Source organism: Artibeus jamaicensis, unplaced genomic scaffold (genome assembly GCF_021234435.1).
Source record: "Artibeus jamaicensis isolate MK-2021 breed Jamaican fruit bat unplaced genomic scaffold, CSHL_Jam_final scaffold_916, whole genome shotgun sequence".
Classification (NCBI taxonomy): Eukaryota; Metazoa; Chordata; class Mammalia; order Chiroptera; family Phyllostomidae; genus Artibeus; species Artibeus jamaicensis.
The window spans coordinates 13,490,473-13,634,651 of NW_026522059.1; the positions used below are offsets into that span (position 1 = coordinate 13,490,473).

Genomic DNA, 144,179 nt, shown 5'->3' on the forward strand with positions numbered 1-144,179 from the left:
TCGGGCTGGACCTTCTGCAGCACGTGGGGTTCAAGTGCACACAGAAGCAGCAGACTGCCCTCATGGGGACACGTGCAAGGAGAGAGGAGGCCAGGGCCCTTCGGGACCCTGGAAAAGGTCTGGCAGAGGAGATGGTATAAGCCCATACCCAGGTTTTACCAGGCAGTCCAGCAGGAGTCTCCTTAGGTAGCTGAGATGGGGGCTGGGTGTTCTTGGTAGAGGAATAGCCTGTGAACATTTGAAGAAATGAGAGCGTGCAGCTGGCCTAGAGTTTCCCATGGAAGAGAGAAAGGACAGAGAGGAGGATTGAAAGGTACGCAGGAGCTAAATGACTTCATTTCTTAAACCATTCATCTAGCCATTCATTTCTCTCTCGTGCGTCCCCCGTGTGCCCGGCAGAGGTTAGGTCGGCGGGCTAAAGCTCAGCTTTTAGAATTGCCTGGGAAGCCTCCAAAAACTGATACCTGGGTCTCACCCCACAGTCTGAGGGTGTTTGGGACATCAGCAGTTTTCAAAGCTCTACGGAAATCCTCTTCGCAGTCAGTGTGGAAAAGCAGTGGGCTGTATGATGGAGATTAAAAAAGAAAAGATGAAAGCGAAGGTGGTCCTAGCCCTTGGGAGCTGGCAATCAACAAATGTTTTGTGAGGGCCACCAGGTGCATCCTGGGTCCTGGGGGTGTGGCAGTGAGTAAGAGAGGGGAGTCCCAACCCTTATGAAGGTTCAGGCTGGTTTATAGAACAGAAAATAGGAAGTAAGCCAACAGAGGGGTCTCTCATTACAACAGGGGGTAAATATGATGGAAGCAGAGAAGGTTAATTAACAGATACCAACAAGGGAGAGGCTAGTCATCCAGATCGGTTGGCCAGGGAAGGGTCTCTCTGAGGTTATTTTAAGCCCGGTTCTAAGGGAAGGAACCAGCCTCAGAAGACCCATGGGAAGTATGTTTCAGGTCGTGGGCTGTGTTACAAGGGACAGGTGCAAAAACGTAGCTTGTTGTATGGCAGAGGCTTGAATGTGTTTATGGGTTGTGGTGCTATATTATCCTTTCATGCCTAGAATCAAAGGTGCTGACCGTGTATGGTTGTTTCATGAATGTTAACTGAGTAAATGAACGAGTGAGATCTGTAGAGAAGAAATTGAAAGCTAGGAGGATGGTTGCTGAAAGGACATTCTAGATGAAATTAGTGAGAGGGATTCCGTAGCACAAGGAAGGAGGGGCCCCTCTGGGGTGCAGGGAAGGGACTGAGAGTGGAGGTTAAGTTTTCTTGAGGGGGCAGGATGCAGAGTTCCCTTCCCACGGCCACTAGACTTTTCTCCGGGGAAGGCGAGGCTGTTTGCTGAAAGAAAGCCAGCTGGGGGTGGGCTTAGTGTTCTGTAGACAGGGACAGTGACTTTGTGTACTGTGGAGTGGGCTGACCAGGGACACTTGTACGGAATACTGTGGTGCCGGGCACCCAGCCAAGGCTGCAGACCACACGAAATGGTGGGGACAGTGCACGCGGCTGTGTGATGGTGCGTGGCTCTAGCAGATAACTGCCTCTCGGGTGGGGGTCTTGCAGGTGGCCACGGCCGTGGTAGGACAGGAAATGAACACACTGAGGTGGAAGGGGAGAAGGACTGAAACGGAGGTGAAAGTCTAGACAGGGACATAAAGGAAGTGATGTCGCAAAGGAGCTGGACGGTAACGAGTGGAAAGGAGCCAAGGACAAACTGTAATGAGTCAAAAGCCAGAAGTATGGTAAGAAGAAGGGAGTGAGAAAACTGGGGGGAAAAGGGAGTTCCTTGTTACTCCATGGTAGGCACTGCACACATTCAATGACTGGGAAACATAATAGCAACCCTTGACCGAGTACTACAGTATGTCAGAGGAGAGGCGAGGGGTTTTACCTAAAGAATTTCACTTAACCCTCATAGAATAGCCCATAAACCCCATTTTACTGATGAGGAAACTGAGGCTTAGTGAGGTTCAATGTATTGCTCACATTTTTATAGCTAGGAAGACAAATAAATTGCACCAGTCTGATGAAGCTAATGTGCCTTACCACTACCCTAGGAGGTTGATACACACACACACACACACACACACGTACACATTTGTGTATATATAAATACCTATGGTTGATATATAAATATATATCTATATAAAAATATATATCAACCGTATTTGTGTATATATACATATATACAAACATATTTATATTTGTATCTAAATCTAAATATATATATAAATGTATATATTTGTAGAATGACATGTGACCCCTGCCTCATTTCCTTGTGATACTATACTACCAGTTACATTAGCCCACGGGCACTGCAGGGTGAGCCCTCATTCCCTGAGTGACGAGCCAGTCACTGCCCAAACCCACCCCCTCCGGTCTGGCTGCAGCCTCGCACGCCCTGTGCTCTCACCTGCAAGGACCCTTTTCAAGTCGCCTGAGGCCCCGGGACAACTTTTGTGCACGGTGTTGTCTGGGCTGGTGATGTCCTCCTCCTGGCAGACTTCTGGTTCTCCCAAACTGAGTGTGAGTATCACCCCCTTCCCTTTTTTCTAAGCTGAAAACAAACGAAAAAGGACACCACCTGCCACGCTGGGTGGCCCTGGGGCGTCTCTGCATACCTCCATCAGAGCAAAATTTCAGGCTGCCAACTCCTGAAGTTCAGGGCTCTCTTTCCCATCCCCCAGCCCCATTCCTTTTACTTTAGCGCTTACCGGCGGGAAGGACCAGGGGATAAAGGGGGAAAGGCTTTGAGGGTGGCTGGGGATGGACCCTGGGAGCAGCCTCGGAACCCCTGGCTGGTAGGCACGTCTCTGAGTGGCCGGTCTGGTTCCCATCGCATCCTTTCAGCAGCTGGTGAAGAGAAAAATTTAGAGAGTAAAAAAAAAAAAAAAAGTAATCAATAAATTCAAGATATCTGTGGGTATCAATAACCCAAAACTCTTATATTAAAATAACTTCTAACAATCACTTTCTTAACTGAAAAAATTAAAATAGTTATAGCTACCGTTGCTTTATATTATGTGTCATAATTCTATGTTCTGCAATAATTAAGTTGAGTTTTAATTGTTAGTGTGGCCGGCCACTCAGCAGGGAGGCGGGTGGCTTGTGCATGTGGGCAGGACGGTGAAGGAGAGGACCCGGATTTCACTGTCTGGGTGGGTGATTGGGCAAATGTCTTATTTTTCTGGAGCTGCTGTTTAATGTTGTAAAATGGCAGGACCAGCAGAGCCTCCTGGCATTGTCCTGGTGGCCGAATGACACCATAACTGTGAAAAGCCCTTTGTAAACTGTAGCACGTTCTGGGGAAAAACTAATAAATGGTGGTATTATTCCTGAGCGTGTTACAGGAATTTATACACTATAGGCCTGCCCGTGTTTAACCTGGAAATGCTAATTCCGGGAACTCATCAACAACACAGCAGGACACTTCTGCAGCAAAATCCGTTCGGAGACAGGGGAAGAATCCTGCAGAATAACGGAGAAATGACACAGCAAATCTCCCCGAGACTCTCCCTGGAAGACTTGAGAATTGAAAAATTAACTTGGCACTGTTGGGGATGGAAATGTGGACCGCTGCGCTGGGCGCCCCGTCTTTAGCCTCGGGACACTTTCCTTCCCCAAAGCCATTTTCGTCAAAGGTCATGTGTGAGTCTTGTCAAAGGCCAGCTTCCAATGGAATCATTGTCCCCCGGGACAGCGGCCCCCTGACTACATCTGCATTGGAGAACTCCCAAAAGCAAACGGCTCAGTGCAAACAAGAGCAGCCCGGGGCAGCCTTGCCGGGGCAGAGCTCACAGGTCCGCAGGCCCGCCGCAAGGCCGCGTCCGCAGCTCCCCGGGCCGGATCTGGCTCCCGAGACGCCCGCAGCATGACCCGCCGCGCCGATCGGGTACGGTAGGCGCCTCTCTCTCCCCGTCCTCCATTGCTTGGGCTCCAGGGTCCAAGCTGCTGTTCTGTCAGCCCAGCAGCCTTGCAAAGGGCCTCCAGGTTTTCAGGAAGCCGGTCCCCCGATGGGCTGCGTTTCTGTGCACTCAGCTGCAGCGGTTTCCAGGAGCGCAACGTGCAGAGAGCTTAACTCGTTCCGAGTTTCCGCTGCCAGCGCGCATGTTTGGGTTTGTAAATCTCTATCTGGTTTCTGGAAAACGTGACGCTAGAGTTTGCAGAGAGGGGCCGTGGACGAGTCTCGAACTCGTGGCAAGTGGGAGTCCGCGTGGGCACAGCCAGTTACAGAGTGCTGTGAACTCTTCCCCCGGGGGGCCGCGAGCCGTTTTGTTTGTTACCTGTGGGACAAGGTCTTTTTGCAAGGATTTTTTTTAAAGCCATCTGTTTCAGCAAAGTTCTCTGGGATGCAAAGGAAGTAGAATCATCTCGTACATGGAGGGAGCCCGCTCCGCGCGGCAGAGTCCCCACGGGGGCTCCACGAAGGAAAGGCTGCACAGAGCTGCGCAGCCAGCCTCTCGGCCCTTTGTCCTGAACTATTTAAACAAGCCTTTTCAATGGACCCGGCTAATTTTGGATAAGCGTTGAAGGAGCCTGGGGGTCTCAGCTGAGTAGGAGGGCTTTTGATTTGGACTTGGAAATCTCCCAGGGCAGACAGACCAGGTGGGGAGGGGCAGGGGGCACCTCCCGTGTTCAGGTGCAAGCGGTGGGTCAAAGGGTTTCCAGGATGGCTGCCCTGCCACACTCTGGTTTCATTTTAACAGGTTAAGCCCAGCAGCGGCTCTCACGGATAAGGACAATGAAAACAAAAGCCTTTCTAAGGCTCAGCAGGACAAGAGAGGCCCCGGGCCCTGGTGTTTGTTTATGTGTTTATCGCCCCCCCAACTCCCACTCCCAGAGGATTGGAGGTTTTCCACATTTCCATGCATCAGATGCTTTCTGAGCTTCTGCTCTTCCCCTCCAGCTGCCATCTCCTCCTCCTCTTTTCCACCACATTTCTTGAAAGACTGACATTTGCTCATTCCATGTCCCCACTACCCTGGTACTCCATGCAGTTAACTGGCATCTGCCTTGGCTCCTGCAGACACACCTTGGCCAGGGCCACCGTGGACCTCCTGATAGTCAAACTTCCCCCTTGCCTTCTCCGTGGCATTTTGAACTGATGATCACCCCTCTCCACTGTCCCGGATTCCGCGGCACCGTGCTTCTCTGGTTTCCCAAGACCTATTTAATGCCTTTAAAGGACTTCCATTTGTCAATGTCCCATTCTTCCTTGACTCTCCTTCCCTTTCAACCTGTAGCCTCCCTAGAAAATCTCATCCAGTCCCTTGGCTTCGACCCAACATACTAGTCGGTAGCCTGTCCTGTTTTTCTCCTTGGTACCAACCTCTGATGATACACAACATCTCCACTTGGACGTTCCATGGAGCACCTGGAAGTCACCATATTCAAAATTGAGAAGTATCTTCTTCCTTCTTCTCCTGGGCCGGTTGTTCAAGCAGGACACCAGTGTCATCCTAGGTCACTTCCTCTCTTTCACTCTTGACACCTTATCGGTCACCAAGTTCTAGCTACTCTACCTGCTTAATGCAACTCATGCATCCTCTGTCTCCATCTCTCCTGCTACTGTTTTAGGTGAAGTCGGTACCACCCTAAATTCTACTCTGGTCCTAACTTCCCATGTGGAGCCAGGGCTGCCCACCTCCAGCCTCCTCTCTTATTGCCAAATTGTGTCAAATGGTCTTTCTAAAGTGCCATATGATCATGTGGATCTTCTTTGAAAAGTCTTAAGTGGATTCATATATTTTTCCTTTTGAGAATCATGTTGGTGTATATAGGTTATTGCCTTTTACTTTTCTCTTCAAACTCATCTCATCATTCACTCTCCATGTTTTATGCATATTTTAATGCACATGTTATGCACATTTTGTGCAAGTTTAGGCATATTAAGCTATTTACTAAACATGACTGTCCTCCTTATTCTTCTCTTAGATCTGTGTCCAGCTTTATTTTTCCTTAAAGACTCACCTGAGAGCCATTTTCTCTTGAAGGTGACCAAGACCATCTGCTCCCTGTCTTCCAGAACTTCCTTTATTTCTTCTCTGAGAGCATTTACCAATCTTCATTGCAACTGTCAATTTACTTGTCTGTCCTGCACTGGTCTGTAAACTCAATAGCAGGAATCAGCTCTTTTTGTCTTACCATCCTCAGAACCTGGACCCCACTGGGATGCTCAGTGAAGTCTTGTACATTCTTGTGCACTTCCTGTCGATGTCTATTACGTTCAGGAATTGAATAGGATGGCAGTGATACACAAGTGTATCTGGAAACATTTAAAAAAGAACAATGAAGATCAAGCGTGATTATCAGGAAAAAGCAAAGCCTTCCACTTACTTAACAAAGGAAAGGTTTATGCTTCCTAGGTATTTGAGAAAACGTTCTAAGTTTCTGTGTTTACCAGCTCCCTGTCCATTTCATGTCTCCACTGGTGGGTTTCTCCTATTGCTGCCTACAACTATCCCAACCTTGCTGAAGGCTGGGAAAAGCTGCATGAAAGGCCTTTTGCAATTTTGCTTTGGCTTTGTGCAGGCAAAGGCATGTTTTTCAGACTGCAACCCAGCATGGGAAGAGGACTGAAGGCCAAGAAAGATTGGCTTCTAAGAGAGCCTTTAGATAAACTCTTGTCAAAAGTAGATGCTGGTATCTTTTGATATCAGAGAAGGTGTCCAGGGACCTCTGAAGACACAAGCAGTGAGATCTCAAAGGGCTTCCAGAGAATGATGGAGGCATTGGGAGAGGCTTCGAGAGACTGGAGATTCGAGAATTCAGTTTTGATTTTCCAAAGAAAAATGTGCATATTGAAACTATAGACACAGAGGTGAATGATGCTGAAGTTCTATAGGGAGTTGTTGAAATGCAAGTTGTTCTTGTTTGAAGCCATGTGTTTTTTTTTTTCAGATTTAGATGTACATCAATTTCAGGGAAAAATGCATGATATGCGATACATGGCAATTTCCACAAACTTTCAGGGAGGTTCATACAAGTCTTCTTTGGACTCCCTTGAGTTGTCATAAGCCTCAGGTTAACAATATCTAATCAAAAGTTTAATTTATTCAACAGATATTTGGGAGAGTAGATGGTGATTGATAGGAGCCCGTGTAAATTCAATTATGTATATTTTATCTTTTGAGAAGATCCCAGTGTAATATGTGGTATTGACCATGAACTTGGAGTCAAGGATCTGAGCTCATGTCCTTGTTCTGGCATTTACAAATTGTAAGTTTATGTTCTCTCCGAGTAATAGTTTTATCATCTATTAAAAAGGGATAACAGGTGGTGGGAACTTTAACTAAAATAAAGTATAGAATAAAGTATATTTTATACTTTAAAAAAGTATAAAATAAAGTATACTTTATAAAGTATAAAGCACCTGAAGCATGGTTATACTCAATTCACATTAATCAATAAAAAAATCTTGATTTCAGTAAGGGCCCAGATCTTGTGACTGGTTGAATGTGTTTATTAAAGGAGAGATGATTAACAGATGGATGTCTTTGATGGTATGCTAGTGGGCTCTCTCTTCATTCTGATTTTATTAACTGTCATTGACATCTAATGGTAATGGAAAAATACAATAAAAATTAAATTAAAAAAGAAATATCATCGACATCCATGAACATATAACACACCGGTCACATTTGCTCAGAGAAGAGACAAAATAATGAGGAGTCCAAAGCTATCACTACATTATAGTTGAATTTGACTTTGTATTTTGAGAGGAGTGTGCAGAGATGGATAAAACATGTATCGTGCATGGGTCCTACAAGTCAATCGCATATTATTTAGTATGGGTTCATGTGAGAGGGGGGTGACAGTTAGAGAGAAAGAGTGGAGAAGAGACAATGAGTGGCAGAGAAAGAGAGAGAGTGGGCATAGAAATTAGGTTACAGAGGTTGGGCAGCTTCGTGATGTGTCATCTACAAGCTGGAGAGCCAGAAAAACTGGTGATGTAATTCAGTTCCCATCCACAGAATTACGGGGGCTGATGGTGTCAGTCCTAGTCTGAGTCCAGAGGCGGGAGAACCAGGAGTGCTAGTGTGCAAGGGCAGAAGATGGATGTCCCACCTCAAGGGAAAAGAGCGACCTCAGCCCTCCGCTGCCCTTCTGTTCTATCTGGGCCCTCAATGAACTGGATGATGCCCACTCACCTGTGAGGGGCTTTTTTGTCACTCAACTGATTCAAATGCTGATCTCTTCCAGAATCACCCTCACAGACACACTCAGAAACATGTTTGCCTGACATGTTTGACATAGAATTAACTATCACAGAATCTTCGTAGAGGTAAACAAAGTGGAGTGAGGTCATCAGGGGTGCCCTCATCCAATATGATGGGTGTCTTTGTAAAAGAGGAAATTTGACACAGAGATTCACATAGGGAAGAGATAATGTGAAGCGACACAGGCAGGAGATGGCACCTACAAGCCAAGAAGAGAGGCCCGGGGCAGACCTTTCTCTTACAGCCCTCAGGGGGAACCTATCCTGCCAGATCTTGATTTTGGTCTTCTAGCCTCCAGCACCGTGAGACAATCGATTTTTGTTGTCTAAGTCACACTGTTGGTGCTATTTTGCTATGGCAGCCTAGCAAATTAATACAGATTTTATGAGAGCATAATCCCCTTAGCCTGGTCTCAGCTGGCAACATGCCACACAACATTATTTTGCTCTTCAATCAACAGAGATTTTGCTGCTGTTCTTGGGATGATGGATGGCGGTGCATTGCCACGTCTCAGTCAGTGAGGCATTTTCATATCCATTATCTCCTTCCACCTGGACGCAAGCAGAAGAGACGGGACTTCTCATAGCTCAGTTTTAGGACTAGGGAGTGGAGGCTCAGGCAGACTAAGTGACTTATTCACGGTTGCACAGCTAGGACGTGGGAAAGCTGACCTCAAACCTTTTGATACTATACCGTACTATTTTAATTCATTAGAACACAGTGCCTTTCACTTGCATGGCTACTTCACATATCATCTTCCTTCTTTAACATTTGAAAAGACTGGCATTGTGGCATGCTGAGCTCTTTTTCTCCCCTCTAACTCCCTTAAAAATAACTTTATAATCCTACTTGTTGGAAGATACCTGTTGCCCAAAGGCACCAACTCCATTCACACCTTCATTGTCAAATATTGATTGGGAATTTAGGCATCAGTGTTTATGTGCAGATATTTCTTCTCCTTTCAGAAGCTTTGTTTACTAACAAAATGGCCTTTCTCACTACACAGCTTGATTGCTGACAAATCTAACCGCAAGACTTCGGACATATTGGATAGAATAGCGTTTTTCCGTCATTAGTGCTGCTCAGATATTAATTCAACACAGTGACGTGAGGGGCACCTCACATTTTCCAGGGAGCTGCTTGACTTGAATCAGCAGGAACAAATGCGAGATTATTGCGCTTTTTCCGTGGGTGACCTAAGCTTGTTCTTGGCACCTGTGCATGCAGAGCACTGGATGTCTCCGTGTTTTAGTGGCTTCTACCCAGGGGACTTATTAGTTTTGAACCTTGGGGATAATTCCATAAGAATGTAACCTTTTCTCTCCGAAGGAACAAAATGTTGCTTGTGTTTGGTTATTCTTGTTATAAATAAAACTGATGGGTCCCAAATTATGGAACCATGGAGGCCTATAGATAGGTAGGGTTGTCAGATTTTGAAAAGTACAAAAAACAAAACAAAGACAGCAAAAGAAAACAGACAACAATAACAACAACTGAATATTTCAGTTCAACTTCAATTTCAAATAAACAACAGATAATTATTTAGTATAAATGTGTCCCAAACATTAAAAATGCTACAAAAAAGTAATGCCTCCTGCAACCCTGTATACAGGTCATGTCAGGGGTAAAGTATTGATGATTTTTCAGAAGTCTATGAAAATTGTATATTTACCCAGAAGGTTTCAGACCACCTCATGCTGATACCATAGTTCAACTACCATTTTTGATGACTTGTATTCCAGGGATCATGCAAAGCATATACATTATTTCAAGTAATCTTCAAAACCGGAAATTGGCAAATGCCAGCCTGCAGGTCAAATTGGGTCATCGCTTGTTTTTTTTTAAATTTATTTAAGTATTGTTCAAGTGCAGTTTTCTGTCTTTTACTCCCATCCCAGCTCACCCCCTCCAGTGATCCCCACCTCCCTCCAGTTTCCACCCCCCTTAGTTGTTGTCCATGTGACCTTTATACAAGTTCCTGTAAATCCTTCCCCTTTTCCCCTGAAATTCTCTCCCCTCTACCCTCTGGTCACTGTCCACCTGTTCTCTATTTCAGTGTCTTTGGTTATATTTGCTTGCTTGTTTGTTTTGTTGTTTAGCTTCCTGTTAAAGGTGAGATCATGTGGTATTTGTCTTTCACCACCTGGCTTATTTCACTCAGCATAATGCTCTCCCGTTCCATCCATAGTGTTGCAAAGGGTAGGAGCTCCTTCTTTCTTTCTGCTGCATAGAGTTCCATTGTGTAAATATACCATAGTTTTTGGATTCATTCATTTACTGACAGGCACCTTGGTTGCTTTCAACTCTTGACTATTGTAAATTGTGCTGCTATGAACGTTGGTGTGCAAAGGTTCTTTTGGATTGGTGTTTCAGGGTTCTTAGGATATACTCCTAACAGTGGAATTGCTGGGTCAAAAGGCATATTCATTTTTAGTTTTCTTAGAAAATTCCCTACTGTTTTCCTGTTTTGTTTTTTTTTAAATTAAGTTTTACTGGAACACAGCCACCCCCCATTTGTGGCTGTTTTCACACCACAATAGCAAGCTGAGTACTTGTGAGACAGTACTTGTGTATGGCCGTCAAGACCTAAAATATTTATTATCTGGCTTTTTACAGGAGTTTGCCTACACCCATTTAAAACCACCCTCTGAAGGAGTCACTGTCATTCCCATTGTTAGAATAAAGATGAAGGCCTGAAGAAGTGTAACTGGGCAAGGTCTCACAGTTCTTAGAATTCAAACCAAGGTCTGCTGACTTCCCAGACTTCTGCTCTTGCTACAGCTGATCCAGAGGCTGATTGTCAATTGCATTTGTTCTAAATGGGTTTATCAATGGGGAAACAGATTTGTGATTTTTATTAAAAACGTCCATCTCAAAAACAAAGGGGACTAGATAGTGTACTGGTTTATCACTGGGGCTCTGGGGCACACTCTTGAAGCCCCAGTTAAATCACCCAGTTTCTCTGAGCCTGTTTCTACCCCATAAGTGACAGATGAGAGTGGTCCACAAAACATTGTTGTTTTCTTTTCCAAAGTTTTACTCCAAAATAGGGTCAAAGGAAAGAGTTTGGAAAGGTGGGGAGTCTCGACCGTGGTTGGGTAACAGAACAACTCAACAAGGAAGCCCCCAGAGCACGGTGGCCCCTGCTTGGCAGAGGACAGCTAGTAAAGATGCTTTTCCAGCTCCTTTGTAAGCGATGCTGTTGGTCTGAGCACGTCGTTCAGTCCTTGGCAGGTTGCGTTCGCTTGGGGAAGGCGCGCTGTGAGATGTTACAGGGTGTTCATCCAGGCTTTGCTGGACCCTAAACCTCTTGTTACTGTTACTGCCGATATTTGTCGTTCTAATATCCACTCCCAGGGGCTCCAAATCGACTAAAAATGTAGTCGGACTGCCAGAGAATGACCTTTCTTAATAACGTAAGACAAGCAATTTTCCTCAGCAACACTAATTTGATCTTTAGGCACAAAACAAGGGCAGGGGTGGGAAATTAGTTTTTACCAGTATTCCCCACCCTCCAAAGCTTTTTATTCCAAAGATCTTGGAATAAAATCTGCATGTAGTGCATATTAGACATATTAGAATAGCTTTGATCTTTGGAGAAGATGAGGAGGTAAATTTGTTCCCTGAGAGAGATGGGCGGGGAAGGCTTGAAAATATTCAACCTTGTAACAGACAATTCAATGACTAGTCAATATGGTGCCCGAGATGCCTGGGCTTTGCTAAAAGTAAAGCGGCATGAATGTGTGAAGGCAACATCAACAGGACCTTAAAATTTTTCCAGCATGTCTCTGGAGCCAGAATGTGGCATTATTTTTCTAGGCTTGGTGCTCAGCACTCTTCTATGGTCTAAGGGGTTCCTGCAAACTTGGGCCAGGCTGGGGAGGGATGGAGGGATGGAGGGAGCAGGCAGCCGCAGCCCTGCTGCAGGTTTCACAGAGAGCAGAGCCCAGGGCAATTGCTGGTCCTGTTTCCCCTCTGCCTCAGCCCTCGACACTGGCTACATGTTCTTTCCTCTTTCTTTGCCATTCTCTTCCTTAATCTACTCGACCATTATTAATTGAGTGTCCTCATGTTCTAGGCACTGTGCTAGGCTCGGGGATAAATGGGAAGGAACGTAAACTCAGTCTTTAACCCCATGGAGCTTACAGTCTAGCAGGAAAGGCCCCCGTGACAGGAGTTAGGGTTAAGTGTTGCAAGACATGAGGCAGGAGTAAGAGAGAGCAGCCCGGGGTGGGGAGGCAGTGTGCTCAGGGAAGTCCTTTGAGCCGAGAACTGAGAAGTCCAACAAGTCACCGTTTCCAGACTCAGCCAAAAATAGTAAGTGGTAGGACTGAAGTTGGAGCCTACATTTAAGAACTATCAACTTTTCACTGAGTATTAACATATACATACTTGCTCTCAGAGTGTTTCCATTTAGCTGCGTTGTTCTTGCACAAAGCAATCTGTGCAATAATAAGAGAAAAACCATTCAGCCATTCTGATAATTCACTATGGGTTAGCCAGGATGTGCTCGTATGTGCACAGTGCAGCTGTGAGCGCCCCAGCTGAGGAGAGCTGAGAAAAGCATTGTTGGACAGGGGTGGGTGATGAGGTAAGAGTCTGCATGCTCTGCAAATTCATCACAATGACCCCTTCACTCCCTCGGATTATGACCTTGATTAAAATGCAGGGCATGTGCGATCTGACTTGGTTGTTCCTTTCATTCTTAGACAAACGTGAGTCTAATAAACTGGCAGATAAGTTTGCCTAGGTCACAAATCCGTGTGGAAAGGTGGGTGTTTTAGGAAGGTTAGACTAATGCTGTCAGGTTGCTATAGCATCCTGAACTTGGAGTCATTCAGCGCTCTGGGGTTCAAGGGTAGTATTACCCTCATTGCTAGTTACACACTACAAACTATTGCCACGGGAAGTTAAGATGGTTTCAAGCAGAAGGGACAGCCATGTCTCTCTTGGGTTTCTGTCTGTCTGTGGAAGGTGGCTGGTCCAGATACAGAAAGTTCAGCACTTTCTGTACCAGATATTGTAGAACTTGCAGGAGACAGTGGAGATAGAATTCCCATGTTGGGGGAACTTTCAGTTTAATAGGAAGAATTTCCCATCGAACCAACTAAACGGCAGAGGCAAGAGGTGGTGGAAAGATCGGAGACTTGGAAGCACTCGGACTCGGTGTTTAAGTCCTTTCCCCACCACTCACCCTGTAGCCTGAAGCACAATATTTCATCTTTCTGAGTCTCAGTTTCTCTCCTCATAACATGGGATTTGATCAGCACTTCGTGCAATTCTACAGTTATCTGAAGATGATAATTATTTTAATCACTGATGCTGTATTTATTAATGTTATCAGAATATGGCAAATCCCTGCTCTGTGACTTTGGGCAAATTATTCAGCTTCTTTTAAATAGAATTATCTCAATTTATCTGTGTGGTTCAAGAGCTAATTGCATTTTCTCACCACTCTGACCTTTATATCTTTTCTTCCTTCCTAGCTCTTATCACTAATTGATATGTTATATATTTTGTGTCTTTTCCATTCAGTAAAATCTGGGCTCCACGAGCAGATATTTGGGTTCTTTTACTAGTTGCTGGTGTCTTTTGGGCCTGAAACACAATAGTTTCTCAATAAAACATTTGCTGCACAAGCCGGTGAAGGAATGCCCAGTTCTCTGTTAAATGTCTACCACGTGGAGGCTGCCGGCCCACAGTAGCTCTCACTGTGCCTGGTGTCATCACCGTTAGAATATGGTGCATATTGAGGGCAGAATCGCTGCAGAAAGATTGCTGCCAGCGCCGTCAGGTGTGACCTGTGTCCTCAGCCCTGGCATCTCCTCAACTGTGCTGTGGTTGGGGTGAAACAACTAGGTCATTGTCAATAGTAAGGTCACATGAGCCTAAACGCAAAAAAAAAAGTTTCAGAATTTTAAAATCAATTCTTAGGAAGAACTGGAAACAGCTGCAGAGAGGGAGGGAAGACTGGGAAAAGGAGAAGACAGCATCTTTTGCAAAATATTTTGTCACATGAGGCCACAGGCTGTATCCATCTGTGACTGAGCCCTACCCAGCCCCAAACCTGGAAGCATGCAAAACCAGCTGCACTGGTCAGATGACGTGGGAAGAGTATGTGGCTATAGTGGTTTCTACCTCCGGCGGGTGCCCACGTGAAACACTGTACGGGATCTGTGTCCGCTCCTGAGTGGTGAAGGCATGAGAGAAAACCCCTCAGCTGCCCTCCAAGTATGAGATGGGAGGACTTTCTTTTAAAAACAATGAAACTAAATGTACCGTGGTGGTGTGGACTATGCCCCCCCCCCAAAATAAAACAAAACAAAACAAAAAACCTTAGAAGTGGGACGGACTGGTTAGGCTGACCTGAGTTTGAATGAACTTGTGTGAACTTGGGCAAATCAGTTAAACTTCTGAGTCTCTCAGAAAGAGCAAGCAGTATGCACTTTGCAAGATCGTCCAGAGAGTTCAGTGAGATCATTTCTATAGATGTCGGTCACATTCCAGGTGTTCAACAGATGGCAGCTGAGGTTATTAACAATTGACACTATGTGGGTATTTGATTGAATCCTCACAATGACCCTGTGAGGAAGGTACTGGGATGACTCCCCGTTCATCCATGAGGATCTGGAGCTCCCGAGTGGTTTCCTAACTGCAAGATCACACAGCCCGTGAGCATCTGAGCCATGGCTCTAACCGAGCCTGACAAGTCCAGGATTGGGGTCATTAACAAGTTGTATAACAGCTCTTCTAAGCGCAACAGAAGCTGAGCAGGACAACGGAAGGGCCAGGACTTCTGCATTCTCTTGCATAATACTCCAGTGGCCAGCTGAGGTTACTGGATTTCAACTTCTAAGCGGCTCTGTGTTTACGAAGGATTAAGAGAGACGTATTAAGGCCGGGAGAGGCGGCATAAGGACAGCGTGTCTCAGGTCTGTCTTCTAGATCAGCCCAAAAGGATGTTACTTCATTCACCTCTTGATTACGTCTGTCAAGTTATTTTGCAAAAGGTGTTTCTTACTCCTTTTCTTAGCCTAGCCCTAACCAGTGTTCCCTTTCATTGTCATAAATTAAATTGCACACATCGATTATGTATCTGTCTCTACCTTGGTGTATCTATACCTGCACTTCCTTCAGGAGATGCAATAGTGAGAACAAGGTGTGTGTAAGGATCCTTACCTTTCCTGATGGTTTCTCCTGAAAAAATAAAACTGAATCCTGGTTATTTAATTTAATATGAGTAGCTCTTTGCTGGGCATTACAGAGGGAGGCCTCAGCTCCCTAAGAGTTTTAAGAAGAGAGGAAAATAATAGATGCCTAGATTTGGAAAGGACTGTACATGCTGCATAGCCGATCCTCCTCTGTGTTTCGATACTTCATAAGAGTTCCTGACCAGCAGTGCCCAGCCTTTCCTGGAACAGTGGCCGTGAATTCTTGTTCTGTCATAGAAGTCTGGCAGCTCTCCTTGCTAGGAAGTTCCTCCTATTATGAAATGATGCATGCTTCCCTGTAACTTTTCGTTTTGCCCCAAAAGGTACACATAATCAAACCCCTATATCTCTCATTGCCCTTTGAGTATTGAAGAAAGACAACCACACCCACCCTCTCCCACCATCCATGCAGGGTTCACAGGCTGCACAGTCCCAGGTTCCCCAGCCACTGGCTGGGAGGGGAGCTCAATCTATGTCCCTTCTCAAAATACCAATCAGAGTGAGCCTTTTGAAACAAAATCAGATTATGTCACTGCCTGGCTCAAACCCCTCCAGTAGCTTTTCATCACACCCAAAATGACACACCAAGGTTCCACTGTGACCTTCAAGGTCCCATGTGAACCAGCTGGCCTGATTGCTTCTTTGCCATCACCTGCTCTTGCTTGCTCCCCATCTCTCACTCCCCTCTAGCCCCACTGGCCTCCCTGATCACAGCGCTTCCCCTTCTCAGGGCCTTCCACTTGGTACTCCTTCTGAAGACACCTGCTTCTTCCCTCACTGCATCCAGATTTGTGTTCTGTTGCCATGGCTTCAGAGAGACCCTCAGTGCCACTCAGTTGAAAATAGCTCTTTCCACTTCTTTCTATTCTCTTGCTCTGCTTTGTTTTGCTTATCTTTTATCAACTACCTGATATTGTATTTCTTCTCCCACTAGAATGTGAGACCCATGGGGCAGAGCCTTTATTCTGCTCACTCTGCATTCCCAAAGCCTGAAATATACCAGGTGTTCAATAAAAGCCGGTTGGATAAATAGCCCACGAATGAATTTATGAGTGGATTGGGTAATATGGGCCCCTCCTCATTCTGATCATGCCTGTCTCCAGGCTCTAGTACTGAGGTCCTAAAATGAGATGTCCAGAAGTGAACTTGGTCCAGATGGATCTGGGTAGTGATTGTTTATCAAAGGGACCTACGGTGAAATGAACTCATTGAGAGTTGTGGGCTCCCATAGAACTCGTAGGCAACAAAACCCCCAGGTTTCTTTGAGAAGAATTGTCAATTCTGGACTCTTCTCATGTATATTTGTACAATTGAATTTTGTCTTCTCTCTCAAGAATATTATCCTAAATAGATCAATCTGGTTCTCTCTTCATTTCTGTTTCAACTCTTGATTTTAACCTGTTGAGATATTTCTGAATTTTGGTTCAGTGCATGGAACACAGTACATGGTAGCTAGCTGTCACTATCCTTGGTTTGGGAGTCAGAAAGCTACCATCTATATCACCTCCACAGATATGCTGAAGAATGAACATTGAACTCATAGTGTAGACAACCTTCCACGTCCACGCTCCTGTTTGCCCAGAGAAACCACTAAGAGGAGTAGGAAAGAAGACCTCCTGTCTCAATTCCACACCCAGATTTCCTCTTGTGTATACTGACAATGTCAAGAGCAAAAAATGTGGAAGACAGGAGGACCCCCGGAGGAGGGGTGGAGTAGAGATTGAGGGAGCTGGTTTGCAGGATCCTCCTCACATACCGCACTTGTGAATGGCGGAACTTGCTGCAGTGTGATTTAACAAACTGTTGACTTCCCGATCTCCCCATTAGAACAGGCTTTTTGACCTCCAAATCCCTGATAGCAAGTATTACTTGGCCCAGACTCAGCTTTCAATGAGCATTTGCTAATGGGGTTAGTGCTCACTAAATCTGCGTCAATCTAGTGGTCCATGAATTTGTAAAACTCTGGATTTCCTAAGTTCAAGGCAGTTGTCTCAATGACAAGCATTCTGTTTGACCTGTTAGGAGCTTGGAAATGACATGGCTGTGATGCCCGCTGTTCTGGTCACTTCCTCATGTTCGTAGCCAGTTCTTCCTTTTTGGGGTCACACAAGGTCAGCTTAGAACAGAAATTTATCTGTGGCTTCTGATTTGTTCTGTGTTAGGAAACATTATCAGGTATTAAAGACTTATCAAACATTTATTGGATTCTCTGATTTTAATAGACTCTGGTTTCTCCAGCAAATAGTTGAAATTCCCCTTCCTTTGAAATCTTGCCAGTTTTGAAATCCTCATTGGGAAGTCATGGATAAAAGGCGGTTCCCCCCGTTAACAGGTACTTGAACATGGAAAAGTGGTCTGCTATATTCGAGCTTGTTTTTTAATATATTAACAAAGTACTGTGAAGGGTTTTATGATGATTAAATAAGGCAATATATGTAAATGTCTTTGGTAGTTTGGCTGACAGAGAATAGGCAGTTACTAAATATTGGCCGGCACTTATGGAGCATCTGCTCCATGCCAGGAATGGTATAAATTATGATACTGGCTTTTTTTCCCCTTTCATTCTATTTGTCATTTGAGCCGTCTGATCTTCCTGCCAGAGGTACTTCAGCTCTGTGATCTTGCCTATGAACGCCTTTCAGTTTTATTGATTGCAAAGTGGGCCGGCTGAGTGAGCCTTGATTCTTCGGACTCTGAGGACTGTGGGCTTTTTTAAGAAGTGTTCTTCACATGAAAGGCATTGTTCTTGTTTTAAATTGAATTATAATTGGCACATAACATTATTTACTTTCCAGGGCACAACGTAATGATTCAGTATTTGCATATATAGTGAAACGATCACCACTGTTAGTTGACATCCGTCACTACACAGTTACAAGTTTTTTCTTGTGATGAAAACTTTTAAGATCTCTTTGAGATCTCTTAGCAACTTTCAAATGCACTACACAGTGCTGATAACTGTAATTATCATGCTAACACATTCCATCCTCATGACACTTATTTTCTAACTGGAAGTTTGTACGTTTTGACCCACTTTATCCATTTCTTCCACACCCACCCTCTGCCTCTGGCATCTGCCAGTCTGTTTCCTGTCTCTGTGAGCTTGGGTTTGTTGTTGCTATTTTTAGATTCCACATATAAGTGAGATGATGCGATATTTGTCTTTCTCGGTCTGACTTATTTCACTTAGCACAGTGCCTTCAAGGTCCAACCACGCTGTTTCAAGGCATTGATCCTACATTCCCATAACTGCCCCACAGACTCTGATCACTGTCTGTTGCCATTAAGATGCAAACCCTTTGAGATCTGTAGCTGAGAACTGGGTTTCTTCTTGAGCTATTTTATTTGAAAGTAAGGTGAAATAGGGCACTCGATGGAAGTGGCGTGGCAGAGGGCCCGCCATACTCTACAGAAGTCCCCGGAAACCCTCCTAGTTTTAGGCATGTGGAGGGTTTCATCACACTCAGGGGCTTGTTAAAAATAGGTCCATACCATGACTCAGATGCTTCATCCTGTGAATTTTTAGGTTTGGAGGGCAACTGAGGTGACTCTGGAGACTGCTTTGAAGGCACTGACCTGAGAGCTAAAGGTCAAGGTTAATGTTCCTTTTCTGTGAGTTCAGATGCTTTGGAATTTGTTTCCCTGCAGGGATAGTCTCCTTGGTTCCAGGTTCTCTCTCTCTCCCCCTCTCTGTAGTTCTTTTTGAGATATGGCTCTTCGTGGGGGCGACTTTGCCCACAAAGTCTCCCCCTTCCACCACGGATGAAAATGAAACTACTAAGACATGATCTGCTTGGGGAGGAGAGATGGCCAATCTCTCAGAGGAGAAAGGCCAAGAGCCCCTACCTCAATGGCTTTTATTGGGTTGTAATACACAGGAATACAGGTAAAGCTCATCAATCAGTGTCAGGCGGCAAGGATCAAACAATAGATAACATTTCAAAGAGATCTGAGGACGTAGTCTGAATCAGTGTCTGTCAGGTAAGGGGGTTTCAAAACCTTTGGGAGACATACTCATTTCCTGCTTGGACCCTTATCATATGAATGAAAGCACTCTTAGCAAAGCAGGCTTCACAGGACTTTGTGAATGCTTTCTTATGCCCTATCACCTCGAATCTTGCTCTAGCCAGCAAGGGGCTGCATCACCTTCCCATCATAGGTTTTTAGGCTTAAGTGGATTAGAGCCAGGAAGCACTTCTCCCAGACAGGAATGGGGACTCAGACTATGTCAGAATAGCCTGGGGAAGAGGGTCCGTCACTCCCGCTTTGCTGCAGCCCCCGAGTCCTTCCGTGATGACCTCCCAAGTGATTGTGTCTGGCTTAGGTTGCCCCCCCCCCTCCCGAGGGGTTGTACCCATTACTGACTAACTGGCCAAGTGTTGGGGGCAGGGGATGAAGCAGAAAGCAGCTGCCAGAGACAGCTTTGTCTCCTTAGTGGTTCGCAGACTGGAGGTTGCTCACTCAGAATTAGCCATGGGGGGCAGTTACAACTCCTGAAACCAGGCAGAGCGGTTCCCAACAGCTCTTATGCCATAAGTTCCACCCTTTTAAGCTATACATTTCAGTAGTCTTTAGTACATTCTCAGAGTTATGCAAATATCACCACTATGTAGTGTTACAGTATTCTCCTCACCCCAAACAAAACATACCCCAAAGCAGTCACTCTCACGTCATCTGACAGCCACTAATACTCTTTGTTTCTCTTGGGTTCGCCTGTTCTAGATGTTTCATGTAAATGGAATCATATAACATGTGGCCTATATGTCTGGCTACTTTCATTTAGCATGATATTTTCACTGTTCATACATGTTACAGCCTGTATCAAGACTTCATTCCTGTTTATTGCTGAATGCTATTTTATTGTAGAAATAGATTTCATTTTGTTTATTTATCAGTGAATAACTCTGCTATGAATGTTTCTGTACCAGGTGCTGTGTGAACATATGTTTTTAGTTCTCCTGGGTGTGTAACAGTGGGATTGCTGGGTCACACAGTAACTCTATGTCTACATTTTGAGAAACAGCCAAACTGTTTCCCAAGTTGGCGGCACCCTTTTACAATGCTACCAATAATGTATGAGGATTACAATTTTTCCTCATTCTTGTCAGCCCTCATTATTATCTTTTTAGTTTTAGTAATCGCAGTGGGTGTGAAGTGATACCTACTTGTAGTTCTGATGGGCATTTCCTCAATGAGCAATGATATCAAGCATCATTTTATGTACTTATTGTCCATTTATATGTCTTCTTTGGGGAAATGTCTATTCCAGTCTTTTGACTATTTAAAAAAACCTGGATTATGGGTGTTTTTATTGCTCAGTTGTAAGAACTCTGTATGTGTGCTGGATACCAGACCTTGTGAGAAACAAGGTTGGTAAATATTTTCTCGAGTTCTGTGGGCCATCCCTTCCCTTTCTTGCCAACTTAGCAATGATACCTTCCAATCCATGAACATAAATGTCTTCTCACTTATTTAGTTCCTCTCTAATATGATTGTTTCAGTGATGCTGTCTTATTTTTACCATAAAAGTTTCACACATCTTTTGTTAGATTGATCTGTAAGTATTTAAGACTTTTTTGAGACTATTATAAGTACAATTGTTTTCTTAATTTCATTTCAGATCATCCATTGCTAATGTACAGAACTGTAACTGTTCTTGAGTATTTATCTTGTATTCAACCTTCTTGGACTTATTCATCAGTTTTAATAGTTTAAAATATATTCATTAGAATTTTCTTTTTTTAATTAATTAATTTATTTTTAGAGAGAGGGGAAGGGAGGGAAAGAAACATCAATGTGTGGTTGCCTCTCACATGTCCCACAGTGAGGAGCTGGCCTGCAACCCAGGCATGTGCCATGACTGGGAATCAAACCAGTGACTCTGCCCATGCTCTCAGCCCATGCTCAATCCATTGAGCTACACCAGCCAGGGCTCATTAGAATTTTCTAAATACGAGCTCATGTCATCTGTGAATATAGATAGTTTTACTCCTTTTGATTTGAATGCCTTTTATTTGTTTTTCTTGTCTAATTGGCCTGGCTAGAAACGTGATATTTAACAGAAATAATGGGAGAAGACATCCTTGTCTTGTGTCTGATCTTAGGAGAAAGCATTTAGTCTTTCACCATTAAGTACTGATGTTAGCTGTGAGTTTTGGTAGAAGCCTTTTATCAGGGGAGGACAGTTCCCTTTTATTTCTAATTTGTGAAAGTCTGTAGCTATCGTTTGATGGTCAGGGGAACCACAGAAGTGGCTGCTTTACTTCCTCCCCAAGAGGGAAGCATGGTGCTACTCAGCCTGTGGAGATGCCTTTCTAGCGGCAAGCATGAGCTTCCTTTTGGATTTGAGTTCAAACACATTTCTTGAGTTGCAGCTCAGATTCTTGGGGTTTTCCAACCCAAACAGAGGGTCCTTATTATTTTAGTCAGAACTTGTGCTCTCCAAGCTGTCTCCAGGGTCACCCTGACCTTTGCCAAGTAAGTGCTTCCCATTTTCTCCTGAGGTTGGACAGAATGTGGAAAAAATGATTCATAACATTTCTAACTTTAATTTACATATAATTTCACCACAAGGAAAAGACATTTTCCTAGGACCTATGTCACCACTAAGCACCTATTATGTGCCCGGGACTTCACTGAATGCTGAGAACATGATAGCGGATGATGTAGGCTTTGTCCTCTTGCATATAATCCTGGCTAGTATTTGTGTGTTTTTGACATTTCAGGCACCGAGCTACTGGCCTAACATGCATTGTGTCACTGGGTCTTCAAATGAACCCTGGGTGATGAGAACCACCTCTCTGTTTTTATTGTTACAAGACATATGAGCATTAGAGAATTTAAGCAAGGTCTCATGCTTGGAAGTGGCCCACCTAGGTTGGTCATGTTCTAGAATCCAGACTCCTTTTTAGTCTCTGTATCTAGTGGTTTCTTCCTCCTGTTCTCTGGGAATTTATACCCTTATTGTTAACGCATGAAACATTCACATAAAACAGGGAAGTCTAGAGAAACAAGAGACCACTGTCTTGGGTAGAATCTATCAGGTCTTGAATTGAGGCTGGTGCCTTGGGTGCCACAGGTGAAAGATGGAATATTGTGAAGATGCTGGCCTTAAGGAAGGCTTTGGATTGAAGATTTGGATGAGTGAAATGGAAAGGGGAGGACTTCAGGGCTAAGATTCAGCACGAGATGTATGGATATGGAAATGAGTTTGGATGCTTTGCGGGAAGAGCTTGACTACGGTGATGGAATCCATCACTCATCAAAGAGAGATCTGGCCTGAGGCAATTTGGGTCAGATTTTGGGATGCACGTACTACCAAGAAGGGTTGGATTTAATTTAGGAGGGTATTAAAACAGTGGAATTAATTTAGTTGTTGGTTGTTGTTTTGTTTTCACTAATTGCACTCCTCAAATTTCCAGGTTCCTATGAACATGCCTTAGGGAGAAGGGAGGTGTCCAGTTAGCTTGGGTCCAGGCTCCCCAACCCCCTTAAAAGAGCCACTCCAAATTTAGATGTTCTTATTCATTTTGAGATTTTATTTGAAAACAGGGTTTGAATGCTTTTAAAAAAGGGTTATAAACCACTGACTTAGCCAATAATTCTGCTTTACAGATGAAGAAACGTGGGCTTGAAATTACACAGCCAATTAGTAAGAGAGCAAGAATTCAAGTTCCAATTCAAGTTTCTTGATGCCAAGTAACTTCATTCAATAAACATTTATTGTCTGGCTATTATCTCTGAGGAGAGATGTAAAGCTCTTTGGAGTGTAAGGATAACCGGTCCATGCAGTTGAACAGATCACCAGGGATATATAAAAGAGATTACAGACAATGGGGAGCAACGTGGAGGAGCCCATTGCTTTGCACGGGTAGGGGCAGGGCAGAGGGGTGGGAGGGTGCACAGAGAGGTGGCCCCTGACCTTCATGAGTATGTTGGAGTTTATCAGGGAGCTTAGGTGGAGAGGGCATTTTAGGCCAAAGAAACAACACATAATAAGGAATGAAAGTATGAGAAAACACAACATAAGGAATAGCAAGTATTTCTCTAATTAAGAAACTTAATAATTATTCAGCATTCTTCAGTGCCAAGCATTGTGCTAGGCAATTTGCATGGATTATTTCCTGTAATACTCTTAAGAATCCTAGGACCTGGAAACCGAGGAGAAAACTGAGTCTTAGGCTGGAGAAGGGTTATGTAAAATCTCGCCATTAAACCTGGTAGAGCTGGGACCCGGATCCCCGGAGCTCACTTTCAGATTTAGAGTCCTGTGTACTTTGCTAAGCAGTTTGGATTTTATTTTCTAGGTAGGTGATTTTCAAACTTGCATGGCCATCACCTGGTGAGCTTCTTGAAACATGGCTTCTGGGCTCTAACCCTGGTCCCCGAGTTTCTGGTTCAGTGGGTCTGAAAAGAATCTGCATTTCTGACAAGTTTCCTGGTGATTCTAACTCTGCTAGTCCAAGAATCACACTTTGAGGACTGTTGTGATGGGCAGCCATGGGAAGGTTTCAAGTGCGGGAGAAAAATAACCAGATTTGCATTTTAGGCAGGGCTCTCTGGTCAGTGAATGGAAGTAAATTACAGGCTGGGTGAGAGGGGACTCAGTGAAATGGCATTTGAAGGGGGCAGAGGACAAAAGAAGAGCAGTTAAGAGATGCACCTCTAATACACACTCAAAGCATGAAGATGAAGGAATGATTCTAACAATAAAAGGAAAAGAATTTAGATACTAATAGCACTCCGAAAGCTCTGCTAAATGATGGTAACCATTGTAATTATTGAGTAAAATAAGTATAGGTAGAGTGGTTAGAAATGAGATGACAGGGCTGTAGTAGAATAGGAAGTAGTTTGAAGGTTGCCAGGAGCGGACTTGAAGCTGGAGGCTTATTGTTTAGATGGCTGTGTCTCTGATGTGTCAAGTTAAGGCCCTCATGTGGTATGTGGTGTAATACAGAGACATCATATTGCAGTGGAAAGAGGACTAAGCTGGCTTAGGGCACCTGGTCTCTAGTCCTGGCTCAGTCACTTATCCTGTCCCTCTGGGATGTCACTGACTCTTGAACCTCCACTTCTTCCCCTGCAAGTGGAACTGAGAACAGCTTCTCACCTTCCTGTGTAAGACTGGAAGGTGGAGGATGAGAATCTTCTACCCTGCGGTGAAACTTCGGGTAAAACATTCTCGTTTCTCTGGTCATATATAGCCACCCACTCGTGCTCATGTATTCTACAGCCCACATTCCATGATAGACCCAAAGATGAAAACTGTCACGAGGTTCATACGCATTCTGATGGGCCATCTTGTCAAATGGTTCCAGCCTTCTCCCATTAGCTGAGATATTTAGCAGGCAGGTTTCAGAGCAGCTGAAAAAATTAGACTTAAGTTGAGTTTTGAGTTTTAAAATGTTTTATTACAAAGTAGACTTAGGAACAAGGCTGGGTTATTTCCTGGTGGTAATCTTCTTGAAACTCAATCATGAATAAATGTATTTAAAGTGTTTAAAGTCCAGGATAGCTTTCCTTTAAGTCAACTTCCTTTGCTGATTTTTAAGACCAATGTTTTAAAGCTACTAGTCTGTCCCTTATTTTAGCTGTTTATTTCTGGAGTGTTAGCAAATGGCTGTGTATATATCCTGAATATATACATTGAATATATATACCTATGGCTTTCTTATAAACCAATTAAAACTTAAGAAATGACTTTGATGAGTATGCGGTTGGTCCTCTTAATGGCTGGATATTCATTAACTCAAGAGTCATACTTTTACCTCTTTCTGCCCCTCCACCCCCATACCCAATTCCTGAACAAGTCTTCATCTTAACTCGCCTGGCTTTCTCCCTCCGCACCACCACTGTAACCTTTTCGGTGGGAAGTATCACAATCTTTTGTCTGGATCGCTGACCTTGTTTCCACACTGATCTATTATAGCCATTCTTGACTCTCTCCATTTCATATCCACATAGTACAGAGATTAGCACTTCAAAATCTGATTAAATTTCCACCTGCTTAAGCCCTTTTAAGCCTTTCCATGGCTTTTCGGATAAAGACAACACCACCTAGTGTGACCATCGTGGCCCCCGTGAATTGGCCTCTCTACTAGCCTCTCCAGTCTCATTCCACTCCATGCTCACTTTGGCTTTCCCTACACTAGTCGACCCGGCTGTCACGGCACTGCATGCACGTGCTGAGGTCCACTCCACACAGAGCCTCTGCGCATCCTGTTCCCTCCATCTGGAAGCTGTTCCTCCTCTCTCACCCAGTCTCTGCCACTTCCCCGTCCACCACAGCTCAACCGGCACTCCACAAAGTCTTCTCTGGCCCTCCCGACTGGATCAGTCCTAATTACAGTAGTCCCCCTTGTCCGTGGTTTTGTTTTGTACCATTTCAGTTACACACAAACCAGCTCGGTCTGAAAATATTAAACTGAAGATTACAGAAATAAAAAATTCAGAACTTTAAAATTCGGTGCTTTCTTCACATACTCCTGTGTCTATTTGGTGACGTGGAGGGCTATGTTTGGTTCAGCTCCCTGCATAATACCAGTGCCCAGAACAGTGTTTGGTGCATAGTAGGGGCCTGTGAACATTCATGCAATGAATGATTATTCTGAGAGAGCTGAGATTGTTCTGGTGTGGGGGCTTCTGCTCACATTCCATCAGGAGTAAATGAAATGCATAGAAGTTCACCATATAAATTGAAGTCATTGAAAGATGTGACAGTGTTGATTTCAGCTCTCAATTATATAATAACTAATGCACAAGCCCTGTTTGCATTTGAATAGTCATATGCTCTTTCTCCCCTGGAGACACCCCATCACCCCTCACATAGATTACTCGTAGAACTTTGCACCTATGGTTTAGAATCTCAAAAGATGTCTACTTTATACACATTTGCAGTCCTGCGCTGCAGGAGCAATTGAGCTGGCTTGTTTCTCTATTCGCTGTTAGAACATTTTGCTGAATTTAGGTTGGCAAAAGATTGTTGTTCTGTTTTTATTCTGAATTTTCTTCTAGCCCTCCACCAGAGCAGAATTGAAAAATAAGATGAACTCAAAAGGTTTTAAGAAGACCAGACAGAATACACATGGATGTTGCCTTCTTACTTTCACAGTGTACGTGCTATAGTTATTGCTAATTGGTACCACTGAAAATAAGGTGGTCAGCAATTGTGTAACATCATAGTCTTAGAAGTATTCTGGGAATGGTGTTCGAGCCAAATCAAGGCACGTTAGTTCTGCATCAGGGGAAACCGGATATAGGTAAAGTTTGAATCAGTTCATGAAGATTTTGTAATTACTGCAGGAGGCATAAATGACCACCCTCAACTACATCTCTTTCAGATCTCACTGTTAACCTCAAGCCCTCTTACCTTAATCAGTGCTTGGGAACAAGGATTCACAGAACCATTTCATGAAAAGGTAGACTGTGCATTTGTATAAATGCAACTACTGTATTGCAATTAAGCAATACACACACTGCTGCTTTGTGCCACCAGCAAAGTAAATAAAAGACCGTTCTGCTGCTTACAGTTTGGAGATGATTCCCAAGGAGGAGCAGTCATGGTTTATAATGAAGAGATCTAAACTTTAATGTTCAATCTGTAGTAAATGCTATTAATTATATATTAAAAGTATATTATGAATCAGACTGAGCAATTCGACCTTTAGGGCATAAACAAATTAACTCAGAGTAATTTATTCTAATGCTCCATTGCTCTCAATGTGATCCTCACATTGCTTGCATCAGAAGCCTGTTGTGCCAGTTCTTGTCTGGCCCCTAGACTCCTCCTTCCCCTTCCCTATCCCATTCACTTAATGAATTAGAATCTTGGGGAATAGGCCATAGGCATCAACAGTTTATACAAGCTCTCGGAGTGATTCTTATGCTCAGTAAAGCTTGAGAACAACAGAGTGATTTCTATGGCCGGAGACTGTCACAGATTTGTTTATCGTTCTGCGTTTTCCTCTGCCAGGGGGCAGTGTTTTTGAAATACAGCCAGATTAGTAAGCCACACCGGAAGTTCATTTTAGTCTTCCTCATACATTTTCTTCATTGCTGACCCAACCGTGGATGACCTTGGACCAAAATCTTAAACCCCAGAGTAGGTGAACTTTCTTAATTTGGATTTCTTATAGAACATTTTGGACAATGTTTCAGTCATTTTAGTTAGGTTTCTAGACTTGTGCATTATCAGACTTTTGATTTTCTCTGTTTTGGACAATAAGCAGTATTAGTACTTTTTGAGAGGTAATTGTATTTTGTAGTTGATCTGATGCCCGAGGCAGGGACTTTGGTCATCCTCCTGAGAATTAATGTGTAATGATGTCTTGTAATAAAATTCTGGCTAGCTCTGGTTAGATAGTGTGCGTGTGTGCATGTGTGCGCACATGAGTGTGGATGGCTCATTAATGAATTCCACACGCACAGCGACCCGGTGGAAGATAAAGCTCTTTGGCAGAACCGTTAACAGCAATAGTGGCTGTGCTCAATCCTCTTAGATAATTGGTAACAAGCTCTGTACAGAAGCCAATTACGGATCAACTTGGCTATTACACTTACAGCTTTTTCTCCCTGCACAGCTACTCTGCATGTCCAGAAAAAAACTGACAGTGTTCAGCTTCTGAGTCTAATTTTATTTTCCAGGCAAGCCTTCATTATCCTCCAACTGAGTTTCCACAATCAAATGTCAGAGTCTCAAGCTGTCGGACTCCGGCAAGCGCTGGGGAGGTTGCCGAGATGGGGAGGCAGGTTTTTAAGAACATTTGGAACACGGTGGTAGATGATGCAGTCACAGGATGCCTGCCCTTTTCCGTTCATAGTGGGTCTCTGTAAAGACACCCCTGCATCTTGAAACTTAATATAAGTAGTAGAGAAATCTTACATGAGGTTAACATTTTTCATAAGCCTTGCTAACTACCCGACTCCAAATCATTTCAGTATGGCACACAGACTAAAGAAAGAGACTTCTATAGAAAAACAATCATGAGCCTACCATCTCGCAAGAGTGCACAACTCAGGGGAGTTTAGAAAGGCGACTTAAACTTTGCCAGTGCTTTCTTTTTCTCAATGAGCTGTCACTATATTCTAGAACATACAATGCAGCCCAGGCCTACTGTGCAACCCACTGTAATAAACAAATTTTTGCTTACATGCTATCCTGTTTTATTTGAGCAAAGCCACCACTCTGTTGCATGGTGAGTAGTGTATTTGTTTATGGATACGCATGTGCTCTGCGCCTCAATGATTTTCTCTCTCTCTCACTGGGATTCGTGAGAGAAAAACCAAGGAGAAGCCTTCTTCTCTCATTTGAATCTCTTTCCTTATTTGATTCCTAAAAGCATACAAAATGTATGCAACTGTCAGATTTAGACGTCTTGATTTCTCTTAGATACATCCCAGTTGCCAAATTGCTTAGGAAAGAAACTTCAACACTCACAAATAGTTTGTAAAGGGCCCAGTTTTGAGGGGCTGGATGATAATTTAACTGGAAATTAACCAGGGAAGTAGCTCTTTAATGCTGAGTTCTTGCACCATGGAGATTTCCTTCCTAAATTCAATCACTAATAACACTTCCCTACCCTCCCACCCCCCCACCCCCCACCCGTTCAAAAAACAAGCTGACAGTTTTTGGTTTTTTTTTTTTGGAAAGAGGAGGCAGAAGCTGAAATTATTTTGTCCCTCTTCATAGGGCAGAGGGCTTTCTTCTGCTTAGCTGGCATTCCCGTGCTTTGATAAAAGTTGCTTCTCTAAACTCTCACAGCATGGGGGAAAATAATGCTATCTCCTGTGTTAGTTACAATCCTGGTAGATTTCACCGTGAGAAATATTTGAGGAGTCAGGAGGAGCTGAGAATGTGGCACTAGGAACAGGTCGCTTGAAAGGGCAGAAAAATAAATACATGAGAAAGACAGGAAAAGTTATTAGGCTTATAAATTATAAAACTCTCCTTGTTTTCGTTTTTTTAAAAATAAAGCCATGAGGTTGACGACACTGAATGACTACATTGTAAACCTTCAAAGCTTAAAACTAGTATAAATTGCTTTCCAGTTCTGTTTCTTTTTTATTGGATAAAGTACATTTGGTTTCTTTTTTAAAAACCATGTTTTTGTGAGGGAAGGAAAATGAACATGAGCTGTTACTGGTCACAGCAACACAAGAAACCCTCATGTTAGCAGAGGAAACCACATGAAAGTCTGTGTGTTAGGGGAGGGACCGATAAGGGGGTGGAGAAAAGGAGGGTGATGTTTCCAGCCTCTTCTGCTCAGAGCTGCGATTCGTGAGCCAGCCGTGATGACATCAAGCTTTGGACAAATCAGAGCAGCCTGTCAACTTCCCAGGTGGGATTACTTGTAGTTAATAGACGCAGCTCAGAGCCCCAAAAAGCAGTGCATTCAGTGGAGGCAGAGCACACACTGCAAAAAGCCTTTCCCAGAACATTCTGTCATGGCTCGGAGCGGCACGTTCTGGGCACGTCAGGTAGGAGAAAGGAGGGATGACAGGGGACAGCCTTGATCTTTAGAATCGGTTTCTGACTTTTTTGTTGTTTTAAGAAAAATAAAAAGGCAACCTTTTATGGTGCATTTTGGAAATTTTGGGATTGGGTGGTGATACTGAAGTCCTGTCTAGCTGTTTTTGACATGCCCATCTCTTATTCTCTTAGGTGATATCTCTGTTCACGTTTGCTATTGGAGCCAATATCTGCTTGGGATTCACAGCAAATCGAATTAAGAGGGCAGAAGAGTGGGATGAAGGCCCTCCGACAGGTAAGGCTAGCAACTATTTGCATTTCAAATATTTTAAAAGTCAATAGAAACTCATCAAGAAAGTTGTCTTTAAATAATTTTGCAGTTTAACTACTTTAGTCCTTGATTTCTCCAGAATACAGCCAGCTCTGTGTATAATTCATGTGAGAGGACATGGTTTCATTTAATTAGAGAACACTTATGATGGCTTCATGATAACTGGCTATTTAAGTATTTTGACCTTGAAGTTCAAAATTAAAACTCCTGTTTAGCAGACAAGGCTAAAATAAAAACGACGAGGATGGGTGCGTGTTCGGTGCAGGAGATGGGCGAATCTGACTCACTGTGATGAGGTATTGGATGTAGCGTTTATCTCCAGACAGTTCTGACTTAGGCAAAAAGAGGAATGGCAGTAAAAAAAGGCTGTGAGCTGACTTTATGAAACTTTAGAAATTTAGGACTGTGCGATTAAGATTTACCTACAAGAGGAAAAACATAACAGGAAGGAGGTGCTTAAATCCTGACCTCATTGTTTTTTCTTAAGGCATAAAAAAAGGTGAGCTTCGACAGTGTACCTTGACTTAACTAATAGAACCGGAGTGAAAGGGTTTCCTTTTACAATGCACTGTGCCATAAGCAGTGTGGGGATTCTTATAAAGGAGCTCCTTGTGCAGACGGAGGGGGCTTAACCGACTCGGTCTTAAGTAATGAGTTGGTTAATTTCCTGGAAATTGGAGCTGCTGATGGTTTTATAAATAAAAATTACATATTAAGTAATGGGGACTCTAGGGGGCAATATTTTCTGGACTTTCCCTGACATCTCAGCATGCTTGTCTGCCTCCCCGAGAACGTTGTATTTCTCTGTATTTCTTGCCCCGACTGCCCGGATACCATCACCTGTCTCCGCATAGCCAGTGTGTGCGCATTCACGAGCCAAGTCATGATACATATATCAGAGTACTGTCTTCCTCACACCAAGGGAATTCCTTTTGTATCATGCTAGAATTGTACAAGAAGTCATTGAGTAAGTTGTAGTGGGATGTGGTTGGGGTGAAAAGGGAGAAAACAAATCAAAAACTGCACCCCCCGGGGAACCAAATGGACACAATGAGTTGTCTTCTGTTGGGAAAGGAGAGTGGATCCAGGCTGAAGAATCCCATTTTTATTGGTAACAAATGCTCTCTTCAAAGACCTGTTTTTTTTGCTCCAGACAAGTACAACTCCCGTTCACACCAACTGTAACTGCAGTGACCGGGAGGGGAGCCGATCCTTAGCACGGCTCTGTGAGCCAGCCAGCAGCTGGACAGCCCTGCTGGTTCTCTCCAATGCGCCCTCAAAGGAACTTTTTCCTGTTTTGTGTAATGTATCGCGTTGGCTGAAACCGCTATTAAAAGCTGTTTTCTTAATGAATGCATAAAATCCAGCCACTCATTATTTTCACAGTCCACTTTTTATTTTTTTGGAAACCAGTCATGAAAGTCTTGGACCTGGTATCCTGAATTCATGTGACTTGCTGTGTGGTCTCGGGCAAGTCACTTGCAAAGTCTGTTTCCTTAGCGGTACAATGAGGAGCAGGCCTGGATGATTTCCAATTTTTCTACTGGATTGAAAAAAAAGCCCACGGTTCTGCCTACTCTGTTTCACTGCCTCTGATTTTATGTGCTTGGACTCCACTGGAGAACTTGAAAAGTGTAGACCACATTTATTAAACCTCGAATATAGTTTGCATATAATACATTGCTTCCATACATGACAAGAAATAGCTATAAGAACTAATGAAATAATGTAACTTCTTGAAAAATAATATAATCTATAATATAGTAAATAAATCTAAGTGACCTTAAGTGTACTGCAAAATATCTGCTTTTTGAATCATTTAATTAAATCCTGTATTATTTTAGGACTCCGTGGAATCTTCTAAAGTAATTTATTAGTGAAAATTCTACCTATAGGAAGCTTAGTCTTGGAATACATTGCCACTAAGTTTGTGTTTTAGGAATTTCATATGCCAGCACACTTTTTATTTCTAACTTTTCTATGAACGTGGCTTGCCTGCTTTTAGGCAAGACCAGAGCTACACTTTGGCAACTGGGTGAAAACAGTGCAGAGACTTTAAATACTTTTTATCTTGTTAAACATAATATGCACCTAGAAAGGGTCTCCCTCAAATAACGTGTGCGGCTGGTTATTCTGTCAGCCAAGATTTCACATCAGAAAACACTGGGTGGACTTCTCTATCCATATTAGAACAATATACTAGGAAGAAAGGCTCTTATGCCTGTGTTCAGCAACACTTCTATGTTCGAAGAAATCCTGGGAAGCTCAGTGCTTCTAGTGTTTCACATAGTAGAAGGGACACAAAGGGCATTAATCTGTGGCCAGCTTCAGACTGACTGACCGGAGCAAGACCTGCCATTCAAAAGCATGCAGGTTCTTGTCTGGTAAGTGTAGGGATTCAGCATTCTCAACAATAGCTGGGAGCGTTCTACACCCACACAGCCCTTCGCTGCTGTACTATGGACTGGGGGGTTAGTTTCAAGGCTCTGGCAGTGCAAACACACTGTTATAATTAATTAACCAGCACACGTGTCAGCTGGGTTTATTGTTGGGACCTAGTGATCTATTAGAAGTAATAGCGGAATAAGATGTCTTCCACCAGATCATAAAAGATCAATAGATTTAGTGGAAGATCTGAAATGACCCAAGCTAGTTATAATTCTGTTGGGTAAATATGACGGGCAGTCAGGTAAATGAGATAGCAGAAATAAATTTTTAAAGAAAATATAAGTAGTAAGTGCAATTTAGTTTGATGTCTTTGCCCCATACGTATATCTGAGGTAGCCAGCTTGATTCACCTTTAAGGTTGCAAGAACTTTATGTGTGTACAGATGTGTGTGTACCTATGTACACGTGCATGCACGTGTGTTTATGATGGTATGGTCTATTTTACTAACATTTGTGCTAGATACTCTTTCAGTCTCCAGGTGAAATTGGGATGTCCTCTGACATATAAGTAACTTAATACTTGAAAGACGAAGGGAAATTTGTAAGCTTGTGAAGAGCTAATCAACTTGAAAGCGCAGTTCAATTTATTATCATTTTTAGTGGCTTGAAAGTTTCAAAGTATGCAAATGTGAATGGAATTCGTGGGTGTAAATGTGAAGTGAATTTCTTTAACAACGTGATGAGCAAAGCTTTCCTTTGGGAATCATAGAGAACCCAGGCAATGATAACACGAATGCGATGGTTTGTGCCCATTGGATAACTTTAGGAATCTCATTTTACAATGAAAATGAAAAGCTACTTAAAAGATGGGCTAGTAACATTTAGGAAGCTGCAAAGCTGGCAGAAATATCAGCCTTGCTCTGCAAGGAAAACTATCTCAGGATGTCATTGGACTTTATGTTAAACTTACTATACAAATTAGGACGTTCCAGTCAACCGACTGAGATGATGTGAGCTTGAATCTAAGGAGGGCATGGATTTTTCAGTTCTTTATTACACGGGGCTTTGGGGTAGTGACTTTTTTCATTTATCATAAAACTCTACCAAATCCTCTATCTTGTTTGTATAAACAGAAATTTCAGTCTCCAACAGTGCTCAACATAGATTCCTGAAACAACAATAAAGTCAACAGATCTTTTAAAATTGTGTTCTTAAAAAGAACATCTGAAATAATTTGGAACCTATGGACAAAATTTCATGGAAACAGCACTGTAGTTATAGCCAGATGATCTAAAATTTCAGCCAGGCCTTTGCTAGCTCAAGTTAGAACTAGAGATTTGATTTTCCAACTGGAAAAATGGAGATAATGTTGCCTCTCTATTGGAAAAGATTCTTGAAAACAGAATGCCATATCAATGCTGATGACAACATAAGGTGTTAAGTATATAATGGCATGTTTAACTTATCTTCAATTAATGTTTGAAGGCCAGTTTTTAAATTTTTATCTTATCGCTTTGACAATACCTGAGACTTAAATAAGACAGTGTTTCGCTGGCTGGTGGCAGATTTGCAAAGCATTCAGACTTACACTGCTGACTACCATCACGAATGCTACTTGAGTGGTTTAGAAGTTACATTTACATTTTTAATTTTTGAAACTGGACTTTACAGAGACCTGCTTTGTTCTAGTGTGTAAGGTGTTTCTACACGGGGATGTCGTATTTATAAATACATGGGAAGCACAGGTGTTTGTGAACTTCCCAGGTAGACCCATTTATTTAAAAAATGGTCTATGAAATCGGGCCTGGCAGCCTCGCAGAGGGGAGAACAGCAATGCGGGCAGGAGGGGTATTTCCGGAAAGGGGTGTATTTAGGAATCAGACCTACACGTGAGTGCTGCTTACTAAGGTATGAAGTCAAAAATATCAAGAAAAACCGACAACTTCAACACAGGGAAGTATGGCCAGGAAGAATGAATCATACACTCTAGAAGAGGCATAAGACATGTTAAATTCTAGCATCGGGAGGCATCTTGAATGCCACCCAGTTTCCCTTCCTCCTTTCCCTGCCCTTTGTCCTTGGGAGAGGGTCGGCAAACGTGGGAACATGCTCTGGTCCAAGTCTTGGGATTATTGGATTTGAGGTGGTACATGGCCACCTTCCCCCTTCCCTTCCCGCCTTTGTCACCTGAATCCACGTCAGCTGAGAATGAATTTTGACATCTGTATCCCTAATTCACACACACCTGGGAATTTGATCTGGGAGCTGTTGGCAACCCAGTCTTGAATACAGTGCTTTTTAGGAGGTACATCTTGGCATTATGAGTGTAGGGGCTATGCTTTCTTAACAAAGCTGCCTTCAGTTTAATTAAGGGTTGGTAAGGAGAATTATAATTCAATGGAGTCAGCTATTGCATGAGCTTTAATTATTTTCAAAACCAAAGTGAGGGACAATGAAAGAGGGATTAAGAAAATGGAAAACATCACATTGATAGATGGAAGAAAGGTTAAAAATGGCTAAGAATTCACATAGGGATTTCGAAAGCAAAAAAAGAGATAGTGAAGAGATTAGAGGAGGGAAAAGCAAAGGACATAAGTGGAGGAGAATGTCAAACATATTCTGGGATACCATAAAGAAGAGGAGATAGGCCAAGTAAACAACTGTACACAGTATTTTGAGGTTTCTTCACATTATCTCAGCTATAAGCATAGCCAAATATATTTATGTATGAAGCTCATGGGAATGTATTAGTCTACTGTTGGACTTCTAAGGAGTAGACTTAAAGAAATAACTCACTGATAAGCATTTTTCTTATCTTTATTTTTACTATAAAGACTTCCTTCCTTTTTTCACATCTCAATTCCCCTTCTCCCTCCCCTCCAGTTTCTTCTGGTCCAGCGCGTGCTGTTGACAGGTTGGCCAAAGTCAATAGAAAAGTGTGGCTTATGAGCCGGAGGGAAGGCATTGCTTTGGAAACCTAACATTATTCCCTAAACTGAACTGGCATGGTTTTGTATGTACAGTTTCAACATCCCAGAATCAACCATGCAAAAGTGTTTCTCGTCTCATGGTCCAGTGAATCTGTTTGCTTTAGTCAAACAGATCTGACGCCATAAAGGCTAAAATGGGTGCTTCTGGCTTCAGAGAGGACAGAGGAGTAAAGGATGAACAGGATGTTCAGATCAATGGCTTTGATAAACCTGGAAATGTCACTTAGCGTCTGCTCTCCCCTGAGACTCTGCGTTTTCTTGATTTTAAAACTAACGCGTACTGCTCATAAAAAGTATAAACGTGTAAATAAGAAAACCAAATTATCAAGTGCATGTCATAAATAACATTTATTAGGATACTTCCATTTTATTTTTTTGTTTATTATCTTTTTTATCCCTGTTACAGATACTGTTTACTATTTTAACACTGTTCTGTACTTTAATCTTTAATAACACTTGTTTGTATATTTTGTAGGTCTTTCCATGGTAGCCCGCATGGACCTGCTCATTGTTTTAAGGGCTGAGCAATATTCCATTTATGGCTAGAGCGATTCTTTCTTGTGCATATATACCTTGACACATTTTTGCAAATATATACGAGAGATAAATTCCTAGTAATGGAATTTCTGAGTGAAAGATTCATATGCATTTTCAAAAGTGATAGGTATTTCTAAATTGTGTGATATTTTACAACATTTTTAATATCTACCAACAGGTATGATGCTGCTTATACGCTCTGTTCATCATAAACTGATTATTTTGAAAGCGAGAATGAAAAATTTGCTTTATTTTTCCAGACAGCTAGTTATTCCAGCACTACTCACTGATTAAACCTTCGCTTACTAAGTTTTCATTCTTCCTTTGATTTAAAATGTTCCTTTCCTAATCCAAAATAATATTGAATGTAAATTGTAACTTTAAAAAATGAAAACATTACAATGTTACCTTCATTGTAAAATAAATTCTCATGTATTTGGTCCTGTTTCTTGTCCCCACCCCAGCACTGATCTACTTATTTTCTAGTAGCAAATGATCTTAATTAACTTCAGAATATATTTTACTATCTAGGTCTTCACCAAATTACTCTCTCTTTTCAGTTTTCTCTAGTTTCATATATTTAACTTTGATAAACTTTCAATATTCTCTCAAGTTTCAAGTAATCTTCTTGTGAATGCATGGAATCTTTAGGTTTACTTAGGGAGAACTGATATTTTTATAATATGGATATTTTTACATTCAGGATGGTATGTCTTTCCATTTAGTTAAATCTTTTAAAATACCTTTGTGTAAAGTTTTAATGTGTTCTTCATGTAGGTTCTACACAGGTCCTATTACATTTATACCTAGATATTTTATATTTTTAGGTACTATTATGAATTAAACTTCCACTTAATTTTTGAACTTATATTGCCTGTACATTACAAATTTGTGGAATTTTTCTCACTTCTCCCCCCACTTCAGCTGATTTTTAAGATTTCTAGCTAAAGAGTCATCATACGCCAATACTGAATGAGGATTTTTTTGACAAGCCGAGATTGTCAAATTCATGTTTGCGCAACTCTAGTGACAGGTATAGATTTTATGGCTGTGAGAGAGTTTAAAAGTCTATTCCAATCCCACATGGTCAGACTGTCCTCAGAACATTTAGGCTAAATTTTCCTTATGAAAAGCTATGACTTTTAAAACGGGGAAAGTCCTGTCATTCTCAGTACGTGTACTGAAGTTCTCTCCTGTCCCCACATCGCTGGCATCCACAGAGACACTGACCCACACAGATTTGTAGTCATAATTGTAAAAGGCAATAAAACCAACAGCCAACACTTGTCACACCTTCTGTATGTCTGACCACCTGCTAAGCGTTCTGCACGGATTGTTCCATTTAATTTTCATTATAACCCTGAGTGACGTTTATGAGTCCCCTCACTTTGCAGATGGGGAAACCGGCACAAGGAAACTCAGCAACCTGCCGAGGGACCATGGCCAGCAGGTGATGGAACCAGGCTGCTCAGCCAGAGACTGGCTGTGTCCCCGAACTGTACTGCTTCCCATCACGCGCTCCCCACGGTGACACAACCCACTTCCCAGTCCCATTGCCTTTGTCTCTTGTATCTTGCAGTGTTATCAGACTCCCCCTGGACCAACACCTCTGGATCTTGTAAGGGCCGATGCTTTGAACTTCAAGAAGTTGGACCTCCTGATTGTCGCTGTGACAACCTGTGTAAGAGCTACAGCAGTTGCTGCCATGACTTTGATGAGCTTTGTCTGAAGACAGGTATGCAGCTTTTGAGTCCTCTAGCCTCAGTTAGGGGGCTTGCAACCCCCTGCTGTTGGACCCCCTGTCACTGACATCCTGCTTTGGCCGAACCGAAGTAGGTTTTAGTTTTGCTTCTTGACTGATTGTCAACTGTAAAGTAAGTGCACCTGGCGTAACTGTTGCTTCCCACAAAGCCCACCAGAAGAAGGTTTTTTTGCGGCTAGAGTCATTTCCTGGTTTTGGAAATACTTGTAGCCAGGCTTTTTTTTTTTTTTTTTTTTTTAATCTTCATCATTTCTCTCTTTTGCTGTCAATTCCCACGTTCACTGCTAGGGCACATAGACTGAAATTGTGCACATTCTCAAAGAGTTGGTTTCCTTTTTTGGTATCTATTTGTTTAGCACAGTTTCTAGCATTTGTTTATTTCATCATATCATATAGTGATTATTGTTCTACCCTGATGCTGTTCCCCATTCTCTCTGCAAGTGAAAAATTGCTCTGGAATTCTGCTTGGGAGCCCATGCTCAGAGTATCACTCAAATCTCTTCCTGACTTTTCAAATATTTCTTCTGGACTAGAGCAGTCAGTAGACTATATAGACTTTTGAGTGAATGCACACCAGCTGAGAAGAAGCACCTTGGGAGACATCTGCCATTGTGTGTGCTCTGTTTGCAAAACCCAACACTTTATGTAGAACTTTGAAAATGCCCTTGAGGCTGCCCACCACGCCTCTGGGCAGCACGGCCTTCAAACTCCCTGAGAAAGCTGTCAGTCAACCTGGGGCTTCAGACCACTGGGTGTAGAGACTCCGCAGCTCCGTGGACAAGCTGTTACTTGGTTTTGGACTTTTGTGATAAGATGATTCTTTCAAAAATCCACCTTCTATTATCATTGATGTTACTCTGCTCTTTCTAATGATATCACTAGAAACAGAAACATTCTTCTTCTCTATTAAGGAAATATCCCTTAATTATATGAAAACTGATATCATTTTCTTTTCTAGTTCTGATTTGTTTGTTTCCCCCTAAATAAGAAAAGCTTTATTAGGTTGTGTTTTGCACAGTATGTTTTCCAAACATTTGGCCCCTTTTTGGGGGGGAGGGGGGTTTACTTTCCTTTGGAACTCCTCTCAGTTTCCTTAGTTGTGAGTCTGCAAATTTAAATGCTGAGAACCTTGTAAACTGAATGTATGGATGGAACAGATGTCCCAGCAGAGTCCTTGGGTTCTATGACATTACTTCAAGCCAGTGGTCTGTGTTTGCTTGGCACCGAGGAATTAACTAACGCTTGATGTTTCCTCTCTACCTTGAGCTCCTTGTTTCTGACACTTCATTCCAGCCTTTGGGATTCCTGATCACTGAGCTCCTTGCAGAGCATCTCCAAACTCTGGCTTAGCTTTCTCCGACTGTAGCTCATGTTTTTCTCCCCAGGTTTAATAAATATGGACTACAGTAGCATTTTTAAAGTCATTTATTCCCTGTGCAGAAGGATAGCATATGCCAAATGTAGAAGAATCGAATGTCCAATCACAGCAAAAAATTAAAGAAAACAGTCTTTGAGATTTTACTTTGCTGACACAAGTACCCTCTAGAAATAAGCACAATCAGTGTTTCTGTGTAAACTCTGACTACTTTGTGTGTGTGTTTAGAATGTATGTATGTACATGTATTTATACATGAGAGTATATGTGAGCACACATGTGAGGAGAGCCTTGTGAGGATGTGTCTGTATTTGTAGATCTCTGTACACATCATCCTTTGAATGCTGATGTAGTCTTCTACTGAACAGCTACAACCTATCTCACTGAGTCATTGACCAGCACTTATATTTCCCTCTCTTTTTGCTATTATTGTCTCAATGAACATTATTCATGCATATTTATATTTTTGCCTATTTTCCTTAAAATGAATTCCTATAATTTGGATTTTGGGATCAAAATGTACATACATTTAAAAAATTAAAAATATATTACAAAATTGTACTTGCAAAGTTTATATTTTTCTCAAAGGGCACAAGAGCGTTTCACTACTGTCTTTTTAGCAACTGTCATTTAAAAAAATTTTTTTCCCATGTTAAAGCCTTTTTCTGGCCTGATAGGTGCCATTCTTACTATCCAATAAGGTTAAATGCTTTTTATGTTTATTCCAGTGTTTGCTTTGAAAATTATGCAATTGTTTGATTCATACCTTGCTCATAGTTCACTCTGAACCCTGAGTTTTTAAAAATTTCATTCTTATCTGAAGTCAGTAGTTCCTCAATAAATCTAACTTATGAATAGTGATGCTCTTTGTTAAGCAAAGTGATTTTCTTATGGAATTAGAGGAGGAATAAAAGTATGTTGGTGGGTCAAATTATCCTTGAAGTGGGGGGAAAACCCATGATCTCTATCAGTCAAAGAAACTTTGGCAAAATGGATATTTGGGATGGAAGGTCTGGATGAAGGAATGCCAAGCATTTAATCCGCTTGGGAAGAGAAGGCAGGGAAGGTAGGGGACCGGAATCAGAGAGTGGAGTCAGGACGCACAGGCAGGTCGAAAGAAAGAAAATGGACAGGAGGACGGAGTGGTGAACATGGTGGGAGAGCGGTCAAAGGGGGACACATGGTCATGGGAAACATACAATAAAGAAAGTTAAAAAGAGGTAAATAAATAAATAAAAGAATGGAAGCGAAACCATAGAGGCACAATTTTCCACAATGGCAACGAATATCTCTTTACCTGCTTCTTCACCTAGCAACAGTGTATCTTAGTAGAATATTCTTAAGGAACAGCATTGCTTTCTAAGATCATTGCCTTCCACTTATGATGTATTTTAAGAGCTAATGACTTGAAGTGTCCTGTAGCTCGGAGAAGGCTTTCTTGACCATTCTACCTCAAGTAGCAGCCCCACCTCACCCCACCAGTCTCTGCCCACGCTGTCCTGGTCTTTCCGCAGCACTCAGTACCAGCCGACCTCGTCTTGTTTCCTTATTTCCCTGCTTATGGTCTGTTGATCCCAATTGGAACAGAAGCTCCATGAGGACAGGATTTTGTTCTTCCTATTCTTCACAACGTCCCCAGCATCTGGACCATGGGAAACATAATAGAAAGATGTATTGAATAAATGAATTAACTATAAAGTCTCTCAGTGTGACAGTCCTGAATTTAAAGAGTCATACTTTATTTTCATGGTAATTTTCAATTAGATGCAATAAATGTTCATGGAATACTGAGCACATGCTAGGCACAGTCTCGGGCACTGGAGATAGAAGGGTGAAAGGGTATGTTTTCCTGCCTTGGAACTTAGAGTCTTATGGGCAAAAAAGCCAGAGAAAAAAAAATAAAACATGCTCTTTAAAAGGAAAATATTACTTTTCTGTTCTCTTGGGACAGTGGGGCTTTGAGCTCTCAATGGAGTCTGCTCAGAGAGAAATCCATGGGCCTCTTCAATCATGGGGACTCTGACCTCAGCGTAGGTAGGGCTCCATTTGGTCAGTGATTGGAACTGCGAATGTTTCTAACATCCATTTAAAAATCTTTGTATCTGTTTAGGACTTTAACTTCCAGGTGCATCTTATAGTAGGTCGAGGCCATTTAGTTGCACAATCATTTATTTTTAAATCAAGCTGATGTAAGTGAAGCAAAGCTACTTTGGAGAATGAAAGAGCTGAGCTATAGTGACCAAGCCGACAATGGTAAACGCCCTGATCACGAACCTCCGATACCACACATTTCATTGGGTCTTTGAGGACAGTTCGCCATCATAAGAGTTCCGTTTTTCCCCAAGGAGCTCCATTGTGTTTGGCTTTGTACTCTGACTTAAAAATTAGGCATTCATTCTATTTGTAAGTCCTCCAAATATTGTCTGGGCTTCAGGCCAGCCCTCATTTCACCAGCAGATTAAACGATGTGGGATTTTCAGCTCTTTTTGTTGGCAACCCTCATAAGCAATTGTGGCCTCTTTCATTTGGTTTGCGCGAAGCAGTGAAAGTGTTTTCTTGTGCCGACTTCAGCTGGTGGCTGGGAGTGTACGAAGGACAGATGCGGAGAAGTCAGAAATGAAGACAATGCGTGTCACTGCTCAGAGGACTGCTTGGCCAGAGGAGATTGCTGCACCAACTACCAAGTGGTTTGCAAAGGTACCTGCTTCCCTGCAGTGGCTTAAGCTGTAAGAGAACAAAACTTGGAGATGCTCCAAGACATCCTGGTTATTGGAGATGTAATGCCTTGGATAAGGGCTTGAGAGGAAACAGCAAGATGTGTCTTTAGATTTCTCATGCTTCTTTCTTAGTTTTGCTTCCCTGAATGTCCCTGATCTGAAATAACCAGGGAACAACCCCAAATTCTATACTGAGACAGAGCCACTGGAAGGAAGAGATTTCTTAAGTGCCTGTCTTGGTCTCAGGTCTGGTTTCCTAGAAGCAGAACCTGAGAGAAGAATTCCATACCTGGAATTTACTGAGGGGATACTCAGCCGGAAAACTGTGTAAGAGAGCAAGGGAAAGTGGAGGTGAGGAGAAGAAGTGAGCAAGAATGCAGTCTCAAGTAGTTTTGGCTTGGGCTGCCCTGCTGCAGGCTCTGGGAGGTAAATCTGAGTCTTTTCCCTTGAGGCCAGGGGTCCTGACTGGTGTAAGCCGAAGAACTAGCAGCAGCTTGAGGATGAAGCACCAATGGCTCCTGTCCTACCCACCCCAAAGCCATACGTGTGTGCACACTGACTTTGGATGCTTGATTGTAGAATATGATGGTTAAAAAAAAAAGAATATAATGGTTTTATTCTGATAATAAATACTAGTCAGTGGGCTACCAAAAATGTAAAAGATGCCGTTTCTTTCTTTAAGGAGTTTCAGTCACCATGGTACCTACTTATAAAAGTTAATGGGGAAGATCCAAGAATTTTTATGAAAAGTTTGCAAGTCACTTTTTAGTGTCTCACTTAAGTCCTTCTTTCTAGCTGTGGCACAGAACATTTCAAGAAGAGCTTCTGTTGAGTGTAGGGAATACAGTCAATAGCACTGTCGTAACTCTGGATGGCATCAGACGGGTACTAGACTTACTGGGATGATTGCTTCATAAATGATATAAATGTCTAATCACTGGGTTGCACACCTGAAGCTAATATAATATGGTATGCCAACTGTAATTGAAAAATTTAAAATTAAGAAAAATTAAAGTTAAAAGGCTTTAGGGGGAAAGCATATCAGTTCTGAACCGTGCATAGTGTTCAGTTTTGGCGAGAGGGTATTCCATTGCTCTTAAGTTTGGAAAATTTCCCCTGTCCAGCCAATCATTGTAACTGTGGGTAACGCATACCTTTGATTGAGAATTTGTCTCCTCTTCCCTTTTATTTTCCTGTGTAATAACGGTACCAAGAGGCCACAAAGGCTACTGTGTGAGAAAATAAAGAAAAAGTCCTAGTTATCCTTGACCATTAAGTCATTAAACATTGGCTTTTTTTGGTTTAAAATTCTAGTTTCAGGACTTTTGTGAGGCCCACGTGTGCCCCTTGGGTTATTACACGCGGGGTAAAGCTTCCCATTTTCAGGACCATTTCTTACACACTTGTCAGTAGTTAGATTCTTGTTGACCAGTGAGGTTTCCAATGCTATTTACATGGGAGCAATTTCATTAAAGTCTTGGCCACAAATTTTACTTATATTTAAGACTCATGATTTTTGTTTGTTTTACAAAAATTTAAGGTTCCGTATTTTGCCATGTATAATACACACCCATGTTTTTGGCCCAAACTTTCAAGAAAAAAAAATCTCCCATTTTCATTTTTTAATTCAACTTTTTATTTATTTCTATTTAGAAACAAGACTGATGATCATATTCTAGGGTATTATTTTGCATACAGATATCATTATTGCTTTCTAGAGTTACACTTTTAATGCATAAGCATAAATAAAAGAACTAAAAACATTTATATAGATATGCAATTTTTATTTATATAAAAACATTTATATAGCTATGGATAATTTTTATTTCCTCTAAGGGAAACCACAGTTTTGATCTGAGTTCTTTTTATTCTCTGTTCTCCATGGGGTAACTTAGGAGAGAGTTCTCCTAAGTGCTCTGAGTTCTTGGTGGAAGATAAAAGTGAAATATAGCATTGTTTTTTCCCTTTATTTCAATTGTTGACACTGTTACAGATGGCTCTATTGAGGTAGCATGGTTTGTATTCCTGAATTCCAGAGCTGTACACAGATCCACTGGCAAATCATCCATCGCGTCTTCCAGCCATCACCCCTATGTGTCCTCTGCCCTATGTTTCCCAGTCTAAGGGAGGTCGTGCTGTGCTTTCTATGGCTTTGAGATGTTTGGTGATGGAGAGAAGAATGTTCCATCTAATGGTCAAACAGTTTATTTCTGGAGGGAAACAAACATAGCATTCTATTCACTGACGCCACTGGTGTTTTTATCTAGAAACCATTTAGACTCAGAAGGTTTCTATAAACTCCACTTGGGGTTATTAAACCTTAGCTTTCTCGTTGTGTACGAGTGTGCTTTAGGAAGCCAAACCGGACACAAGGCTGTATTTCAGTGTCTTTTTAGAGGTTGTCCCATAATACATGTGTCAACTAGGACACAGATCCTGGAATGGTACTTGTGAAGCCTCTGGATGGCATTTTTCATTTGACTCACCAATAAATTTACCCATTTCTCTTATAGGAGAGTCACACTGGGTGGATGATGACTGCGAGGAAATCAAGACACCAGAATGCCCTGCAGGGTAAGTGTATTTCATGAAGAGTATAAAAATGTGCTTGATCAATCGATAAAATATCACAGGATAGAGAGGGATAAACAGTTAAAAAGGACATCAAACTGAAATCCTCTTACACAGGCAAACTCATGTCCACCTTAGCTGAAGATTTCGCAAAGTCAATCTAAATATTGCTTAAGAAGGAAAGAAAACTTTTCTCATTTTTTCCCCATTGAAGTGAGGTTTTTGCCTTTTTGGGGGTGGGGTGGGCTGAGGGAAAGATGTTGGAACTTCTCAGAAATATCATCTAAGATGGTAACTCCTACCAGATGCTACAGAAACTTGACAAACTGCCGAAGTGAAGTGATACCCCGCAGCTTAGGTGTGACCAGCATAAGGCGCTTATGATGCCTTTCAGGAAACTGTTGAAAATTCATGGCCCCTTAAAAAGCCGGGCAGGAAATACATTTTCAACAAATGTGTTTTCATGAATGCATTTGTTCGAGTGTATGTTTTGTTTTAAGCATAGCTTGGGGCACAAAATCCAAGAATTTAGATATTGTCTTGATTTTGATCTCCTTTTTAACGTTCATGGGCCACCTGAACTTCTCTGGGCTTTTAGAATGGGAGGGTAGTAGTTTCTGACCATCTAAAATGTAGTCAGTTCTATTCGAGGAAAAACCATTCTAAGTGACATAAGCCTTGTTAAATAACTGCAATGATAATAATGAACTCTTACAGATCATTGTTCTAAATGCTTTCTATTTAAAATATGCCTTGCTCTTTTTGTGACTTCAGATAAACTCAGGCCTGTCCTTGCTGAGTTATCATTAAACTATTAGAAACAATTTTGTACATAGGCTAGTATTCTCAAGTCCGATTAAACAACTATACATTTAGAATATAACAAAGGGTCTATCAGATCAGATCCTGCCCTAGATAGGTGGCTAGTCTAGTCCTGTATTAATTAACTTTTTGGAGGTTTTCAATAATTTAATTATTTTTGCAATGATTATATAATTAAACCTAAATTAATTTTTACTAGTGCTTAGTTCTAGTGACAGGAATGCTGCTGCCTTAATTTCATATTCATTCATTCCTGTGCTAAATATTAACATAGCCCTCCCACGGGTCCAGAGAATAGAAAGAAGAGTGAGATGCAAACTGTGCACTGAAACTGGTGAAGGAGATAAACATATTAACAGAACAGCGCACTATGATAGAACACATGTAAATGATAAAAGAGGTGTGAATGAATATCTTAAAGGAATTCAGAAGTGTGGGCAACGGATATTACAGAAGGGGAAAACCTAAGCTGGGTTTTAAAGAACGAGTAGACGTTTTCCAGGTAGCAAGTGAGAGAAAACATAGTCTTGGCAAATGTAACAGCTTTCTGCACTGTGAAAAGCCTTGTTTGCCATGTGAGAGGCAGCCTTGGAGGGAGTACATTAGGGGGAGTCAGTCCCTGCCCTGGCTGCTTTATGACTTTGGTCACTTAGCTCTGAACTTCAGGCGCCTGAAGTGGTATGTGGCCGGGAGCCCAGGTTTGTACCCATCTCTTCACTTGAGGTTTCATCTTGGAAATCCTGGGTCCCAATTATTGAGAATGACTTGGCATCGTGGAAACTCTGTGGCGATGATTTTTCTAAAGCTTTAATGTGGTACTGTCTAAGGTTCGTTCGCCCTCCATTAATCATCTTCTCCGTGGATGGCTTCCGTGCCTCGTACATGAAGAAAGGCAGCAAGGTCATGCCTAACATCGAAAAACTCAGTAAGTCGCTTCCACACTGTGTTCTCTCCTCTGTCGTTGGTGGTCTGCAAAGTGAGTGCTCAGCTGGGGGCTGGGAGACCTGTGGATGCATGGCTTGAAATGCATTTTATTATTTGCAATACGAAAGTGAAGGCTAACGCATGCCTGTGAGAGTCTGTAAAGTGGGTTCTCTGCTCGGAGTGATTTCTCTTGGTTCTCCCGTCCTGATCTCGTCTCCAGGGTCTTGCGGTACTCACTCTCCTTACATGAGGCCGGTGTACCCGACGAAGACTTTCCCCAACTTGTACACCTTGGCCACTGTGAGTATTCTTTTCAAATGGTAGAGATCAAAGGGCTGATTGCATGTTCCTTAGCGTTCAGAGAAAACCTCTCTGTGTCCCATCTTCTCTGCCTCAGCTGTTCTCGGAAAACACCTGTTGCAGCCTTGTCGGTGGCCCAGGGTCACTGCGGCTTTAAGACTGAAGCTGCTTTTCCAGGACCGTTCCATCTAAATGCACACATTAGACCTCCCTCAGACACTGCAGGAGCGATCGTGCATTTTCTGAGTTTCCAAGTAAAAATACGGACTTCAGGGCTGCTGTGTGTTCATTTTCAGATACTTCCAATTCTGCCTTGCTTTCTTCAATTATTATTATTTTTTGGTTTAGGGTTAGAAATAGAACTGAGAGAAATGTATTTAGAAAGGGAAATTTTTTTGGAGGCACATAAATAAATTTCAGTTAAAGGTTAATTTGTTATAATAAAAATTGTTGCCATCATATTAAATTGCAACAGTTCAAAAGACCCAAATATTAATCTTTTTATAACAATGTCAAGTTTCTTAGATGGTTTAAAATCAGTGCATAGATAATATTTATGTTTGCTCGGACACATATATAAAATAGAAATTTGGAAATTAATTATTGCTGTGAAACCTTCTATAATAAGAGAATTTATGATGGAACTAATGTGTGTGCATTATTGTGTTGCTATTTTAGTGATAAATTTCCTTTTACCCACAGGGCCTGTATCCAGAGTCACATGGAATTGTTGGCAATTCGATGTACGATCCTGTATTCGATGCCACTTTCCACCTTCGGGGGCGAGAGAAGTTCAATCACAGATGGTGGGGCGGCCAGCCGGTAAGTTTCGCGTTTCTGTGTGGGTCTCTGTGCACGCGAATATTTCATCCCCAAATGGGTTTCCTGCAGAAAAGCTGCCTGTGATTGTTTCATAATCGGCGATGTTTCTTTCTTTTGTTATTTGTGTATATATGTGGGTGTGTGTGTGCACAATATATGAGGTGCAGTAAAAGTCAGTTTATAGTTGTGAGTATGCAGAACAGTTTATTCTTGAGTTATTTGTTAATTATTGTGTTATTTTCCATGTAAATCTACTGTGCCCTACCTATGCCCTACCTGTATGTGTATATGTGTATAGATATGTATATATATACTGTGTATTTATATGCATGCATGTACGTATGTGCATCTATAATGTATATTTCATGTGTTTACGTCTTCATGTGTATACACATGTGTATGTTTATGTGACATTGTGATGATAAAAATGTGAGATGATAAGTATCTTCATTAGGGTGACAGTGGTAGAAATAGTGACCTGGGGATGAATTTCAGAAACATCTTGAAGAACAAAGAGTTAGATCTTATTGATTTACTGGATTTGGGGGTACAATGAAAAAAGAAGTGAATGACTATAACTAACCCAAAATTTTGGCCCAGGTGACATGTCAACAGAAATAGGGAAACTTGATGAAAAAAGGGAATTCAATAAAATCTACAGTAAATGCACTCTTTTGTTTAACCCATTCTTTAAAAGTTTTGGAAGTTCCATAGGAGAGGTGAAATCCAGCCCTGGCTGGTGTGGCTCAGTAGATTGAGCACAGGCCTGTAAACCAAAGAGTTGCCTGTTCGATTCCCAGTCAGGGCACACGCCTGGGTTGCAGGCTAGGTTTCCAGTAGGGGACACAGGAGAGGCAACCACACATCAACGTTTCTCTCCCTTTCTCCCTCTTTTCCCTCTCTCTAAAAATAAATAAATGAAATACTTATTAAAAAAATAGGTGAAATTCTGCCTTGATTCTAGACCAACAAATTAATACTTTGAAAGAAATTATTCTGCTTACTTCAGATTGAATGCCTGGGCAGAAAGTAAAAAAGAGTGTAGGTGTCTTTCTGCGTACTATTTTCCCTGTGACTGTATGTGTGGTTAGGCAACTTGCTTTGGTCAGACGTGAGCAAAGCAGCAACCTAAAGCTGTGACCGACGAATGTGTGGAACTGAGCTAAGTGCCCATGACCATGTGCAGGGGGATTAGAGTCCCCACAGGAGCACATCCCAGCCCACACAATTGATCAGAAACCCATGGGAGAAGGATGGCAAAGGTTCCATCTCATCTGCTGTGATCGGGGCTGTGGCTCCCTGGGGCCCTGGTTGGGAAGGAGGGCTGGGAGGCCTCTGGGCAACTGCCATGAGAGGCGACAGCGTCTGCGTGCGTCCATGTGTCTACTGCCCCCGAATGATCTCATGCCTGGAGACGTTTGCCGCAATCTATGGGCAGAATGGAGAATGTAAAGTAAGAAAAAAAATGACCTCTTTTCTGAGAAAAGGCCATTTGTGAAAAAATATTTATATCGCATAATAAATCAGTATACAAGGTTAAATATGGACTTTTCATTTAAAAAAATAAACACGGGAAGACTTCTTGTGAGTCTGTAGAAGTGTTTCTTTATAGGAGAGGTTCTGATTCTGCCCTCCTTATTTGGGCTGGACTCCCAGGAGTCTGTGATGACCCAGGTTGGGACATAGTGAAATTTGTTTACAGGGTGGGTTTCACAAACAAAGTTTATGCGAGAGCATCAGTTTCTGTGTAAATAAAATGATTGAAATGAAAACTCCACCAAACTCTTGCTCGTTGGTCTTTTCTATTAATTTTGTCGTGGAAGCCGGCTTGCCTGGAACCAGAGAGGATATGGAGATAAATAGCAATTTTATCAATTTGGATCACCTTACACCAAATGTTGACATGAGGTTTCCTCCGGGTTGGGTGACTCAGAAGATGAGCCCCCATGTTCATTACCTCCGGCAGAAGCAGAGCGAAGGGCACGCTATTAACCTGTCCTATGAAGTGAGGTCTCTGTTTCAACTGTTTGCCTGTTTCCTTATTAACTCTCAAAGTTGACACATTCGACCAAGTTTAGTGCTTTCCTGTGCTGACCAAGATTTGTGGTGAAACCGATTCCTGTTTCTATCTTCTTGAATGAGATGCCAGACTAAGGATTCTAAGGAATATAGTACTATGATTTAAAGAAAATGCTTTATGGAAATTTGGCATAGAGGAAAAACATATAGTCAGACACTATAAGAAGCTACAGTATAAGAGTGGAAGAAACTATACATAGTGTAAGAGAGGTTGAGCATTAATAAATGTTCTTAAACATTTATATCATCTTCTCAGAGGGCTGTACATTGTACAAAATCATCAGTGACAAAATAATTGGATTAAGGAAAAATTTATAAAACTATAATAAAAACGTACAAATCTTAGGTAATTAAAGTAAACAGATTACTTTTTCTAAGTGATTAAATCATGAAAGACATTTGGTTAAATAGTAATATAAGGGTCAGATTACATGGCAAATAAGAACCACTCATATCCTAGTTTAAAATCTAAAAGATGGGATCAAACATTTGTTCAGTGTCCATCTGAAAATTTGAATCTCACCATTAGGCTCCCCAAAATATTTTCTATCATTTAATTTAATTTTTTTTAACCCTGATATAGCCACTTCGGCAAAGCTGACTCTGCTTTGAATTTGTCAGTCTTTAAAATGTGCTATTAAAAGTCGTCATTCACTTTGTGACCCTACATTTCTCATACATTTTTTTTAATGGAATCCCTTTCCTTGTTGTTGTTTTAAAGTATGTTTAATCCTCTTAATGAAGTTTTCAAAGTGTATTTGTTTCTTTGAAAAACCTCTCTAGTTTAACTTTGCAATTTCTCATACTAAGGTATCTCAGGGGCAATTCCCTGTTCTGTTTAAATCTGGGCTCAGCAAAGGGGAGAATGAATGAGGCCGGAAGGGGCCCACTACGTGAGGGGACCCGAGAAACGAGTCCCACACCACCCTCATGCCCCAAATGCAAGTCTTCCAAAGCCCGGATTCCCAGAGGAAGGCATTTCTGAGAGGAGTAGATACATTCTCGTTACATTTCAAGTTGCTAGACCTACTGTTGCTTTCTGCCAGTAGTGTGTGATGCACTGAGTGGATCCTGAGGAAGATGGCATGTTCTAGAAAGAGACAGCAAAGAGAAGAATGGCATTAGAACAGGAGTGAACTTCCAGGCCAAAGGGAGCTGCTGGATGGAAAGTGCAAGTTCCATAGCTACCGCTTCTTGTCTATTTCATTATCCCCGCTAGTGGGAGGCTTTGCTTTCTTTTCAGGAAAATTGTATCTTTTCTTTATTCTGTTGTTTCTTTTCCACATACTGCTCGAAATCTGTATGTCCTTCTCTTTTGATTGTATCTTAACACGCTTAGGATGGACTCTGCTCACCTGATCCCTTTGCTACACTTCTCTTCTGATGTTTGGTTGAAATACCAGCCCCAGGAGGCCCTCACTAAGCTCCTTCAGCCCCGGCTAAGTGCCGAGACCCTCTTTTGGGTTTTCATGTTACTTCTGTCATAAATTTGACCATATCCTTTTGAAATTATTCACATGCCTGCTTTAGATTGTGGGCCCCATGAGGGCAGGGCCCGGATTTACGTATTTCATTAGTCTCGGGACCGACCCCACAGCCTGACACAAGGAACTGTGTTCCTGTTGTGTTTGGGCTGACTGCGTTCTGCACTGCCAGGTGCGGCTTGTTTGCCTGTACTTCCTTCCCGTACTTCATCACTTCTTCTTTTTTGGCCCTAACCTCCTGGAAAGAGCCACCCTGGTCCACAGTCTTTTCTGCTGGATCATCTGACAACCCTCACATCCTTAGTTTGTTCTGACTCTTGAATCTCAATAGTTGATTTCCTTTGGCAGGTACCAGTGCCCCACCCCTCCCTTCAGTCTCCCAGAATTCTATTTGTTTGTCTCCATGCTTTTGAATGCACAGGAATCGTTTCTCTGCAAAGAGCTGCTAGAAACACTATGACTGTGATTCCTGGTTTTGAAAAATGTTTTTTGCTTATTTTCTTTTTTCAAACCCTCTGTCCTTCTCTTAAAGCTGCATCCTTCACTTAATTTGAGAAAGTGTTTGATTTCACATTTAAATCTTCCTGGTTGCAGGGGTGAAAACTTTTTTTTAATGATCATTTTTTATTCCTGATAACATATCAAAAAGGTACAATATTATTCCCATGCATCTCCTTTTTAAACTAGAGCATCCAGGACATAGATGTTGGAAAACTCTGTTTTCAAACATTTGATGTTGAAAACTTGACCTAGAGATCAAGCAGGAAAATAGATAAAACATGGGGCTTAAAGTTGGGTGTGTCTAAACCCGGTGTCTTCTCATCTCATTTTTGTTTAGCTGTGTTTTACCAGTCTCTGAGGAAACTACATTCACATTCAGAGAATCATGATCCCATTTCTCTGAATTAACAAGGAACTAGGAATTTCTCTCTCTCTCTGTTGTTTAGCTCAGAGGCTCTCTTTTTTCACTTTTCTTCTTGTGGACTCATGATTTAGTGTCTTCCCTTCCCCCACACCATAATTACTAGATTTAACTTCTGAAATATAATAAACACATATGACCTGCAAAGGAGCCTTTATAACTGCTTATGATCTGCTTTAACTTATGAACTTTACACTTCGGTCTAGTACTGTTTGCTAAACAGAGACAGGTCACCTTCATTACTGCTAGAATTCTTTGGTTCGAGATTTTAAATGTGTGTGTGTTGCATGTCCAGTACTCCCTCTTGTTCTATTTGTTCTCTGTTTGCGCTTTTCTGACCACGTTCCCATTTTCTTCTAGAAAGTATGGTCAGCACGCCTTACCAAGAAGCAAGGAGGAATTATTTGCTTCTTTTTTTTTTTTTTTGAGAAGAAATAAAAACTTCGAATGTTTAAATTGTCTTCATAGTTTACGTTGATTATAGTTAAAGGTACAGTTGGTTACCTTTTTTTCTGACTGCAAAAATTTGGGGACTACAGGAAAGTGTAAAAAACAAGTGATCCTGGTTTTGCCATCGGGATACTTTCACACATCCACTTCTGTCTTCTCCCCCAGGGCTGCCTGCTCCCGCCGGCGCAGAGGCTGCTTCTGGGGGTCTCTTCTCTCCCGTGTTTCTGACCTAAAAGCTATTTATAGGGCTTCCTGTTGCCCAGATAATGGCGACATCAGCATGTGCTCCACAATACTATACAACATTTCAAAATGCAGGGTCATCATTTGACAAAATTGCTTTAAAAAATCCATTGAAAACCCCAGGTGGATCTTATATTTCACCCCTGCCAAATATCACCTAGTACAGCTTTCTTGAAAATAGCAAACCACTCAATTTTCAAGGAAGTTGGTTGGATATAAACACTCTAGACTGTGTTCTTGGAGTTAAAATAAGTATGAAAACAGATCACTTAACACAAGAAACTGGTCTCTCCAGGATCTGGTGCAGTTTTTGAGGCATTTGTGGGGTGTCTACCACCTGGTTCGACTGCATCTTCTTGCTTGCAGAGGCATGAATGAGTGGAACTCCATTTGCTAGTTGGAATATGAATGAATGAAACTCCAGGACACATTTTGAAGCCTGTTTAGGCTGGGGCACCTGGGCATGGCAGAGTTCGTACATAAGGTGGAATATCTCTGGACCAAACCCTGGGATGCTGCTTGGAGAAATATGAGATCCTTATCTCTCGGATGCATCCCAACGGGACCCCACTTCTCCTATGCTGATGATATCCAGGATCTAACAGGGTACATATATTCTCCTGCCTTATCCCTCATTTGCCAGCTGCAATAGCTGCAATATCGGGGGACTGGGGATTTTCAGTCCCCACCAAGGAGCTGGGAATCTTTGTAGCGCTCGCCTAGGCCAGGCATCTTAGACCCTTCTGAGACCATGGCCAAGCTCCTCCACCCTTCACGCCTCTTGATTACCCCTATGATTGCAAAACGCAAATGTTTTCCCTGGAGTCAGTGAGTCCTTCTCAGAGTCTGGATGCAAAGAAACCAGGAAAGGGAGTGGCTGCGATTCCTAGACCATTTTTGCTCTGGTCTATAACAAACGAGCCACACTTCTCCTTCCCGTTGGCTTCTTGAAGTGAATGGTTTTCTTTTTCCAGACTTCTGTTTGATGGGACACTGGCCATCTTATGTTGTTTTTACTGTTCCTAGAATAACTCGATTGCATTTATTTCCATCATTGCATAATAGTTAAGACTAAAATTGATCAAGTGTTTACCAAATGCTGAGACACTGTTTTAAGGAATTTAAGTGTATTAACTCCTTAAAGCTTAGAACAATCCTATGTGCAAGGTAATATTATCTCTGTTTTAAAGGAGACTGAAGCACAGGGAGCTTAAGGAACTTGCTGGAGGACTGTGTGTCCGGTGAATGGCAGAGACAGGGCTTAGAATCCAGCTACCTAGATGTAGAGCTCAGATTCCTAACTGCCCTTATCTGCTGCCTCTCAACAGCATGGGGTGGAAAGAATATTTTAAAAGCCTTAATGAAATGCTTGGTTCACCTAACTTATCCCAGGAACTCGTTTCTAAAATTCCACTTATAAACAGGCTAAGTAGAAGATACAAGGGGAAATCCAGAATAAAAAAATAACCTTTTTTTCCCTTTTCACTTACTTTAAACTCCCATTTTAAAACGAAATAATGCAAAGCTAGGTTCCAAGTTCCTCACATCTGTGTACCAAACTGGGATTCTGCTCTGTAGGCTTTCAATAGTAAAGAACACATATGGTCTACCCTTGGGTCCTTTGATGATTAGAATTCTGCCATATAAGTGTGATGTTCAAAATAATGATCCAATAAGAAAGGTACAGAAGAGACTTTTGAGATGAAATAAGAGTTAAAAATGCCACTAGAATCATAGCAGAGCTTTTGAAAGCCTTTGCAGTGAACATATCAAATAACATTTATGGAAATAACGATTCTGATTTCCAGATGTGAGAAAATCATAGTTGCAGATAATGTGAAATTTATGGTGTGGTATGGGTAAAGTGTCAGATAACCAATATAATATATGTTAAAACTATTTTTCTTCTTTGACCAAAACTCAGAACATGTTCTAAACCTCTTATATTTTCCTCATTAGCTATGGATTACAGCCACCAAGCAAGGAGTGAAAGCTGGGACATTCTTCTGGTCTGTGTAAGTCACCTTTATTTTGTCAATGTTTATAAAATTGCAATTATGATTCAGTTTATGAAACATTGATTAGATTTGATTTCATGCCACTTAAGTTAAATGAGCAAGAACCTGAACTTCTGAATATTTTCTGATTTAAAATAACCTTTCAGTCATTTCCTCTTTCCATTCCCCCTTCCACACCCTCCTCCCACCCTCTCTTTTTCTATTTCTCTTTTATGCCATTTTTTCTTAATAGAATATAAGGAAGATTTTTTCTTCTATTCATTCTTTAGATTTTTTCAGTCCCCTTTTATGGATTTCTGATAACTTGTCACCCAGGGAATGTATATTTCTTAGACGACTTATTGCTGTAGTTTGTATTATCATTTTCTATAGATATATTACAACACACTGTATTTATTTTGGTTCACGACTTTAAAAATCTAGTGTGGTCTCAGGCTGATGTAGTGGTGTGGAGATTGTACATTTCAGACAGAAGACAAGGGGAAGCCTCTGTTTTCACCCTCTTTCCCACTGAACTTCAGGGTTTCCCTAATTAGAAAAATGGTACCACTTCTCTCCCCCACAGAGGTGATGGAGAAATTAGTAGTTCATGCTCGTAAGACAGAAGAAACTGACCTAACTCAAGTGTCAACATGTTGATTATTTTTAAGGTCCTTAGTGAAAAGAAGGAATCTGTTTCAACTTTCATGGGGATTTTGTTCTCCCTGAGATGTTCTTTCCATCTTTTTATTTTTTTTGAAACCACCTAAAGCTGTTTCTGTGTTTGCCTCATGTTCCTTAACAAAAATCTGACTATGCCATAAGAGTAGTGTGCTGGCAAGCACCACAGTTTTAAATCCATCCAGAATGGTGCTGCCTAGATTCTCCAGATTCAGGAATAAAAGTGGCTTTTTCAGATTTGAATGGCGAAGTTGAAATTGGGTTTGGTGATTTGAAGCTGAGACAGAGTATCCCTTTAAAAGTCATTTCTCCCTTTTTTTTTTTTTTTTTTTTTTTTAAAAAAAGGTTTTCTGAGTTGAGAAATCCACTTGGGCATGTTGAACACGACCCTTCCTTGTGTAAATGGCATGTTGATTTACCAATTTAATCTTATGCATTACACTTTTTTTCTTTTGCGCCTTGACAGTCCCAGATGCTTACAGAAGTGATTTCTTCTGTTGGACAACATATTTGCCTGGCAAAATGGAGAAGAGCCAACAACATAATTAATACTCAGGCCCACCCTTACCCCCCGAAACTGCTGCAAAGCTTCATTGAAAAGACCCAGTGTTCTGGTTCTGAATGGCCATTTTCTCCACCCATGTCAAACCTCTTATGAGAAGGTGGCTTCCGAGTCCCCCAGTGATGTCTGTAGTTGTGTGTCTCTTCCCAGGCCATTCTTGTGTCTCCCCATCTTGGAAGTCACTAGGATCCATCTTTTTCTTTCTTTTTAAAACATCTTTTCATAACTTAATGACAACATGGTCATACTCCCAGTTATTTAGTGGAATATGCGTCAAGGAAATCTACACATAGTACATTTGGGCAAATTTCAAATTTAACAGCAGATTGAAGACATAGACTCAAAAGGCCATCTTTTAACATGGCTCTGTACTGCAACCTAGAATTATCTTTGCTTTTTAAGTGACAGTATTTCATTTCAAAATTCTCCGTGGCTGATGCTCCATTACATTTTTTTAGTGTTCATTCATGTCCAAGGGCAATCATTCCTTTTACATATGAGTGTTTAGGTTGATTCTAAGCACAGCTCTGCCACTTAATGGATTGTTGACTTATTGGGTCAGGTGATTTAATCTCTTCACAAATCAATTTCCTCTGTTTTGAATGGCAATAGTAGTATCTTCATCATAGGGTGTTGTGAAGGTAGAAGGAGTTAACTTATTTAAAGTGCTTAGTAGGATACTTAGCCCATAGAAAATAACCAGTAAATGCTATTTTTTAAATTCACATCATTTCTCACCACAATGACCGGATAATGGGTACCATGTCCAAAGGTAATTTGTTTTCCTTTATCACTAAATACTTCACCTAGTCCTTTGTTTTCCATTCCTCCCCTTTTGTCTGACCATGTCTAAGGTACAAGGACTCATGACATATTCTATATCAATTGATGATGGTCAAGAAAACAGCGTGAACCCCATTCTCCTTTCTGCGTGGACATCTCTTCTTCCTTTGTCATATTTATTTGTGTTGGCTCTGAATTGTATTTGAAACACTAATGAGTTGGGGCCATGTCTTTCTGTTCTGTGGGTGTTTCATAAAAATAGTCTAGAACTCCTAGGAAATTTAGAGACCACTTTGCCCAGTACCTCCTTTTCGAGACTGGAACACTAAGGCTTAGAGAGGTGAAATGACATGCCCAAGGTCACACTTAGGCTGAGTAGATGTTCAGACCTCCAATGTCATCATCTTATGCTCTTACCCACTCCCCTCACCCTCCCAACCCCCACCCGCACATGCGCACACTCAGCCCCTGCCCAAAAAGGGCAATGAATTGCTTATCTTTCCAGGCAGAGAATGGTGACTCCTCCATAATAGGAGTATCTTGTATCTTTATTTATATTCCCACAGATGCCTTGAGTATAATAAGCTTTTAATAAATATTTCATGAATAAGTGTATCATCTCTTGGGACATCTGAATTTAGTACTTAATAAAAGCTAATATTTTTCTAAACTTTTTCCACTTGCCAGGCACTATTCTCAGGGCTTTATACAATGATGCTTTTTAATTTTGACAACCATCTTATAAGATAGGGAATATTATTACCATCATTTTATAGATGCACAGAAAGGTTAGGTAACTGGCCAGAGTCTCATCATCAGCACATGTGGAGTCAGGATTTAAACCCAGACATTCTGGTCTCAGAGCTGATGTTTTTGTTCCCTGCCCTGTAGTGGTCAAGCATCCCATCCATTGAAGGTGTTTAAAGGGTGAGAGCATTCTGAACTTGACACCAATTCTGACAGCTTGTATTTTTCCATTAGCATCAAGTGAGTTGATCAGAATCCATTTGTGTGACTTAACGCCAATTACATAAAATAAAGCAGCTTCTAGGTAGGTAGTGAAGTAAGATAAAATGAAAAAGGCATTCACTGTTTTTTTTAAGTTAGGAAAGAATTCAAAATATGTAATTATTTTGTTCAGATACAGGGGATTTCTAAGGCCGAAGAATTAAATATCTTAACCGATTAACCTGACTTTGCAATGCCCATTCTAACTCAATTATAGGATATATTAAACAAGGTGGCATTTATTCAATAGCATTGGAATCTGTTTAAATTAGGACCTATTTTGTGATAAACACGATTTTCTGGGTTGGTGGGATAGTTTTAGACAGAGAGAGACCCCGACTGAGGAGTGGCACCTGCATGATTTACCTGAGAAGGCTGGAGCGGGTGGTAATAGGGAGCGGGAGGCAGCCGGATTAGACATCCTGCCAACTTCTGCCTTCCACCCGGCTCTGAAAATTTGTCTTCCTCTTTGCTCTCTCTTGCTTACATCCATAAAGAGTAGATGTTTAAATGGCTCACCAAGCATTCCATGATACATTTTTAATAGTTTCTAAGAGCAGTTTTAGGTTTACAGCAAAATTGATCATTAGGTACAGAGAGTTCCCACATCCCCTCTGCCGCCCCCCCCCCATGTGCATGGCGTCTCCCACTATCTACAGCCTTAACCAGGGTAGTACCTTTGCTACAAGTGATGAATCTACATGGAAACATCATTACCACCCAGGGACAGACATTTATACTAGGGTTGGTTCACCTGGGCCACAGTGTTTTTTACTAACCAATTAAACTTGGGCTTTAGTTTGAATTCATGCTAAACGTGCTCTAATACCCAGTGTTGGATGGAAGAGCAGAAAAGCATGCTGTGCTCCTTGTTAGGAAAGAATAAGCAAATTTCCCTATAGATAAAGACATCACTCAGCTTGTGAGCATCTTCATGAAACTCAGCCAAGGATATCAGGCTATCATGTTAGCCAAGCACTCTCCAAGTGAGTGCCAGAGTCAGGGTAATTATATTTCAACAGCAGAAGGAGACTTAAACAGATAAATCATTGTGGAGGAAGATTATACCCTTTTTGTCAGTCTCATAATTATATGTGCCCATTCCTGATAGATTTTTATAGAGCTAGAAGAGGACCTTAAGAATGCTTTTCTAAACCCCGTATTTATAGAGGAGGAACTTAAAGTTTCAGATCAAATCATGTTTCTAAAGGCATATATCTGCTTAGAGATGGAATGATACCTAATTCTGATCATTAATAAAAAGAAGGCTTTTTTTTTTAGCACTTACAATGGGATAGAAACTGTGCATGCCCTTTGCTTGTCTTGTTTGATCTTTACAGCCAGCCAATACAGTGTGTTTTGCTATTATCTTTATTTTACTGATATGTAAACTGAGGCCCAAAGAGGTCAGAGGCCTAGAAGTCAAGGAAGGTCACACCACCACCAAGAGGCAGATTGAGGATATAAATCCTGGTCTTTCTAGGGCCACAGCTAACAGTTTTATCCACCAAACAGGAACAGTTCTGAGCCCAGGGTCCTTTCTGCCTGCAGTCCCGTCTGATCAGCAAGGCAGGTTCCCCATCTGACTGTGAATCAGAGTTTCCGGTCTCCTCTGTGGTTGAGCAATGTAATATGTTGCAAATGGAAATGGAAGTTCAAACACTGATTTGAACAAGGCCCTTCCACGACAATGAAGTGAAAACAGATGGTGGTAAATAGCGCCTAGCCTGGGTGCAGGGCAAGTGCTCATCAGGCTGGAGTTTCTGGCTGCGAAACCTGTCATCCCTCTCCACCCGTTAATACCCTACAGACTCCCAGCATGCTTTGCTTATTTTACCTGCAGGGTCATCCCTCACGAGCGGAGAATATTAACCATACTGCAGTGGCTCTCCCTGCCAGACAACGAAAGGTATTTGTCTGCCTCTCCCTGACTTTTCCTCTTCTTTCTTCAGTGTATTTTAATTTTAGGTTAGAATTGGGTGAAAAACTAGATCGACTGTGAAATAGAAGCACAGCGAAAGTTCAGTATTACTAAGTTTTGTGGTTCTTAGCCTGCAGCGTTATATCCCTAAGAAGGACACACTACGTGTAGGTTTTGGGGGAGCATTTAATTACATGGATTACTACAGCTGTTAATCCTGGCCACTACCCCAGAGTTTAAGGGAGTTCCTGGCTTTGATAAATGAACCAACAACATCCCAAGGATTAGGGAAGCATTAGGAATGCCTAAAAGGTATTCTCCAAAAAGCTAAAAGCTTTAATGGAGGAGCTCTTTCAGGCTGTAGATTGTGTGGTCCATGTGAATTATCACTGGGCTCTATTATGTTGAGGATCAAAGACCTGAGTGTGTGTTTCAGATTTTCCTTTGTGACTTTTGATTCCTGAAGATGGTACCAGGCAGTTATTGCAGTAGGGGTGGTTGTGGAAGCAATAAAAAACAAAACAAAACAAAACAAAACAAAAAACAAGAGCGTGATGGGAAGACCGATAGCAGTTGGGAGATTAACTAGATAGCTATGAGAGGATTCTTTTCTGTTCTTTTTTCTAATGTGCAGGTATATTTGGTGTTCTTTGTTATGTTGTTTTGGGGAGACTCTGAACCTACCTATTTTCCTGTAGGCCTTCGGTCTATGCCTTCTATTCCGAGCAACCTGATTTCTCTGGACACAAATATGGCCCTTTTGGCCCCGAGGTTAGTAGCTTATCATCTCTCTGAGGAGAAGCCGTGTCCCCGGGCTACGTCATCTACTGACCTCATTTCATGATTCGTACAGAGTCTCCTTTGGGTGTACGTATCTGAAAGGTTTATACAGAGTTAAAGAGTTACAAGACTAAAAATGTTTTGAAAAATCTTCAACATACTTGTTTCTCTTGCAGGAATTTCCTTTCAGGTTGATTTGCTATTCAGATCTATTTTTAAACGTAGCGCTCATGGAGTGCCATCCAGCCTAGTATGCAGGCATTGGTCAGTAAGTGAAGGAAGGAGAAGGGCTGGCATTTCTCACCACTGGGACAGGAATGAGAAGGACTCTGGAGACAAGAGCTGCAACATAAACACTGCAATGGACTTCCAGCTCCCTTAAAACGATCCTGCAGTTCAGACATTGTAGGTCAGCCAAGTAGCTCTACTAGCCTTAGCAGGTGTAATCAACTGGGCACATGTTATAGTATCAGACAATTTATTTTATTTGATGAATTTTGATGAATATACCTGTGAAGCCATCACCACAGTTGAGAGTATGAACATATCCATTGCCTCCAAAAGTAAAGCAGATTCTTCATTGAGAGAAGTACTGCTGAATGAATCTGGTTAGCAGAGCAGCGTGCTACCCTGTATCAAACACTAAGGAATCTTAGTAGAAGACAGCCTGTTTGTAAGGTAGTAGCCAGCACAACTTCAAATTTAGAAGGAAACAGTGAGGCTTTATTACATTTTTTTTCATCTAGAGATGGAACTTTTCCAGTGTTTTACCATAAATCACTTAAAATACCATAACATTTCTAATCTGAACCTTTTAGTATTTTATGTATTTCCCACTACTCTTTCTAACTAGGGCAGTGAGGTCCACACCAAAATAATACAACTTGATTCTGGATGAAACATAATTTCAAAAACTTGGTTGATGGGAATTGCCTTCAATTCCCTTTTAGGCCATGAGGACACTGTTGTTTATAATTAACTTTATTGTGTTCTGCATAAGGATCAGTGGGATACATATAATACAGTTAACGCTCAGGTTAAGTATTTCTGAGCAAAATATAGCATGTTTAAGTGAAGACAGTAAATACCAAGGAGCCATAAGTATTTAACAATGCTTTAACGTTAATTCAGTTGTGACTTTGTAAAGCGCTGGAAACTAATGGCTATTTAAAACCATTCTTAGTTTGCCTTAAATCACTGAAGTCATGGAAGTCTGATGCTGTTTTTCCTATCCCTTTGATGTTTAACCAGTGTGGCATGGTTATGAAACACAAATGATAAAATGAGATAAACATCTGCATGCACGAAACACAAATCTTATTCTTGTCAGAACAAGCCTGGCCGTTTTATCTTTTGGATGGCTTTCTTTGAGATTAAAGTGAACAAAAGGAACCACACTTTAGTAACATACTGAAAAAAAAACCCCAAAAACAAATCCTCTAAGCAGTTCCATGTGCCCTACTTAAAGGTTTGACTTTGCATAGATAATGTTCCCTAAAAAACCCTGTGGCAGAGGCAAAAGAGGGGCTTTGGGGACAGCTTGGTATAATCATGCTTTTAAAAGCAGGAAGCTGATGCTTGAAAAAGGTTCCAGGCTGCGCAGGCTACATGGCTGGTAAGTGAACTTTGAGACGGAACCTCGGACCTTCTGACTCCCAGACCAGGGTTCTGCCCACAGAAACATTTAACCCCGCTTCAGTCCAGGAGCTGAGCAGAGTGGTCAGCTGATAACTATGTTAAAATTATATGGAACATTTTATGTCAAAATTTGGCTATTTACAGTAAGCTCTTAGAATCTCTTCATTTCCTTAAAAGTTATATGGCTTAGTAATAAACATTCTTTGTCAATGAACCTCTCTGGATTTCCAATATGTATAGTTCAGTTATAATGACTTGCAAGTGTTTGTGGGTTTTAATCAAGAAATTGACTAAAATGTTTTTATTTAAAATACCGAGCAATGATAAATGAAGTGTACTATAGGATGCTTTAATTTGCTGCAGCAATGGTTCTATGCTGAGTTCTCTGATAAATATACAAATGGAGATTTTTCTTGTACTCCTTTTGAATTAAGAGTTGGAAGTAGTCATACATGTTATGTTCTTTTTAGAATTAATACCTCTTGTAACTGGGATATTCTCACAACTTTACTGGGTGAAACAGTCTTGATTAGATGTATTGGAATGTATCTTCACTTACCATAACCTGGTAACCTGATCACTTTCTTCTCTTAATACAAAGGATATTCCCAGATGTCAACTATTTTTTTATTTGGGTCTAGACACCCTATTTTTACTAAAATAAAAAGACAGTTCATATTTTTAAAACACAAAACCAAAGCAAGCCAGCGCAACCTCCCTTCTGTGGTAGACTAACTGATTTATGTACCTATGCATCCATCACATACAGTTCTTGTGCATGTAAAGATTATATATACTAGCTGAATGAGAAAACATCTTGTATTTGAAATTTCATTGAAACGATTCAGCAAAGTGCTGTGTGCTACAACACAGTTGAAGTTTGTACTTTCTTGCTTAATATTTGAGCGTACTTTTTTTTTTTAGGACAATTGTCAAAGGCTGGCTATTCAATTAGATGACCAAAACTTGGGCTGAGAGTTGCAAGAAATGGTGTATTTGCTCCTGGTTTCATAGTGTAATGGTGAATGTCCAGAAATATGCTTGCTTTTGATTATTGGCGCAATCTTTTTCTCTTTGACCTTCTATGCTTTCTCTGTGACCCTTCGTTCGGCTGCTCATCCAGGCCTGGAGGCAGAGCTTTGGCTGGCTAGTGACTACCTTCTGATGGCAAAATATCCTTTCGAAAAGCAGGGGCATTTGCCCCTGTCCTTCCCATCCTCTTAATAACCTCAGGCTAAACTTCTCAAGTCAGACTAAGTATGGCTGGTCAGTGAAGACTTAGCTTCCGGGTTCCTCTAACATTTGAAGAAGGAAATACATGCCGTATAATCAGTGGATGAACCCTCATTTTGACTAAATCCTGTTTCTCCTGCTGCTCCTCTAACCCCGCTGCAATGGGAAGGGCCGCAGCCTTCAGGGTCTTCGGGATGTTGAGGTCTCTTGCAAAATGGCCGGTATCTGATGGGCAGACTTGAGCTCTCGCTGAATGTATTCAGTGACCATGAAATGGGGAACCTTTTTTTTTCCTTGTGCCTTTCTTCTCATGGAGAACTGCCTAAAACTAGAAGCATTGGGAAAAAACAACAACACCAAACCCAACCAGAGTCTGTGGGGCTGTGTCTTTCAGTCTCTCTGCCGGAGAGAGAGGATGAGACAGAAATGGAAGTGCCTTTGCAGTCGCTTGCTCTGGAGACAGTGAGATCGCATGGCAGGCAGCCTCTTTTGTGGATACACTAACATTGTGCCTGCTTCTGCCCCTCCCTGCCTCTGAATGATTCTCTGGACAGTCCCACCGGGAGAAATCAGCTAGGTAGACAGCAGAGCTTGCTGCTTCAATTCACCTTTGCACCATCAGCAAATCAGGGGCCTGGTTTTCTCCAGCGTTTGGGAAGTTCCGGAAGGTTATCTTCCTTATGTTGGCCTTGACCATTTCCTAGATTTTCAAGATAAGATGCATAGGACTGCCATGCTTCCCACCTGCCCCCCCCCCCCCCGCAAAAAAACCCTGGGGTTTCTGATAGAAAGAGTGTAAGCAGACTCTTTCGTGATATGGGTACTAAGATGGAGAGATATGGATACTTTTTTTTTGCACTTTACCCAATTTTACAATATAATTTTTTAAAAAAGACAGTTCTGCTTATGATTATCTCATGGCTTAGAGTGTCTTTGTACCGGAAACCTAAGTTATCAGTGACAAGTTTTCTTTGCTGCCGAAAGTCCTGATTCATGGAAGTACATTCGTGACCAAGGAGAATTGTTTAGTATTTATGTTTTCTTCTCTCCTTGGTTTTAAAACTTGTCCTGTTTCTTGCCAATAAAAGGTGACAGTTCTCTGCTCTAGCTGGCGGTGTGAACAGATACTGCTCAGATTCTGAATTGGAACTGCTGTCCCCTTGAAATGAACGTGTGGCTAGTTTTCTATTTAGTTTTCAGCTAGTAATTTTTCAATGGAGGGCGTTTCCTAAGCAAGGACCCCTCTCTCCCTAGTGCAGGAGGTTGAACATGCAGAATTCCGAGTCCACCTGTGTCAGCAGGCTCCTCAGACAAAAGAATCAGACGTGACTCGATTCTCTGCAATTCTATTCCTGTTCTCAGTGAGGAGGCCATGACAGCAGCACCAAGATCCATCTTGGGGGCTTCTCTCTATAGAGACCCCTGAATAAGCCCTCATGCCAACTTTTTCTCATTTAAGGAGACTTAGTTTCTCTAACTAAGACTCTGCTGACGCCCGATGGCAAAGTGTGAGCTTTATTATCTGACCCAGAGGGACGGACGACTTCTGAGTCCAGACATCTCTATCCGCCAGTACAGGAGAGTAGTTATGGCTCACCTCTTACTCCGGCTAAGAGACCTAAGAGGAAGGTTGCCCCTAAGAGGAGACAGGAAAGACCAGTTGCTCCTCCAAAGAAAAGAAGAAGAAAATTACATAGGATGGATCATTATGCCGTGGAAACTCGTCAGGACAAAGTAAGTTTATCTATTGTTCCAAAGCTTTGTGGCGGGCAAGTCTGAGTTGAAGGTTTCCGTCAGTGTCTTGGCTTGAAACTCAGCTAATGACGTTTCAGAAAAACTCTGGTGCCTCTTCCTTGGCTTTGAGTCCAGAAGAAGCTGGTACTGCAGAGGTTAACACCAATTTAAAGACCTCTTGGGCTTTCAGTAAGGCAGGAAAACAGAGCCTTCTACTTTCTTTAGAGTTAGTTGCCTCCAAACTAGTATTCACAGTTAGGCTTGAGTGAATGTGAAGGAGGCCACTCCTGGCTTTGTTTGCCCTTAGTCACAGAATTTGTTACAATGGTTGGTTTGTAGCCTTGGTTCTTGAAAACAACCCAGCAACGTAGCTCGGGGAATCTTGTAGATTAAAGCTCAATAGAAAATTGCCTTAGATTTGTGGTCTGTAACTTCAGAATTCTGGAAAGGCTTTTAGGTTATAGAAAGAGGAAGTAATGGGCAGATAGAGTCGTGTGTGTGTTACATGCAGAGATAATGAGTAATGCTTGGTCGTTGTGGTATATCCATAACCTACAGGTTAATAATCTCAAAACCTTCACGTACCTGGCAGGCACTATCGCATTCATGATGGTCTGAATTGACAGCAGTGGGCTCAGGAATTTAGCTAAGTTTTCTTGTTTAGTAAAGGAAAATAAGTCCTTGTCAAGGGTTGATCTGTGTCGTGTGTTTAGTATTTCTTCATCCTGCCAAGGGTCTTAGAGGAGAGCAAGGTTTTCTAGAAGCAAATACTCCCTTCAGATTATGCTACAGGCAACGTTCTGACACTTGTACTTACGACTTCTGCCTTGGGACAGAATTTTAAATACTGACTCTGCCATGAAGAAAATCAAGCTTGCCACTGACTTTACTGATGATGTGATAGGAGGAAAGGTCTTAAGTCATCTGAGAAGATGCTAGTGGGAGATAATATTATGTGTCGGAATGAAAAACGAGGTCTTGATCCGTTCCATTCTTATTTGAGTCATCTTGGGTGCATGTATCTAGTTGTAGCTAAATTGTGAAATTCCTCCAAAGCACTGTCAGGTCTTTGTCCAATGAGATGTTTCTTAAAAATCTTTCCATTACAGAGATGAAAGCGAAGGGCAGGTCTCCGGTATGTGAAAGCATTCATGCTGTTAGATGCTTCCATTTGAAACAAGAAAATAAGAGATGGATTATGTTTCTTAGGCTTTGGGAATGTTCTCTTCAGAGAACTAAGTTTTTGTTTTGTTTTATTTTTCTTAAACTGAATAAGGAATCTTCTAGAACAAGATTAGTGGTTCGCTTCTGTTTGTTAGGACTCTTATAGATTCTTATTTCACTTACAATCAGCTTCAAAGGGACGAAAGTGAGAAGCAGTAGCTTTTTCTCAGAAGAGGTTCTCAGCCTCTTCTGAGGGAATCCGTTATTCCCAACCATTGACAGTTATTTGGAACATTAGATGGATTGCACTGTGTTCTCATTTAGCATCCAGTGAAGGTTACCTTTAAGCTCAGAATTTGTTTTTGATTCACTTAGTCTCTCTTTTCTTGCTGTGTTTCAAAGCCTAAATCTTCTCACTGTGATTCAAAGCCTAGTGTGACTTCACTCAGGAAACAATAGACTTAAACAATCCACCTGACTTTCTGCTCTCAAAATTTGGGGGTTTAAAGGACATTGTTACATTTTAGAAAGGCCATTTTTATCTCCAGAAACAGAATTGCCTTTAATCTTTCTTTTATATTTAATATCAATGTGTCTTGGAAGGAGTTGGATGAGGAGAGATTTTATCCTTCTGGAAGAATACAAATAAATGTGCTTACCCCAGATTTCCATTCAGAATGGCAGGCAAATCTCCCTAGACAAAGCTCTGCCTCTCGGCCTGAAGTTTTCTTTCCAGAATGTCCTAGGAGGAGAAGATCTATGAGAAACTGAAAGAAAAATAAAAAACCTCGCAGGGTCTAATGTGCTCCTTTTTCCAGATGACAAATCCTCTGAGGGAAATTGACAAAACAGTGGGGCAGTTAATGGATGGACTGAAACAACTGAAGCTGCATCGCTGCGTGAACGTCATCTTCGTTGGAGACCATGGTAGAGCTTTGTTTCTTCTTAGCTAATGATCGGAGAGATGTGTAGACACGGTTTCTGATGGTTCTGAGGAAAGGGAGGCACCTCTCCCCTCAGAATCCCAGGCTGGGTTCTTCATCTGTCTCTATTTTTCAGGATGGGGAAAGGTAGCAAACCATGATGCCACACCATGAGATGACCTGGGGTGACCCTGAGTTCACTGTGACCAAAAATCAGGGACTTCCTGTATCTTCCTAGACTTTGTAGGAAAAGGCTTCCTACAGAAATCTGTCTCTTATTAACATGTGGCAGATGATTTGCTTGTTCTATGAATAGCGTCCTCTGTGAATGTGAGTTATGAGATGATAAGACCTCATCCCTGAGAGCCACATCCCTGAAAGGAGCCCACTGGGTTTACGAGGCTAAAAAATAAATCTAAACATGATAAGGAAGCGAGACATAGGATTCTTGTCCAAGAAGAGGCATGTGAGTAGAACGATTCCCCTGCATCCACTGAAGGAATTCAAGACAAAAACCAGAGGACTCCACTTTCGTTTAGTAGAGAAGACAGTTGAAAGAGAGGAAGGAGCAGTTTAGGACGTAGGTTTTCTAAATCACTGTACAAAGTAGAAAAATGCATGACCCCATTCTTGAGGTGATCCAGAATGTCATGAACATTATATGATGATAGGGCTGGCTGAAGGGGGTCTTCAGAGGGCATCCTGATTTCACAAGTGCTCCGACTGAGCTCTGCAGAGTGCCTCTTGTATTCCAGAACCTTCCAACTGAAATAGCGACCCTGGAATATGGGGCTGCTCTCCTCTAGGAGGGTGTTTGGAAGAGGAACATTGGTTGACTCTTTGACAGTTCTGTTAAGAATGAATGACAGGCAAATTTCCCATGTCAAAGCTCTGCTCTAGGCCTGACATTTTCTTCCAGAAAAAAAAAAAAAAGCTGTGGGACTGACTGGATTTTTTGTAGGGACTAAATGTGACCCTCTGCAAAGTCATACTCCACACATTTGAAGAGCTTCAGATAGGACAGAGACTGGCGCATGGGGCACAGTTGATTCAACTGAAGTTGCCCAGAAGTATCAAGCACTTTTAGTTACATTTGGGAGCCCCATGTCTAAGATGTAAATGGGTCTCAATGAGTTACATGCTGGAGGAATGTAAATCTCAGATCTATTAACACCTTGTCTTGCCAGTGTGTAGGCTTCTGAGATGAGCAGATTGCTCTGGTTTTGGGAAGCCACAGCACCTCTTACTTAAAAGGCAGTGTGGTCTCATATTTCAGACCCCAGGCTCGAGTGAGTTCCGCTGGAATTCACATTGCACTGTACCACTTAAGGACCATTGGACGTGGCATCCGTTGGGTGACTTCTCCAAGTCTCTGCCTTTTCATCTGTAGACCAAGAGCACTAACTCCTCCTACATGGAATGGCTCTGGAGGGTGAAGGGTGATGATGCTTCAGAAGTACTTTACCTCTGGTCTTCAAAAGCAAGAGGGTTGGTTCACTGTTAGGTTGGTGTAAGTGACTTCCTAGAAGTGGAACTAATAGAAGAGCCTTCCAGTCTTCTCTTCATATGTGTTTGTAAACCTCCCTGTCCTGGGTTAACATTGTATGAGAGCAGAGTAGCTGTTTATTGTTTGTATTTTTCTTCCTGAATGTTTAAAAAATGTTAAAAAGCAAAATATAGAACCCTTGTACTATGTTGAGATATGCATATGTTTTTTTCTGTCTTCATTTCAATCTGTTTATAAAAACAAAAGGGCCTGGATCTGGGGTCCCAGAAGGTGATCATTTGAATTTTACTAGATCCAGGACACTCTGGGCTATAATGTTTTATTCCCAAACCTTAGGACATAGTTTATAGAATCCCTTATTTTCCACTCTTAGCGAATATTCACCTATTGGACTGTGTACAGCAATACATTAAACCTTCGAAGCTTTAATGTATTGTTCCATGTCAGCTCATAAATTCCGAACGACAATAAAGGTCCCTAGCAGCTGTCAGGGCCTGATTATAAAACCTGAGCTTGTTTTTGCTTTTATTTATTCATTTTAAACATTGATCAAGACATTTTTCTTGTAGGGGGCAGGAACCAAATCTTGGGTCAAGAGGGAGATTTGTTGGTTGAAAAATCCCCTACCTAGACTTTTTTTGTTGTTGTTAAGTTGCCAGCTTTTGGTTTTGACTGATGACATTGTTTACAGCTTGTTTTCAGTGCCATTCTGTTTTCCAGTTTGGGTGGTCACAGGGGCTGACATTTTTCTTTCCCGTCTCCTGTTGCCAGTATTGTTCTGTCAGTAACATCCAAGGCCACCAGTGAAGCCGGAGCGAGGACTGGTGATTATGTACTCAAGTCGGGAGATGCATTAGACAGAGAGAGAGAGCTGGGGAAGTGCCATTTTGTAAGAGAGACATGCAACTGTGTCTTTCAATTACTTGACCACCCCCAGCTGGAAAAAAATAGATCTTTTTCATAATTACTGTGAAAATAAATTTTAAAAAATGGTGCTTACTTCCTTTGTTTTGCTGTTCTTGCTGAAGGACAAAATAATAATAGAGAGGATGCCTTTTTCATTTTCTAGGGCTGCAAGATAATATTAAATCAAAGTCTGGTGAAAAGAGCATATAAAGAAGCATCAAAAAATGTAACGTCCAATTAAGAAATCTCCAAAGAGAGACATCCTTGCATGAAGCTGTGAAAAACTAATGGAAGAGATGTCTGGCTGTTATCTTTAGTAGCTGTGTTAAGATTTTAATTTTAAGATCCTCTGAAAATCCTTTTTTCTCCCCTCCCCATAGGAATGGAAGATGTCACTTGTGAGAGAACTGAGTTTTTAAGCAATTACCTGACAAATGTGGACGACATTACATTAGTGCCTGGAACTCTAGGAAGAATTCGCTCCAAATTTAGTAATAATGCTAAATGTAAGTCGATTCTTAAAGTACTAAGTTGTTCCAGTGGTAGTATTCTAGAGTAGGTACAGGCTTGTTCTCTCATGCTTCTCTGAATGCTTGGCTCAAAATCGTAGCTCAGCAGCTTCTTAGCTGAGCCACCGTGAGTAAGCCATTTAAACTCTAAGCCTCAGTTTTGCATTCTGAAAAATGGGATTGATAAAAACAGCTACTGCTTATGGTTGTTGTGAGGATGAATCCTTGTATATTACTTAGAGTGGTTCCTGGAACATGGAAGCATTATATAAATATTTGTTCTTGTTTTTATCATGGAGAAAATATACTTCCTTTGAGGCATGTGTATAAAACCATGACTTCCGTTTACAAGAGAAGGACTTTTCAACAAGAGGTTCAGCCTGGCTCTTTAGCTAAAGCTAGGGAGTTCATGCCAGGGTTAGCAAACCACATTCAGACCCTAAACATTCCTCCAAGTCTGGTTGAAGGAGACTCTTCATCTTAATAAAAGTAATTGACAGCACCCAGGAGGAGAAGTGATCAAGCCGGTGGGAAGCAGTAGCTGCTTCAAAAGATTAGAAACAAGAATAATCTTAGCACTTAAGTTCTACACATTCAGGTTACGAGATGCCACTGACAAGAACTTAAATTTATGGACCAAGATGTTGTAAGGGCTGCCCATCTAGCTTCTGAGAAGCCTATAGCTTTATTGGAGACAGGCTGCATTTTGGGGAAAAAATGCTTTTAGAGTTTTTAGCCTTGAAAATAAGAAACCACTGGCACCAAGCATCAAGCTTTGGAAAGTTAAGATTTTCCCAAACTTCATGCCTGAGTCAACACAAATGGGAGTCATTCCAAGGTCAGCTCCAGGCACCATTGTGAAATCAAAACATCAGTGTTTCTGCCTTCTCTTTTTTATGTCCTTTCTGTCCCTCACGCCCCCCGCCCCCCTTCTCTGATCACTGGAGACAGACAGGCCCTTTCCAAGGATGCAAGTCACCAAGCTACTTCTGGAGTTAGTTTTTGCATTTTAGGACTCAGGCAAGAAAGATCATCTCTACTTTGAAAGATGCCTCAGACCACAGTCAAAGTAACGGGGAGGTTGTTTTGCGGGGAAGAAATCATAACTACCGAATCGTTATGTGATTATTTGTGCATGTGATCTCATGTTGTGAGAAACATCGGAGTGGGCAGTTACAAGCGCAGACGGTGGTGACAGGATGTCTGGACCCAACTCCCTGATCCACCAGGTGCTCACTCTGTGACCTTGGGAAAGCTACTTCGACACTCTCCTTGTCCAACAGTTTCCTTGTCCATCAAATAAGGGTTGTCGGGAAGAATAAATGAGAGATACCTATTCCTTAGGTTAGAGTTCAGCACGTAGTATAGCCAGGTGAATGTTAGCTGTGACGATGATGTCCTGGCGGCACCTCCGTTTTAGCTAGGCACATACACCATCTTATTTCATCCTCCTCATGGTCCCGCGTGACCCCTGCCGTCACCTTTTCCAGACAGTAGCGGTCAAGGCTCAGAGGGAGGTGAAGAAACTGAGTACGACAGCTAGTCAATGGCAGGGCGAAAATGTAAACCCAGAGTCTCTGACTCATAACCACTCCTGTGCTGGGGGCCTCTTCCGCTCACACGCCGTGAGAGGTGTTAGCAGGAGAGGACCCCGTACTTCAGAACTGACAGATTGGGGTCCCAAACGAGGACTCAGGCATTTGGTACTTCCAGGCTCTTTGTTTTCCTTCACGATTGAGGAGCATGAACTTTCTCCCATTCTGTCGAGGGCAGCGGTTCAGGAGGCCACAGAGTGAAGAGGTCCATAGCTTGCTCAGTCCATATGAGGGTCCCTGTGTGTTAGTCCCTCCACCTCCTAAACGCCTGCTGACTTAGTGAGGATTCCAGCACCTGCCTCCCAGAGTCGTTGTGAATGACCAGAGAGAGAGTGTCTGCAAAGCTCCAACAGACAGCGCACGTGGGGTGGACACAGTCTGGGTAAACTATTATTACTCCCGTGATTAGTCACGCGTGGCTTCACAACAAGGAGACATTCTGAAATTGGCATCGTTAGGCGATTTCACCATCGTGCAGACATCATGGAGTGCGCTCACGCAGGCCTCAACGGCTCAGCCCCCGCACACCCAGGCTACTTGGGGTACCACTGTCGTAGATGCGGTCCATCGTTGATGGAAACCTTGTTACGTGGCATGAAACTGTACTCATTTGCTTTCCATGAAAATATGCAAGTAAAACTGAACTGCCATTGAGGTAGCATGGCCACATTTAACTTTGGATTTCGTAGCTTTAGAACTAAGCTTCTAAAAATTGTCCTTAAATTGTGGGTGCTCATACCACAAGGCAGGCTTATTAGTGCATTTGCAACAAATATTTATTTATACTCATTAACAAATGTTTACCGAGCGAGTGCCTACTATGCACAGGCCCTGAGATCCCGCAGGAAATGACACAGACATGACCTGTGTCACTGGTATTTCTATTCCCGGGAGGGCTGCACCGTGACAGTTGGTATCTCTTCTGAACTCCACTGTCCTTTCTGCTGATTCTATAATAACATGCTAAAGCAATTTTTTTTGCAAACAAAACAAAGTCCAACCAACCTACAATCTCCTTTTTCTCCCTGTGTCCCCCAAAAGGGACCTTCAGATAATATAATCCTGTCCGCAGTTTATACACAGCCATCATTTACATAGTTTTGCTTTTAGCTAGTTTGGAGTATTGACCAAAATATCCTTTGTTTGCTGGTAGTGAAAATAAAGGAGGTGCGCACATGTGCGTGTCTGTGGCTGGAAGGGGCAGCTACCTATGTAATTAGACCGGTGATATTGCCAAGGAAACAAAACTGCCTTTAGAAAACATAACTCAATGGATTAGACATTCATTTTGAAGTAGATGATAACTTGTTTCAAGGATCTACAGATACATAGGAAGTTACATGAAAAGCCCCAAATGCCCAGTTTAGTTCCTGATGTTAAGTTGCCAATAAACTAAATCCAGGCTCCAGAGAGACCACGTTGGACCGTTTGGCGCAGGTTAGAGAAGCAATTTGGGTAGCGGTATGGTGGTGCTGTGCAAGGAGGAGTTCCCTCTCAGCAGAGGACCCTGAGCTGCAGCAGGGACAGTCGCCATATAAATTGTTCCACTTATTTAACTGCTTTTCACTTACCGAAATAGTAAGTACCCACACACGATTTAAATATATTTTAAACAAAACTAACGCCAGGGCCTTCCGAGAGGGACTTAAAAAAAAAGGAAAAATGGAGTCTCTTGCTGCAAAAATGATTTCTTGCATTGATTATTGTCATCTCTTTTGAAATTTTTCTCCTCTCTTTGGACAGATGACCCTAAAGCCATTATTGCTAATCTCACGGTGAGTACCACCAGTCACCAGGCTTCTGCCCCTAGAGCAGCTTCCACGGGCTCATCTCCTGTGCCCACCTCCCCCGCAGGGCGGGAGGAGCGGTTTCCCCATTGCCCTGCATCCTGTGTATTTGTTCCCCCGAGAGCTTTCAAAACTCCTGGCCTGGAGACAGCCGCAGCTCCCTAATGGCCTTGGCAGTGATACAAACTGACAGTATTTGATCTTTCCGTTAGCACTGAAAAGTATTTGTTGAGGATTAAACAAATCCTTACTCTCTGCGAACCAGATCTGCCTGCCACCCTGTTCCATCACTCCCCCGCCCAGGACAGAGACCGTAAAAGCACATGAGGATGTAATCACTTCGGCCCAAACATGTGTTCTCCTGCCTTCCCTTCCTCCGTCCCACCCCTTGACTCAAAGCTGTTGGGAAAGACCTTGGGGCTCGAATGGCTCCAAGTGATGGTCACATGGGTCAGGAATTTATCTTAAAAATTCCTTCCTCCCCTCCACTAACCTCCCATCTCCAAAGTTATCTAATCCTCTTTGAACCTGTTTGATGGGGGTAACAAATTCCATTTACTCCCTCACAACTTTTGGCTTAAGACTTCCTTCAGCTTTCTAGAGACTATCGAAGTTCCCCCCCTCCCCCCCGAAGACACTCCATCTGAAGTCCAATTCCCATTTATATTTCAGTGTAAAAAACCAGATCAGCACTTTAAGCCTTACATGAAACAGCACCTCCCCAAACGTTTGCACTATGCCAACAACAGGAGAATCGAAGACATCCATTTGTTGGTGGAGCGCAGGTGGCATGTTGCAAGGTAACGTGGGATTGGCCGGCCCTGCCTGTCATCTTCGTAACCAGCTCTTTGGCACCTGGCATGCCTCTAAGGTCCTCGGCTATTATAAGAAGAAATCTCGGTTGGAAATGTCACTGTTCCTGAAGGTTTTGTGTGCTAGATAAACAGCGCTGAGACAATGCATTTCTGTTTTCTGTGTCTCGGCATCTCGGTGTCTGTCTGGGTCTCTCTCCTATTCGATTTCTGAATTTACATCCTAGCCTCTGTTCTTCCTACTTGAGTCTGAAGTGTGACTAGGGCACTGGTCTGCCACTGGAACTGCTTTCAGTTAATGAGACGTAGCCCGTAGCAGTGTTTATAGAGGAGCTGAGAAAACATTGCTCATCTTTAACACCTCTGTTAACTGTGGGCATGCTTCATGTGGCATTAAATGTCACTGTTTATCTTTTCTTGAACTACAGAAGACTCCAGTGTCAAAGAGACTGTTTCTCGCCCTTGCATTTTTGGTAGAATCACCCTCTGGAAGCTCCAATCCCTTCCAAAGAGTTGATCATTTTTTAAGTTTATCCATTCTCACCCAGTCCTGGCAGCAGCCCCTCCCCACTTGCTCTTTTTAAAAATGCAATCTTTATTGTATTTTTCCATTACCATTTAGCCCCCTTCTAACCACTTCCCCCAGCACTCACTCACCCTTATTCTGACTTCCCCTTAAGGGAATGTGCAGCATCCACATGTAGTGATACCCAAACAGCTTCTAGACGCACTGTAGCGAGGTACTTTGATGAGTTTTCAAGGGAGAGAAAAGAATGAGAAAACGTCCATGCTCTAGGAACTTGTTAGTGCAGAGCACACGAAGAGATACATGACAAACACCTAAATGTCCTGCTGTTGTTGGGGGGCACACAGAGTCACATGTGTAGGGTTAGGGACAGAGATGTAGGAAGGGCAGAAGTTATTGAAATCACTGAGAACAGACATGGGGAGCCCTCGTGGAAAAGTTACAAAGGCATGACCAGACAGCGTGGCCGACTGTGTCCTCTGCAGGCTGACTGATGTCTGAGAAAGCATATTTGGTGCAGCTGGTAGGTTCATATCAAATCACCCTGGTTGTAGAGGGGAAAGGAAATGAAAGATGATGATAGTTGAGCAAATGAGCATAGGCCAAAGCCAGAGATTTTAATAAGCAGTAAATCTTTTGAACTCCTGCATGGTTGGATTATTATATGTGCATATTGTATTCACTCAAGCTGAAATTACTTTTCCTAAGGGTGAGTACCCTAATTATTAATTTCTTTATCTTTCCCCAAGCACTTTACTTCCATGTGATATACACTATAGATACTTAGGAAATATTTGTATTAATACACGTGAAAGTTTTTGGAAAAGTGCCACATAACACTTACACAAAAGGCATCTTTTTGTCACAAAGAAGGTCAAGTGGTATTGATGTGTAGAGAGAGGTTGCTATTTTCTATTTCTTATTGAGATAATTATCTGGGTGAGGCTGGGTTTTTGTTAGATATGTCACTATTTCTGTTAAGCTTACCACTCAGTTGTAATCTTTAGTTGTTTTATATCATAGGTAAAGTTGTATGCAACATTTTTATAGAACACAGATCTCCATTCATTGATTAAACATCATGAATTTCAAAGGTGCCACTATGTGTTTGGCATTGAGCCCAGGGAGGGATATACAGCAGTGAACTCACAGATGTGGTCCCAGAGTGGAGAACCTTATGATCACGGAGCTGAAGCTCACAGGCAGACAGAACCTGCCTATGATTGGTGCTTTTTTTCACGCAGGCACAAGGTACAGGGAGGGCACCCTGACTTCTGTTTAGAGGTCCTCGTTTGCCCTGGGCTCATTGTTAAAGCAAAGGCACTTGGGAGAAATGAACAGCATCACCTTTTCATCTCCGCAGGACTGATGTATTTAAAATAGAAACAAATATGCTTGTGAAACTTCTTCTTAGAGATTCTTCGAGTGCTGAAATTGGCTCTTTATCACAGTGATTGCACGTGAAATCCTGACTGATTACCCAATTGTTTTGATGTAGGAAACCTTTGGATGTTTATAAGAAACCATCAGGAAAGTGTTTTTTCCAGGGAGACCATGGATTTGATAACAAGGTCAACAGCATGCAGGTATGAGGATTGAGAACATGTTTTTGTGGATCTCAGGGGTGGACAATGGTGGTGTGAGTGAAGCTACACCATATTCACAAACAGGGGAAGGGATATACAGAGTATTAGCAGTGTCTAATTTGTTTATGTTTTCTTATCTTTGGAAGACTGTTTTCGTAGGTTATGGCCCAACGTTTAAGTACAAGACGAAGGTACCTCCATTTGAAAACATTGAACTTTACAACGTTATGTGTGGTAAGTCCACTTATTAATCAATACCAATGAAACACCAGTCTTGACTTACCATATGAACTTTCTTGATGTCAGAGAAAGAAATGAGGTGTCTTAGTTCTGGGACCACCTCATTCCCCTGCAAACAAAATAATATTGTAACTTGCCGATTGGTTCGAAGAACAGCATATCATTCCCTTCTATGGATTCTTTGTCTTCCTCCACCAGCTGACTGATGAGGAGTTTTCGTGGTGTTGCTGTTGGCAGCCTGCGGCTGATCCAATACAGCATTGCAGTTCGACACCACCGGTCAGAGACCGGGTGAAGCAAGAGTTCGGCACAGAGCTTTCTCCTACCTCCATCTCTCGTTTGGCAGTCCTGTTAAAATTCTGCCAGCTCGCATCCTGGCCAGCTATTTATGTGTTCCTAATTATTTTTCTTCCTTGAACTGCTCGTTGCTGAATGAGGACAACTTTTCCTATTTAGTCAGGGAGTGCCAGTCTGGTGGTTAGAGGGGGAGTCTGAAAGTCGGGTCCCCTGGGTTCTTTTCCCATCTTGGCCGCTAGCTCTCCCCTGCCCTGCCTCTCAGCGTAGGCCAGTCACTGTGGGCCTGCTTGGCAACCGTTCACTGGCTATGAAATCAGCCTGTTCATTTCACAGCGGCACTTCAAGGCACAGGGCCAAAGCCTCCTCTCGTCCCCATACTTCTGGGGAGTGCATTAGAGGGCAGGCCAGGGGTTATTTATTGATTATAAGGCTCGTTTCAAAGTTTGGGCTGCAGAGTTTCACCGAGAAGCAGAAAGGCACCGATGACACCGAGAGCCTTGGGGTCCCTTCACTTTTTTCTCTTTGGGGCTGTCTCTCCATGAGCAAGCAACGCCAGTGCTGCTTCAGAAAACTGTGGTGAGACGTGGTCAGGCTGGAGAGCTTCAGGGGGGAAGAAGGGAGCGCCTGCTCTCTGAAGTCGGTTTTCTCCAGTTCTGGTTTGTGTTCGGAGGTTTCAGACCCTCAGGAGGTGGATGGTTTTGGCTCTTGACACATCTTATCGAGAAACATTTACAAACCACGTAGCATCTTTTTCTTCTCCTCAGATCTCCTGGGATTGAAGCCAGCTCCTAACAATGGGACTCACGGAAGCCTGAATCACCTGCTGCGTACCAACACCTTCAGGCCCACCATGCCAGAGGACGTCACCAGGCCCAGTTACCCCGGGATCATGTACCTTCAGTCTGATTTTGACCTGGGCTGCACCTGTGACGATAAGGTAGAGCCAAAGGTAAAAACAATCTTGACGTTTTTCCCGGAAGAGGTTGTTGGGTATAAAGCAGCGTTGCCCACTGGAACTTCCTGTCATCTGTAAATGGGCGGCATGTGTGCTGTCCAGAACAGTAACCACTGGCCGGATGTGGCTTTTTTGAGCATTTAGAACGGAGTCTTTAATTTTGTCTAATTTCATCATTTATGTTGAAAGAGCCATATGTGGCTTGTGACTACCATGATGGATAGTTCAGGTATAGAAACTGATGGGCAGAAAGCAGAATTTGTGATGTTATTTTGTGGGTTCAGAATTCCCAACCAAAGACTCTTTCCTTTTTTCAACCTGGATGGTGTGTTTATCAGTCATGGTCCCAATAGGAAACAGATGGCCCGTGCAGGAGAGCTTTTTAAAGGGAGTTTAAAGGGATTGTTTCAATCATGTTTAATGAGAGGACTATTAATGCAGGCTGAGCAGGGTAGGAGGATGTCACGGAGGGATGGTGATGCACCATGGGGCTACACGGGAACGGTCCTAAGCCTAAAAGATAACGGGAGGGAGCAGTTATGAGAAAATGGAGAGGTATGTAGGTAGGACCTGTAGAGTTTGGTAGATAGGTGCAGCCAATACACCATAACTTTGCAGGGAGGAAGCTGGAGGAGTAAACACCCCCTGTTGTCTTTCGTTTCACTCCCTGGTGCCTCCTATTGGTGAAACCCAGGAGGAAGCCTGAGAGCAAGCTTGTGCTTTTGCTTATTTTGATGCTGTTCTGAGAGGTCAGTTGCTTAGGGAACAGAGTGAGTAGGGAAGAGTATGGCACAGGTGAGGGTGGGGGTGGGGTGGGGCTGTGCACACAGGGGCTACCCAGCACATTCTGTTTGTGCAGTTTTGAATTCCAAACCAACTACTTGTGTTAAGCAATAATTTGTCCATCAAAGACCTTTAGAGTTGCCAATTAGCGCTTCTGACCACAAAAAATAATGGTATTACCACACTGAGTTGATGTGATTCCAACACAAAGCAAAGAAATAGATTATTTTTGTATGTGTGGTTTTATTGTGGGTAAACCAGTGATTGTTCTATTATACCTTTGAGAAATGTAAAATAGTTCTTCTGGTGTCCTATCCCCATTCCCTACCATTGCTGCCTTCCGGAATTATTAGGGGCCTGGGAACTACAGTTTGGGAAGCCCACCACTGGAGGAATTCAGTTTGCCCTTCATCCCCAACCTCCCTTTCTTGTCCTTCTTACTTTTGCTCCTGACAAGAGCCAATGAGGGCAATTACTCTCAGACCTCAGCTGGAGAATTTGCATTGCCAAAGTCAACAGGAAGTGGTTTTCAAAGTGGATTCCAAAGAGAATCTTAGAGGAATCTATTAGTCGTATCTTGTTTTCTGAATTATTGTTCTTCTAGAGAACAAGACATATTGTGGCTATGTTAGAGGAATAATGGATTGTCTTTATTTTGTCTGTGGGTTTCTCCAAAAGACTACCTTCCTTTTCTTACAAAAGAAAACAAAAACAAACAAAACCCCCACACATAACAAAAAAGTATAGGGATTAATAAAATGACCGCCTCAAAACACACATCATGAGAAAGAAAACAACAGATTCCGTGAAAACTCCATGAGTACCTTCTCTGCCCCCAACTGTGCTTCTTCCTCTCTGTTCCAAAGGAACTAGTATCCTGAATACAGTGTATACTTATCATGGGGGCTCTATACTTCTATCCTATACACCTATATGTCTTAACTGATGTATTAACTAATCTTTACTATAGTTCCCTAAAATAACCTACAGTATAGTTTTGCATATTATAATTTTTATGTGCTATTAAATTAAATGTGTCCTGAACTCATTTTGTTCATTATCATGTTTTTTGAGATTTATGCATGTTAATGCATAAAGTTTTAGCTCATTCACTTTTACTTTCAGTGGTTAATATTTAACTGAAAAAATATATCATAGTTGTTCATTTTGTCATTTGAGAACATTTGGTAATTCCCAATTGTTAGCTCCTGCAAGAGACTGCTACAAGAGACATTATTGCAAATGTCGTCTTCTTTTTTTAAGGAGTTTATTTATTTATTTTTCAAGAGAGGAGAAGTGAGGGAGAAAGAGAGGGAGAAAAATATCAGTGTGTGGTTGCCTATCACACACCCCCAACTGGGGACCTGGCCCACAACCCAGGCATGTGCCCTGACTGGGAATCGAACTGGCAACCATTTGGTTTGCAGGTTGGTACTTAATCTACTGAGCCACACCAGCCAGGATGCAAATGTCTTCTTGTATATGTATTCTAGATACGTCTCCAGGATATACAGTGAACGACAGAGTTGCTGAGTTATTACCTTTTCAACTTTGGAAAAAGTTATTCCATAAATTTGTTAAGAAATCACGTTAATGTACCTGGGGATCACCCTGAAATGTTGAGGTGCTGTTCTAATTAATTTACCTATATGTGCCCAAATAATCATCATTACCAGCATGGGAGGTTGATACCATGATTACTCGGTTTTTAGAAAAAGAAACAAAGTCACAGAAAGATTAAAGAACCATGGAACCACTAGGAAGTGGATGTCAGTTTGAGATAAAACAGTGATTCCTCTGCAGAGTTTATAATATTGACAGCATTTAAGATCTTGTTTTGAATTTAGCAGGCTACTAAGGGTACAGGACAGAAGGACATTTCTAATTTGCTTTCTTTTCTCTTTCTTTTTCTGGTTTCAAACATGAAGAACAAATTGGATGAACTCAACAAACGCCTTCATGTAAAAGGGTCTACCGAAGGTAAGGGGCTGATGGAGAAAGCAATCAGAAAAGTTTTGTTTTTTAGTTACAAAGAGACTTATTTTCTTCATAGTGTAAGCACAATATTTTTTAAAATTCAGATTTTGGATGGCAAAAATAGTTTCAATATACATCTGGCAAAGAGTATTGGTTTATTCTATGTACACAGATGCCTGCTATGTGATAGACAAATTCCATCCCATTTGTTTTCCTAGTAACTTTTAAGCCCTTTGAAAAACAAACATCCAGTTGTGCGGCTGACGGGTCGCACATTAAGGTGTGGACGGGTACTTCTGTGAAGGGACTACAGGTCACAATTATAAGTAATAGCAGCTGGTACCCACCCCATAGCTCAGTTACATGGACAGTCAGCATGTGTACTGTGTGGGCAGAGATGGACAGAAGGAACCCAATCAGAACTCGCTTTTCACACAAGGACCATCTTGCGCCTTAACTTATTAACTTACTCTCTTATTTTATGTGCAGTACTGTGTGGATGAGTCAACTTTCACATGCTTGAGATAAATATGTACTTCAGTGTTTTATACCAAGAAAGGTGCATTTTTTGCTCACGTTTCAGTGTGCTGACGGCAATAGGCTGTGTGTGGCTCTGCCTCATGTGTGCTCATTATTCTGGTCTCTGGGCAGGAGCAGCCCTTTGCTGGAACCTGTGGAGGGAAGGAGCAATGGCAGAACCGTGTGATGGGCCTCAAGGCTTCGGCTTTTATGAGGCATTTGTTAACTTCACAGCTCACTGGCAAAAGCAGGGTACATGAAAACAATGGAGTAGGGAACTTTGTCCTTTGGACAGGGACACTGCCCTGTAAGTCATATGGCAGTGGGCGGAAGTAATAATTCAAGACAGTAATGCCTCTACACCACAAGCTCTTTTATCTGGTTTTGAAATTCCAGAAAATTAGAAGAAATTGGAAGAGGAGGGAAGTGCACTGGTCCAATTTATTACAGTAGATGGGGTAGTCTCTTGTAACAGCAAGGGAATGACTAAAAGTATATTAAAAAGTACACAGATCTCAAGCACAGCAGCCCGTCACGCAGTAAAGAGGCACAGAGTCAATTTCTCCCAAGAGCAGTGCTTGAGTTATTAGCTTACACATGGTTCTGTTTATCGCATGTGCTGTTTCCAATCTGATTAAGTAAAGGTTAAGGAAACCAGTAGAAGATTTTATTTACTTATTTTCCCTCTTTATAAAGATCTTTGTCTTCTTTCTTCTTCCCTTTCTGCATCGCCCACCCCCCACCTTCTTTCTTTGATCGTAGAACACACAGGCTCTTTGACATGTAATTGGATGAACACAGCTTTGAAGACAGGACTTGGTTGGTGGAAGGTACACAAATCCTTCACGAACTCTAGAAGTGATCTGAAATGTTTGACATCTAACCTCTAGAGGACTAAAGTATTGTTAGAACTAGTAACATTGGAATATTGCCAGGGTCCAGGGGCGCAGAGGCTCGATTTGAATTTTTCAAATATACTGAGATGTTCCTCTTCTGAAAGTCACTGATGGATCAGGGAATTATGATAATTTTGAATTGACTCCCATAGTTATGCTGATTCAAGCTCTGGCTCTTTGTGGCACTAAAACATTTCCTTCTGGGGGAAAAAGAATCTGCATTTAGTTTGTTGGTGGCGGTGTGGCAAAACCATTTTCACAAGTCAGCGTGAACAGTAGTCTCACACTTCAGAACGTGAAAATAAGAGGCGTCTTCTAGGTGAGTCAGCCTTTCGTAGCCAGCCTCCCTATTGGTAGTGATTTATACAAAGAAAGGATGTCTACTCTCCGCTTAAAAGTGAACCCAAGTGTCTTATTTCAAGATGATTTTATATCACTGAAACTTAAAATTCATATACTGTCATGGACATTGACCCTCATGGGTGTTTGTTGAATTATCACCCTAGGATGGGTATAGATTTCTCTGAAACATCTGGTTCTGTCAGCTGTATCCCCTAGATATGATGTCACATTGGGGACGGAAAATATTAGGGGAAGATCCTGATAGCACATCACCATGGTCTGTTCACGGCCTATTGGGATAGCCTTTAATGACACAAGAGAGATTTTAAAACTACTCATAAAATAAAAATAATTATATTTCACTGCCTTAGTACATGCAAAGCATGTCCTTGTTTAATGTCTGGAATACGTATGAACCTCAGCATTTCTTCTCTGGTCTCCTTCCATCTCTCTGTCTCTTGGTCTTTGTCTGCCTCCTTAAGGACCCTACCTGAGTCATTTCTTCAGGTGCAAGGAGACATTTTCTTGATCAGAGTTCTTTCAGGTCATTATGGTGTTCCCTGGGTCATAAATCCAGTCCCTCCCTCAGGTACTAATATCTGCTCAACTTTATGACCCCGAGTCACTGTGTGTGGGGGTTCAGGCGTGTGTTGCTTCCCCTTTCTGGATATCCCTGGCTATATATTTAGGCTATTCAGCATTTTTCAGACCTAAAGTTCTATACGAATATAAAGTTCTGTTATTTTTATTCCAGATTTTTAAACATACCGATAGGTAGCTGATTTTTTTTAGAATAAACTATGTGCTGTGCACATTCCATTTGTAGCATTTATATGTGACTATCTTAATGTCATAGGCCATAAAACACTCATACATATGTACAAAACACACGTGTAAAAAACTGGGCATAACAGCAGTGAAACAACCCAGGAGTTGTACTTAAAGTAACAAAAAAAGGTCTATTACATGAACCTTAGACAGTATTTTGCTGTAAATATTTTGCTATAAATATTTAAACTGTTATAGAATCAAGTCCTTTACTAAAATGAAGAAGAGCAAATATGTATACTATTCAAAAATAGTGATCTAAACTGCTTACTAAAGCCTTGAAACTTCTGGGTATGTGGCTTTGCATCTTCATTCCATGGGTATTGTTTCTGACTCTCATGGGCTTAATGTCTTGGCAAACTTACTGTGCAATGAAAACTCATTTCTTTGACACATTGAATTGATGGATGAATGAATGAACAAAATGGAAATTTAAAATCTCTCATAGCAAGCAATTCTGGCGTGCGAGCCAGGTATAATCTTCACTGTGAGAATAATTGCACTATTTATTTTCATCTTAGCTTTTCTGTATTTACATTGGTATAAAAATGTTTTATATTTTCTTAGTCAGGTTGACATCCACTATTATCTTTGTGAAAGGGGGAATTGAAAATCATTCTAACGCCTATATATGTTTGGCCCTTCGTCACACAATAAAAATTCATTTGGATGAGAAAAGTGACTTAAACACTAGTAGTTCTTGTTAACTTTGAAGTACAGACTGAATATGACTAGACAGGGACTCTCCTCTGTCATTCTTTTCAATTCTGGAATGTTTCTTAGATTTTGTTATTTCTGGAGACTTTGGCTGTGCTGAAGATGTTACTTGTGCTAAGATGTTCCTATGTGTGAATTCTTATGTGTGTTTTAGGGAAGACTTGGAGGAAATAAAAATCTAGTATGATTGCTTATAATTTGTAGTAGGATTTAAGGTGAACAGGATGAAATAGAGATTGAATTTTAATAACCTCTACCCACCAATATTTCTTAAATAAAACGCTACCCCTATAACTACTATAACTATAGCTACTTTGGGTCAAGACTGGCTTTCCATGTTTGTCTCCAAATGTGCAATGCCTCCGTGAAATATGAGACTTGGGGAGAGAAAGTTTGAGAATCCCAGAGCGGTCAAGAGCTGAGCTTTGCCTCTAGTTCTGCGTGACACCAAACGCCCTATACTTTCCTTCTTATGAAATGAAACATCCCTCTTATTCTAAGGGTTGGACAAAGAGACTATGTCAGTGCAGATAAGAATTTGGAAGTTGTTTCTGAAGTGCCAGACGCTTTGCGACCTGTTGCCATCCTCAGTCATGTTTCAGAAAGTGTGAGTCCGGCAGAACTTGGACCCAGGAGTAGCTGGGTCTTCTTTGTGATTTTCCCTCCATTAGAATAACCCAGCAGTCAGCATCCAACCGGAGACTGCTCAGAATGCTAAGGGGAGGAATAATGAGCCGGGAGGATGGAGGCCTAGACTCTGGGTGTTGCAATATAGCTGAATTATCTTATACGAATCACGAACCTCCCATTTCTCTTCAGTTCAGTGAACATGATCATAATGATCTGCTTGGTCTATCTCTTGGGGTTGTATTTGGCAGGTCATATTAGAAAGCTTGTTCTTTATAATTATAAAAACATTTATTGCTATAAATATTTACACCGTTTATTTAAAAAAATAAAACAAACATTCAACAAATGTTTACTAAATAGATATTTATTCAACAAATGTTTATCAAGAAGCTAGTACGTGCTTGATGTTGTTGGAAGTAGAGAGACGATGGTGCAAAAAACTGATGAAAATCTCTGTTCTTATTGTAAATATTTTATTGAGATTTAGCCCGTTGATGAATCACAGCATAGTGTTTCAAGTGTTAAGCTAAGAAAGAAGTGGACACAAATAGAGGCATTGAATCTAATCCCCAAGGATTATGACACAATAGTAAATGACCACAGGCACTTGCAAGCCAAAGGAGGAGAACAGAGGTAGGAAAAAGAAAGATCTTGGGTAGAGATTTTGTGGTTAAATGTAAGAGAACATGATTGTGGGAATGAGCATTGTTAAAAAAACAAAAAGGAGACATTTTCATGTGGCTCTCAAATCGGCCAGCTCATCTGTGGGACCATGAGTCAGGATGCTGAGGAGGGTGGAGAAATACAGACTCAAGTCTGGGTGGCCAAATCGTGGACGACAAGGAGAATGGGCGCCGGGGAAGTCCACGCCACTTAAAAAAGACTTGACTCAGTGTTTTGCCCAGTGTGGTATCTGGGGGAGAACCTTGGCATGGACCAGCAATGCCAGAGACTGATGTAAACAGGGAACTGGGCTGTGGAGTGAAGGCTCTGTCCAGAATTTTATGGAGTAGGAACCCAACCTGGGGAGACATGGACTATATGAGGTCCCTATCAAGAAATCATGACCAACATATTTCGGAAGCAGAGGCTCTAGGCTTGTCTCCAGGTCCCAAGATGAAGAGTTTATGTGTCCACAGACCGAGATTCAGGTACATTCTCCATGACTCAGGTTAGGGATATTTGCTAAGCAGAAGCACAAAAGTTGTCTTGCCCAAGATGTCATAAAGAGTGACAGAGTCCAGCTGTGACCATGACTCTGGTTCTTTGATACTCTGATAAACTGGAAAAGGAAAACTCTAATTTTGGATCCTGGATTCTAAAGTTTGTATTTCTTACTGCAAAGATTATTTCATCTCTTTCATAGACGAAATGACGATGCTTCAGGGAGACCCAAGGAGAGCCTTTGGGTCAGTTGGGGGCCTTGGTTAGATTTTAGAAAACTGTCTGCTGAAACGGCTCCATTGTTATTTCTTCACTCCATGTATGCCCCGTCTATGACGGAGAAAAGTCAGTCTGCACGGTACATTTGTGCTTTCATCATGTGCCACCTGTGCATGGCTTAGAAGCTTGGAAGCACACATTTCTGAAGAAAATTCAGTCTTTTTACATGCAGAGCAGAAGTGACTAGAGATGGAGAAGCTGCACTGGGGAAATCTTTCAGGAGAAAGTGAATCTTAAGATGCTTCCTCCCCTTTTGTCCCCTCTTTCCTTCTCCTCCTCATGTCTCTTTTACGAGGGCTGAGCTATGTGACCATATTATCTGTCACCCACTTTTGGGTGTGAAAAGAGGCACGATTGACAATTATGCCAGAGCAGCAGGTAGAAACAGGGACATGGTGTCCACCTGGCTCAGCTTCCGTGTTCTGTGAGGGCAGTACTGATGCCACCTCACCCTCATCTGCGACATTCGTCATGCTCTGTGCTCCCTGATACAGTGTGCCATCTTGGTCCCTCGCCTTGAACTATGAGCATTTTGAAGGCAAGAGCTGCATATTAATGATCTCTGCCTAGTGTCTTTCTCCTATTGCCCAATATCTGGCACAAAGAAGGTACTCAGTAAATGTTTAATGGGGGGGTGGAACAATGAAAAATGTGAAGGAAGGTAGGTGACAGGATTGGTGAAGTTACTCTTGGTAGAGAGAAAGGCAATCACATGTATAAATGTATGGAGTTCCTAATGCTCATGAGCTGAGTATTATAAATAAATCAGCCCTCTTGGAATGGGGTGTTATGTTGAGAAATGCCAATAAAAGAGGAAGGCTGGAGAGGGAGCCTGAGCTGGTGGAGTCTATCGATTGTCCAAAACTGTTGTTTGGAGGGGTGTTGCAGAGAGAAATGTGACCGCTCAATGGAGCGGACTGCAGGCAAGGTTTGCACTGGCATCTGGTGGAATGTGTTTGTTTGGTGAGCATTAATATGCAAAAGATAAGAGAATGGCATCTCAAAGAGTTCTGATACTTCTGCTTCCAGCTGAAACCAGGAAATTCAGAGGCAACAAACATGAAAACAAGGAAAACATTAATGGAAATTTTGAACCTAGAAAAGGTTTGGTTTGAATTTTGAAGGAACGTCTGACTTGGTTCACTGCCCCCAAGTGCTACTGTTATGATTTGCTGGCTATTTTTTTTGTCCCTTAAATTTTACCTGTACAATATTATCACATTGTGTTCTAAGAGGTGGGTCCCTGAATTTGGCAGCTTAGTGTCCAGGCTTGCACATCCAGTGCAGTGCCGAAACCACGCCACCCGGAACAGGCTCGTGCCGTGACACTGCAGACCACTTTGCCTCAAATCAGCAGTTCTACTTGGGGAAGGTCTCACAAAGTGTTCTACGGAGAGTTTCCTCTGTCACTGCATAGATGGGTAATACTCTAATTAAAGCAACATGTATAAATAATTTAATAAGGGATTGCCAGAGCTGATTTTCTGTAATAAATATAATCATAAATATTTTTTGATGATCACTTAGGGAATTGTGAATTGCCTAAAACTCAATACCTCAATCTTTAAATATTTTGGTCTGTAAGACCCCAATTTCCAAGAATCTATGGAAGTTCTGACTTTAGCCCATCCAAACGGGGCAGATCAAGCTCCAGGCAGTTACTGTGGGTGTGGAATGAAAGTTGGCACACTAAATGCCTATCTCTTTGTCCTACAAAAGTGAGATTTCAGATCTTTTTTTTTTTTTTCTCTAACAGAAGAGCTTTCCCTTGGAGTTCTGAATTTACATTCTGGGGCCTTATCAGAGTTCATCGGTAACCGGTGGACTCCCTCTTCTGGATTTAAAGGATGCTCTGGAATGCTCACAGATTTTATCTCTACATGTTTCTTTAAGTTCTTACCCGAAGTGTTTTCCTCCACGTGACAAAGCTGCTTACTTTAAATGCTCATTACTACTCACCGCGTATGCTGAAATAATGCATATTTGAGTTGCTGTTCGCAACTAATGATCAAAGGGCGCCTTCCTTTTAATTAAATCACTGTGGATTTGATGAACCTTTGCAGGGGGCCCAGTGAATGAATTCCACAAGAAACGATCCTACCAGCTGCTTGTTCAGCAGAATCGTTTCAAAATTTGCTAACCACGTTTCCTTCCTCTATAGATTAGAACTCTTTACAGCTGAAAAGAAAGCATTAAAATAAGTATAACATTTGCAACATAGTTTTGATCATTGTGAGCCTTGACCCATGCTTAGGTGATCAGATACACCACAGAAGTGTTAGGAAAACTAACTTGATTGAATTAAGGAGAAGGAGCTCTGCATCATTAATAAGTAAACCAGCATATTTTGGAGAACTGGACCCTCTCCCAATGTTTCTTTAACATTTGATGTAAAGTTTAATTTGTGTTTAATGCAGTTTATTTTTTCTCTCCTAGAACGACACCTCCTCTATGGACGGCCTGCAGTGCTTTACCGGACTCGATATGATATCTTATATCACACGGATTTTGAAAGCGGTTACAGTGAGATATTCCAAATGCCTCTCTGGACGTCATACACTGTTTCCAAACAGGTCATTGAGAAAACGGGGTTTTAGGAACCTCTTCATGGGATCACATTCTTTTGCATTCATATAATGATTGCTTGCATAACAGAATTTTGTCTTAGAAAAGATTTTCATTGTTTCTGATGAAAAAAATCCTGTGTTGAATGTATTGCAAGATATTTCGAACAAGTCTTTATGCAACATTCTAATAACTTTATGGTAAAATGTTAGATATCAAAGGGGGCAAGCTAATTATTTTAGTTTTTTCCCCACTCTGCTTGTTATTGCCCAGTAGCTCAAGAGTCACTAAGATTTGTTTGCTTTAATAGATTTTATTTTTTAGAACAGCTTTAGGCTTATAGCAAAAATGGAGTGGAAATGAGACAGAGCTCCCATATACTCACATTCTGTTCCCAAACACATACAGCTTCTTCCACTATCACATCCTGGTTTTCTTTTTAAAAGATTTATGTATTCATTTATTTTTAGAGAGAAAGGGAGGAAGAAAGAGAGGGAGAGCATCATCAATGTGTCATTGCCTCTCATGCGCCCCCTACTGGGGACCTGGCCTGTAACCCAGGCATGTGCTCTGACTGGGAATCAAACTGTGATCCTTTGGTTTGCAGGCTGGCGCTCAATCCACTGAGCCACACCAGTCAGGGCTGCATCCTGTTTGCTTTTTCATAAGAGTTTGATTGTGGAGTTTCAGTTTTGATGAAGAGGAGATACATTGGTATCAGGAATTAGAAACATTTATTTGGCAGTTGAGAATATGTTTTTAATTTCTCAATACAAATGAATCCTCCCACCACCCCACACACAGCTCCTTGCTAATTTGAACTGTGTGCATGTTTGTGCACTGTGGGACATGCAGTGTGTTTATGCAGTTTTTCTTTTTGTAGAGAGCAAGTCTCTATTATGTCCCAGATGTTGTTTTTTAAGTGCTTCTCTGACATCCTGTTAATTATTTCAACAGTGGGACACCTGCTTTATATATTGTTTTACTTAAGACTTTATCAAAGGAGTTCTGTTGCTAAAACGTTAAGCGTTTGAATATCACTGGCTTACTGTATTTAAAAACAGGTCCTTTTTTATTTTTTAAGGAGTCCAGAAGATCAAAAATATGAGCTATAGTAAAAGCTAGAGGGGTTTTGATTCCCGCTGTAACAGAACGGTCTGGTTTTGGTAGTTCACTGTTGCTTTGAGGCTCTCCCTGCGATGACGTTACTGAGCGCCTCTGACTCACCATGCAGGCCGAGGTCTCTGGCATCCCTGAGCACTTGACCAACTGTGTCCGGCCCGATGTTCGTGTTTCCCCGAGTTTCAGTCAGAGCTGTTTGGCCTACAAAAATGATAAACAGCTGTCTTACGGATTCCTCTTCCCGCCTTGTAAGTTACAGAGTATCAGCCTCTGCCCGTTCTAGAGGGATGTACTTTTGTGGGGTCTGGAGTCTGCGCCTTGGTGGTCAAGGCTTCAGGGGTTTCCAGGTTTTCTTCAGGAGGGCTGCTCCAGACATGGGAGATGGGAACTTCCGCGGGATCCTCCCAAAACAGGCCAGAGAAGAGACCAGCTTTCACAAATCCTGTTCTCCAGAGGAATTCTCAAGTGCAAGGGGGTAGTGTGTATGACCCTTATATCATTTAATGAGAATCTAAAAGTGAAAGAATAAATCATTAAGGCATCATTATTTAAATAATGTTGTAGAGGTGATCTCTTAAGAATACATGAAGCCCTTGAATTACTTTCTCATTACCTTGATGAGTTGTTTTTTAAAGTCTAAATTATGGTAGTGAAATCAAGGACTTCTTTACGTAATATTTAGTGGATCCAAGACTAGGTAGAAAGAGAAAGCACTGTAAAAATTTTTTTTGAGAGAACTATTGAGTAACTGAAAGAGACTGAGTAAGAGAAGAAGCAGGAACTTCTATATAAAGGAAGGACTGAGTAAGTAACAAGAGAGTAGATCCATCCATTTCAGGTGGACCATTTAGAAGACTGACTTTTAGAAAAATTGATATAGATTTTGTTAAGTAATGGAGACTGTTTGCTTTTCTCATGTTTAGACCTGAGCTCTTCACCAGAAGCTAAATATGATACATTCCTTGTAACCAATATGGTTCCAATGTATCCTGCTTTCAAACGTAAGTCCAGTATTTATCTCATAAACTGTTACTTATAAAAAAATTTCTACATTTATCACTTAACATTTCTACTTCTCCATTACTCCTTGTGTTTACCCATTATAATTTTTTAATACCTTTCATGTAAATTCTCTAGCTTTAATCCAAAATACGAATCTGTAACAGAGGTGGGCAGACTCTTTATCTGTTGTTTACAGTTCAGAAATGGAACCACAAGCAATGGCCCAGATCATGTGGTAGAAGCTGAGCTAAACCAAGTTTGTGTTTTCCTTTTAAGCTGGTGTTCTTTCTGCTTCAGAGCTCATTGTATGACTGGTGATAGAGGGGCTTCTCTGTACCTGGGAGGCCACTTGACATTTGACAGCACCTACATTTATTTATTGAATGTTCCAATAAAAGCCACTGGTACCTCTCTCCTTCAGGATGGTGGTGGTGATGTATTCTGAACATTGACCCTGCAACCGAGTCAGAGCTTGTTTTCTGAATCATCAGAGGATTAGACCCAGATGTTTTTAGAGCTCTGCAAAGTGTCTTAGTTTCTCTGAACACGCCTTATTTCTCTGTACAGGCCTTAATACCTGTGGACGATAGTGATTGCTATGACTGATAGACGCAGAAGGAGCCCCGGTCCAGACACTGGGTTCCAGTCCCAGGAGGGTGATCACAGAAATGCTGTTTAACTTCTTATTTGCAAAACTGAGAGATGTGATTGCATGACCTCTATGGTTTATATATAGATTTATAACTTCATTATCCAATGACCAAAACAATTCCATTTCTGTTTCTGATAACAGACATTTCATTCGTTCACCCATTTATCCATCCAGACGCTCATCCATCCATGTATTCAAACACAGAGAAAATGTTATGGAGTAGCTCTTACCTCTGCTTATTCATTTACAGTGAGCAGACCTATATGCGTCCAGGAAAGGTGGGGAAGGGGGGCATCTCTACCTACTTGGGAGTAAGAGGCATCGCTACCTGCTCCTGCCCTGGCCTGTGTTACAAGACTCTCAGCGCTGAAGTAAAGTCTCAAAATAGGACTCGACAGGGACAAGTGGCTGTAGAGCATCACCTACATTGGCAAACCTCCCCAACTGAACATTGGTGAAATGGCCAACATGGTTTAGAGGAAAAAAGTGTTTATTTGATGTCCTAGGTTAATAAATGAAGCTTTATTCAAAGGTGGAAGCCATGCTCATGAATGAAAAATTTAAGTGTGCTCTTAAAAGGTTTCTTGGTTTGTCCTCAGGCCCAACTGAGGGATGTTCTGGAAGCCCATGTCAATACATTTGTCATAATGTGCAGCTTCATTTAATTTCCACAAACGGGGGTTTCCTGGGTTTCTTTATTCTTGCTGATGCCTCTTTGACCAAGTGGTCATAAAGGAAACAGCCGGTGCCACCCAGAGGCTGGCATGGCAGACGGCCGTCCACAGAGGGCCTGCTGTTCCTCACTGGGGCGCGGTTTTTTCTCAGCCACATTTCTGCGGGGTTGGCCTCCTGACTGTTGTCATTGTTACTCCTCTCCCTTCCTGCCTTGCTAGTAGCTGCAGTTAGCATTTGAACCTCCCTCCCACTGCCCTCTTTTCTTTATGGCAAATACTTACCCATAGTCTTTTGGCTCTGGGGACCTGCCTGTTCTCACTCAGAGCAGACTGTTGGGAGGCGTCAAAAGTAGTTGAAGTGCTACGAGAAAATGGCCAAGTGCTTTTGAATAGGGGCAGGTAGGAAGGGATAACACCTGTGCCTCATCACCCCCATGGAGAATAGAGCGTAGTAAGTCAAATCTAACTTTTCAGACCCAATTCATCGTTTGCCTTTCTTCTGTCATTCTCTTTTGCTTTTCTCCTTTTTTTTTCTTCATTCAGCTCCTTTCCTGTCCCTCGGATTGGTCATAATGCAAAATTGATCTGGAGTGGACAATTAAATCCTCTCCAGTGGGTGACCTTGAAACCCAGAAATGAATAATGGAGAAGAAACCTGACTTGTACGGATCAGGGAAGGAGTTGTCCAGGCAAAAGGAACAGTACATGCAAACGTTTAGTGGGGAATACGTTGGCCAGGTTGGGGACTGGAAGAAAGCCATGAACCTGAGGGGAAAGGTGTAGGAAGGAAAGCCAAGGAGGTAGGTGGGGGGCCTCAACAGTGGAAAGTTGAGATTTTATTCTAATTATATACAGTAAGACATCATCTAGAGTGTTAGAAATGGGTGCTGGGCCCTGGCCTGGTAGTTTGGTGTGTTAGAGCATTGTCCCAATATGCCAAGGTTGCAGGTTCGATCTCTGGTTAGGGCACATAAAGAATCAACCAATGAATGTATGAATAAGTGAAATAAGAAGTCCATGTCTCTCTCTCTCTCCCCCTTCCTCTCTTTCTAAAAATCAATAATAAAACTTTAAAAACTCTTAAAAGTGGGTATTGGATGGAGTGTGTGATACATTCTGATTTACGGTGTAAAGGGATCCATTTATATGGAGAATGGGCTTCAGGGACCTCGAGAGTCCCCGAAGGAGTCTTCTGTAGCAGATTGTTGCAGAGAGGGTAGTAACTCAGACCAGGATGGATGCAGTGAGAATGGTGAGAGGTGCTTGGATTGGATGATGGGGTGTGTCTTGGACGTGGCACTGATAGGACTCATTCACATGCTCATGAAGTAAGGAGAGAAGCCAGGGATGACCCTGAGGATTTTGACCTGAACATCTGGGTGAATGTGAGTGCCATTACTATGATGGAGAAAGCAAGAGCTGGAGCAAGATGGAAAAGGAAAATCAAGCATTCTGTTTAGATGAATTTTTGCTCCATGATTTCTAGGTATTCAAGTGGACCATGAGATGGGTGGCTTGGTAGCATGTCTGGAGCTCTGTCAGGGGCTGGAAACACAAACTGGGGAACTAGCATGTCTATGAGATCATGAAAGATTAAAAAGTAGATTAAAGCCTTTTTTCAACTTCTCACAAATACTGTACTTCCTCTTTTGTACATACTGTTCCCGCTGCCTGGAATATTCTTTCTCCATCTTGCTGCCTAGGAAACACCCACTCGTCCTTCAGATCTCAACTCAGTAACCACTTCATCTGCAAATCCTCCTCTGAAGGATTGGGCTAGTTTCCAATGTTTCCATCCCTGCCACATATTTCCATAGCTTTCTCTTTGCTGGTCCGTGAATGATACACACACAGCTAATGCTTTAGGATGGGCTCTTCTCAAGAATCCACCACTCTGTCATCTCTGGGCTGGTGATGTTTGGCTTGTACAATGCACTACAGAGAGAACTGAGCCAAAGCGAGCAGTTTTATTCATGAAGAACTGATTTTGTCTTTGCACAGGAGTCTGGAATTATTTCCAAAGGGTATTGGTGAAGAAATATGCTTCAGAAAGGAATGGAATTAACGTGATAAGTGGACCCATTTTTGACTATGACTTCGATGGCTTACATGACACACAGGACAAAATCAAACAGTAAGCTTTTCATTTTCACTGAGTGTGTATTTTTAAAATTCCAGTGTGTCTCTCCACACTGTTTTTCAAAGATTCATGTACTACAAAAAAGCTGACACACCCCTTAAATCTTTTGCTCTTTGAATCTCCTTGTGATTTCTTCAGTCCTTTTGGGTCTTCGAGTAAACATGGCAGTTGGAATGAAACCACCACCAAAATCCAAATCATTGGATTTTGTGGTAAATAGATGCAGTTTTCTACTCCAGGGAAGAAAATGTATCAGAAGGTTTAATTTTTTTTGCTATTTATTCTATAACAACTCCTTGGTGGGAAGATAATTTTCACTGATCTTCACTATTTGGGGGGACTTTTAGAATCCCTGAGATTTTCTGAACTAGTGCATCTCAGTAAGAACTTGCGTATAGACTTTCACTGACTCTGGTTTCTGTCCTTCTCTGGGAATCTATTGGAGACATGCTAGGAGAAGAGAATGCTTCTCACAGGGAACTTCCAGTCTGGTGGAGAAAAGCCAGAAGATGCGAATCATTTAATTTTAGACACATGAGACAGAGCAGCACAGAACATAAAATGGTTTAATCGTGATTTATAGATTAGAAAAAATGATGTTTTTTCACTAAAATAACTAATAAAATAGAAGTTACCTTACTCCCTTTCCAGTTATTCATAAGAGAAATTTCATCATAACTACACATTAATTTAATGCTGATCATTGTGATAGTTTTTAGCCAGTTATGTTATCAGTTTAATCATAATTTTGATATTTTGAAAATGATCAAAATCAAGAGAATACAATACCAGGTAAGGAATTGTGACTTCCATACTTTGTTCTGCTGGAAAAGATATTTTTATAGCTCTGATCTAGGCTGATCACTGGCACTCAGTCCTTAGTATTTCCTTTAATAAGCAAGTCCTCTGCACCCAGTTCAGGATTTTACTGTGGCTTGAAAGGGCTATTATTGCTCTAGCCCCAGTGACTCCTCTCTTTGGCTCATTCAGGGGAATGAAAGTCATTCCCCTGAGACATGGATTTCGCGGTGATAGCCCCTTGCACAGAAATCTTCGGTGGAGTGTTGTTGCCTAAACAATAATGGCCAAACTCCACAACTTGGCCCTCAGAACCCTGCATAATTTGGAATTCATTGACCCGTCCAGCCTTACCTTTCTGCTCCATTGATCTATGTCCAACGTCCAAGTCTGGATTCAAGCTGTTTTCTTTTCCTGGAATATCTTATTTACTCTACCAGTTTGAGAGAGAGGTTGGAGTCCAGGCAGCAAATACATTATGTTCAAAGATAAAGAAGTTGGCTAATGCTTAGAAGAGAAAAATGGTTCAGTTGAGTGGGAATTAATTTTAGTGGCCTTGGCAATATTCACTGCTCACCACTTCAAAGGTAAAGCTACTACATCAGTTGTAATTACCTTCCTGTCTCAGGTACGTGGAAGGCAGTTCCATTCCTGTTCCAACTCACTACTACAGCATCCTCACCAGCTGCCTGGACTTCACTCAGCCTGCGGACAAGTGCGATGGCCCCCTGTCTGTCTCCTCGTTCATCTTGCCTCACAGACCCGACAACGATGAGAGCTGTAATGTGAGTTCAGAGAGGGCATGTAGGATGTGCTTATAGAATTCGTCCTTACTTCTCAATTTACGTTCCCCCTGTTGAACTAGAACACACTTATTATACAAAACATTTGGGCTATACAAGCACATGGAAAGAAGGAAGGACCCAAGCAAAACTTTGCTTAACACTTGGGAACTGTGTGTTCTAATGGCTTTTTATTTTTCAATGTTAGAGTGTGGGTTGATGTATGTGTTTGCATTTAATGTACTTCTATTTATGTGCTTGAGTTTGACAAATGATAAAAGAACCCAAATGTTCTGAGTTTTGCAAAAGGCTTGTAGATTTTATAAAAAGAAAGAGGAAAGTAGCAAGATTTTGATAAGTCTTGAAACTAAGTAAGCACTTGCAGGAGCTTATCATATTATTCTCGCTACTTTTGGGGATGTTTGAGAATTTCCATAATAAAAACATTAAAAAAAAATGCACACAGTCACAGGGGAACATGTACTTTCCAAATCAGAGTTCATTTGCTTCTGGTTAGGAGGGTAGGTGACCCCCCTCTTAAACAGCCCAGACGACTCCCCATCCTCTTGTTCCCACCTGGAGGCAGGACAGCAGGAGGAAATCTCCCAGGCAGGCTGACCGGAGCCACGCCTCCTGCTCCTGGCCCCGCCCAAACCAGTTCTGCACTCAGGGAGAAGTCATAAGTCATTTCAGGTCTCACCAATGTAATCGAGTGTCTGTGCTGCAAGGCTGACTTTGAAAGTAACAGTCTTGATGCTTTTGTTTCATGTAATAAAAGGAGCAGGGATAAAATCTACCGAAGAGGACTTTTAGTCAACAAGCAACAACTCAAATCCCTAACTTGTGTGAGGGACTCTGGGAGGCGGCCTTCCGTGGGGGAGGGGTGGGGGGCGGGGAGCCAATGACACAGGCACAGAAATTGCTGCATTAAAAGGCAACGTGTCACTGAATAACTTCAATAGACCTCATCGGCTTCACGGAAGCCGATGTTGGACAATAGTTTCAAGTATAAGAGAAGAGAGGGCTAGGAATATATCCAAAGCAAAATAAGGGGTGCAGAAAAAAAAAGAAATTTAAAATATGGCCAAGAAAGCTAATTAAGTTTGGCTGGAATATTGGAAATGAGAGTAATAGTGGGAGGTAGGCTTTTAAAAAATTCAATTACAGTTGATATTCAATATTATATTAGTTTCAGGTGCACAACATAGTGATTAGATATTTATACAACTTACGAAGTGCTCACCCTGATAAATCTAGTACCCAGCTGGCACCATACCTAGTTATTACAATGTTATGGAATATATTCCCTACACTGTACTTTATGTCCTCATGGCTGTTTTTATAACTGGCAATTTGGATAAGGTTTTAGAACTTGCTTGAAATCAAATTTAAATTTAAAAAAATGTAATAATAGTCACAGTAGCAGCAATAGTAGCTCTTACCATTGATTGAGTGCCTCTGGCGATCCAACAACTATGCAGGTCCTTTACATATATTATTTCTAATTATCTAGTTACCCTGTGAGGCAGGTATATATGCTCTTCCTGACCTCCTCTTATTAACTATTGAACAGCCTATAACTGTTTTTTAAATTTTTATTTATTTATCTGTAGAAGGGAAGGGAAGGAGAGAGGGAGAGAAATATCAATGTATGGTTGCCTCTCGTGCGTCCCCTGCTGGGAACTGGCCCCTGCTGGGAACCGGCCTGCAACCCAAGCATGTGCCCTGACTGGGAATTGAACTGCAATCCCCTGGTTCCCAGGTCCATGCTTAATCCACTGAGCTACACCAGCCAGGTCAGCCTATAACTATTAAATGAAAGGTATGTGAGCTGGTTACCCGGTTAGTCAGCAGGAAAGCAGAGCTTTGGATTCAAGGCCTCTTAACTCCAAAAACTTATCCTCTTTCTAGTTTATCAGATTTCCATAGTGGAACCATGGGACCTTAGGAATTTTTCTTAAGCACATGCATTAAAAAGCCATGGAAACGTTTAAGCATGACAACAATTTTGTAAGCTTTGCTTTAGGGAGGTAAATTTGAATTGAAGTAAGCCAAACACGGTACTCAATGGCCTTTGGCAAGATTCATTTCCTGGGACTGAGATAACAACTTGAAATGGGGTTGTGCTCTTGGAAATTGGAAGAGAAGGGTGGAAGGCAGTGCTATTATACCAGAAAGATCATTATGATCTTATAAATAATTGGATGGGTGGTGGAGAAGCAAGGGAGCTGGAAGAGAGATGAGTTGTCGTCAACTGATGGTTTGACCTTCTCAATTTTGATGGGTTATAACCACAAGGGTAGCTGATGGTGCACCAGAAGAGTGTAATTTCTCTGTATAACATGATACACTTTATTTGAGCTTCAGATTCACTAACAACTTGTGGTGGGGGCACAAAATCTTTAGCAAAAAAGTAAACACATATGTTATGGAGTGAAATTTAAAATTGCCATGCATTTTTAAGATAAAAGGGAGACTACAAAGAACATTTCAGACTGAGAACAGGCCATTTAAGCTATATCTAGTTTTTTAGGGAATACATGTTCAAGTTCCTCTGTCAGTAGAGGAATTTGGTGATGGTAGAATTTTAAAATGTTATTCTAAATTCAGGTCAAAGCAATCCTTTAAGTCGCCACAAATTTTTTGTCTGACAAATGAAATCCACTAAAGTCCTCATGGGTCTTTCTCCCCTTCCTGATTCCTGCTTCTGCATAGCACTCAGAGGTGTTTCTTGTGGAGTTTATGGCCAGTGACCTTCTTATTGAAAAAGTCCTCATCCACATAGAATCCTGTCCTTGCTCTGATGGTCACTTTAAAACTGCCAGGGCGTGCATTCACATACTCAGTTGGGATAAAGTCAGGGAGAAAAGGCAGCGAAACAGTAAATTTTCATAGTAATAGGGACAATAAGCAAATTCATGGATTGCATTTTTGGTTGCATTAATGTTCTAAGTTATTTATTCTTAAAGTTTTTCCTTTCCTTCTTCCCACTGTTGGTGCAAATGACCTTTAATTTGAATTTTATTAAATTTGCATTTCATACTAGAGTCTCCCTCACAAATACTTCTGTGCATTGCCAGCTAACCTCACATAGAGGATATTTTTTCCACGTGCTGCATAGCTATTATTTGCTAATAATTGCTTGGGCTCGATTTCAGCAGGTGAGACCCAGATGAAAATCTCTCTTGCATGAATTTGGCAAATCACTTCCCAAGGAAAGAAATAGCAAGTGACAGATTTTCCCCCTGAATTTTTATACTCACAGCTGGCCATTATTTAAATTAAAAAAAAAAAAAACTTTTGCACCCCTTGTCCACAAAATTGAATGACCACAGCTTCAGAGGAAAAATATACTTACCAACGATTGAAAATTAAATATATGAATTGAATATGAAAATTCTTTCAAAATATAAGTTCATGCTTACTCTGCTTACTCTGAGGGGGTCCTGCAGGCTTGGGAGACCTCCTACTTCGTTAATTACATGGTCACACTGTGGACTGGTCAGTACCGTTGTGGGTAGAGTTATATTTGGATCTTTCCTTTCCTGTGAATCCCAGAGATCTTGGTTAGCTTGGGTTAGGAGGGTGGGGCATGGAGGGTTAAAGTCCTTACTTCCCCAGTGTGCAGAGCAATTTCTTCCTATTTCTTCATTTTGCCTGGGATGGCCGGGCATCAGCTTCCTGAACCAACACCCTCGTGGTACATATTTAGCACTGGCACAAGCTGCTGGAGCTCCCTGTCCAGGTCTGTGTGGGTTGGAGCTTTCCGAGAAAACCCATTGCAGGTTCTTGGGCTTTGGTTCATTGAGAGCACTAGTGGTGAAAGTGTTGGGCGGGGGCACGTCTGAGTGTCCTCCGCCCTGGGACACGCAGCCGTCCTTCAACTTGCGAAAGACTCTTGGGAGCCATTGCAATTCTGGGGGCATTCGGCAGTGAAATTATTTGCAAAGGTCCTTCTGCTTCATGTCTGCTAATGAAGCAGACATAATTCTCAGAGCTCTCAGATATCATTCTTGCTCTCGACTTTACTCAAAAGTGAAAGAAGTTATTTTTAAAATGTAAGGACTGCTTCTCCTGAATTGCTTTTTAGTTTCAACTTGGATGTGAAATAACTTGATTGGGGTGGGACTTCTGATCTGATGAAGTTCAACTTGCATATGCGCTGATGAGGCAGTGGTTGGCAAGTAGCCAAGACAGAGATTTTCTTTCTTTTTTCCATGATGTTTTCCATGCTCTTGTACTTCACCCTCCCCTGGAACGTCTCTGCCTTACCTCCCAGGGAGCTGCTGAGTTAAGCATTATCATCTTTATGAACCAATGGAGAAACTGAGGCCTACAGAGGTCAACTAGTTTGAGCAAAGTCTCACAGTGGGAAAGTGGCAGAGCCACAATTCCAACCCAGGTCTCTTGGGCCCCAAAGTGCCAGGTGTGTCAGTTAAGGTCCCTCAAGTCAAGCTCATATTCAGCTATCAATTCATTGTAATCAAATAGATGATGTAGTTGGCATAGCGGGTTCTTCTGAAAGATGAGAGATGCACACACATGATTTTGTGCATTGGGCGCAAGCTCTTCACTTCCCTTGGGGGAGCCAAAGAGTATTCCAAATTACTTGTGCTCTGCGCTCTATACTGTAATTTGACAGCCAAGAAAAGGAACAAATTACTGAATTCTCCAAGACTTTTGGTTTTCCTAATTTTGATTGATATTCGGAGAACCTATTGAATCAAATGCCCTTTCACACCACGTCTTGTTTATTTAGTAAAGCTAATTGCTGTTGAAAACGTGTGCGGCCAAGGACAGGTGTTTGTGGCGGGGAGCAGCGGGCAGGGCAGGAAGGAGTCGCACACCTTGGCCCCGGGTGCAGGAGTGGGCTGAGGTCATTCATGGACGTGCAGCAAACTGTGTGGAGAACCCCCTCTAGAAAATCCTGACTCCAACTGCATTCTGTCTCCATTGCAGAGCTCAGAGGACGAATCGAGATGGGTAGAAGACCTCATCAAGATGCACACAGCTCGCGTGCGAGACATAGAACATCTCACCAGCCTGGATTTCTTCCGAAAGACCAGCCGCAGCTACTCAGAAATTCTGGCACTAAAGACGTACCTGCATACGTATGAGAGTGAGATCTAACTTCCCGCTCCTCTGCAGGGACGTCTTGTCCACTGGTGTATATTTTTATATTGCATTTGTATTTATTAATTTGAAACCAGGACATTAAAAAAATGTTAGTATTTTAATCCTGTACCAAATCTTACATATTATGCCTGAATGACTCCACTGCTCTTCTCTAATGCTTGATCTAGGTAGCCTTGCGCTCTGCGTAGAGCTTGTAATAAATACTGCAGCTTGCGTGTTTTAGTGGGAGCTTCTCAATGGTGCTGCAGATTGGAGATTTGCATGGAAGAAATACTAATTTGCCAATGCACAGTTACTACATTTAGTCCTGTACTGTATTGAAATACTGATTTTGTAAAGTTGCATTTATTTACTGTTAATTATGACAGACATATTTAAGCCTTATAAACCAATCTTAAATATAATAAATCACACATCCAGTTTTTTTTCTGGTTTTCTTTGGCCTTGATTTTACTCATGAATCACCGAGTAAGGAAGTCATTCAAACATTTTCAATCCTGATTGTGTTCTGGGCAAACGCTGTCAGTGTTGTGATGTCTGTTAACAGTGGCAAATCCCCCTTTTTAAAAAAAGAGAACAGCATATTGTTTTGTTCTCATTGTGTTAATTTTTATGGTTTCCCCCTTTAGGATCAGTGAAATGGGCTTTGGGTTTCCAGAAATGAAAAGAAATTCAGAAGGAAGACGTGTCAAATACAAAATACATTACAGCGAAAGCAGGACAGATGAAACAGGGATATGGGAGGAATCAGGAAAGTGTAAGAGAAACACTGGCATTCGAGAGACAGCTACAGACATGCAGCCGGAGAAGAGGATGTGGCCATACCAGCGACAGCTATATTTATTGAGTAGCCACTAAGTTCCAGGCCTGTCTCTGGCACTTTAGATGCCCTGTCTCACTGAGAGGTGGGAAGCTCAGGAAAGACTTTATGGAAAGGGGAAGAACAAAGATGGGAATGGAGGAGAATGCTTGGATTGGGCTTTGTAGTTTGGGGTTGGATAAAAGCTTGGTAGACACAAATTGGAATATGACTTCTTGATTTATTGGTCGATAATGATATTGAGCATCTACTGTATGCCAGTACCTATACTTGCCACAGGGGATAAAATGGTAAATAAGATAAACATGGTTCCTGATACTGTAGCGCTTACTTTAAGGGGAGAAAGAGACCTTTTTAAAAATCCCCATGGTTTAGCTTTGACATGTATTTGAAATAATGAAACAGGCATGGACTGAAGGGTTGGAAAGAGATGAGCCGGGTCAATGTGTTACAGCAAAGACTTGGATGAAAAGCAGACCTGGCCTCAAGAAGAATAGGGACGAGAAGTGAGGGCATGACCAAGGCCTGGGGATTGGAAAGACCTTGGGAAGTGTGACCATCTGAAAGAAAACAGCACGCCAGAGCACATTGGAAAGGCTGATAGGGACCGGGTCAGTAGGTCTTCTAGACCCTCACTGCAGTATTTCACTTGAATTCTACTTAAGTGCAATGGAAAGTCATTGAAAATTCTCAAGAAAGGTGTGATGAGATCTAAGTTTTCAGTACATTGACTTTGATACACAGTAATTACATAATATAATCTAAATATTATTCTGCATAAAATACATCTGATAACAGAGGGTCCACCTATTCGATGCAGCAATTCTGGCTCCCATCAGAATTACAAGGGAGAAGGGTCAATTCCATTTTTCTTCATAGTTGCAAGTTCCTTGTTTAGTTATATTTCTATATCACCTCAGATTGAACTCTTTTCAAAATAGGTTACACCCAAGGTTTTTGGGGAGAGCAGTTGCAAATTTAGTTGTGTACCGCTGCTCTATTTTTATCCTTGGTCAGGTCGTTCTTTCTCATAAATAAACTCCATAGCCAGAGAGAACATCAACCACTGTGTATTTCAGGTGAGTGGCTTTGCAGATAAACACATGTCATTAATTGTGAGGTTATTTACGAAAGTCTCTGAATGGACAGGGACTCTATTAAAATGAGGTCTGGGAGACTATTTTAAGTTGGGGTATTTTTTCTCTTTAATATTGAGACCTTGGTCCATTCATGCTTTCACTCAGCAAGTTGACAACTGCTCCCTAGCATGCTGGTCCTGTGCTAGTAGGTGTATTCAGAAACTACCTTTTAAAATGAACTCACTGAAACAGTGTAAACCAGGAAAGCGGTCACAGCACTTCTAAGTGCAAAAACATTCCGAATTGTTTTTTGGAGAGTGGCTTAAAAAAAATCTCTGAACAAAAGTGGTGTTTGGTGCCATTTGGGTTTGCATAACTCCCCAAGAGCCACAGCCCACAAATCCCAGATCCCGTTTTTCCTTGAGGTTTTGGGAAAGAAGGGGATGATTCCTCCTCTTTGTATTCATCTTAGTTCATCTGTCTCTCACTGTCTCTTTGCTGAGTCAGGACCCAGCTGCCTTGTGGGTGGGAAGTGGTAAAAGCAATGGGAATTCTCCCGTAGCTTCGAGCAGAGGGGCTGGGTGGGACGGTGGGGAACGAGATTTAGATGTTTGAGTTTGTAGGCTGGGTAGGTACAGGTTGCTGGGGGCCCAACTGAGATTGGCGGGATTTCCTGTTGGGGCTACATTTCTTTTTCGGGGGGTGGGGGAGAAGGTGTGGGACTGCATTTCTAGAAAGCTCTGTCAAGCATAAAAAACAGAATTGCCTAAGTATTTCATCACCAAAAAGATTTATTTTGGGGGGGAGAAAGGATTGCAGTTCAGTGTGTGGAGACCTGGTGAATCACACGTGATGAAGAAGGAGGACATACTTTACAGAGGGAAAGAGGAAGTTAAGGGGAGGAACGTTAATACCACAGAGCTCTGTCGTAAACTCAGAGTTCTTCCCGGAGGGCTCTCCTGCTGACAGAGAGTGAGAATTCCTCCCATAAGCCCTAGCTCCTCCCATAAACCCTCCTGATTGGTTATATCCACCTTAAAGTCTCTGTCATAATTTTATCAGCCTATGACCTTGACCCATCTTGGCAAAGATGCCCAGTGTGGGTTGAAGTGTCAAAGTGGATATGATGCCCCTGCCCTAGAAAATTTTGCACTCTTGGCTATTTGGAATGAGCGAAACTTCAATCCCTGTGTGAGCTCTGGGTACTCTTTGTTCAGGTGGTTCTTCCCTCCCTTTGGGTTAGTGTTCTCATGCAGAGCCTTGGGTGCTGACTGGTGTTCCCCTGCACCCATGAGGCTGTCTGCAGCATTCGAGAAGAGAACGATTTACACAGAAGCAAGGAGACAGGCCACATTTAGGTGATGGTTAAAAACCAAAGATTCGTAGTTACATGGCCTTGGGCAACATAAAATCTAAACTTTCTCATCTGTAAAGTAGCAATAATGGCATGCACTTCACAGAGATGGCATAAGGATTATGGCAGGAGACCTCTCCAAAACATAAGTTGGGAAAAATGTCCCTCCATTTTTATCTCCATTTCGCACAAGGAAGGCATGGCCTTTAAGGTGTTTTCTTGGCTTGGCAGGAGTTGGGGCTGGGAGTAGAACTAGTTTGAAATCAATGGATATTCTACCATTTTGGAAAACCTAAACCCACTGAAGAGATGAAAAGAAACAGTCCTTACGAGTACCGAGGACAAGGCTGTGGACCCGAGCAGGTGGTTATTATTATACGTCAGGTTGTGCTGTAGGATCCTGTGAGGCAGGTGGAACCTTAGGTCCTGGGTGTCGTGGCCATAGCATGGGAACAGGAGGCTGGCAAAGCTCAAGGGACCTGGAGCCACTTAGAGCGAAGACATGCATGGCAGTTACACGTCTCCCATTTTCCATTTCCCAGATTCTGGTGTGACCCTGGGGAAAGATAGGAGCCTTGGTGAAGACTGAATTCAAACATTACGTAAGCCACATAAGCTGGAAGCTGAGATTAGACATAAAATTTATTGCAGGGAACTAAAATTGTATTTCTGGTCAAGTGAGATCCATACTGGCTACATTTGGAAGTCAGGTGTTCAATAAATATTAGTTTAATGAAATCAAGCCAGGAAAAAAAAAGGGGAAAAAATGGAAGGAGCAGCCTGAGAGGTAAGTGAGAACATGGAAAGGGAGAGAGTATTGTGAAACCCAAAGATAAATACACTTTTAAAGTGGAGGAAGTGGTCGGTGATGTCAAACGCCAGAGGGAAGTCAGACGGGAATCTGAGAGCATCCATTGAATTTTGCAAGAAGGTGGTCGGCCATCTCTGACCTTCCTGGAAGCGCATTTAATGAAGTGGTCAGAAAAGGAGCCAGGCTGCACTGGACGGAGGGGAGAATGGGAGACCGCATTGGAGGCAGTGAGTGGGGACTGCCCTTTGAAGACACAGGAAATAGGAGAAAGAGACAAAAATGCAGGATGGGGGTAACAGGAAGGAGGCGTTTATTTTACTTAGGGTGGGAAAAAGCTATTAGAGTCTGCTGAGAAAAAGTGGTGATCCCAGAAAGGCACTAACAGGTAAAGTGACTGAATTGTAAACAAATTTAAAATGGGAAGCCATCTGCGAATAGAGGCAGCTGTAACAAACCTGCCCTCTAATGAAGGAGCTAACACCATCACCTCTTGGGATGCGAGTTGGCAAAGGACACAGACATGCATCACATTTTGCAAAATGGTGACCCGCAGGCTGGCTTTGTTGTGTCCATGTGATATTTTAAAAATAAATGAGGTGCCAAAATATAAAAATCAACCAATTTCACATGAAAATCCAGATTCTTGGCCTCTTTTAAAATGTAAAAATAATTATTTGCTTCATCATGGTTTGTAGGCTTTTGTTCCTATCAACAATGAGTTGGTTGCCCTCAGGGCAAACATTTCTGGATGAAGGCAATGACTGGCAAGTGTTTCCTGCAGAAGGCTTTGCCATTCAGTCTTTAATTTACTCGGTTCTGCCCTTATAGCCCGAAAGCAACCGTAAAATAATGGGCTTTGCTTTGTTTCAATAAACTTTGTGTGTAGACACCTAACTTTGAGGTAATTCTATCAGCTCCTTAATTTGAAGTCAAATCTGTTACAGCTGACTCTTTATTCATCGATGGCTTTCTATTTCGTGCTCAAGAAGTACTGCTGTGCCCTGACAGGCGTGGCTCAGTGGATTGGGCGTCATCCCGCAGAGAGAAAGGCCACTGGTTTGCCTCCTGGTCAGGGCGCACGCCCGGGGTGCCAGCTGGGTGCCTGCCTGCGGTTGTGCTGGAGGCAGCCAATCAGTGTATTTCTCTCCCTCTTTCCCTCTCTTTGCAAGTAAAAAATAAAAAAAGAGAGAGAAATATTGTTCTTCTTTAGGTTTTTCTCCCCAACCATTAAAAAAATTTAACTAGTCTTAGCTTATCGGCTGGGCCAAAATGGGCAGCTGACGGGGTATGGACTTTGGACCATGGTTCGGGGCCTCTGCCGGAGGTCACCAGCTACCCCTTTCTGTCCACTCTGGGTGGGCTGCGAGTTGCCATTTAAAAAATTGTGTTTGTGCTTTTATTTTTTCATACTGACCTGAGTGCGTTAATCTGCTTAGCCTGCCTGTAGGCATTTGAATTTGACTCCCATGTGGGATATAACCAGGTGCCTTGACTGAAGGACGGGCAGTGGTAAAACCAGGCAGGTCTTGGGCAAACCATAATCAGCTGGTCATACTAACCATGTGCTTTTATTATTTTGCATTTCTATCAGTACTTTGCCATCAAAAGAGCATTGCCATTTTTAAAATTATTTTAATTTTTAAAAGATTTTATTTTTAGAGAGGGGGGAGGGAGAAAGAGAGGAAGAGAAACATCAATGTGTGGTTGCCTCTCGCATGCCCATCACTGGGGACCTGGCCTGCAACCCAGGCATGTGCCCTGACTGGGAATCGAACCAGCAACACTTTGCTTCACAGTCTGGCATTCAATCCACTGAATCACACCATCCAGGGTGAGCGCTGCCATTTTAATCAACCGATTTAAAAATCTTTAATAATCTTTCATCTCTTTCCTTTCTTAAGGCTTCGTTTTGCCACCTTTGTAATATCTCAAGCCAGTGTTAGACTTTAAGCTGTGTATTTATCTCCCCCATGTCAAAATGGGGAGTCTTGTTCTGTTCATCATCATTTTCAGAGAACTTTGCGTAGTGCCTCACACAGATTTGATCATCATAATGTGGTAGATGAGTGGCTGAGGAAGCTTACGCTCTCTTTACCCTCTGGCAGTCCCAAGAGCACTGGGACAAATAATTGGTCACCTGTAAATCCAGATGTGAAGGACAGGAAAGGACCCATTTTATAGATGAGAAAGCTAAGGTTCAGAGATGCGAAGTTTCTTGCTCAAGATCATGTGTCTGTGGCAGAGCTAGGATCCCAAGCAACATCTGTTCAAGGTCAGGTCTGGAGTTCTCAGTCATGATCCGATGCTCTTTCTTCTCTCCTTTAGCTACACGGGATGTAAAGTAGTTGAGCTGTCCATTCCCAGGAGGAAGATGGTTGAGCAGGTTCATAGCAGTTTGAGTTTTTTGTTAGAGCAGGAAGGAGGTTAATTCAAATTCTACCCCTTATTTAACACCAGAAGAAAATAGCTTTTATTTTCCTAGTGGGAAAGTATTTTTAACTGGGAGTTAGGAGGGGGAGAGAAGAGGTGAAGTCCAATCTCTCTTTCTCTCTCTGCTCTAAAAGCACAAGATAAGCTCAGTGCTCTCAAGGTCATAGCACATAGTTCTCTTTGACTTGCACAAACCCACAGCACATGTAGCAGATCCTCGAATAGCATCCTTTTGAAACAAGTAGGGTAAAATGTTCCCCCAAACTGAGTCAAGTCCTACCAGAAGCAATTACTCCATCAGGTCAAACCCTCCCAGAACAAATTGCTCCAAGCCCCACCAGAACCACCACACTTATCAATAGTTATAAAACAATGGTCCAGGAACGACCCTGACTTCTTTTAAGTTTGTTTTTCAGATCTAAAGCCAAGCCACCAACCACAGAGACAAACTCAATACCAGGTTGGGAAATTCCCTTTCTGCATCCCATAATAAGAGCTGCACAACCCCAGGACACTGAGCTCTGTTGCTGTGTACGTGGACGTCAGTGTTCCTAAAGAGGAAAAGCCTACTAACCTGCTTCCTGACTGGTCAACCCCAGCAACTCCCATGTTCCCAAGCCAAAAAAACCTTAAGCCCCACACTTGGTGGGCAGAACCTGGGACCCTCTCTTAGGGTTCTTGCCCTCTGCAGAGCCCCAATAAATTTGGCTTTGCTTTTTATCAGTGTTCCTTGTCTCGATTCTTCTGTATCAGGAGGCAAGAACCCAAACTTGTCAGTAGCAATTTTATTCAAGGTTCATGAGATTCCATGATAACTTAACTTGTTTTTTTTTGTATCAGTTAGCCTATGGTAAAATTGGTTTGAGTATATGTCGTTCTGCTTAAAGTCATAAGACTTACCTGCATTAGGTGAGGACTTAACTGTGTAACTGTTGACATGATAAATAGTTCTGTTGCTCTGAACACAGGTAAAGCATCCCTTTTTTGCATTTGCAAATCAGAAGTTTTTCCCCAAGGAGATACATACGGTTTCATGAGATTTGAATATAAGACAAGTGTCCGTTTATCTTAGACAACACGTGTACTTATAACTCACTCTCATGATGACAGAAGTCCAAGTATTTAGGGGCAAAATGAGCTCCTGAATTCAACCTTATTTTGTTTCTGAGCAAATTTCATTGACAATAATAATAATGAGAAGGTAGATTTTGTAGGCTCAGAAATGGGGATGTTCAGGGGATGGGTTCGGTAGTGAAAATGTGCCTTTCGTCTGTGTGTTATACCTGAAATAGGCCAAATTAGAGTGACTTCAAAGAGTAATCCCAAGCCTTGAAGTATCCCAAGGAACAAGAAACAACTGGTATTATTGTGGCACTTCCTTCTGGGTCCCAAGAAGCAAAGCCATTTGGGGACTGTCTTGGGGGTGTGGCCAAGTGGGGGAACTTAGTGCTTTGGTATTGAGTGAACTCTCCCATTAAAAAGTGTTCCCTTCCGAGACTTGACTTAGGGTGGTGAACACATAATACAATACACAGATAATGTATTATAGAATTATATCTCTGAAACCTATATAATTTTATTAACCAATGTCACCCCAATGAACTCAATTTTAAAAAATAGAAAAAAGAGTGCTCCCTTCTATGTCATTTTTTATATGTCTCCAAATCTTGCTTTCATACCACTTCTGTGGTCTTTATCATATTAATACATTACCTTTAAATTGTTATTAGCAGCTATGTTGGAGAATGTACTGGCAGGAAAACACTTGTTCCTGTTCTAACAACCCCTCTCTTCCACAAGCTGAGCTTCTGGAGTTGGACTAGTTTAGTTTATTAAAAGCCTTGGCTTCCACAAACTGTGGGACAATGATACTCCTTACCCTCTCACCCATGGTGGGTTCCCACTGGGGTGACTAGAAGCTAATAGCTGAAACCAGTAAGATCTCAGCAGCCAAGAAAGTATGAGGAGGATGCACAGTCTTCATATTATAATGCCTTTGCTGTAATAATAGCTGTGTTCCGCATATTAAAATAATTTCTGGCCTTGAAATAGAAAGAGTGGTACATAGGAGGAGTAAGTTGGAGTTTCATTCTATGCATGAAGATGGTTACCTCTGGGTTTGCATTGTTCCGTCTTTCTCTTCTTGTCCTCTCAAGGTCTTTGGGGATTTCTCCCCGGGGAGGAGGAGAATATGACTCTTTTCTGTTATTGGTCCAGACTGGTAATAAACAGAAGGTGTGTTTGAAGGAGATGGAGAAAGAGAGTCCAACGAAGGCATCATTTGCAAGGGTGAAGGCAAACCAGCCGCATGTTTGAGAACTCTTGCTTCAATTTCTAACTTTTTGCCTCACGACCACCTCCACTAGTTCAACTCTTCTGTGTTCCACCCGATCACAAGCCTGGCTGCCCACCCAGTCCCTGTTCTGTCCTCACCAGCTTCCTCTCAGTGTCTGGCTCCCTTGGTGACACTTACTGGTCCTTGATTGACTTTAACCTGGCCGTCAGCACCCCTCAAGTGCTGTAATGAACAAATACATAACTAATACTAACCCAGCCACTGGTCCTGTCTTATTCCTCTGAACTTTCTCAGTTACAAGGATAAACTGGAGGGTCCTGATCCTGTGGGAAGCTGGGGGGAGGTCGTTCATTTCTTTGTTTGAAAACCCACAAACCGGCTCACTCAATTGATTTGGAAGAGCCAGGGCCATAGCTCCAGAGGCCCCCACTGTTAAGCTTGTAGGTTCCTCACTTGTAGAGGCTGGTGGAGGAGGCAAAGGCAAAGGAGAGAGAGTGTGGTTTGATTACGGTATAATTGTCTTCCCTCTGGGAGCATTTCAAGCGTATTTTACAAATGTCAGGGAACCAATGACTCATCAAACAGTTGAGTGTTGGTTTTGGAAAAGGGAGAGGAAGTCACTGCTTTGGAGCTCAGTGATGGATTTGCAGTAAGGTAAGATCTTATCGCACCAGGGGACTGAAATGTTGGCAGTAATCCCTTGCTCTTTTCGTCCCCCAGATCCCAGGAGTGGGGTGACGCATTTGTAGTCAGAAACCATTTAGTCCGAGCCTTCCAATGGCAGCACTTCTGTGTCTCCCAGAATCAGGGAGCTGCGACTGTGCAGTGAAACCTCCATTTTCTTAGGACAGAGAGGAGACAACGCTGGCCTTCTGTCCCACAGTGGTGGCGAAAGCAAGATGGGCAGAGTATGTGTCTCGTGGTTAGTCTGGGCAAATCTGAGCTGCAGAAGAAAAGCAGCTGTGAGAGAGAATCTTACCAGACTTTTCTTATCTCTGTTTTCCTTGTTGAGCTTGGGAAGGGTGTAAGCATTAATGCAGAGCTTGCAAGAGCACCACAAGCACAGAGAGGAGAAAACAGCAATGAATGGGGTTGTTCAGCATAGACCGCAGTCCCTTAGGTAGCACACATGTGAATTCATGTTACCTTCATGTCACAAGTGGTGCATGTGGCTAATGAAATCGATATGTTGTGGGGGAGACAACACACTGAGACCAAAACACCTATGACTCCCTCTCTTTTTTCCTCCCTTTCTTTCAGTCTTGAACAAAGACCATAATTTTCTGACCACTTCTGCATCCTTCAGAAAGTTTGGACCTCTCCTGCTCCATCTGTTTTGTGGTTGTTGTTTCTTTTTAAAAATAATGATGAGGTGTGTGAAGATGCTTGTGCATGTTTGGTGGGCAATGGGGTTTTGGAATAAAGTCCTGTGGTCGTGGGGCCTGTTGAACCCCCTCTTAGAAGGTCCTGGTGGTAGAAATTGCAGAAAGGGAGTGGGGAGGGAACCTCAGTAGTTGGCAGCCAGTGTTGGAGGCTCTGCTTAGGATGTGGCGTACACATGGCAACTTGGTCCCGGCTTCGGGCCTTCGTTGTAAGTCTGGGATGCCAGGAAGAGGGCTGCTCAGTAGCCTGTAACACCTACATGTGAAGAGGGAGTTTAGCTGTGGTCCTTAGACCCACTCTTGTCTCCTTGCTCCTCTCTAGTTTGCCTTTTTCTCACATGGACAAGAACAAAAGTTGTGATTCGATTTTCTGCTTTTCCAGATCTCCAGCTAGAGAAATCCATGCAGTGGGACACAGTGGTAGCACAGGAAACTCACAGTCATGCCCTCATATGGGTCTTCCTTATGGCCCATCCGCTTTCTCCCCTACTGTCCACAATGACCAGTCTCTCTGTCCCAACATCTGACCATATTTTATGTGCTTTTGCTCGGAGCTTCTGGTGTCTCCCCTTACTTTCAGAGGAAACTGATGCCATCAGACCAGAACACTTTCAAACTATACCTGTCTCTTGGCCTCCTGTTACGTTATTGGGGTGTTCTTCCACCTATGGCCAACCTCTCTTTGTGCTTTAGATTCTACCGGTCCTTCTGTCTTCACAGCGATGTTACACTATCAATGAGTCCCCTCAACTGGATCTTTCTATAAATAGTTAAACAAGCTAAACTTTCTTCAATTTGAAAAAAATTCCCTTATACTACTCTATTTCTCTCTTCTTCTTACTATTCTTCTTCTTCTAATATTCTTCTAACCCTTTCCAATGTAAAGAACCGAACTTCTCACATAAATGATCTACACTCGGGGCCGCCATTTCCTCTCCATGCCTGTCTGGCTTCCGCCCTCACACCCCTCCCACGGAGCTCACTAATGTCATTGGTGACCACGTTTCAGTTCCCATTTTCTTGACCTCAGTATCTGACTGAGTCCTTAGCTACCGGTTCCTGCCCCCTTCTAGAGCTCTTCAAGATGCCCCACTCTCTTAGGTTGTCTCCTCCATCTTGGCTGATGCTGCTTTCTCTTTGTAGCATCTCTCTTTTCTAAGCTGCCATTAAATACTGAAGTGTTTCTCAAAGCAGGGTCTTGGGCCTCCTTCTCTTCATCTTTCTTCCTCTCTATTTTCGCTCAGGAGTCTCTCTGATGTGCATGGCTGCCATTACTACCTCATCAGGGATGACCTCCAAACTCAGTCTCTAGTCTAGATCTCACCTCAGAGCCTCACAAGTGTATATTCAAATTTTTCTTCAGTATCACCACCTGCATGTTTTAAAGCTACACCATTATATACAAGAAGATCTTTTTCTGCGCCCAGCTTTATTATTAGTATTCTCCATATCAGTGAAAGACATGACCAACCAGACAGAACTTAGAAATTGTTGTTGCCACTGTCTTCAATTTACCCCACCATCAGTAAAGCTGTTAATTTTACCCTTGTCCTTTCCCTTCTCACACCTTGTCTGTCTTCTTCCTAGTGCGAGTCTCCCCCGCTTCTCACCTTCTCCCCAGAGCTCCTGTAAGAGCTGGCTGCTAGGTCTTCCTGAATGTGTCCTGGCCTTCTTATAATCCACTCTTCATTCTACAACAAGAGTGATCTCTTCAAATGTAAATCTAATTAGGGGAACCCATCCTCTCCCTCCTCTTCCTCCATCAACTATCTATTTAAAAGTCTTTAACACTTTCTTGCTCTTTGTAGGACAAACAAGAAAGAACACACAAAACTAGAGATGCTGAATATGGCCAACAGTCATTTCTTGTATTGTTCCTGCCTCCCTTTCCAGCTGAGTGTCCCAACATTTTCTTCCTCACATCATGTACTCTGGTCACACAGGTCTCTTGTTTCTTGATTAGGTCATGTTCCACATGGACACAGGGACTTTGCTCATGCCATTTCCTACCCCTTCTAGGAGAAAACTTTCTTCTTCTGCCTAGTTCACTGGAACTTACTCTTATGCTCTCAAGATAAACATCATGTCCTCAAGCATTTTGTGACCTCACAACATAGATCAGGTTCTTTTGTTGTGTAGTAGTACAGTATCACAGCACTCACCTTTGTTTGGGAGAATACATTCATTTGGGCTCAATATCTGTCTTTCTGACTTGACTGTAATAGAGAACAGTGGTTTGCTCAGCATTGTATCCCAAAAATCCAGCACAGTATTTCATACTCGGGAAGCACTTAACAAATATTTGTTGAGTGAATGAATCAGAACTTCTGTTGGACTGGCCCCACTGTCCTCATTTTACAGATGAAGAGACAGAGGCTCACACAGCAGTAAATGATGGAGTTATGTGGCCAGCACAAGTGTATCTACTCCAGAACCCAAACAGCACCTGCTATTACAATAGTTTGTAGAGTTACTAGGGAGGAACACTAGTCACAGTGCTGTGCGTGCGTGTTCGTTGTTGCTGTTGTTTTAAAACACAGAACTAAAGTACAAAATAACTTATTCATGGCTTACATCACCTTAGTTATACCACAGGTTGTCATTAAGAGAAAGACCTAGATGATGTAGAATTCTTTGTTAAACAGGGTCCGTGTGATCCTAACATAGCTTCAAAAGGATGAGATTAAGGAAGGTGGACCATATGTCTTGATTTCTACTTGTCATCTTGGTGTAATTATTAATAGGGCTCTTTTGAAGTCTCAGAAGTGTTCCACATGGGGCCATCCACGATATGGTATCCTGTTTGTAGGTGAGGTGACTGGGCCAGTTAAGCAGGTCCAAAGTTAGGAACCTTGGGTTTTAGCTTGAGCTCTGCCTTTAGATTTGGCTGTGGCAAGTTACTTTAGTAAATTTGAAAGTCTGGGTTCTTCTTAGTCTGCACTTTTTGTGATCTTTGTGAGATCTTTAAAATAACACATTAAAGATAGGTAGTTTTTCAGTAGACATGTATCAAAGGGCCCTCTAACATTAAGGAACATATAAGCTAGGCCATAGACATATCAAAAGTGCATAAACTGCTCTGGCTGGTGTGACTTAGTAAATTGAGCACCAGCCTGCAAATCAAAAAAAGATCACCAGTCTGATTCCCAGTCAGGGCACATGCCTGGATTGTGGGCCAGGTTCCTGGTTGGAGACATGTGAGAGGCAATGGTCTAATATAACCCTTGCACATTGATGTTTCTCTTCCTCTCTTTCTCCCTCCCTTCCCCTCTCCCTAAAAATAAATTAAAAAAAATTTTTTAAATGCACAAACTATTCTGGAGCACAAGAAACTTAGTTGAAGGGGGCAGAAATAGGTTTAAGAAAGGCTAGAAATGAGATGTTAGGTTGGGAAATGATTGGATTGGGGAATCATTTATTCCACAAACATTTTAAACACCTATTTTGTGCCACATACTATGCAGAATATGGGGGTATGAAGATAAAAAGACTTGACCATTGATTAAATGGCAATCTGTAAGTTAATAATTATAATAAATGCAACATAAATATTAGAATGGCCATATGTTCAAGAAGGATACATTTAAATCATAAGGAAGGAACTTTTAAGTCTTTCTGGGTGAGTAAGGATGAGTATGCATCATAGGGGAAGTATTGGATCTGAGACTGAAATAATGAACAAATGCCTGGGCTGAATGCAGAGTATTCAATGCCAGGACCCATGTCTTACTCACTTCTAAATCCCATTATGGTGCCCAGCAAATGAAGAACCATAAAATGTTGGGGTCTAGCGGGAGGTGGCTACAAGGGGAGGTAGAAGATGATGGAGCAAGGAAGGAGAGGAAGGAAATGATGACAATGCAGAGGCTGAACTTGAAGACTGCTTTGGCGTCCTCCTCCACATTCTGCTTGAAAGAGCTGCTCCTGCCTTTGAAGTTTGCTAGCCTGCAATTAGGAGAGTGTAGCCATCAGGAGGCTCTGACTCAATAAGCAGCATTAGAAATTTTCTATTCTAATGACTTTCAGACACTTAAAAGATTTGATTGTACTTTGGTCTAAGGGACATGCTGCAGATTTAAAGCCGTCTTGCTATTCTCTGGAACCTTTTTGCTCATCTTTAATTGAAAAGGATATTTACTTGTAAACGGAGCTCTCGGCCATCCAGCTATGCTTCTCTGTGACACATACTCTCATTTCACCTTGGCAGGCTGGTTTCATTAGAAATAATCCACTGCAGGGGTAATGTTAACATAATATTGCTTCTAAACCAGGCACAGTTTGATGAAAGATTTGGATGTGCTTGGTGGGTTGCCGTTCCAATTTCAGACATTTGCTGGCATTCCCTGAGAGCCTGCCAAGAGCAAGGGATGACAGCTAAATGGGCTTTTCATCCGCTGAATGTGGCAGTGGGGGGTTAGCCTCATGACTCTCTTTAAAAGCCTTGGGGGAGTGATGATCGAAAGTCCTGAACTCCTCTGAGAAATGTTATTTCAGACGAGTCCTTGCCAATTCCAAATGTGCCAATTACAACGTAAAGATGAATTAGGTGATCTCTCACATTTAGTCATTGTTTAATCCAATCTTTGGTGCAATGTGACGCTCATTGTCCCATTTGATCTTCATAGTGACTCTGGGTTGTAGTCAGGAGCAGCCTTACTCTGGACATTTTATGAATTTTACAGATGAGGTCTAGGTTTAAAGAGAATAACTTGTCTGTCTTTATTTGCACAGGTAATTAAATGTTTATGAGGTCTGGAAATCAACTTGGTTTGCTCATTGCCAGTCTAGGGCTTATTATACTTAATCATGAGGTCTTGCTTGGTAAAATTCTAAAATACACTCATTGAATGAATGACAAGTCAGTCTTTGCAGTAGGTTAGGGCTGTACCACAGATTTAGGCGGGCAGGCGTAACGGAGATAGAAAAGGCACTGAAGGCGGTGTGACCTTGCTCTTCAAGGCTTGACCTTTGGTGCACCTTCCTGTCAGCACAATGGCGGCCTTACTGATCCACAAGTCCAAATGTGTGTCCCTTCATTATACACGCACCAAGAATCTCCTCCCAAGATATACATAGAGGGCTCTATAAAAAATAGGGCATGACTGTAATGGACTTTTGTGGGTAGAAGTTCCATTTAACTGAAATGTTCTGCCTCACCAGCTTGATGGTACAAATGAAGCTGCATCTTTAATTTCTTTACTGTTCAGATGAACTGCATCTCAAGGTGCCTTAGCAAAGTGACAGTGTTGGTCCAGATTCCTGCACCTGTCACAGTGATTCTTCGAGGGAGGGTAATGGGATACTCCTATTGTTATCTGCTGCCAAAGGACCTGCTGTTTTAGAACTCTTTGGTTTATTCCCATTGGAAGGCATTCTGTCAAAGTGCTCACAACAGCTGTGGGATCGAGACCTTCAACATCAGCTGCATGTTCAGCGAGAATCAGTCCTCTTCCAATGAGCAATAGACCTTGGCTTTGAATCTCTGTCTTCTATCCAGGCCCCATATTTCTTTGCAGTGAGCCCCATTTGGAAGGCCTTTGGTAGATTCAAGTTGAGAGCACCCCATTCTATCAAAGATGGTTTAATTTTGAGTATCGGAATGGAAGTTATTGAAACCCTACCATCCAGGCATTCTTTACCCTGCACACGAAATTGCCCATGTAGTCACAGTAAAACCTTCAGCTCAGCAAAGAGTATCAGGAGGGGCAGGTTTCTGGTAAAGACCCCCAAATGATGGCAATTAATGTTCACTTGCTTTATTTACGTATCTGAGAGAGGAAATTTAAATGTTTTTTTTCTGGAACCAAGAAGTCAAGAGTTTATTTCCTCAGCATCTTTTACATAACAAAAAGCAAGAACAAATTAGTGCCTGCCTGTCAGAGCTATTTGATATAACAGTGGCCCAGACTATCAAAAAACTTGAAAGCCTTAATAGGACATGAATACTTGAAAAACCTTTTGTATGAGAAGAGATCTTTGCCCTGAAGTTTGAATACTGAATGATCTAAGAGGAAAAACCTAAAAAATCATATAGGAATCATGAATTTATGAACATCTGACTTGTCAACCCATGTTCAAGCTACATGTCATTTTATCATGGGAGCAAGGGAACATGATATGCCATCTTATATTAGAATCGGCAACAGTGAGGCAACAGGACAGGCAACAGAGCTCTGAATCCAAGAAGAAACCTGAACGGCACACTGACCCTCATTTCAGGGCTGATGTATGGCTCACGTAAAAGTGTTGGGTCAATGGTCTACAGGAGGGAGTGCCATGAAGTTAGAAGTTACTGGGACGGCTGCAGTGCGGTTGAGCAGCCGGGGGCAGAGGGGTTCAAGACCAGTGATGCTGGCGCCTTCAATGACAGTGGGGAGTGTTCTATGGCGGTGACATCAGTGATAGCTGATGCCGGCATTCTGATTATGTTTTAATTACTTTCCTTCCTTCTGGAATATAATTTTTTCCAGCTTTCCTGTCAATTCTGTGAGGCACCAGTGTTCTTCCAATAAATTACTTTTTTTATGCTTAAGTTATTCTGCGGTATTCTCTGTCACTTGTAACCAGGAATTGTGACTAGTGCATATACTGGTACCAAAGTATATGCAGGTGTACAGTGCAGGAACATATGAGAAATATGCAACACCTGAATCAGTTAGAATGAAAAGCAATGGAAGTTCAGCTCAAATACAGGAATAAGAATCTGGATACTGATGACACATGGTTGAGAATCTAATAATTTAGCTCTCATTCCTGATCTCTTTGAATACAATATACATTAAAGATAAGACCCCTGTGGACTCAGCAGTTCAGCATCCTAGAATGGAATCAAGACCCCTAAAATTTGAATCTATGGGTTAGGGTATGCATTATTTGGGGTTTCAGTGGGAAAGAGATGGTTCATGCACATGGAGTATTTGAAGAGAGTTTTAAAAGGACTTATTTACAATATTGTGAGTAGGCCTGAGGGCAATCACCAAGGGATGGTGAAGTACCTTACAGATCGCAAGATCCCTTACTTATGCCTATAGGAGTGAGGAGAAGGAACAATGATAAGAATTTAGAGGGAGCTGCATTTGCAGCTGTAGCTGTGGAAGGTTTTTCAATAGTTACTGTTGGCTTTGGAAAAGAATTCAGCCACTAATAATCCATGACCTGGCAGGTTGAGGATCAGGAAATAAATTCCTTCTTTTTTCACCTGATTCTCCCCTTTGTGCATGCAATTGGCTAGACCCAACCTGAAGACGGAAGGTTAAGTTCACTTGATTGAAGTAGTAATTAGAGATTACCCTTTGGGGCAAAGAGCTAGGTGGGAAAGAAAGGCAAATGGACCAGGATGGGCAAATGGAAACCATCCATCACAGGGCAGCTATTTCTGGATAACTTTAGAGTGATTGACCAATTGAAAGCCCTACATTCTTGGCTCAGAAACAGCCTGAAGTGTGGTATTTCCTATGACTATGGAAAGAAAATATCTTATCTCTTGGAGTCTTAGGGCTAGGATAGCCAAAAACCAAACAAATAGTGGTTCCGTGCTTTGACAAATTATAATTTCAGTGCAATTCAAAGTTTCAGCAGACTTCTTCTAAAGTCAGGGCAGTGGAAAAGGATGTGATCCACGGATTAGAATGCCAATATGGGGGAGAATTTAGTGTCTAAATTCATAACCCCTGTGAATATCCATGGACCACTTTGAGAGAGCTCTTCAATTTCAACTTGGCTGGAGGGCTCTGTAACTAATTTCCTAACTTTTGCTGGGGAAGCCAACTCCCCCTTTGTCCTCTCTCCTCCAACCTCCTTGACTCTCAGTGTATAAATAAAGTTTGATCCTAGAATACCTGGTATGGGACATTAAAAAATTAAATATGAAAGAAGACATCTTATACTCCAAAAGTATATAAGATTTTACTAATTTATATAGACAAATTCTAAAATATGGGTGCAAAAATTCTGAAGAGGTTAGGGATGGAAGATGTTAATTTTATTTCAGATTAAGAATGGAAGATGTTAACTTTATTTCAGGCTGAATTTATTGTTATTGGTCCATTTTCTGGTTATTTTGGGTTCAATGTACAAGAGTGAACACTGGGAGTCGTTCTAATTGTTTGTTCACTTGGTTAACTGAAACCTGGACATACATGAAAAAGATGCCAGTTTTACTGTGGGGATGGAATCCAAAGAATTTCAGAGATAGGCAGGTCGGAATGGATTAATTATGTTTGACTCATCCACTCATTGCTCATCATGGTCTTCTAGAAGGCCGACATTGCAGCTTGACTCTTTCCTTTTTCTCTGGGTTCCTTCCCCATTTTCCATAGGTGTTGATCCCAAGAGCTTTTCTAAATAAATATCCTGAAGATGAAATGCCACCTCAGACTCTGCTTTCCAAAGAACCTAATCTGTAACACTAGTTACAGACTCATCTCAGTTACAAAATTGAGGAATGTAGACTCAGTTCATATTTCTTTCCTTGGTGTGTGTGTACTTTTCTTCCTTCTCTGTTCTCTTGCTGTATCTCATCTTTATATGTAGGTAGATATCATGTATTATTAGGGGCTGAATTTTAGTCACAGCGGCAGAATATCAGAAAGGAGAACGAGCATCACCCCTAGATGCTGGACCTGCAGTGGGTTATAGGACCAAATAAAGTGTTGTTCTGCCTCACATCGGGAGACAGTGAAAGATTAGTTGTCCTGGGCATAGTTTCATTGTGTTAGACAGAAACGATGTCTTTGGAAATGTTAAGAAGGGAAGAAGGATCTGGAGAGATGTTAGCCAGGGTGCAGGTTGCTGATGGATGTTAGTCATTCTGGCTGCCCAGAATCTGAACATGTTCATTGCATTTTGGGGAAAGTCCTAAGAGAGGCGGGGCATTATTCTCTCTACAGAACTAAAAAGAGTGGGTCATTGTCTCCTTCAGTCTGCCACCTATTAACTGGGTCATTGTCATGTGACTCATGTTAGCCAGTCAGATTCTCCAGCATCAAACTTTGACTGTTGAGGGAATGAGGCAGGAAGCACAGTCAGTTAAACATTATTCCTGGAGCCTATGGCAGATTCATAAGTCCAGCGTCATTTTAACAAGGATTTTGTGGCTGAGAAACATTCTGTCTAGATTGGTGGCATTCTAGACAGTCCATGTCTGAGCAGGACCTTGGGCAAGTTTCCCTTGGTTCCTGCCACATCTGGTTGTCTCATCTTCTTGCCAGTTCTGTACAGTATCCCAAACCTGTGCAGTCAATTCTTTTATATATATATATATATATATATATATATATATATATATATATATATATAAAATTATTTATTTTTAGACAGAGGGGAATGGAGGGAGAAAGAGAGGGAGAGAAAAGTCAATGTGTGGTTGCCTCTTCTGTGTCCATTACTGGGGACCTGGCCTGCAACCCAGGCACGTGCCATAACTGGGAATCAAACCAGTGACCCTTTGGCTCGCTGGCCAGTGCTTAATCCACTGACCCACACCAGCCAGGGCAAAACCTGTGCAGTCAATTCTTTTTCTGCTTAAGTTAACAAGAGTATGTCTCTCTAATTTGCATCTCAAAACATAACTAGTATACAAATATCCCAGGATACTCATAAGTTCTAGGAGTACAGATGTTTAATGGCGTGAAGTATCCAGGCACTTGAACTTCAGGGCAAATCAATGCAAGTTAGATGGAGACAGAGGGGAATGGTCACCCCTCCACTACGGAAACTCTTGGATTAAATAACTTCCCTGTTCTTTGCCCTAAGAAGTCTGGGTCTTTGCAGTGAGGGCAATGACTACAGTGGCTGTGAAGTCACCATATAAGCAACAAATATCAGCAACAGGGTCCTACTCTTCTTCCGTGGCCCTCATTCTGTTCCTTGTAGCCTTTATTCTGCTTCCCATGTTCATCTATGACACCAGGATATTTTGCATTGACAGGAATATGTCCTGATACCCCCACTGCCTAAAAATAAACAGGAATTTGTTTCATTTGCACATGATTACTAGTGCATCAAGGAACCAGCTATAATGGAGGCTTGGACTGATCACAGAGGAAGGGGCCCAGGACCATCCTGAAGACCCCCTTTCCAGTTCTGCAGCAGCTACAAAATAGGCAGAACTAAGAAATGTGTTGGATCTCCCAGCCAGGAACTTCAGAGCCACAGACATTTTGCCCAACAGAGCAATTCCTTGACTGAGTCACTCAGATGTATTCTCAAAGTGACACGCCAGACTTGTGAATACCATAGCAAAGGGCAAGAAAAGAGGTTGCTTGGCAAATGCTGACAGGCTGCCAAGGCAACCTACAAGCTGTTACCCATTTCTTCTTAACTCTTACAACATTCTCATTGCACTAAGTAAGTAGTAAGTCTCCTCCTACTGAAATGGCAGATGTGGGGGAGTGTTACATGTTTGTTTAGGGAAGCTGGTAAAAGAAGAAAGTTAACTCATAACGTGGGGAAGGGAGGGAGTGGGTTTGTCCATTAGGAGCCAGATAGGGGTTGAGAATGGAAGTCTGAGTTCTGAAGACCACCCGAGGGACCAATAATGAACAGAGCAGAGCTTCCTCTGCAGACTGAATTGGGGGCACTCTTAGCAAAATACCAACATTCCCTTCTGCTGGGGATTGAGTGTTGGTGCCCCCTCTCCTACACTCAAATTTATATGCTGTGATGGTATTTGGAGGTGGGACACTCGGCAGGTAATTAGGTCAGGAAGGTGGAGCCCATGTGAATGAGATTAGTGTCCTTTCTTTCCTTTTCATTGAATTTATTGGGTGACACAGGTTAACAAAATTATATGTGTTTCAGGTGCACAATTCTATGACACATCACCTGTACACTGTACTGTGTGTTCACCACCCAAGTCAAGTCTCCACCCATCACCACTTATCCCCACTATACCCTCCTCCACCCTCTACCCTAGTAATAGCCACATAGTTGTCTGTGTCCATGAGATTTTTCTCTTTCTTTTCTTTTTTGCTCACTCCCTCTACCCTCTCCAAAGCCCTTCCTGACAATGGTGAGCCTGCTCTCTATCAGTGAGTCTGTCTGCATTTTAAGAAGAGGTGTGAGAAAGCTCACTCTCTTTCAGCTGTGTGAAGATACGGCCAGAAGAGGGCCATCTGCAAATCAGGAGAAGTGCTTTCACTGGGAATTAAATTAGCCAGCACATTGATCTCTGACTTCCTGACTTCCAGAATGGTAAGAAATAAATGTTGATAAGCCACCCAGTTTGTGGTATTCTGGGGTAGCAGCCCAAGCAAACTATAAGACAGCTTCCCCTAGGAAGAGAGCAGGCATCTCTCGGTGAGATGGGAAACCAGTTATTAGATGAACATAATTATAATAATGGCTTGGATATACTATTCAACTGAACTATAGCACTAGGATACCAGGAATTTAGAAAATGTAGTCTTAAGAGAGTTTCAGATAGAACCTCCATCATATTACTTGCTCAAATTTATTGAGCACTTGCTACGTGCCAGCCACTGTGCTCAGTCCGACACATGTATTTTCTCATTTCATTCTCTCATCCATGCTCCGTGGTCAGTTCATTTTACAAGCAAGGCTCACAAAAGATGAAATCTCTCATCAAAATCTCTTGCTCTGTGTGACAGGATAAGTCAGAACATAGTATTTTCTGATATTGAAGCCCAGGCTATTTTTCACTAGAGATGGAGCAAGGGATCCATAAAACATCTGCCTACAAGAATGGCATCTGGCTGCTTAGGGCTCAAGCCTGTCCTTCCGAGGTGAACAACTGCCAGTGTGTGTGTGTGTGTGTGTGTGTGTGCATATGCGTGCTTCACCGCATGTCCGTGGGTACCACTGGCAGATTCAGAACCCCGGGCGTGCCTGAAATTTGATCCATCCCCGTGGGATCTTTCTTATTCCTCTGTTCTCTGGCCTCATGGCTTACAGAAAGCACAACATCAATCCAGTTTACCCTGGAATGAGTTCTAAAAGAAAGCACATTATTTTACATGCACGGGGAAGAGAAGATAAGAGACTGAGGTTTGAAGCAAACTTTGTCTGTGAGAGTGCTTTGTTTTGCCACAAAGGCCTTTGTCACGTGGTGCTGTAAAAGAACCCAAACAATCAAACCACGAAAATCAAGAGTGGTTTTAAAGACATACGGTTTCAATCACCCTTGTTCCCTGGAATGACAGAAATAGGAGATGAAAGTGAACATGACCTGCTTGGCCATCTAGCCCTTCTGGAGTCAGGGCAGATGGTCCTCTGCAGACCAGGCTGCCTGAGTCCTTGTCAGCAGGAATAAGTGTCCGGGGACTTCCCATGTCCCTCCTCCAGGAGGTGGGTGGCCGGCCACCTAACAGTTCTTCCTGCTTGGAAATTTTCCCGACCGCAAGCCAAAGTTCGCCTTTGCTCCATTTTATCTCATTGTTCATCCTTTCTACACTTGAGCCTCCCAGTCATCCTTGTGTCTCTAACAGACTTCGATCTTTCTAAAGTCTGGCAATCCAAGGTGCTTCCTCAGAGCCCCAGCGTCTCTGAATGCTCCTCCCATTCCACCTTCTCCCTGTGGAAAGCCAGGCGCTGGCGCAGAGAAGGGGGCTTGGGGGGTGATGGTGAACTTGGCCCAGTTTTCCCTAGGTCTTTTCCTCGTAATCAGTATTTGTTAAAAGTTGCTACTAATATATCTTAATGACAGAAAAGAAGGAACACGTCTCTCAGAGGGATTGGCAGGTAGCCCAAAGTGGCTGAAAATTTCTTTGACATCTCCTATTTTGTCTTAAGCATTGCTATCGTAAAGGCATCTTTTCGTTTTAATGAGAAAGTATTTTAAACAGTAACCAATTCAAATATTCAACCTCCAGCCTCCCCACTTGGCAACCCCGGCCCTTCGAAATTCTCAAGGGAAAACCGTCATTGTAGGAGTGAGCTGATTTCTAAGCCTGTGACCCAAATACTGCCAGACGTACTATCATGAGACATACATTCTGGTTTGCAAAGTATGACTCCAAGAAGTAAAGTGCCTATTGGAGAAGGGCGAGAAATGCAGATTCTAGAATGAAATAAGGGTTGAGAGAAAGTGTAAGTAACAGAAAATGGCTGTGACCTATTTTTTTCAGGGACTAGATAGAGATTAAACCCTGAATCTGTGAGAATCGGGACAAGTTATTTAATATCTATGATATTCGGCTTCTGGGTTTATGAAGGGGCTGGGGGAACGAAGGTAACAAACTTCTCGGTGACGTTTTCAAGATGAAAACATTTAGCTCTGGGTCAGTATCATTGGCAGTAAATAAAGATTACTCGTTTGTCCTTTTCTTCAGACTCTGAACCAGAAAGAGATAATGAGAAGAAAACTGTTCAAGCCCCCTTCTGGGTCATTTGTCTTCCTAGTCGTCCTCTCCTGCCCCACCCATTTGCTGGGACGGACGAGCCAGTTGTGGCCAAATGTGTCCATTTCTTAAGGGTCCTCCCCTTACCACCGGAAAGAACCTGGAATGAGCCTCGTTGCCAAGACCGTGCCGGGGGTGGGCCGTGGGCATCTACCCACTCTCTGGGCTTCAGTTCTCCCCACTGACTGGGCCTGGGCCTGGGCTCCCCGAGTGCATTTCTGTTACTCTGCTGAGACTGGCGCCTTCTGTCAACCACATATCTATCCAGCTGGGCCCTGCATCTGCAAAACTCTCACTCACCCCTTCTCTGCAGTGCTGAGCCCAAGTGGTGTCAGTTCGTCTGTTTGTTCATTGTCTGCACCCTCTTCTGTGCTTGTGAGATCCGCCCAACTCTTACTTAGTCGTTCTAATGAGCGTGGAGCCGTGGATGGCCAGGTCTTTCTTTGTTAGACAGGTAAACGGATAGATAGATTTTAAGTCAGTTCAGTGTGTGAGCTCCTCTGACCAGATGCTTCCACCTGGAGTTCTAACTTTGGAGCCAGTGATGCGGAGGAGCAGGGTACAAGTGGGAATTCTGTCCAGCAGCAGAAGTGGTGGCACCTATTGTATACAGGCCTCAGAAGGACAGCCGCCCCCCCCCCCCCCCCCCCCCCACCCTTCTTGGATGCTCCCACAGCAAGACCTAGTTGAGATTCTGGACCTCCACCCTCTCTTGGCTGTTCCTGCTCATTTTGAAGCTTGTTTCTTTTGTCTTTGCATTAATTCCCAAGCTTACCCAGGCCTTTCTGTAAACCCTTTAATGCTTTAGGTAACTGGAGTTTGTTTCAATTGTTTGCATTTCAGAAGCCTGACTCAACAAAACCTTTAATCCAGGCCCGCCGACCAACCTGAATCGTAATGCTGCCACCTGCTGGATTAACTGAGTAATGTCTGCACTTCCAGGCGGGACCACAGCCTCCAGGGAGCAGAAACTGGATTGTTCTTAGGGGGGGACACTGTATGTGTCCCCCAAATCTCCCATAAATGAAAGCCTTGTTTCTTAGGTGCCGGGAGCGCTATGGGGTAGAGGAGAATCAGCCGTCAGCCCCTTCAGTGATAGCTTCGTCAGCAGAGGGCCACCTCGCCCAAGGCTGCATCCCAGCCTGGTTCTCAGTCAGTGACAGGTGGACGTAGCCACCTCAGCCCCAGTGGGGATCCCTGAGAAGGGCCAGTCTAGCTCCAGAGCCTCCTGTGGGATTTACTGAGGCTGGCCCCTCCCTGTGCCCAGTCCTGCACCCACCCTCTCCCCTTCCCAAGTGTTCATCTTAAACTCCTTAAAAAACCTCCCCCATGCTGACCTCCGCCTCGGAATCGGCTTTCTGGGAAACAATCTGTAACAGCCTTTTGGAAACTAAATTGTCGGGACCTAGTCCAGTTTCTAACAAAGATGAGTGTGAATACGGGTCTGCTGCATAGAGCCGTGCTTCTCTTGCCAAAAACTGAGCTTCACTTCTGCTCCTGTTCCACCTCCTCTCATCTCTCCCTGGCTCTCTACAGACCTCTCTTCACCCGCTCCTTCAGGTTTCTTACTACTGCCAATCCTTAAACATATGAGTGTCTCCAGGCCTTTTCTCGGACCTTCTACTCCAGCTGCTGTGAGCCATGAACGTGGACTGATGGGCAGATGACAGGTGTGTTTGTTACATTCCCAACACCTGTTTGTTTGTTACATTCCCAACACCTGTCACAGTGCTTGGCACTGTGTTTGTTACATTCCCAACACCTGTTTGTTTGTTACATTCCCAACACCTGTCACAGTGCTTGGCACTCAGTAGCCACTCAATGAATCATTAATTTGGGGGCTGAAAGTTCATGTCCTCTGCATTTCTCTGTTGGGGAAGGGAAAGTTCACTTAGCAGCAACATGGGAGGAGTTTTGAAGAGGAGAGAGTTTATGCTGAGTCTCCCATGAGACCAGTTTCTCTTTTTTTTACTATAGTCTAATATTTTGGCCTTTTGCTTCTCAGAGCCCATCGTCAGTCATCTCTTTATGCCTTTCTTTTATTCTTAATTCATATTAAAAGGCCAAAAAACTGGTGTGGCCTAAGTACTATTCTCAAAGGGAAAAACTGTTTTTAACTGATACCAGCAATGCAAATTAGAGGATAATGGATAATTGTAATGGATAATCACTGTAACCATTTTACTGTTAACCATGCTTATTTTGTCGGTTTTGCAAAAGAGAACCACTTACACCATCGCACTTGATACCATTCTTACCGTTTCCATGTTTCAGCTGATGAAACTCAGGGAATGTAACCTTCCCACCCCAGATCACACAGCTAGTAAACAGAGAGTCAGGAATCAAATTCTCGTCTGTTTAAGTCTAAGTTGCATGTTCTTATGTTTTAAATATCATGTTGTTGAAGCCAGAACCTGGAGTTTTAGGTACCTCAGGGATGCCAGGTATAGGTAGATGGGTCAGATTCTAACTCGGGCCTCTTTTCGGGAAGAGCTGCCCCATCTACCAAATATGAACCAGATTTCCTTTTTAAAAAAAAGACTCCTGGATGAGGCAGAAGCCAATCTTTATGCAGAAGGTACATTCAATTCCTAGGCTTTAGGGATGACATTTGTCATGGGGATCAAAGTGTCAGCTAAGGTAGAAAAAGCAAAACCAGTTTATATGAGGCATATGTGTGCCACCTCTATTGATTCAATTCTGAAAAATTTACGCAACTTCTATAGGGCAAAAGTGCCACAATACAGCCATTTCTTTAAAATGGTGGAAGGAGAGAAGAGTGAGCCCTTCTAGAGAGAACTGATTGGCCCCCCGATAGTGGCCTGGCCCCCAAACAGTCCATTTCTCCCCAGAGCATGGTCTTACCCACAGAGCCCTCGGGCCGGAGTGCCTGCTTTGATTAGGTTACACTTTTCATTTGGAAACGAATCTTTCTTTCCATTTTTCCAAGACTCTCGGTCTAACCATGTTCTTGGCTATTTATTTGATCATGGCTCAGAGATCTTAACCTGCCTGAAAAATACCGTGGATGGATTTTCCAGGAATGCTAACCTAGCCTTGAAAGCAACATCTGACCTTGAGTAATAGTTTCTTTTCTCCTTTTGCCTACTGTCATGCACAAAATAGACCTCAATAAGCTGCTGCTGAGAGCTTACGCGTGGGGGTCTGGAGGTGGGTGTTTAGGGACTGGAAAGGCAATTTCAACTTATTGGTGGGGGAGGCAAATGCCAGAAAGGTTTTGCCTTGGTTTGATTGTTCACAGATGTGATAGGCAAACTCATTATTGATAATGTGGAAGAATTGGCAAAGTAGTAGGCAAGAAAATGCAACAGTATAGACTCCCTATGAGGCAGTCTGAATAATACTTCTGACACATCTGGGCCCCCTGCTCTCTTGCTCATCATCTGAAAATGACCCTTCAGCAGATTTTTAACCATTTCAGTGGGGCTGCTTAGGTTGTTACTACGGTTTTTGTTTCCCCTACATTAAAAAAATCCTCCCCTGAGGATATGTTTATTCATTTTAGAGGGAGGGGATAAGAGAGAGAGAGAGAAACATTGATGGGTTGCCTCCCATATGCACCCTGACTGGGGATCAAACCTGCGACCTTTTGGTGGACTGGATGGTGCTCCGCCCAACCAGGCCACCCAGCCAGGGCATCCCCTACAGTTTTATGGTTTAAATCTCTAGAGTGCCCACTACCTGATAGGCACTGTGTTAAGTGATTTATGGAGATCAGTTTGCCAAACCCTCCCAACCCTAAGAGGTGGGCATTAACCATGGTCTGCATTTCACAGGAGGACGTACCAGTGTATGTAGGTTAAGAAACTTGTCCAGCATTCCAGACCCAGTAAAAAGCAAAGGCTGTCTTCAAACCCAGGGGTGTCTAACTCCAGAGGTGGCACTCATCACCCCAAAACCAAACAGTCTCCAGCTAGAAGCTGCTGAAGGTGCTTGCTTGCCCTAGAGAAGTTTCCAAACTGTCTCCATGCCCCAGCCTTCCAGCCATGGCCTCCCTGCCTTCCGGGAGAGCTGAGTCCATGGCTCTGTGCTTTTCAGACCAAACATGGGGTGAAACTTAATGAACTGGGGAGCAGAAGAGAAGATGACTTGGACAGACAGGGCTGTTCCCTCCCTTGGGACGCTGTTGCTCGTGGAGGACTGCGATGTTTGCTCGTGGAGGACTGCGATGTTTGTTCGCGGAGCAGACAAGGATCTGCTCTGTGCAAGAGTTTATGGTGCATGAAGGGCTGGGTCTGCTGCCTTCCTTGCTACAGAGAAAAGCAGAGGCCAAGCCATGAGCTTCCGGAGATAAAATTTGAGCTAGGACACAACCCAGCTGATCCAACGCCCTCTGTGGGTGTCATGACCAAGAAAAACCATCACAGTCTCTCAACGGTCCAGGGGTCAGTTATTCTTTGCTTCCTTTTTCAGTTCAGGTTTTGTTTCTTTCCCGAGTGGGGTGCTTTCATTAAGGTGCTTGAGAGAAAACACTGGAGTTTTCTCAGTAAGAACACATGTATAGGGAAATAGAACTTTGACATTTTTTTAAAGATCTGGACCATACAGGTAGTGCAAGGGCAGGATTATTTTCAGGATGCTTTTGGTGGCATGTAGCAAATAAACTCAAACAGGTGGTGTCAACAAAGACAATGTGTTGATTTACATGTCTTCAAAGTCCAGTGCTGGTGTGTACTTCAGGCTAGGTTTGCTCCAGCATTAGAAAGTTCACTTGTGGTTTCAGGTGGCTGCTGGCAGCAATTCAAGCCAACTATCTTCTTGTTTACATGTTGGAGAGAGGTACAGGAGCTTCTCTCTGTGATCAACCTGAAGGATTCAACAGTTTGATGGTTAGAGATGGTTTGATAATCACTTCTGTCATCACATCGGAGGTGGTTGTGATTCATGTGGATCTGTTGCTCCCGTTGCTAACTGACATTTCCACTATTTTAGTTATCTGACTTTGGGCAGCTCATAAACTCTCTGGGCTCTAATTCCTTCAATGGTAAGATTGGGATAATAGAAGCACCTACCTTATAGGGTGGTTGTGGAAATTCGTGAGACGTTGTAAGTAGTGGCTTGGCATGGAGGCATCCTAGTAAGGTCATTCTGTCTTATTTATTATCTTCTGTAAAGAACTTTGTAAACTGAAAACCATTCTGTGAGTGCTACTGTTACTGATAATAAAAGAAATTTTATGTTCCTATAGCACTGTAAGCATTTTTATATTTCACAATGTACAGTCATTCTGTCTAATGTATAATATTCTATCCAACTGATGTATTGTAACTTGTAGGATGTGGGAATAAGTGATCTGAAGAGATTTGGCCACAATACACAGAAAGTGTTATGGCTGAATCCCACACCCAGGATATATACACTATTATCTTTGACCTCAAAGCTTATGTCATTCATTAATGCAATATTGTGTAGAGATAGGAATAATTTTGCAGCAATTATCCAAAATCTCTGAGAAGTAACTCTGCAAGGACAGGGCATAAATCTGAAACTGTTAATAATATTCTCAGCCAGGGGAAGAAAGTAAATGTGTGTTTTTGTGTGTGCGTTGGGTGTGGGAAATAATAAAAAGTATAAAAATAAGTTCTGCCTGGATGGGCTGACCAAGGGAAAGTGGACAGAGAGCAGTTCTCATCTGGGAACCAAGGCTGCATCGCAGCTTTGAGCCAAAGCTCAGGAGCCTCCCTGTAAGCAAACATGGGGAGTTCAGTCTTATTAATGTCAGGCTGCTCCGAGGACCACATGCACATCTGGGCGGTGTGGTCAGTGGTGTGGAACACCTTTGAAATAACATTTGTTCCCCTTCAACTGTTATGCTGTTATTCTTCGGAGGTTTTCTCCCCGCTCTGGGAAGCCACAGCCTGGGTGCTATCCTCTAATAATACAGACTAACTTGGCAATGGAATAAGGCGGACCACAGTTCCAGATTCCATATGCAACAGGTACAAAACACTTCAGCTCTTGGAGGAAACTGATCCTCAAGCTTGGTCTGCTCTCCAGAGAGAAAGAAAACGGTCATCTCTTTGGAACGAGGAGCGTTCTATATATTTCACTTCTCCAGATGGTGTTTAGAAACTCTGGACCAGCCTTTCATTCACCAAATACCCAATGTTCATGGAGCAGCATTGCCCAGAGCCACGGCAGCAGGAATGCATCGGCTCGCCACCCTTCTTTTTTACGGTTCCCTGAAACGTCCCCAGCTCCACCCTCTTCCCGTCTTGGGCAGTCTGTACTGAGGCCCAGGCCCATCATCTCAGTCACGTCCATGGAGTGGTGGTTAAAGTGATCAGCAGTGTTTGTTTAGTTAGCACTCATCAAAAGCAGAGTGCTCCGTTGGGCGCACCAGGGCAGGAAGGAGGGAACAAAGGGAGATTATTAAGCTGCCCTAAGGGTAGAAAAATAAATAAAATCTTACCGCCTGTTGTTCGGAAGCACGCAATTTGTTGGGGAGGTTACAAAGTCAAATGTCTACACAGGGGCTAGGCAGGTAAGGTCGGCGAGGGAAGAAGGTCATGTGCGGACCGTAGCACTTTGGAGAGCAATTCCTCAATGTAAAGGGGCACCCATGCCTCAAGCCCAGAAAACCCTTGCTATTCAGGAGTTTGGAAGAGTTTAGCCTTATGTTTCAAGAGGTAGTAGAAATCCAGAATATTTTTAAGTTAAGGAAAATCTTCAGAGTTTGAATGTTGGCAACTCATTTGAAGCATCATTTTTAAAGCACTCCTTTAAGTAAAAACAAAGACATATGTGAGTTGGAATACAGTCTGCCGGAAAACACTTTGTGATCTTTAAGCGGGAGACAGACAAGAAGAGCAGGTGTTGTGAAGCATTTTGATGGGTGTTATGATGGGGGAGGTGTGGGTGCTACGTGAGCAGAGGCAAGTGCCAGTCTAGGTAAGGGAAGCCAGGACAGACTTCCATACACGTGTGAGTCGTGTCTGCACAGTACTGGCTGGCTATCGGGACGTGTAGTGGAGTATGAGTTCTTGGCTAAGGAGACCTCATGCTGGAAGGCAGGGATGTCTGTGAAGCAGGATTTGCTGGGGGTAACTGGATGCGATTTGGGGGGATTGAAGCACTGCATACAAGTTAGGGAGGCGTGAGGAATGAAGCTTGAACATGAAATTGATGCCAGATCACAAGGGGGCTTGGCTGTCCCATTAAGGATGTTGCATTCTTTGGGCATGGGCATGTTTTTGAATAGGTATAAACAGAGGATTAGCATAGTCAGATTTGAAGTTCAGAAAGACCATGCTGATGGAAAAGGCCAAAAGCTGGGCAAGGTGTCTGTTTAGAGGCTCCTTCAGTGCTTTGAGTGAGAGATGACAAGTGTTTGAACTATACCGGTGGCATAGTTCTACAGAGGACATATTCATTAAGGCGGTATTTAAGAGGTGGCCTCAATGGGACATGAAGAGAAGGGTGAGGGAAAGTGATTAGTGATGATGAGTCCAGGTTTCTGGTTGGGAGACTGAGCTGATTGTGCCCAACAAGGGAAGGGGCGTAGGAGGAGTAGGTTTTGTGTTTGAAGCTGAGAAGTTGAGTTTTGGACATGATGCATTTGAAATGGACAGCAGTGGAAACAGTGAGCAGGGACGCTCGCTGACAGTTTTACCTAGAGAACTGAGTTTCGGGAGTAAGATGTAGATCTCCAGGAGCCAGAGGTAGATTTGGGTTCCTCGGCTGCATGTGTTATTAAAGACAGGGGGCTGAGTGCACGTGGTCACCCAGAGGGCAGAGGATTGAACCCTGGCAAGATTAAACCCAACCAGGGACGAGAGGTAAAAGTGCAGGCAACTGAAAAGGAGAGGCCGTAGAGGTTGCAGGGAAGCCAGGAGAGAGGGATGCTCTGCTGACCAATTGCAGAGAGACTCAGGAAGAAGGATGTGGTGTAATGATGTGACCTAATGCTGTGAAAAGACTAATATGTAGAGACTGATAAATATTTGTGTATCAAATTTAGCAACAGGATGGTCATGGTTGACCTTGGCAGTGGCAACTTTAGGAACGATGGGGGAATAACCTGACTGAACACTGAGAAATGTGAATGGAGGTGAGACAGTGAAAACAGTGAATATTGAATACCCTTTGTAGAGTAGCTCATCTGTGAAAAGGATGAGAGATAAAGGTGATAAAAAATGGACCATAATGATAAAAGGGAGGATTTTGAACCAGAAAGAAGCATAGAAATGCTTGTGTATTGACACAGAAGAGCTATTATGAGTGGGTGGTCCAACTGCTAGAGAGAGGGCAACTGTACAGTGAATGGACCCAACATAGGTGCCCACATGGTCTTGTAGCGTGTTTCATTTACAGTCCATTGTCCCCCTAGTGCTTTGGTCATGTTCTTCCTGCTTCTTGCCCTCTTTGGTTCTTATGTCATGCTTGCTGGCATTTTAAACATTTTCTCTGGTTGTGGTGGTGTCTAAGAGTGACTAGAGACAGGCAGATATCACTATTATATTTCCATACATAGGCCTGCCATTTCTGAACCAAGAACAAAGAAGATCTACGTAACATGAAGTTTTACACCCTTTATTAAAAGAATGGTTAATAATTTTCGGTTTTGCCCAAATCCAATCAATGCACTGTGAAGCTCAGGCCCAGGCCACTGATAACCTGGCAAGGGTGGCAGTGAATGTGTCCTTGGTTGTCATCATTATTTTAATTAAATTGCAAGTTGAAATGCAAATTTTGTGTACCATTTTTATTAAGTGACCAAGGTTCTCTGAAGGAAGGAGAAAGTGGAGAAGTTCAAGACTTGGTCAGGGATTGAGAGCTGATTCTCCAGTTTCCATCATGATTTTTTTATAGCTGGCATTCACATAGCCCAGGAGCTCTGTCTGGGTTGAATTTATGCTACACAGTTTCAATGGGCACACATGCCAAAACCCTCTCACTCCTACCCTCACCCACACTCCCAGCCTAAGTCAGGTTGGACACTGAAATCTTAATGAAGCTTTCATCAAAGTGTGGTCCCCAAAGGCCAAGCAAGGTGAAAGGGCAGAGAGGCAAAGTGTTAGAGGCTGAGTGGGTCAAGGAGGGAAACCATGAGTGGGGTAGAGGAAGGAGGGCATCTCAGGGTGGGGTGACCTAGCAGAACTCAGGGTGAGGAAGGGCACATAATTGAGTGAGGGCAGTCTGGTGTGGGAAATCAGACCCAAATGGGATGAGCATGGGAGTGTGGCCTGTGTGAAGGGTCAGTGTGTGAGAGGGCTGGAGGGCATCTGTGTGGGGGAGAGGGTGGATAAGAAGATGGCACATTTGTTACATAAAGTGTGTTTGATCATGTCAGTAAATATATTAAAGATAAAGCGAGTTATCAAAGAAGGGAGTTACAAATACAGAAAGGAAGAATACCTGACTTGACTTGATGGTGTTGAATTGGAATTGAAAATATAATTGTGAGCATAGAAATAAAATCATTGTATATGTGTGTGGATGTACATAGACATTTCCTTTCTGTCCACTGAGGGCCAATGGGAACAGACATATCTACAGCAGGAAGCATGCCCAGCGCTCAGACCTTAACTTCTAAATTTTACTCTCCACTAAGCAGATCAGGGCGTCTTGAAGAAATGACTGATTCCAATTCCGATGCAGGGAAAATGCAATGGGAACCTAGAATATCTTCAAGAAAGCCAGGGAATGCTTGAATAAGGATGAAGACTTGCCAAAGAAACAAAGCTTCTTTAAAAGAATTAAGGCCATGAAACCAAGAAAAAAGTAGAAAAGTCAAGGTCAAGAAAAAAGAAGAGAAACTGTTAAGACTGAAAGAGTCTCAAGAGACTTGATAACTAAATGTAATACGTGATTCCTCCCAGCGTCGAGAATGTAATTGGAACAATGGAGCCTGAGATTGATGTTAGGTTCCCATGGAAATTAACTTCCTGTTTTTGATGGTTGCATTGTGATTATGTAGAAGACATCCCTGTTTGTACATATGCACACTCGGGAGTTGGGAGCAACATACTTGCTAAATATTAAATGGTTCATAAGAAATGTTCTTTGTACTGTATTTGCTATTTTTCTGTAAATTTGTCATTATTCCAAAACAAACAAGCAAATAAATATGTGTGTATGTGTGTATATACTATGTATATATATTAGCTTCATCTGAGGACATTTTTTTTCATTGCTTTTGGAGAGAGGGGAAGGGAGAGAAAGAAACACTGATGCAAAAGAGAAGCACTGGTTGGTTCCTCCTATATGCACCCAGACCAGGCATCACAGACTGAACCTGCAACCTAGGTATGTGTCCTAACCAGGAATCAAACTTGCCACCTTTTGGTCATAGGATGATGCTTCAACCAACTGAACCACACTAGGCAGGGCTATATGTATTTTTATCAAGACTTTTAAAATTAAATTGTATTTTATTATGCTATCATAGTTGTTTTGATTTTCCCCCTTTGCACCTCTCCCCACCATTGTTCAGGTGCATGGGTTATGCATATAATTTCTTTGGCTACTCTGCTTCCTATACTGTATATCCTCATGGCTATTCTGTAACTATCTACTTGAACTTTAAATCTCCTCACCTCTTCATTTATTCCCCCATATACCCCTCACATTTGGCAACCATCTAAACACTCTTCCTATCCATGATTCTATCTGTTCTTCTTTGCTTATTTTTTTTAGATTTAATTGTTGATAGATATGTATTCTTTGCCATTTTATTGTTCATAGTTTTGATCTTCCTCTTTGTCTTTAATAAGTCCCTTTAACATTTTGGGTAATAATTGTTTGGTGATGAGGAACTCTTTTAGTTTTTTTCTTGTCTGGGAAATACTTTATCTGCCCTTCAATTTTAAATGATAGCTTTGCTGGGTATCATAATCATGGCTGTAAGTCCTTGCTTTTCATGACTTTGAATGTTTCTTGCCAATTCCTTCTAGCCTGCAAAGTTTCTTTTGAGAACTCAGCTGACAGTCTCATGGGAACTCCCCTGTATATAGCTACTTTTCTCTTGCTGCTTCTAAAATTCTCTCTTTATCTTTAATCTTTGGCACCTTAATTGTGATGTGTTTTAGAGTGGGCTTCTTTAAATTCATTTTGTTTGGGACTTCCTGTGCTTCCTGGACATGCATGTCTATTTCCTTTACCAAATTAGGCAAGTTTCCTTTCATTATTTTTTCAAATGAATTTTCCATTTTTTGCTCTTCCTCTTCTCCTTCTGGCATTCCTATGATGAGAATGTCGGACCTCTTAAATTTTTCCCAGGGGCTGCTTATCCTCATGAATCCTCATGTTTTGGGGTTCTTTTTTCTTCTTGTTTTTCTGTTTGGTTGTGTTTTGCTTCCTTATGTTCCAAATAATTGATCTGATTCTTGGTTTCACCCACTCTACTGTTGTTTCCCTACAAATTTCCCTTTATTTCAATTAGTAAATTCTTTGTTCTGACTTTTATTTATGCTGTTGAGGTCCTCGCTAAGTTTTTGAGCATCCTTATAACCAATCTTTTGAATTCTGCATCTGATAGATTGCTTATCTCCCTTTCGTTTTCTTCTGCTGAAGTTTTAAACTGTTCTTTCATTTGGACCATGTTTCTTGTCTCCTCATTTTGGCAGCCTCCCTGTGTTTGTTTCTATGCATTAGGTAGAGCTGCTATGACTCCCTGTCTTGGTAGTTTGGCCTAATGTAGTAGGAGTCCTGTAGGTTCCAGTGGCACAGCCTCCCCTATCACCCAAGTTGGGTACTCAAATGTGCCCTTCATGTGGGCTGAGTATACCCTTCTCTTATAGTTGAAGCTTGGTTACTGTTGGCAGATCAATGGGAGTGATTTATCCAGGCCAATTGATTGGCTGTGACCTCTTACCATCAAGTTCCACCCTCTGTGGAGGATCAGCTGTGTAGGGGCAGGGTGGTGGTGCTCCTATGTGGTTTGTAGCTGTTCTCTGTGTGCACTGGCCTTGAGGTTTCCTGGGTGGTGCAGGCCAAGGTCAGTTCCCACCTGTGTTTTCCCAGGGCCCACCCTGCCATAGCTAAAAAGCAATCTGAGATGGCTGCTACTTGTTCTGGGCTTGGAGATTCCCAGGTGAAGCCAAGCTGTGAATCTAGGCTGGCTGCTACTGGGGCTCACTGAGGACAGCTGTTGCTTGTTTGAGAGGCTGTAGGTAAGTATCCATCATTATGGTACCATGCAGAGTATTTTTGCTGTCCTAAAAATCCTCTGTGCTCTGCCTGTTCAGCCTTCTCCCCATTCCAACCTCTGGCAATGGCAACCACTAAACTTTTTACTGTCTCTGTATCTTTGCCTTTTCCAGAATGTAATACAGTTGGAATCGTACAATATGTAACTGTTTTGATTGGATTCTTCCACTTAAGCCATATGCATTTCTCTCCATACGCATTTACATTTCCTCCACAGCTTTTCATGGATTGATAGTCCATATTTTTTAGCGCTTAATAATATTCCATTGTCTGGGAGTACCACTGTTTACCCATTTACCTGCCAACATCATGGTTGCTTTCAAGTGTTGACAATTATCAGTAAAATTGCTCTAAACATTCATATGAAGATTTTTGTGTGTGTGGCCGTAAGTTTTCAACTTTTTTTGGGTAAATACCAGTGAGCACAATTGCTGGATTATATAGTGAGGTAGGTGAGAGTATTTTTAGTTTTGTAATAAATCACCAAACTGTCTTCCAAAGTGCTGTACCATTTTACATTCCTACGTGCAATGAATGAGGATTCTGTTTGCTCCACATGCTCACCAGTATGTGACGTTGCCTGTGTTCTGGGTCTCGGTCATTCTAATGGGTGTGTAGTGTTATTTCATTGTTGTCAAAACAATAGAGTTTTTAAAAAGAACAGCCTTTTTTTCCATCAAAACAGATTTTATTGGGGTGCCAGAGGCGCCCCGCCAGCTCCCCTACTCAGCCCCTGACCGTGACCCCCTGACCATGTCCTTTCCAGTGCATGGGGCCACAGGCACCGCTCCCCAGCTCCTGAGGCAGTAGCTGCAGTGGCAATGCCCCGATCCCGTGTCAAGAACAGTCTTTTTGCCATCCCCAGAGATTCTTCAGGGAGTCCACTGGGGTTTCTAAGAATTACATATTTTAATAAGCTCCTGGTAAAGTTTGATGCAAGCAAGGATAGGGTACTTTGAGAAACGATTAGATACATAACGCAAGCAAAAAAGCTATCAGTCAGATAGACATGCAGACCAAACCCATTTAAATCCAACCACTGTACCAGGAGGCATGAAAAAACTTAGCCTTTAGCTTTGAGTCGTCACACTCATAGACCCCCACACAGGGCTACTAATATAATGAGGGTTCACCTTATAACATAAACATGCTCATTTTTTTCAGATGAGGAAGCTAAGTCACAGATGGTTTAAGTGAGCTTCCTAAGAATGCATTTTGCAGATTTCTGGGCCCTCTGACACTTAAACCCAGGCTTTTTCTCCATGTCTGAAATGTCTTCCCTATTCTTCGCCTGTAATGCGAATGGCCCAACTAAAAGGTCTCCAAGTCACTTTTTCCATGTCTTCATTCTATTCCCCCCTACTTGATATATTTTTCCTGTCCCTGGCTCACTGGCCTTGGCAGCTCCCCTGGAGATACTTGTTTGGGGCTGGAGGTGCTGGTGATGGCGACACCAGGGTGTGCTTGGATTAACTCTTTGGATGTATTGCCCAGTCTCATTTCAGGTCAGCTTCAAAGGCTGTTTGGATAACACAGCAGTATTTGACCTTGGGTGCTTTCAAGCAAAGGAAGGAAATGGCATGAACTTCAAAGTAAGATTTGCATGGTGCTGGTACCATGAGTACTGACCATTTTATTAGTGTTTTAATAGTTGTCAATTCACCTCAAATATACATGGAGGCCAGAACTAGCTGGAGGTGTAGGAACAGCCTGCTTTCACCCTTGTTTCCTGGAAATTTAGAACATTTCCCAAGTTCAGTGCTCTGAAGTTCAGGGGTGATCTGGAGGTCATGATTATTTTCAAATTTTGAAACAGACCTGAGCCTATTCTTGGGTCTTTTCTTTGACCAAACTGGTGTTATTTTATTTATGTCCCATATATTTGATAAATTCTTTTTGATTCAAGTTTGCACTCTATAATCTTTTTTGAAGCCACTTTTTTTCAGATATAATTTAAATACAATAAATATACCTTTTCAAGTGCAATTAGATGAGATTTTACAAATGTAAACACCCATGTAACTATCAGCCCTGTTAAGATATGGGATATTCACAGCAGCCCAGAAAGTTCCCTCACATGTTTTTATAGTTATTCTTTTGTCCAGGAGCACTCATTGATAAGACTTCTATCACCATTACTTTTGCCTGTTCTCACACAGTTCATAGAAATAGAACCATACAGCATGTGCTTTAGGTTTAGCTTCTTTTGCTTAGCATAACTTTTTGGAGATTCAGCTATGTTTTTGTATCTGTCAGTAATTCATTATTATTCTTTTCCAAATTTCAATATAATTTCTTTAACTGTAAGTTTACATAATTTACTCATACATTTTTACTTTTAAATAATTTATAGAAAAGAGGTAAAATATTACAGAGTTCTTACAAATCCTACACTGAGCTATTCCTTATGTTAATCTCTAGGAAATGTATGCCTTCCCACAAACCCATGTATTCACATATAATCTCTATTTCTGTATCTATCTGTCTGTATTTATGTTAACAGAGTTAGAGATGCAGATTCCAACACAGACACGCATAACAGAATAAACACGAGGTCACACTGATGTCCCTGACTTGATTCGGGCATTATCACGGCGCTCAGTCTAAGCCCCGCCCCCTTCGCTTATTTGGAACTTTTTTCCCTGACAGTGAGAAACCTGCCTCTAATTCTCTCTGATATCTGTGCTAAATTGCCCCATCCTAGTAGAGGTGTAAACTAGTTACAGACCCATTTTCCATATCCCTGTGAAAAACACGTTTTTCAACTAGAATGCATTGTGCGCAGTTTTTGTCTTTAACTTTACTGTATATAGTCAAACACTTTTTTTAACTATATGTATTTTTTAGTTATCTTTTTAGTGGTTGTTATAAGGTTTACCATACACAAATCTTACCTTATCAGAAGCTACTTCAGGTTTATACTGACTTAATTCCAATGAGATATAAAGATGTTACTCTTACATAGTTCTGTTTCTTCTTTTTTTGCTATTATTGTTATGTATGTATATATGTAATATATACATATATACATATATACCAGCTATATGTTACAAACCCCAAATGAGGGGACATCTTGTGTATAATTTGCACAAAAATGTGGTTGTGCATTATACATGGAAAAAAATGGTATTGTGTTTTCTTGATGAATTAACCATGTTGATATGTGTGTTAGCTATTTTTTCTTTGCTTAACTTTTATTCCTGCTTTAATTTACTTAAACTGTTTATATCTGCTATTTTACATTCTGAGTCTGACAGTTTCAAGATCTGAAGTTTTAGGGAATCTAAATTATTTTAAATTACCTTGGTCTTTACCTGCTTGTCCCTCAACCCATTTGAGGTTATCTTTCATTTCTCTCTTTTTTTATTTAAAGAAAAGAGAGCCCCAGGGATTTCTTTTTCCTCTTCTTGTATTTTTACACAATATTGTTAATTTTTTTTTAGAAAATAGGCTTTCAGAAGTGGAAATGCATGCCATGCCCTTTTAAATTTCTTTGTATATCCTCTTCCTAAATTGATTTTTTCCTCCCCTAAACCTGACTAAGTCTAATGAATTCAACTGGATTATTTCTAAATTCCCTCTTAGTTGCCCAGTTTGCATATATATTCTTCTGTTATGTTACCTTTTTAAAATGTAGGATGTTATTTATTTATTTTTCATAGCTTAGGTTATAAACAGACTAAAGGCAGATATATATATGTCTTACTTTTCTCCTTTAGTACTGTGCCCAGATTCTAATATGTTGTTTAGAATTTTTTCTGTCTCCCATATTTTCTATCAAAGTGGTTTACACATAACTGGAGATTTGGAGATAATGTTTGTTTAATGAACAATTGCTAATGTTAGAAGAAAAATGAGGAGTTAAGTTATCTTCTTTGCAAATATGCCAAATATGACTATTTGTGGAAGGGTTTCTGAGTGGTATAAAGAATGGAGATAAGGAGTAGGTTTTCATGCTAATTTTTTTGTTGTTAGTTCCCAAGTAGCTATACAAATGTGGGACACAGAAGAGCTTGTTTTCAAAACTTGCTTTTGTCATAAAGCAGTGACCTTTAACCTTTTTCATCTCGAGGCACGCACAGATGAATTACTGAAATTCTGCAGCACACCAAAATATATATTACACTTTTTGCCAATCTGACAAAAAAAGGTATAATTTTGATTCATTCACACTGGGTGGCTACTGTTCTGTTAGCTGTTGTAATTTTTTAAATTTGACAATCTAAAGGAGAACAGGTCGGTTCCCCTAACTAAATAGTCAGGTATTGTATATTTTAAAAATTATTGCAGCAAAATGGTTGAAAAGATGTAACTATGATGCACCCTAGTGGCCATTTCTCTCAGAGCAAAGAACAGAATTGGGATTGTATTCAACCAACGCATGTGCCAGGTATTCTGAAATGCAGAGATGATTAGATTTTTAAACTCAAACTTTGTAGGGGACCGGTTTGTCTTGGCCTGGCAAATGTGACTCAGCTCTGTATGGAAAACCTACAGCTGCAAAGTGGTGGGCAGGAGCCAGACCTTCAAACCGAGTTTTCCCGTGGGAATCAGGCCTAGAAAATGCACACAGACTGTTATGGCTTGTTCCTGCTAAAGCTCCATCGCCCTGGTCTAAAACAACAAATGTGTATTGTCTATCTTCCAGGTAACTTCCAAAGCCTGTATGAGTTCTCCCAAGGACAGAGCTAATCAGCTCATCGTTATTCTTCTTTGCACGTTATTTTTATTTCCTTGATTGTACCTAGAATGTAGACAATAATATTCTATGTAATAGATAATAAATCTTTCTATGATGTAAGACCCCAGGAAAACAATAAAAGCCTGTCTAGACAAGGGTCGGGGTGCTCCCCTCTTGAGGGAGTGGCCAAGGCACCACAGGCACTCTCCCCTTGAGAGAGTAGTCGTGCCTGTTCCCTTTTTCCACACGGGGTTGTTGTCGCCTGTGAATGATTCTTGTCATAACCCACGACAGGCGGACTCTGCTGGACAGGGTCTGCAACAAAACTTGCTTACTTTGAAATCCCAGAAGGTTTGCTTTGCGTAAGACAATATATTAATCACTCATAAAAGAACATAGCATTGAATGAAGAAATTATGGGAGACCATTCTGCGTGGTGTGGGCCCAGCTCCCACTTAGAAAGGCCAGTGGAAATTGAGGTCCGGCACACAGGACCCACGTACACAGATGGGTTCTCCTGTGGGGAATCAGGCCTGCATTGTACCCGGGACACTTTGAGACTTGCTTTTTGCTAAAACTCCCTCACCCTGAATTGAGGCAGAAAACATTTACTGCATATCTTTAAAGTGACTCCCTAAAATCTATGCTAAGCCTTCCAGTGACTAATGTAACCAGTTCAACCACTTTTCCCTTTGCATTTGCAAACATCCTTCTTCTGTGATGTGATTGGTGTCATCCTCTCTTTTGTTTTCTGTAAAATGTAACCACCTAAAGTGAACCTGTGCATAGTAAATGAGGACCATCCTCAATGTAATGTGCTCATACAAGCAATAAAAGCTTGTCAAGGCAAAGGTCGGCACACTCTCCCCTTGAGAGAGTGGGTGTGCCGACCTTTTCCTCCAGAGGACTCGGTAGTCCGTGTGAATTTGTCTCATGTCTCATCTATAACACTGTGGACCCCACAAGCTGGGGTCCACATCATGAAATAAAACCCATATCCTTTCAAAAATCCTTTATACATACCCAAATCTTTTCCCCCCTAACAATATATTGATATCACTATTGGACAGTCACAAAGTTGACTTACTCATGAACGCTCCTCCAAAAAAACTCACAATATTATAGGGCTGCAGACATGTAAACAAAAACTATGACCCACTGGAATAAATTCAGTCTTACAGATTTGCATAAAATCCAAAGGGAGGAAAGAGGGTAGGTTGAGGATGGTGTGAAGAGGAAATAATTTTTTGATTCAAAACTACTGGGATGGATATGCCTCTTTTAGTGGGAGAAGGGTATTCCAGGCAGATGGAGGGCATGGTCCCAAATCTTGGAGGAATGACAATCAGGTCCTTCTTGTAATGGCCTGAGCATAGGCTACATGTGGAGCCTTGGCAGAAAAAAATTGGAAGGAGGTGAGTACAGGATTCAGAGAGTGTGAAGACATGGATGTCATATAAGGAAGACATTTGGGTTTGTGTGTTGGAAACAGGCAATACGCGTTGTAATCTGAAGAGTGACTAGACTTTGGTTGCAGCAGGAGACCTTGGGGCACTAGTAGCACAAGTCTATTGTGATAATCCAGGAAAGAAACCACAAGAGCACCTTCCGGAATGGAAGTGCTGCAGCAGGTATGGAGAGCAGGACAAGCCCCAGAGACTGTGACCCACTTCGACTTGGTGACCTCACAGGAGGTGGGAAGAATGGGAGGGTGAAAATACCACCTGTCTGCCTGGGTAAAAAACTGTTAACCAAGAGAAGAAATATAAGGGGAGGAGCTGACTGGGGCAGGGGGTGATGCTAAGGGAGATACTGAGTCGATTTGTGGGTAAGTTCAGTGTGAGACATCTACAATGCATTGAGAGAGATTTTCCTAGGCATTTGGGAATATAAGTGTGAAGCTCAAAAGAGAGGGTCTGCAGTAGGGCTGCGTATGTGGGAGAATTCCTCCCCTTCTGAGTGTGGCCGATTTAACCATTTATAGCAAATGAATAAAAAATAAAGGAAGTGATAGTTTGTGACTTCCGAGTAGGTTATCAAAGGCACTGTGGACTCTTGTGTGCTTCCTCTCTTGGATCACTTGTTCTAGGGGAACCCAGTTGCTATGTTATGAGGATGCTCACCTACAAAGAATTGCACATGGCACAGAAGTAAGTCCTCTGGCCATCAGACAGCAAGGGACTGAGGCCTCTGCCAACAGCCAGCTTCACGAGACTGGAAGAGGGTATTTTTTTCAGCGCCATTCAAACCTTGAGGCCCAGTCGTCCTGCCCAACATCTTGAATACAGACTCATGAAGGACCCTGAGACAGAACCCTCTGCTAAGCTGCCCTGAATTCTGGATCCACAGAAACTGCGCGACAAGAAATATGCATTTCTTTTAAACACTAGGTTTGGAGATGATTTGTTGGCATTAACACACAAGACCATATGCAAGTACAAGGCTATAAGCTGCTTCTCTGCTACAACTCTATTACTATAGAAGAGGAGATCAGTAGATAGAAAGTTTAGTGATCTTCTCCACCCTATGGTAATGAACTTGAATCTGATTAAAAATGTAATGGTGAGCTGCTGAATGAACTATTCATCTCCTTTGTCGTGCAAGCAGTAGAGCAGGGTTAGGAAGGAAATGAGGAGACCATAGTCCAGGCACCAGTTGCTTGTGCCATGAGCCAGGGTGGGGACCCGGGAGAGACAATGTGACCACTCAAAGTATACTTTGAAAGTGATAAAGATAAGAGAATAAATAAAGAAAGGACTAAACATTTTCACCATTCCCAAAAAGTGCTGAAGCAAAAGGAAGGGGCCTAAGTACGAAACCAAACAAGGTAATAATCTTCTGAAACCAGTGGGAGAAATGCTTTGAAATGGATGGACAGGACACTGGCCCAGAGTAACTCTTAAATCTGCATGTGGACCTCTGTGATTGTTTTTGATCTGGTTCTTGAGTGGCCATGCTGGCCGTGTTTGAAGTAAACACATGCTGCAGGTGGGATGCAATTCGCATCCCTAGAGCCAAAGGCATGGAACTGAGGTA

The 144,179-nt window shown here is 42.1% G+C and overlaps 1 protein-coding gene across 5 annotated transcripts; it reads left to right on the forward strand.

The window, feature by feature from the left end:
- The first annotated feature begins 246 nt into the window (after window positions 1–246).
- ENPP2 (ectonucleotide pyrophosphatase/phosphodiesterase 2) lies at window positions 247–101,184 on the forward strand. Of its 5 annotated transcripts, none has more exons than XM_053661003.1 (26): window positions 247–313; window positions 2,294–2,523; window positions 30,087–30,189; window positions 37,720–37,875; window positions 41,849–41,974; window positions 44,508–44,568; window positions 46,215–46,312; window positions 46,532–46,611; window positions 47,314–47,433; window positions 54,571–54,626; window positions 59,486–59,551; window positions 60,262–60,334; window positions 66,931–67,039; window positions 69,829–69,954; window positions 73,296–73,327; window positions 74,012–74,139; window positions 76,176–76,263; window positions 76,410–76,497; window positions 77,565–77,749; window positions 80,467–80,518; window positions 88,327–88,463; window positions 89,690–89,825; window positions 90,501–90,578; window positions 93,907–94,039; window positions 95,472–95,628; window positions 100,585–101,184. In XM_053661003.1, the coding sequence occupies exons 1-26, from the start codon at window positions 247–249 to the stop codon at window positions 100,753–100,755; spliced, it is 2,856 nt and encodes a 951-aa protein (XP_053516978.1). In that variant the 3' UTR covers window positions 100,756–101,184. The 5 variants fall into 5 exon arrangements, with proteins under 5 accessions (XP_053516978.1, XP_053516979.1, XP_053516981.1 ...); XM_053661004.1 differs by lacking the exon at window positions 247–313 and adding an exon at window positions 1,702–1,739 and having other exon boundaries at window positions 2,388–2,523; XM_053661007.1 differs by lacking the exons at window positions 247–313; window positions 2,294–2,523 and adding exons at window positions 29,797–29,902; window positions 64,793–64,948.
- Window positions 101,185–144,179: the final 42,995 nt, after the last annotated feature.

Coding starts and splice junctions, on each gene's coding strand:
- ENPP2 (XM_053661003.1), top strand. CDS start 247: ATGAGAGCGTGCAGCTGGCCTAGAGTTTCCCATGGAAGAGAGAAAGGA. Junction 44,569..46,214: donor ACACCAGAATGCCCTGCAGG/GTAAGTGTATTT, acceptor GTACTGTCTAAG/GTTCGTTCGCCCTCCATTAA. Junction 59,552..60,261: donor TCCCTGCCAGACAACGAAAG/GTATTTGTCTGC, acceptor ATTTTCCTGTAG/GCCTTCGGTCTATGCCTTCT.